General features: G+C 46.9%; 1 protein-coding gene across 3 annotated transcripts; it reads left to right on the top strand.

The window, feature by feature from the left end:
* Positions 1-28,093: 28,093 nt before the first annotated feature.
* On the top strand, positions 28,094-139,274 carry IGSF11 (immunoglobulin superfamily member 11). Of its 3 annotated transcripts, none has more exons than XM_033005142.2 (7): positions 28,094-28,382; positions 131,778-131,941; positions 133,170-133,377; positions 134,172-134,327; positions 135,349-135,471; positions 135,703-135,853; positions 136,548-139,274. In XM_033005142.2, exons 1-7 carry the CDS (start codon positions 28,310-28,312, stop codon positions 136,996-136,998), a joined length of 1,326 nt encoding a protein of 441 aa, XP_032861033.2. In that variant the 5' UTR covers positions 28,094-28,309; the 3' UTR covers positions 136,999-139,274. The 3 variants fall into 3 exon arrangements, with proteins under 3 accessions (XP_032861033.2, XP_042644458.1, XP_032861032.1); XM_042788524.1 differs by lacking the exon at positions 28,094-28,382 and adding an exon at positions 31,161-31,171; XM_033005141.2 differs by lacking the exon at positions 28,094-28,382 and adding an exon at positions 38,265-38,285.
* Positions 139,275-142,890: the final 3,616 nt, after the last annotated feature.

The raw sequence follows: 142,890 nt of genomic DNA, 5'->3' as shown, positions 1-142,890 counted from the left end.
TAAAACAAAAGGGGTAAGGAATTTCTATCCATATACTTACCAGTAAAGCTACTTGGTTTGCAGTCTCATAACCTAGTTTACACTGGTAAAATTTCCCCACACTGAACAAAACCAAGAGGTTATTGCTGAATAAAGAGTGTAGCTTTAAAAGAATACGTTGGATCTGGACAACAAGAATCAAAGAGGAGCAAGAAAGACTTCCCTGGCTCTAGATCAAACGCTTCATAAAAGAGGGCTCAGTTCTTCTGTGCCAGTGTCAGACATGATGTTATGAAAGTACCTTCTTCCTCTGCGAAGGAAAAGTACACAGAACAATTAACAAGTCTGGAAGAGTGTTTCCACCCTAGATGGGTGGAAAAAGGGGAAAGGAAGACCAGGAACATCTAGTGAGTATTGGGGAGCTGCAGCACCTCTGCCCCTCTGTAAGACAGGAGTAGTCTTGTCTTATGAAGGAGGTTGAGCCCCAGAGCCCCACTCACAGAGCTCCCTGGGTTAAGTCCTGAAGCAGTAGCTGTTCAGCTCTGCCTTTCGGAGGCCGAGCATCTGCAGAAAGTAGTCACAGCCTGTCTGCCTTGGGAAAGACGGGCTCAGCACTGTGTGTGCACACATGTGGGGTGGTGGTTTGGGTGGTGACAAAGAAGCACACCTGCCACCAGTTAGAAAAGTGCTCCTCACTCTTGGCTCCTCACTCCACCAAAGGAATACTTCAGCTGCTGAGCCTTATAGTTATGATGGCCAGTTAAGCCCAAGAAGGGGTGCTCAGGGTTACCCACAGGCCAAGGCAGAGTTGCCGTACAGTGGGTGGTCAAAGAGCAGATACATGCACATGCCAAAAATGTCTGGTCCAGCTCACCAGAAGGTTGAATGACTGGAGAAAGGGCAGATGGGCTTTATTTGTGGTTGATGTTAACCTCCCCACTGATGGCAGGTCAGGGTGTCTGCTGAGTATTCCTAGTGGTCCGGGAAGAAGCCTCAAATTTGACCAGCTCTAACAGGGATTTGAGGCTACAGTATGTTCTCATAAATGTCTTCTTCAGGGTCAGTCTTCCCTGTTTTGTTGGACTGATGGTCTTTGATTTACCTTCTGATGAGATCCCACATAAATAATCTGACTGGTACAGGCCAGAAACATACAGAGCCAGCTGTTGGTGGTGCAGATGGGAGGACGTGGCTGCTTCCTTTGAGGATCTGCCTTTCTCACAGGGTTAACGAGGCCCTCATTGACACCGTAGGGTCACAGTCCCACTCATGGCTATTCCAGACTCAGCTGTTTGCCCATGAGCCAGAAGAGTGACAGCTCCACCACTGGCACCCTGACTTACTCAGCTGCTGTGAACTGCTGATTAAACTCATCACACATGGTCCTTCACTCAGATAACGTGGTGAACGACAGGTGGTGCTGGGTACTGCTGCAGCCTCCTGGTCCTCACAGAAAAGTGCCACCCATCAGGATCCGCATGTCCTAGACAGCTGAGAAGAGATGGGCAGCCTAAACCATGAAGGTAGGCAACAGACACTGCTTCTGAGTTTACATTATAGCTCTTCATGCTAAAAATGGTAAGAATCAATGGGAGTATCCTTCCTTCCCCAAACTGACACAGCAAGACTTTTGGGAATATAAGGGTAATTTTTTGGCTCAAATTCAAGCATGCACATGGAGGTGAGAACTGTGGAGATCACAGCTGCCTTTGATGTCTCTAGCTCTGGTTAGGATCTGTCAGCCTTAGAGCGACTGGAGCAAGCAGCTCCTTTACCCCAAAGCCTTTCCCTGTTGGTGAGGCTGCTGCTTCCCCCAGTTGTCTGTTTTAGGACTGCTGCAGTTCCTGGCCAGAGAAGGGAGCACAGGAGAAGCTCTATGCTGCCGGATCTCCTGCAGTGCTGCAGGAGGGGCTTAAACACCACTCCTCTACCTCACTTCTGGTTTTGTCCCCGGTCCCCATTGTGTGTTGCCACAACTGATGTGCCATCTGGACAGAACAGACTGACGGCTCTTTCCCTTGCCCCACACCTTCTGTGGAGGAAAGGGGCTGGCGACTGTCTGAGACAGACGTGCTAAAGGACAAGGTGAACGTCACAGGCAGCACCAAGAAAATCCATCCGAAACACTGCTCCATATGGGAAAGCACAGTTCCAGCTGTTCAGCCTTTGGAGTAAGCTGGCTCTGAAACTGCTGCTACCCTGGCTTTAATGCTAGGCAAGCACAAACCCATCAGAGCTGGTGAATAGGGGGAAAGCAGCGGGGGTAGCAGCATCATGCTGGTACAAGGAATCTCGTGATGCTATTGCTCCCCATGATTGTGCTGTTAACAGCCAAGCAGGGTGGAGTTTAATGAGCAAAGGTAGATGAGGAAAGGAAAACAACTGAGACAAATGATGTTTAAATGTGATGGCTCATTAAACAAAAGCTCTCTGCTATGTTTCTTTCCTTGGTAGCAACAAAAGGGACAATGGCCATAAGTAAGAGGCAACCCACTGACAACAGGAAGGATTTATAGAAAGTAACACACTTAATTTAGCAGCTCCAGCACCAATGAGCAGAGATATTTTGCATCAAGTAGCTCAAGTGAAGGGGTTTGCAATGTCTTTGTGTGAGGCAGAGAGCTCTTCTCAACCAAAACCCTAGGAGCTTCTCACTGTTTCAATATCAAGGACCAGTCCTACTTTCCTGCGCATCCAAACTCCCACTGTCTCCAGCAGACATTTTGGAACGCAGAAGTCAGTGCAGCATGGGCCATGAGTCTCAGGCTAATGCATCCATGATCCCATCTGGCCTGGCTTACCAATGCTTGCTTGTGGGGCTTTGATCCCAACCAGATCCTGTAGTTTTTACTGAACTGTAGGCCTTAACAGACTTTGAGAAGTTATCCTAATCAATCCCCCTCCAAAGGGCAGGAGCAGCTTCAACGGTGTCCTTCCTGCCAGCTATGTAACCTGTTCCCAAAGCATTGGAGTGGTAGAGGCTCTGGCACCCCCCAAACTGAGCAACTATTTGAGTGTTTCATTGTCATTATCCACCTTGTCAGTATATTGTCCTATCCAGCCAGGATATGGAGGACAGATTATTTCCTCCCTCTTTGCCAAAGCCTGGGTATTGATTTTGTAATAGACTGCCTTTCAGCTTTCCAACAAGATGAGAGAAAAGATCTCCATAATGGTCGTCTGGCTTACAAGGCAAATGCCTACTCTGCATTTGTATAAATCATGAAATTGGGTGTGATCTTCTGCCTGAAAAAAAAGATGCAATCTATCATATTGAAGTTTCTATTGTGTTATTTATGGGAATGGTAAATGCAATAGTCTTCAGACATAAAACACCCGATCGCCCAGGAGCTTCCACCAGTAAGCTCTTGAGCTGAAAAGGTAGCCCTGCAATCCAGCAAGAGTGGAGGACGGGGCCCTGGACCTCTTTGTCAATTCAGAATTTGTCAGGAATGAGGAAGACTGAGTACACGATTACTTCTGATGTTAGGACATCTTGGATGGCAAGAGAATAATATCTTTACTGCTCTTCTCTTGTTTTCTGCGTGGGAAACGTAGCTTTATCAGAAATTACATTGTCCAGGACTGGAAAATTTAGCCACTTGGATGCTGTAGAAAGTGTGCTGCTAACTCTCTCCATAAGAAAAAGATCTTAGGAGCAGATGCAGAGATAACAGGTTTAATCACCCTATTTGTGGGCCTTTTTGAAGGCCAGGCACCAAGGAACTAACACAGATTCTAGGATTCCTGCTGAAATGGTGGTGTACAACAGCAGTGGCACAGGCCCTTTTGTCAGTTGTATTCCACACATGACTGCGGTGACATCGTAAACCACAGTAAAACAAATAACTTTGTTCTAACTGCTGCAACAGAAGGTCTTCTGTCTCCCAAACATCATTTGATCCAAGGGGGATTGAACAGACTTGAAAGCAGCTTTCATCAACACCCTCTCTGTTCCGAGTGAGGAGCTTGCACCGCTGGAACTGCCTATTCACAAAGCTCATGGGAAGACAGCCAGCAAAATACAGCGTGCATATGGAAAGTGCTTATGGGTTAGGAGATGGCAACTCTGTGGACAAGAGAAATGTTGCTGAGACAATTGATCTACAGTGGGGAGTTTAAACTTCCAGTTCTCACTTCTGTACAACTGTATCTCCTGTTTAGTGGTTGTCAAAAAGTTGCTGTTGAGGAACATCTCATTTTGTGCATACAAATCAGTGGTCTGACTGATTGCCCTCGGACTGACTTTTGTTCAGAATTGCAGAAGCCCCATTACCTGGATGACATGAGCCAGAGAAATTAAAGTCTCACAGGTTATGATATTATAAAGCACCCTGAGTCTGCAAAAGAACAACCTACATGTTTGATATCAGGGCATGCTGTGTTTGCAGTTGACACTTGGAAGGCAGATACCTAATGTTAGTCAGAGCAAACTACAAGAAAAACAGGACACAGTGGTAACACAAGGCCAGCTGGACATGCAGGGACTGAAACTAGTTTTATTTTGGCCTCTGGCAGTGAGTGAATTTCCAAAACTCCTTACTGACAACAGGATTTAACTCCAACTCCATTGCTTCAGTGTGGGTGTGTGGAAATTTGTGACACTGCAGTCAGCAGAGATCCGGTCAATGCGGGTGGTGTAGTTTGGAGAGCTGTGCTGCTCTTGCTGAAGTAGACACGGTTGGTCAGCTGAATGGCTCTCCAGCCTCTGCAGCCTCTGCATTGACTCGTTTTGTGCTGACTGTAAGCAGGCATGTGGCCCCCGGTTCGCCTGTAGGTACCCACAGTCCAGACGCCTACATCCCACACTGGCTATGAGTGCACACAGTTTAACTCACTCCTAAGCTGCAAACCTCACCTAGGTGTGCACCTTGTCAGATAATAACAATAGCAAGTTCCTGTAAAAAGTGGTTATTGAGGCATAATCTCGGATTCCCTGGGAACATCAGCTTAGTATTTAAGACCAGTCCTTCCACTTAATTTCACGCCGTGAGGATGTAGAAAGTATCTGGAAACTCAGTCCTGAGCTGGAATGTCTTCTGAATGGTGAGTTCACAAAACATTCAGTCCCAGAAGTCAAGAATATATAAATACATATTTCTCTCAAACTTTTCACCCACCATGCCTATCTTACAAATGACGACTTCTGCTGCTTTTGCTCTGATGGATTTCCTAGAGCTTCCTTAATTCTTTCCAGGTGGCCTTTCTCCAGTTTCATGTCTACCGAGGACTGCATTTTCTTCCTGTATCTATTGAAAGCAGTAACCACTGTATCTGTTCCAAAAGACCCTCCCCATGGACAGACCCAGGGGGCTCCTGATGGCAAGCAACAGTTTGATGCTCATTCACATTATGCTGACATGTAAACCCACCGAGGATGACCAGAACAAATGGGACCTGACTGTCTTCATAAATTTCCTCGAGTGCCTGGTGGGAGGCAGAACATGCTCTTGCCAACGACCTCTGAGACTGCAGTATAAAAATAACCTAAAGCATTTAAAAAGCAACAAGAGGGGAAGGATGCATTTTGTGCCAATTCAGTCAAAAAGTCCTCAGAATTAGTTGCCTGAAGTGTTTGGGAAAGCTGACAGAGTATAATAGCACAGAGACTATTTTCTTGCTTCTCAGCAAAGGCGGCATTAATCGTCTGGGCTTAATATAGCCTTCCACATGCCAACTGGGTGCAAAATTATGGCTGGTATTAGAAAACCACTTACCATGTGGACAGGCTTAAAGTGCAATAAGCTGTGGGGTGTGGATGCAGATGGAGTATGCCTAAGGACATACGGTGACCTTGAGAATTGTATGCTGTGTCTCTGGAGACGTAGTGCCTCTTCATTATGGGCCCTGACAGAGATGGAGCTCTTCATCGAGGGTGGGGCAGGGAAGGACTTGGATTTGGAGTCAGGCTTGAATTTTGTGATCCAGGTATATCTAGAAATGTCTGAGCACAAGTGTTTTACTGGAATTGGTGGTATACACCATTATAATATCTGTATGCATAACACATAGACCAATCTACATCAGGACTGTGCCAGGTAGAGAACCCACAGCTGTGGGTATTTGCAAGAACATCATGTATAGGCAAAAAACACAGACCCGTAAGCATTCTCCATCCTCTTCTGGCTTGATTGGTACACCTTCTGCCAAATAGCTACATTTATTTTGATAGAAAGGGTGCAGAAATGTGGCTGGGTATCTCATCTGAGATTTTGTCTTAGCTCTTGAAGAATGCAGAGTATGACAAGTAAGGTCAAACCCTTTAGCATCCTGTATTGTAACATCTGTACAACACAGCTTAGAGATTGTTGTTCTAGTATTACTACCTAGTAAAGTGGGCTCGGTCGCTCAGTGCTTATGTAACACTCTTTTTTCTGTACATGAATTGTGTCTCAATCCTGTTTTTATCCCAGTGGATTTTCTCAAAAGTTATTAATAAACAGTTTTGACTAATAAGTTACAGGTTTTGCAGTGAGTTCTTTGTCGTTCTGTCTGTAGTTGGCCTCCTTGGTTATGCAGCGATCTCCCTCTGTAATCTCTGATGAGAGGATTAATTTTAAGAGCATGATAACAAATACACTGTTGGTGAAGTCTTTTGGACAAATGTAAATCTTTGCTAAAATTAGAAGACATTCAGCATAGCATTTCTGTGGTTATCCAGATATTGACATACAAGGACATCACGCAGAGTGAGTCAGGCAGAAGGCTGATTCATGGATCAGTATTTTTGATAATCAACCAACACTAGTATTTAGGTAATTATATCTGTACAGGATGTTATGACTTGTCTATCTTACATGTAGTGCCAGTTATGGAGACAGCTTCTTTTTTTATGAAAATATACCTTTTCTGCCTTAAAACATTACGACAATTGTGGGAATTTCTCTTATTACTGAGCTACCTGCTGCCTTGATGAAGGTGACAGGGCTCAAATTGTGTGAATTAGTGCTGAACTGGAAGCAGAGAGGAGATTACCTATAGCTCCTTGTCTGAATGCTGGAAGGATGAAAGGTTTGGCAGCAGGGCTGGAATTGAGAGAAGCAACTAAAAAGAAGGGGAAGTGAGAACACCCCAAGCATTTCTAATGGTCATATTTTGGTGTTAGTGACCAAACTGATGCCATTGGGACCCACTAAGCTGAGGGGCTGATCCACGTCTCACCTTCCAGCTGGGAAAGGGGCTCCAGAGCAGTGTCTGGATGCTGTGCCACCACTTGTCTGTTGCAGCTCTTGGGAGGTATGGGCATCCTTTACGGCTACACACACCCTTGTGCAAACCCCTCTCCTGGCCACAGTCAGGAAGGGGGAGCTGGCTTCTCGAAAAGCAGCTGCTGTGCACTTCACGTCTTGCGTTGTCATCACTGGCTGTGTTGGTTGTTAGTTATACTGGGGATCCACTTTCCTTCCCAGCCTGAGACTGGGAAGCATAGTTGTGCTCCTCAGAACTAGGCCACTATTTCAGCTGTGCATGGAAGGTCAACCCTGTCTCCAGAGCGCAGACACACATCAATCTCTGACCTTCTCATTGGGAATCTTCCAACAGACTCCATCCCATGTTCAGATTGGGGGAGAAGTGGCCTTAATTGCCTGCTAGACCTCTAATGCATGCATTGCAAAAACTACTGGAGCCTGTCTGAAGGGCTAAATCACAAGGCGCTTGCTCTCAGGCTGGAGTGCAGTAGCCATCCATGCTGGTGTTCATATGAACCCTGACAGTTCAAGGCTGCTCACTGTGCTCCTTCTGCTGGAAGACGCCTCACCATTCCCGCTTCCTTCTCCCTTTTCCCCTTCCCATGCCAGGAAAGGCTCCTTGGCTTTTAGGTGGGGGAACATCACAGCAGATGTGTGTTCTCCTTTGAGACTCGCCCACTGTTTGGCTTAATTAATCCTGACACATTGCAGTTGCTGTTATGGGAGAAATGTCAAGAGAAATTAGACCAGCTGGTAGCATGAAAACCAGGGAAGCCAGGACTGTGTGGTGCCTCACTTTCCTGGAGAAGTTTGATTTGCTTTCCCGGCGGGGATGGTGGGGGACTGGATGGCTGTGAGCAGAAGAGGCTGACCTGTGTCACTTGCTCTTGGCACAGCCCACTTGCACGGAGAACCACCGAGGGGACAGTGAGGGGCTGTTCCCCAAACAAGCCCAGCAGGAGATCTAGCCAGCAGCAACTGGCATGGCTGGACTTTTGTGAGAGCTGGGACAGCCCTGGGATTTGCCTTGGCTTAGGGTCCTGGTTCCCTGAAGCGTAAGGCTGCGAGGAGCTCTGGGGCTTAGCTGAGCTCCTCACTGCTGACTTGCTGCTTTATCCTCCTTTATTCCATCTGTGGGCATCTTCAGCTGCTGTTTCTCACTGCTTCCTTCACCTTTATATCTATTGACTTGAGTGATTTCATACACTAATCAATTCTGTTGGATTATTGGCAGCTTTCATGCTTTTTTTTTTCTTAAACAACCTTCATATTTTGATGTTCCATTAGGCCATCACGTCTGAATTCTTTCCTTTCTGCAGTGATCTGATTTAATAAAATAAGAAGCTAGTGTAATAATAGACAGTGCAGCTGTACAATGCAGATGCATTGCAAATACGTATTTCCCCCTATATGAACATTTCCTCTTTTGTGCTCTCCTATGGGACCTCTAGCTTGTAAGTGTGCAGATGCCACATGTCTGGAATATAATTGCATTTATAGTGAACTGACTTTGACACTTAAATACCGTCCAAAGTTCAGGAGCATATTTTGTGTTGTTTGTCTTGGGGGATGCAAACAAGTAAAAGTTCACTTCTGCTGGATGCATTGGAAAAAAGTCTCTTTGTTCTACCACAGACAGGCGCTTACTTGCTAAAGGGATGTTTCTCATATTTAAATATTATGAGCAAGACCTTGCCATGGCATGGTATCTCTGGCTTGCCAAGCTCAGAATTAAGTTTGGCTTTTAGTAGTGTGTAAGGAATAGATTTCTCCTGTTTTGAACACACAGATTGCATGTCCTGTTGCAGGCGTTGGAGGTCTCACTCCTGATGTCTGGGCTGGGCTCAGTGCAGATGTGCTTCTCTGGGACTCCTCAAGGGAGCGGACCATGAGCTGCATCGCACCAAGAAGCAGAGAAGAGACCAGGGACTCGGAGAGAAGTGTGGAGAGGAGGAGAAGGAAGGATGGTTTTGTGAGGTCCATGCCACTCTCCCAGGGGACAGAGGCCTGTCTGCAGCAGAGGCGCTGGCTTTGGTAGCCGTGATGGCAGTAGCTGCCCTGCACTGCCAGGGCTCTTTGCTCTGCACCAGCGAGTGCCAGGCCCTGGGGCTGCTCAGCAGTCAGTCTAGGCACAGGATTACCCAGGACAGGAGGTTATAGGAGGCAGAAAGGCAGTCATGGCCTCTTATCCACTGTACCTGTGTGTGCAGAAGAAAGTTGGGCTGTTGCTGGCTGGTGACAGCCCCTCTGATCTGCAGCAATCAGTGCATCCTCGTTGATGTGTGTCAGCCAAAGCTCAGCTCAACCCTGTGAGATCAGTCCCGTGGTCTTCTGCAATGTGTCCTTCATCCCCATTCTACTCCATGTTCTTCAAAAGATCACAGCTATGTTGTGGCCAGTGCAAAGAAAGGTGCTCTGTTGTGCTGTAGAAGACCTGGTCTGTGGGGAAGAGCCCTCCTCTCTCACTTTGGGCTTGGATCTGAACCTTATTGCACACATCCAAGGTGTAGGAGGGCAAAGGGAATGGGATGTGGGGGCTACGAGAAACATGGCTCAGATACCAGTCCCTGATTCCGCATCTATTAATTTCCCCCTTCACTCTACTCTTTTACTAGAGGTGCTGCTCTGCTAGGTTGAATGTCATCAGGCTGCACAAAACACTTGCTCTCTGTGGTCACAGCAGGTCTACCTGTCCTCTGGGTGATGAGTTTCCAGTGGAATTATAGATTTAGACCTGAACTTGGTGGGCATCACTGCTCTTGGGATCCTAATGCCCATTTCCTTGCTGGGAGAGCTTCAGGAGCTGTGAGTGTGGGAAGCAGCCCCATAGCCCCGTGTGAAGGGGCGTGGGTGTTTATGTGGTGCTGATCACTCTGCGTGAGGTGGGAATGCCCCTCTGCCTGTGTCTCTCTGTGCACATCAGGCCGCTGCCTGAGCTGGGGCTGCCTTCTGCTGCTCTGTCTGGGAGAGGTGCACACACCAGGACTGTCGTGCAGCACGGCTGCTTTGCTACTTTTTTGCACAAATCAGGTGTGTTTCACTGACCCAAATGGCCCATGACTTAGAAAGAGGGTGCGCTAGACTAGAGCTGCAAGTTTAAGGCCTTTTAACACAAGCTCACACAGAGCCCCTTGGTACTCTCGAGCTGGGCACCATCTTGTGTATCAGTGTATTTTCCATCCGAGCTGGCAAGATACAGAAATCCTGGGAGCCCGGGAGCCTTTCTGTGCACTCAGAGCTATCTCAGGGCTTCTCAGCCATGTCAGCCAGATTGACTGCTTCAGGGCTGAAGGACTGAGGCTGGGCCAGGACTTTGGGGAGGAGATTTCATTAATGGACCATTGGAAATGTTCCTCATGTCCTGCATGTCTACAAGTCCATGTTCTACAAGTCTGCTTGCTTTAGCACAGCACTAGCCAGCCTGGCTCAATGATTTGGCTTAGGTGGAGCAGGCGGTGGGGTCATTGTCCCATATTTTACACCCCTTGGTGTAGCCTACTTGGCTCAAGAACCGGGGCGCTGCACCTGACGGAAGCCCTCTTCACCCTTCCCTTCACTGATGTTGGGTTGGGCACAGCAGGCCACTGCTGCAAGTGGTGTGGGCTGCATTGGCATCTGAATAGGTTTTGATCAGGGGGTGATGCCAGTTGCCTTTACCCCACACCTCCACAGGCAAGCGGAGGTAGCTGTACTGGTGGAAAAGATGGCTGCCCCAGCTCACTGGCACTGCTGCCCCGTTGGTAGCTGCCACCCCTGCACAATCTTCCGGGGAAGCTGTCCACGTTTCATTCCCTCATCCAAGTTGTGCAAAATCCTCAAGCTTAGCTCCCATCAACCCTTTTGATGGCTTCAACTAATCTATTTGTTTTTTCTATGGCTCAGATTTGGGAGGGTTCCTGTGAACGGGTCTCCTAGCAGCGGTGTGTAGGCCCTCCATCCTCACAGGGGCAACAAGAGCAAGCTGAGGTACATCTGCGCTTCCACTGGCGTGGTTGAACCCGAGAGAAGGCACCTCTCCATTGCCTGAGGCCTTTCTCACTCTTGACCTTGCCCTGGGTTAGTTAAAGCAGCTCGATCTCCTCTCTGAGCTCTCTCATGTCAGTGAGTAAAAGTGGCTTACATCTGCTTTTTAGTTCATAATTTCCTTACAGACTTAACTTGGATGATCATAAGCTGTCTTCAATCCTATAGAGTGCGAGAAAAGGCGGGGGGCCTTCAACTAAATGCACATAACACCAGCACAATTTTATGGGTAGGCAAGCTCCGAGCCATGTGACTGAAGGCATGTGAATATTCACAGCCATTAAAGTCAAAATAAATACAGTGCAGATGGCCTAATAGATTCAAACAGTGAATGCAGTAGCAGGAACTGCTGTCAGTGTCCATGAGCAAAGAAAGACAAAGTTCATTCAAAGACAAAAAAAAAAGTAAATTCACTCTGCATTATTCACCCAACCACAGATTCTCCTCAGGGAGACCAAGTTGTTTAAAGGGTGGAACAGTGGAAGACAAAGCAAAAAGTGCAACAGAAATGGCAATAAATACCAAGCATTTTTTCATGTTTCACCTATTGAGGCTAAACTATTAAACGTGTTTGCTCAGGGTGGAAGGCGGTGGTCTCTGTGAGATGTGGAGCCCTCAGGCAGGAACAGCGAGACACAGAGGTACCCCTGAGACTTTCCACATTGGCTCTGAAGGGTGCTTCAAGGATGGTTTTTCACTGGACCTCCAAAAAGGAGGGAGAGAGCCCCCTGCAACCTTCACTGTGGGACTGCAAGGTAGTAAGAATGGAAGGACTAGCACCTGGCTGGGTTGGGAGGGAAGACCTACTGATGATTCTCCTGTCCTTATACCCATGCTTTTGAATAAACTGCTAGAAGTTAGGTATCATTAGTGCTTCAATAAATTACGATAAGATTTGGGGATCAGCTCCTCTGGGCACTTTAGTAAACCTGGACCTTATTAGATATCTTCCGGAAAGTCTGCAGTCTTTGCACATTTGCTTCAATGTTATTAATTTACAATGGTTACTCAATTAGGAGAGTCCGCTAACTTGTAAAACTTTACTTATTTACACTGTTTCTTGAAGAGGGATTTTCTCAAAGCGTGATGATGATCAGCTTAGGCATTACAAATCCTCTTGCTGCTTTTGTCAACGGGCAGCCTGAGAGCATTAATGAGAGACACGCACGCTTCCCGGCGGTGGCTTCGCTCCAGTTCCCCGCTGCTGGGCACGGCCCTGTGAGGCACCAGCTTCCCCGCAAGTCTGGAGGAGCTCTGCACACCAGCATTAGCTTTTCCCACGGCTGGAAACCCCGTTTGAAAGGCAACAGCAAATCGGGATGTTTCTCATGACCCCCTTTTTAGGCAACAGGCAAGAAAAGGCTGTCTTTCCCGCAAAGGCAAAACACTCTCCCTGCAGCGTGTGTTTCAGCTCAAGGCAATTTTCTTGCACCATACATGTTTCTACTGCATGAAGCTTCAGCAGGGCAAGATGCAGAGTATGCTTGGGCTTCAAAGCATGCTCTCAGTCACTTTCCAGACAAGTGAAAAATTGTGGTTCAAATTAATCCTGCAGAGAAGGGAAATGGAGCACAGGATGAGGGGGACTGGGAGTGTTGTGACCTCCAAGCCCTCAAGACTGCCTTGATCACTTTGAGGGGTGTCCTAAATGCCCCTTGTTTGTCAAGGAGCCTCCAAGTGATTTCAATCCAAGCCAATTATGCTGCTCTGTGTTATTCACACAGTAAATGTGGTAGGTAAATGCTGCCGATCTGCTACTCCTGGGAGGTGCTTGTATATATTAATGGTATGAGGAACTTGGCACGATTTCTGCCCTGCCCCAGCCCGGGGCGTTATTTATCCCTGTGTCACTGCTGTAAGTGAGATTTAACAAAGAATGAATTCCTGCTAGTTACTGAGATTTTGCTCTGGGCACTTGGTGAGTCCTCATCTCCCTGGTGTGCAGGCGCTGTTGGTGCATGAAGTGTGAAGTGTGAACCCACCCAGCAGACTGGGGCAAGCCCTTCCTCCATGATGGACTCACTGAGATGGTGCTGGAGAAGGTGAACCTATCCATTACCTGGTTTGGGCGAGAAAGCCATGATCTTGGGCAGTGGGAAATAAAACTAGCATCCAGCTGCTTGAACAGGCCGACACTAGACAGGTGGAAGGTTTCACACGGGTTGTGTAGAAGTGAATTATTGTTCCTTTTGACTCTTTGTCCAGTGTCTGCCTTTCAGGCTACTCCGACTTCTTTATGTGTAATTCATAGCCATATTCTGTGTATTGACATTTCCCGCCTTTGAAAGCTGCAGGGATAGGATAACCCACTGCCTTCTTACATGGAAAATGCCAATAATTAAATCAGATGCAGTATGTTCTCCCTTCACTAAGCTCCATGGTTTCACAAACGTGTCTTGAACATGTTGGTAGCCTTTGCTGCCTTGAAGGAGTTTGCTTCTTGAAGCAAATTGATTTCCCTTCAGAGTCAACATGAAAGCAAAGTTTTTCAACCTTGACTGTTCTACAGGTGCCTGTGAAAGATCTAATACATGTGTTAATGTGCATGCAAGGATGTTGCTAGGAAACTTGTGAGATCTAAATGAGGAAATGCTGTTAATAGAGGCAAGCAACAGGGCCTCAAAAGTCTTTCTTTGCAGTCTTTCTGCTGGTCGTTATTATATAAACAGGGCAAACTGTGAGGTTGGGTTGGGCCATCCCCTAGTGTCAGCGGGCCTACTTAAATAGCAGCAAAAAAAAGGCTTGGCTCTGCTCTGGTGGTGGGGTTTTGATGCCGTTCCATCCCAGATAAGCTTCACTATGACACCTGCTTCTGGAAAGGGTAGGTAAGTGCTTTCTCTCTGGATCAGCTGGTGGGGACTCTGCTCTGCCTTATTTCACTGTACCTTTTTGGCACTCACTGGTGACCGATGTGAACCAGCCTGTTGCAGACCAGTCTGAGCCCCCAGCCGGGGCAGTGATTTCCCAGGCAGCCTGAAAATGTTTTCTGGTGTCTAAAGCACGGAGCGAGGTGACTTTTTTTCACTACCTTTGTCTGTCTTCAGTGGGCCTTTTAGAGTTTATTTCAGCTCAAAAGTGATCTTGAATGAGAGATTTTCCTCCCCTTTTTGTGGTGTAAGAGACCTATAGAACCCAAGGGATGCAAAGTTAGGTGGGGCTGCTGATATCTCAAATTTGGAAGAGGCCAAAAATTTTTAGCTCAGGTTGTGGGTGGGTACACTTAATATATGATCTTCCCAAGTTAACTCCTCTTGCCTTCTCCTCCTAAATGCATATTAATTCTGTAACAAGTGTTACAGAAATCTGTTATAAACATTACAACTTCCTGCCATTACTGACCCCAAAAAGCAACCCCTTTTGCTTCTCCCAAGCGGTTAAGCCTGCCCTCTTTTGGAGAAACATTAAATTGTGTATGTTATGTACTTAGCAACTGCTGTAGAACTTAGGGTTAGCAATCTTGGCTTGCTCCCATCTGAGGCTGTGACAATCTGTTACTTCAGCTTCTTTTCTAACTTCTTCAGTAGATAATACTTCCCTTCATGTTATCATTTATTGCATTTCTTTTTCTTTTCTTTTCTTTTTTTTTTTTTTTTAAAAAAAAAAAAAACCAGCTAGGAAAAAACCCCACCCAAAATCCCAAACAAATTAACTAAACTCCAGTAGCAAAGGTTTTCTTTGGGTATAACCATTTGTTCTCAGCTAAGAGTGACCTACAGGTGCCTGCTGTTGGCTGGAGAGGGAAAGTCTTTGTGGTAGATGGGAGCGAGTTGTGTGCCAGATAAGATTATTTTTTTTTAATGAGTTGGGGATGGAGTTTTCTCGTGTGTCCTGAAAAGCCACACTCATTTATGAGGCTCATCCTGAAGGAGCCCTGATAACTTTTTAGCCCATTGCATGCCAACTGCTAGTGCAAAAAACCTCACTGGAATAATTTAGTGAGCTTAAAATGTTTACTGCAAGAATTCTCTTCTCCTTGGTTCCCTAGTGTTCAGATACAGAGATTTTTTTTTTTTTTTCCAATCTTGAAGGCTTTGAGTGCCTAGAAGATTGTCTGATTTTTTTTCCATCTCTTAGCTGAGCTAATAAAAATTAATTCCTTTCCCTACAAATTCTGTCTCAGCTACAGCCTAAAGCCTTCACAACTACAACAATACTACTACTGTGAACAAAGTTGCCTCCATTTCAATGAATCCAACTGTGCAGAACTCAAAGGGAATTAGCTGTGCAACCAGTTAAAAATGACTCAAATGCATTTCTATGCACAAAAAGTCATAGCATTAAAATCTCGAGTCTTTTCAGGACATGTGTCCCCTTTGTGCAGCTGGGAATTGCCCTTCCCTAATAGCATGAAGCTTCCATTTCTATCCCTTCGTGACCATCAGTCATTAAAGATGAGAGGGTTTTTTTTTGTATGGGGTTTTTATGCCTAGAAAAGCATCACTCGCCCAGGGCTGAATCTGAATCATGTCTGTCCTGAGTGGAGATAGTTTGGGGAGAAATGCCTTTGAAAGCGATGAGTTATTTGTAACACTAGAATACGTCTCAGTGACGATTGATTAATGGATAGAGTACATCTGAGCTGGTGAAAGGTACATGATTAATTCAGTTTTGCCAGGACTGTATCATTTATAGTCTGGATCACACCTCTAATTAGGCGTATCACATTCATTATTTCTACAGCTGTAGAGTCTAGGAATACCATATCCGAATGTCAGCCGTAGTGTGCTTGGTGCTGTACAAACAGAAATAAAGATACAGTGTGACAGAGAGAACACACCTGAAAAATGTTGAGACTATTTTGGAAGGCAATGCTGCTCACTAGTGAAATATTAGACTATTGAAGCTTTCATGCTTAATGAATTCCTGACTATTTCAATAAATGTCCCAGTTTCTGTCTTTGCAGCCATTCCCTTGCGGAGGCCAAGTTTGATTTTAAGAAGAAATAAGCTGAGGAAGGCTATCTAAGGGGACAGGAGATGCATTGCAAAAGTGGATGTCCAGTGATGCTGTAGATGATGTGGGTTTTGGGTGCCAGGGTCACCAGAGGTTGAAGTTTTGCTCATGAAGGATGTGTGGGTTCCTGCCTTCTGGTGGGCTGAAACTGTAATGCAGGACTATAGAAAAGAAGGGAAATCTTCCTGTGAAGGAAGCGGACTGTCCCAGGCAGGAGCAGGTCACTGTGCCTCATTATAGGCATGACCAAGGCGATGAGGAAAGCTGGCTGGGCTGGAGCTCCTGGTTCCTGTAAGGGCATTAGCCGCCCTTGCTGTGGGCCCATCTCTCAACATCAAGCAGCCTAGGGAAAGCAGGCTTAAACTGAACTGCTCCCCCTTTACCCTGAGGGGAAGGACCCCCCACCAAACGACTGCAAAGTGAGTGTCAGTCAAAACCCCATGTAGCTGTCGCTGTGCTGAAGATCTCGCTGTTACACCTCTGCCTCACGAGGACTTGTGAGGCTGTTGTAGGAGCTCTGCTGTGCACCTCCGCATCACACCTTGGGGCTACTGCTCACTGCACAGCTTGTGCTCCCCTTGTTAGTGATTTAGGAAGTATCGCTGCATAAATCAATATGCTGCCAGGTGTCTGTTTTCCTGTAGTCTTCCCCAGTATTTCAGACTGGATTGGTAATGAGCAGAGAGCTATATTTATGTGGAAGTGGGATGCCAGCTCCTTAAGGATTCATTTATTGGGCTGCAGACCAAGGCATATTCTGGCCCTTGATTACATGTTACTTGCTGCATTTACTTAATCCAATGGGGAAGGTTTTAAATTTTCAGTCCAACAACATGAATACATTATTGCAGAGTCCTCTGGTTTTCTTGCTAGCAACATGTGAGTAATGAGGAATGTGACTAAGGAAGAAAGAATCGACAGTGTTGTTAGTCTGAGGAGGGTCAAGATCTGCTCTGTGGCTCTGGGCTCCTGGCACAGGTAAGGTAAGGACTGTGCTCTTGTTTTTTCACAACAGCAAGATCTATTTTATGAGATGCTTCTGAAAAATCTGGTTTGTAGCTGCTTGCCTTTGCCTTCCTAGAGAGAGCCAGCTGCTTGGTTCTCTTTCAGGAGGATTCATCCTTGGAGATGACACCTCCTGGAAACCATTATAGAACATAGTATCCCTGGCAACTGGAGCTGATATTTCTATACTCAGAAGAAATCTGTGCCATCTTAAACTGGGACTTGAATGAGTGGGGGAGGATAAGTTCAGAAAAAGCTGCCCTGAGCCACTGGGGGTAGGATCAGGAGTCCATCTGAGGTGTCCAAATGTAACCTTGTGCACCAGTGTAAACCCAGTCCCAAATTCAGTAGTACCTGCATCATCTTTCAAATAGTGTTGTGTCCAGGGAAGTCACTTAGACATTTCCTATCCTACATACATTTTTAATTGTTAAACTATGTTAGCGCAGATACCACTCTGAGAAAACTTGAGTTGGTTAGCATGCCCTGTTATCAGTATGAGCTTGCTGTTGTTCTCTGCTGATTAAATTGGATTGAGATCAAGCACTGTTGAAGTGATATAGAGGCTTTGATTCACTACCACGTATGAAAAAAGGGAGAACCTGAGGAATATGGGCTTCCTCAGCCTGGAGAAAAGCAGGATCAGGGGAACAAATGCCTCCTTCTAATGCATATGTGGAAATCATCAAGAAGATGGAGGCAGGCCCTTTTTCCTGAGGATAATAAATCACTGGAATAAGTAGCTCAGAGACATTATGGAGTCTGGCCTTGGAGGTTTTGAAGAACTGACTCAGGTCAAAGCCCTGAGCAACCTAGTCTGAATTGAATGTTGACCCTGCTGAAATTGTTAATTTGCTAATTATTTTTTTGAAGTAAGAATTTATTTCTTTTAAATTACTTTCCCCCCCCCTCAACTTAATTGCCTCATAAGCAACACTTTTAATTCAGAGCTTTAAGAAAAAAAACTTTCAAACCTTTTCTGTATTTGAGAAGCTGAAACTGGAATCTCCTGACAAAAAGATGCAATGTGAAGAAAAACACTTTTGGTAAAAATTTTATTGAAAAACTTGGATCTGATCTATGCTCAGTTTTAGATGTGTCTAGACAGAGTGAATAACACTGGGGGCAGTAACTAGGACTTCTCAGAATTATTTCGTGTTCACATTCCCGTTGCACCCAAGGGTCCACTGGTAATGAAGCCCCCCATAGGTTGGTTCAGCGCGTGCCTTTGAAGAACATGCAGATGAAGAAAAAAGTGAATTTGTTATTAAAGGCTTAATTTAGCTAAATTTAGTTGAATCTGTGCTACCAAACTGAAAACTCCACTTAGTTTCCTAAAGGTCTGATCCTCCATAGTTCTCCAGTTGGGTTTGAAGAACTATGTGTTCCCCCAGCAGAATGTGATCTCCCCAGCTGAACAACACTCAGCTGCTACTGCCTCATATCTTTTGGGGAGCCCCTTGTGTTCAAAAGGACAGCCTCAGTGGAGGTCACACTCCCTGGTCCTCATCCTGATACAGTACAGAGAAATGCAGGCATGGTGTGATAACAGAGGTCTTGCAAGAAGGGACAGAGGATGCAGCGCAGAGGAGAACAGGCATGGGGTGATGAGAGAAGAGGTGCAGGATACCAGTGTAGATCCAGCTTTATAATCAGCTCACCAGTGATCAGAAAAAGAGATGCAGACATGAGAGCTGGGCAAAACCAGTATTAAAGAGAAAAGAAGAACAAAATCCAATATATATAAATGTTCTCCATGTTTATTAAATCTGGATGCAGTGTGGACTTGCAAACCAAGGAAGGAGGGGTAAGATGAAGAATGTTGCTAGAAAATGTATAAACCCAGCTCCATATGGATCTTAGATGGAGGAGGAAGAGTACATCAGCACCGTGCTCTTCCCTGCAAAGAAAAAGATGGGAAGTTTTCCAGGAAGCATGGAAACCAATTTCAACTGTATTATTACTCAGACTTTTTTCAGATAATAGCCTTTCTTTGTTTTTTTTCCCTCTAATAATTACATCTACGCAAATAATATTTCTTTGATTAGACTGTTAAGATTTCAATTACACTGACAATAAATTCTTGGGTTTGCATATAGTGTCTGTTTCCGTATTGTCTATGCCAAGAATTTGAGTGCAACAGTGGCACTCAGCAGGTGAGTGATAGCCATGAAAAAAATAAAAAAGAAACAATGACTAGAAGAGGTAATAACTTCCTCGGGCTCAGCTTTGTGTCCTTTGACATGAGACTTTCTTCTGTCCTTCCAACTTTCAGTACTCCACAAGCCCACACTCCTCTTGTGATGTTTTCTGGAGAAACCAGCAAGTGAGAGATTCCACAGACTCGCCAAATGCAAGTCAGATGGCCCTACGGGAGTACGTGAGATGCCGTTTTCCTTTAAGGCTGGGGGCAAGCAGATGTTTAAATTACTGCCTCTGCTAGTCCTGTCCTGAGCTCAGGGCTCTACTTGCTGCGTCCTTATTTCCTTTCACTTAATGTGAGAGGGACCCTGTTACGATTCCCGGAGACTTGACTTCTGTGTGCAGTGGCTTTGCTCAGTCTTGACTGTGCTGCTGCAGCAACAGCTACAAAACCCAGAAATGCTTTTGTCAGTGTGACCCGTTCCGTCCCAGACCGTTTTGCTAAGATAAGCAAAAAGTAAGGCAACTGGTGTAGTGGGTTTGTTACTGCTGAGCAAGGCACCTTGCCGAGACTGCTGCTCTCATTTCTCATACTGTAACCGTATTGTTGTTGAAAGCATTCATTGCCATTCACCTTTAGGAGTTTAATTTGCATAATCATTTTTCTTGCAAGGCTTCAGAATTGGCTGATCTGGACTCTCCACTTCAAAATATCTTAACTGTGCTTTTCAATATGCACACAATGCTGTGAGCTAGAACAAAACGATCTTGTTGTGTTACCATAGAGACATCCAGGGTCTAAGAAGTGTTCCTGCTTGAAATCGGACTGTTAAAGGGACAAGGGGCTGTTAAAATTTGATGGAGGGCTTAATCCTTGACCAGGCAGTGGTATAAATCAGTGCCATCAGGGTGAAATGAACTGGCAGTCCCAATGTACTGCTTTCACAGACAGCGCTCTTCAGTCCAGCTGGCCCAAAGGGGCTGTCATGTTGGTAGATTCAGAAAAAAAAAAAAAAAAAAGAGGTGGAAGGAGGAGGGAAAGGTCCGGGATATTCACTTGAAAATGTTAAATCACTTTATGCTTTTCCTTCATTTCCCTCCCTTCTTTTGATTTGAGTGCTAATTAAGAGGCTTTCCTTTGCACTTAGACAACTCAACTTTGCTTTTTAAGCATACATTTTTTAAGCACCACTAAATGAAGGCAGGGTAAGGGAAAGTGCAGGGCTGACAACTCTGCTCTGGAGACTGAAGTCCTACATTCACAATTAAAGGCAAATAGTGGGACTGTAGCTGAATTCCAGTGTTGACCTGGAGAAAACATGATTTGGACAGAGAGGACACTACCTTCTCTGAGCCTGTTGAGTTTTTAGCGTTGGTGCTGTAATTGCCAGCTATAATGACCATTTTGTGCAATGGAGGGAGAAGAAAATGTCTTGCTATATACATAAAGGGAAGGAAAAATTGGTTGGGAGTAGATTCAGCAACAAAATCTTCTGGCAGTTAGCATTGTCTTTGCGTGGGACTACAGCGTCTGGGCTGCCTATGCGAGCATCAAAAGGGTGCTTACAAATCCTACTTGACAACTTATTTAAAAGCCCTAGTGCAAAATGGAGACAGAGGCTGTACTCTGCCCCATGTTAGTTAATTGATGTGGGCTCCGGAATTATAATCCCTAAATGGGCATTTGAAAGAGCATTGGTGAGCATGTTTTGAAAATTCACCTTTTTTCATAGTGTGTCTGTGGTGGGAAGTGCCTTGTGTTATACATGGAGTTATTCCTCTCCCCCCCAACAGTGGCTGCTGGTTCAGGTTCTCTGGACCACCTGGCTCTGGAGGCTGGTGAGGGCAGAGTTTAATCCTTCCCAGAAGAATGACTACTTCTTCTGGCTTAAATTGGGTCCCTGATGGCCTCACCTGATGACTGGTTTGTCATGTAGTGAGCATGGTAAGGTCTCTAAGAAAAGGCAGGTCTGTTCTCTGGCTCTTTGCTGTGAAACAAACCCTTTCTGGTCCAGGCTAATGTGAATTATGCACACCCTGCCCCTCTTAGGAAGCCATGGCATATTGTGCCAAAGCAGTATGTTCAGCAGAGCTAAATTCGTGCACATCCAAGATGCTATTAACTCCTCGAGTGCCACATACTCTGACAAATACCATGTGGCCCATAGCTAACATTAAGCAATGGCAGGCAATATTGTCAATTATAGCTTGGAAGCTTGCATTCCTGTCAGCACTGATTTACAGGGTGGTTTAGACTCCTTCCAGAACCGGTGAAAGGAAGATCAGCTGGCATGGGCTCAGAGCAGCTTCCCAGGAGCCCAGCAAATGCTGCCACAAGGTGTGGTTTGAGTCCCAAGTGGAGCATAGGCAACTAGAAATGTTAACCAGCAGGTCGTGTCAAAGTGCAAGCTTATGTTTTGTTCTTATATTACTTTATTCTTACGGTGCTTCTAAACAGAAGAGTTCATTGGTTGACAGATGACTGCCCAGATTTTAGAGGAGTCACCGTTGGGATGTGGCTGGCTCCTTGTTTTGGAGGATCAGGTCAGACCCAGGAGATGCTGAGCAGTTTTCCCATGAAAGCATTGACAGGGGTGAGGTTGCATGCTCTCCAAAATTTAACAGTCACTTTGTTTTGGTGGTAATAAGTAGCGTCACACTTTATAGGTGGGAAGCCTTGCCCAAATTGACCTTTAAGCCCGTGATACATTTAGGACCCATCGCTGCATGGGCCACCTGTCTCGTCCGTGGGTACATTTACTGTGGATACCAAAGACCTGAGCTCTCCCCTGCCTCAGTCCGACAGAGATGCTTTGCTCAGCTGCAGAGTGACATAGGCAATGTTGTGGTCCCTGAGCCAGGCAACCCTTCTGAACCGGGAGCAGCCATGAGGGTGCTGCAGAGGTGCCTGCGTTGCTCTATGGGCTTGGCAAAGTTGGTGTTTGCTAAACGTGGAAGTCTCTGCCCTGTGCTCTCCAGACTGTCTTGTATATCCCCAGGGTTTTCACCATTACCCGGGGTATCTCTGGCCTTTATTGATACAGGCAACGTTACTGACACCAAGATTAAGCGAAGTGGCCCTATGTCCACTGGCACAAGGATTTTAGCTTCTTGTTTTCCTGGACTCCTGATTCATTTTTAGTCTTCATAAGAAAAAGCAAGTGGCTGAAAAACATTACGTGTGGTTACTAGTTGCCAATGAACATCAAACAGTTAAGAAATGTAGAAAGCTGCAATATCTTTTATTAGACCAGCGGATGTAATAAGGAAAAAACAGATGAGTTTTCAAGCGTGGAAGCCCTTCTTCAGGTCAATGTGCCCAAAAGCGTGTTGGTATTTTTCAGCTACATCAGCTGGTCTAGTAAAAGTTATTGCTTCTCTGTAGAAGTTATTGCACCTCACATATCTTTAGACCATCACAGCCACAGCAACACTGCTACTAAACAAGATTCTCGAAGACCCATTTTGTATCGCAACTGCAGTAATATGTCCACATGAGTCTTAACTTTAGTGTATTTCTTCTCAATTTTGTCATCTATTTATTTTCTGTCACAGCTGCATGTAATAAATGCTTTCAGCAGTTCTGGAAAAAAAAAAAAAAAAAAGGAAGAGTGATTGATTTCCATTTTCTGAGCTTTATGGGGTGTGCTACTTAGAAGACTTGTCATTACCACCATTTGCTGGTGTTTAGTGGAAGATTTAATTCACCTACTGTAATGATTTGGGGAAATCTGTCGATGTACAATTTAGAAAGTTATTATGTAAATGGAAGCATTATGAAATGCTTTTATGTGGATGCAGCATCCACCATTTGCTAACAGGGGTGGCAGCGTGTGTCTGACAGGGCACAACGGACAGTTGTTAACCACAGCAAGAACGGCACGTCCAAAGAAAAGATTTAGTTGAAGCATTGGGGAGCAATTTGTTCCAAACACGTCTGTGTGGACTGTGTTTGGGAGAGTGGCGTGAGAAAGAGATGAAGGATTTTAAAATGTTGAATATAAAGTTTTGGTTTTGTAGACATACACTGAAACACAGGGGGTCTCCAGGCAGGAGCGGGGGGAGAGAAGAGAGGATTTTGTAGTTGAGATTTGCTTTTACTGTGGGAGCAACCAAGGAAAACTCAGAAGGTGGAGAAAAGATGGAGGAACTCAACAAGATTGTGGATTAGCTCAAAGCGCATTGGGATACTCCAGGGTGGTCAGAAATTACAGGGGTGGGGTGCACAGAAATGCATTTATTCCCTGTGCTACTGAGGCAAGGAGCACCTTGCAGTGCACTAAGCAAAGCCGGTGTGTCACAGGTACTACATGTCTGTGATGAAGGGACCAGACAAACCAGGGTGCCCATGAGGGTGGAAGGGAAGCAGTGCCTCGGGCCAGCTCCTGGGCGCTTGCGGAGCTCAGCTCCACGCCTCCCTTCCCATGAAGTGGGGACGGGCAGGGAGAGGCTGCTCTCGAGGTGTGGGTCGAAGCAGCCTTGGAGAAAGAAAGCACAGTGGCCTACTTCAGTGCCGAGAAGTTTGAAAGTACACCTAATCCACCTGGGTTTCCATGAACACGTCTGCTCCTGCCATCTGACATCGAAGGAGTGCAGAAATTTGCCTGTTATTTCGGGCCTGGCTTCACTCGGATATTCCCATGCTTCGTGGCCGACAAGCAAGCAGAGGTCATCACTGCGGCAGGGATCAGGTTATCCTGACCGGCACACGGGCAGCGCTTGCTCGAAAGCCTACGTTGGACTCGCGGTGCCTGTGTGGGACTGCACCTGATGCGCTGGACAGGGAGGGCAGGTGGGAGTAAACCAGTAAATACCCACCTCTCCCAGGCCTGAAGCTCCTGCTGATTTCAATATGCAGGCTTGCAAAACCACAAACCTCTGTACGTGGGACGGTATTCCCACATAACCATCCCTGTGGCCAGGAGAAAAAAAAAAAAAAAAAAATCTCCTGGGATAGATGAGTTGACAGGAGTATTGCTGTTCCTTCTTCTGGTTAGTGACATCTATTTTGTATACACAGGTGTTCAGCAAAATAAATTTAGAGTTTTGGTTTAACTTTTTTTTTTTTTTTTTTAAAGGTACAGAGATAGTTAATTGGGTGTATCTCTGAAGGTCTGTCATATTTCTTCTCAGATAGGATTAAAACAGTTCAATCTGCAAACTCTATTTCCTCTGTCAAAAGGAGATAACCAATTCTGCAGACTGAAGTTATTAATGATCAACTGAGTGAATTTTATCCATCTCTTTATATCTTGGAAGGACACTTCACTGAAGCTGATTTTGATCAATTTGTAAGCAATGTCACCTTCAATAAATTCCCATCTGACAATAGAAAACCCAGTAACAAGTTGGGAAATAGCAAAGGTGATGTAAGGCTTGGCATCTATTGCAGCTCTTGAACCCAACTGCATCCCCACTGTTTTTTTTAAGAGCCATGTTAAGGGGAAAAAAATAAACCATCATCCTGGAGGAAAGCCTTCTTTTCAGATTTGATTCAGAAAGATGGTTTTCCCTGAGACATGAGAATTGCATTACTTATCATAATTCTTTCAAAAGAAAAAGCAGGTGGGAGTGGTTTAATTTTTCTCTTTCTGTCTTTGACTAGCCTAGTGTGTAAAGTCTTGGCAAATAACTTGGCTATTCAGTTAAAGGATCCCATGTCTATTCTTGTGGGCAATGTAACACAACCAAATCCTGCCGTGGTCACCTGCCAGTATCAGATGCTTGGGATGTTGCAAACGTATCTCCTCTACCCACAATGTGCTATTCCATAGTGCCAAGGAAGGGCTATAGACACTCACGGGTGGGCAAATAGACTGCTGGAGCAGCAAAAGTATGTCTGCTCGCAGCTGTAGCATCCAACCGTCTGGAGTGTGCTGCACTCACTGAATACATGGTTGGCATAAGCCTAATATTTTGGGGAAGGCTCAAGGGCAACTCAAGTAGAAATTCAGAGTTCCAGGAACAATATCTCCTCATCCACGTCCTTTCTGTACAATCTGCAAGCTATTTTTGGAAGTGGTGGTAAGGTGGAGAGAGAGCCAGGGTGAGAGGACTGACTGGTGCATCTGAAAATTATTATTCCCTGTGGCTGCTCCATCCTTCTGGAGCGTGGCCACAGATTGTTCTTGCAGTTGCTGCAAGAAGCATCTGAAGTCACTTGCTGTGTCACTGTGTTATGCAGGTATGACATGTTATCTGTTGTGGTGACCAGATCCTAAAGGTGATTTCCTTTGAACTCCTACCAGTTTGGGTCAGAAGGGAATCATTGGGGGTCCATTCTGGGCAGAAATGCTTTCTCTGACCACCAGGCTCTTGAGTCATGCTGTGCTCACTGCGCTCTTTAGGAAGCACATTAATTCAGCCACTGTACAGGGCGAACCGATCTTTGCTGTTTACCTGCCAGCTGATGCACAGCAGGATGCAAGGAACAGTCCAAGGCGAGCTGGGGTGGCATTTGCCAAATGCAGTGTGTCCTTATACTGAAAAACACACTTATTTCCTTTAGGTCAAGAGAACTTCCAAGTCTTGGCAGATCAGGAAAGCAGTGCGGCAGTCCTAGGGAGAATATGCATTTTTTCTTGTTTTTACTTGCTTTGTCTTTGCATCCTTTCATCCCCAGAAGTTATCTGAAGGAGTAAGGGTAGTGGCAGGCCACTGTGTGCCCAACATGCTCTGTGCTTTCTGCCCTTGGCTTTGGTGAAGGAGGTTATGCTTGGCAAGAAACGTTCACAGGCTTTCATTGTAGTTAGGGGTGTGGACGTACCCACTGCATTCCTCCAGGCAGTCACTGTACGTGCCCACAAGGATGGGGCTCCCCTGGAGCTGCCTCTGATCAGTGAGAACATCATATTCTTCTGTCCTTTTTCTAGATGAAAACTACAGCAGGTCAGCTGGAGGAAAGAGAAGCGGTCTGAGGGAGTTTGAGAAAACTTTAGTCGCCGTATTTCTGGAGAATGAGGGGAACAGCTGGGCTGTGACTCTCCCTTTGGTGCTTTTCTGAAGTGTTATGCTTCAGCTGCTTCAGCCTTCACCACAAGCCGGCTCCTTAAGGGAGCAAAACTATCTCTTAGCCCTCCTGCCCATCGCGGGGCTGGAGTGGAGGGTGGTTTTTTGATGCCTGGGGACACGCAGCAGGCACCTGACAGGCCTGGAAAGGGATGGGGGCTACATCCCCGAATCACCATGCGGTGTCTTCTCACCCCACTGTACCACAGATCATTGAATGAAATCCCAGCCCGCGGAGGAGTCAGCAGGAGTTTTGCTGCCTGATAAGAGTGGGTCAACCATTGCTCCTCATAAATAGAGTTAGTGTTTTGGGTTTTTTTGTTGTTGTTTTGTTGTTTTTTTTGTTTGGTTTTTTTTTTTTTTTTTTTTTCCCAGAACCAAGAAAATCAGTAAACCTGGACTGCTGAGGAGACTTTTTTACCTAGCCCTCTGGTAGAAGGGTGCCAGAGCTTGATCCTGGACAAGGCAGAGCTTAACCTAGGCTGGTTAGATGGCAGCTAGTTTCCCACTTACTATTTCCACGGGCACCAACTCACCTTTTTCATGTTGCTTAAAGTAATTTTGGTTCTGCTACCCTACATGCTTTCCTTGTCATCTTCCCTCCCAGGTGCAGCTCCCCCCTCCTCAGTGGGAGCACAGCCACGTCAAGCGTCAGCGCAGCTTTTGAGGCACCCGAGGAGGCAGAAACCTGCGAGGTTCTGCGTGACGGGGCAGGCTGGGCGTGGGGATGCTCCCGGGGCCTCTGGCTGGGAAGGACGTAGGGAGAAGCTTCACGAGGTGGATCAGCTGCCTGCAGGATGCAAAGGCTGCACACGGCTGTGCTTTGGTGGTGAGGAAGCTTTGGGCAGGGGAATGAAGCAATCATACATTTTGCAGAGTTAGAGCATTTTCCTAGCCAAACTGCTTATTTTCACAAAGTAGAAGTAACGCGGTCAGACCTGGACAGGGAGCTGGCCCTGTGCAAGGAGTTGGTCTGTGCAAGCTCTCTGCTTTGATCCTTTCCCCGAATGACCACCCTAAATTTGGAAAGGGCTCCTTTCCTCCCTTCCCACCCTCTACGTGCACACTTGATGTCTAGTGTGCTGGATTTTGATTGATTGATTTTTCTGTGCAGCCTTAAGGACTGGAATTACGGAAGCTCGTGGCCCTAAATGACACAACTTGTTGGCGATTCTTGTGTTATATATTATTGCGGGGCCCCGGCTCCAGGAACTGCCGTACTCCCTTCAGAGGTACCTTGCTCTGATTTTGAGGTGCGCTTGAACGCTCGTGTCTCCCGCTCTTTTGAATAGCGGAGCCAGGCTGGCTCACACCTTTGAGCAAGAAGCCAGCAACGTTTATACCGTGTGCTGTAGCAGCGCCCGGTCCCACGCAGCCCGTCCCGAATAATTTTGCTGCGTGCTGCGGCTCTCTTCTTCCATGCAGCTGTGGGCAGGCCCCGGAGAGAAGAAGTCCCCACGCTGCCGCGGTGATCGGGAGAAGCTTGGGGGGGGGGGGGGGGGGGGGGTGTGGGGGGGTGGACCCCGCAACTCCTCACCCTGGCCCCTGTAGCATCCCTACGGATGCGGGGTCCCCGGGCTGGCGGGGAAGGAGGGACACGCACACGCACACACACACACACGCATACACACCTCAATTTGTGGGTGGCCCGCTCGGAGAAGGAGGGTGGTGGGATGTGCCGCTGCGTGGCGGGACGGGACGCGCGGTGCCGCGCGGCGTGGGGGGGGTTGGGGTTGGGGGGGTGGGAAGGAGGGAAGGGTGGTGGCGGGGGGTGCCACAGCCGCAGCCCGGCGGGTTGCGGGGGAGGTTGGGGGCCGCCAGGCTGCGCTCTCGGGCCGGCCGCCGCGCCTCGCCGCCCTCCCCGGGCGACCGGGGCTTGGGGCAACGGCGGAGCCTCGGCGGGAGCGGGCGGTCCCGGGACCGGCGGCGGCACCGGCGGCTGCGGGCGGGGCGGGGGGGAAGGCGAAGGGCTCGGCGGCCCCAGCTCTGAGCCCCTCGCCCGGCCCGGCATGACGCGGCGGCGCCCCGGAGGAGGCGGGAGGTGGGTGCCGGTAGCCCTGGCCGCGCTCCTGGCCCTGCGAGGTGAGTGCTGCGCGGGTGGAGCCGGGCGCGGGGAACCCACGGACGGGGCATCGCCCGGCGCCGAGCCCCACGGCGATGCCCCGTCCCCCGAGGCGGTGGGGAAGTTTTGGTCGCGGTCCCGCCGGGGATGCTCGGAAATGCGGCGGCGGGTGAGCGCTTTTGCAGGCGGGCGTGGGGAAGGAGCGCTTCTCTGCCCGGCTCCTTTCGCTGCCTCCCCCTGCACCATCCTTCTTACTAGTATGATTTTTTTTTTTTTTTTTCGTACGGGGCCGTAAAACTCGCTTTAAACTGAGCTTCACGTCCTGATCCGTTGTCTGGGCCTAGCCCCTCGGTAAGCTCACCTGGGTGGAAAACTCTGCTCTATCCTTCAGGCCCTGAGGCAGCAGGGAACTTTCTGCAGAGATGGTGACAGGCTGCCCGGAGCCCTCCGTGTCCCCCGGAGGTCTTCCCCTGGTCTCCTCAGCCTCCTCCTCCCCCTCCCAGGCTCATGGCAGGCTCCTTCAGCTCTAAGATAAGTGCCTACCCTTACCCCTGGGGATGTGGAGGGACCCAAACCACTCCATCACCTCCCATGCCCAGAAGCCCTTCTGAAATAAGCTACGTACCCCAGGTCCTCTGTGTGGAGAGGGAACAAACTGCGTGTGACAGATGCTACTCACATCACTGAGTGCATTGCTGGGGAGCACCAGGAGGTGCTGCAAGAAGGGCAACAGAAGAAACTACCAAGTGCAAAATGATCAGACTCATCTGTTGATCAGGTGGCAATGCCTCCTTTCAAGTAGCGCCAAACTTTAGAGAAGGCCTGCTCAGTTATGTTTTACTGAGGTCTACCGGGGAATTTTCTTAAGGTCTGCTCATGTATGCAGAGGTCCACTAAGCAGTTTTGCGGAGGTCTGCTCAGCCGTGAGCGGCGCGCAGCTCTGCTGAGCCACCTTCCCCCGGCTGGGAAACTGGGCAACCTGGTGCAAACGATCCCTGGGAGAGCGGGCGTAGAGTAAGACGTGACGGGCTCTCCCACAAGAATACCAGAAACATCTCAGCAAGGTGTGGATGAAACTTCCTCGCAGCCTGGATCTGGGTGGAGTCTGCTGCTCCAGTAGCAGTGCCTGGCTCCCACGGCCCTGCGAGGCACCGCAGGCTGTTCCCCTCTGCCCAGAACCCGCTGAGAAACAAGTCCTGTGATGGACAAGGTGAACTTTTCACAAATGCCTCAGCCCCAAAAGCACCCATCCTCAGAAAACATTTGGGAGTCTGAGTCACATGGATGAAATGGAAATTGCACCTGCTGACTTCAAAGAGATGAATTAATGAAAGGAAAAAAAAAAAGTTTATGAGCATTTAATTGAAAGAAACAATCTCAGCTGTTTCACACTTCAAGCTAATTGTTTATTTATTGAACTTTTCCCAGTTTGGAAAGCGAGTTCAATGACTTTCAGGTTCTTAGTGCCTCCAGTTTTTGTCTTCAGGCATTGCAAAGGTGTAACTGCCTAGAAAGTTACTGTGTGACTGCTGCAGTTAGAGGCGTGTAAGTGATGAAGCGATGAAGCCTTTCTGTTATGTGATATCCCTGCAAAAGCATATAACAGTAACCAGATTTAAGGTTAAAATTAAGGGCCGTGTAATTATCTCTAGGCAAAAAGATTGACTCAATATTTAATTTTCTTTGGTTGAGAGCATGTGGGTACAATGATGATGGAGACAACGAGGCACAGAAACACACTTTTCCGTGAAATATTTATCTGCAATGGTGTAATGCTTTTTCTTGCACTTTTCTTTAAGGCTTAAAGATTACCTGAATGAACCACGCGTGTCTCAAGCTTGGTTTTTACAATTTTTTTCTTAGGAAAAGTCTTTAGAAGATGGTGGTAGATGAAAACAGCTGTGGTACACAGTTACTTCTGCGTTACACAGTCTGGCCATAGTTTTGGTGGTTCTTGAATTTGAAAAGAAAACCCTGATAAGGTATAAGGAACAGATGTACATTCATGAAAGCTGAAATAAAATTGAGGGTTTTTTCTAAACAACATTTGCAGAAGATCAGTAAATGTATTTCCGCTGTGGATTGCCAAGTCTGGTCAGGAAGAGTGATTTTTTTCCTTTTTGAGGCTTTAGATTAGTTTAGAGGATAGAGAAGAAAAATGATGGGGTCATATGCAAAATGGTGCCTAAATGAAAGGTGAAAGATTTAAAAGTTAAAGGATCAGAAGCTGTAGGAGTCTATATAGAGAAGAAATACCTAATGCTAAACAGATGAGAAGGGGTGGGGAAAAAAGTCCCTGGAAGTCATTTTGTCATTCCCACACTTTGTGTCTACGATAAAAAACAGTCAGACTTTGTAGTGAAATGTCAATCAAGCATTATGGTCCCATTTTCATGTGTTGTTTTGCAATTTGTAGAATAGCAATGATTCCTTTTAACCAGAGCTAGATGACTGCTTTCTTTGGGCCTATAATACCCATGCTTAATGCTCCTGGGGCAGGGACAGCATCTATGCTTTCCCTCTAAAGCATTATGAGTGTAATAACTTCTGCAAAAATAATATTTTTTTCAGGCTCCCTAGAGAAGTTTAAGGAAAGATAACAGGGAATTCTGTTTAGACCTTTGAAACCAAACCTGCGATTGCAAATCAATCCTGCTATGTAGCCAGAAATAGCGCACTACAAATTGTCAAACGTGTTAGAAATCACACGTCGGGTACAGCTAAACTGCAGAACCAACTTTTTTTTTTTTTTTTTTTTTTTTTTTTAAACCGGATGGTGTTTGGATCCTGTGACATAGTATTGCAGCAGGTGAGATGTCAGCACGTTGCAGTCTGTTGCAGCTGGATCTTGTGAGATCGGGGGTGGGTGGGGGGGTGGTGTGTGTGCGTGTGGTGTGTGTGTACGTGTGTGGTGTGGGTGTGGGTGTGCGTGTGGTGTGTGTGTACGTGTGTGGTGTGGGTGTGGGTGTGCGTGCACACCCGTCAGTGTCGCCTCGGTGCACATCTGGCCGGCAACTTTGTCACAGCGGTTGGTCTTCCCGGTCCTCACCTGGAGTCACCCTCCTGCCAGTCTGACGTTACCACAGCTGAAGCTGAGTGTTTAAGATTTGGCCTTGCAGCACCCTTGTGCTAGCCCACATACCCCCCTTCCCAGCCCAGCCCCAGCAAGAGAGGACTCTGACAGTCCCTCACTCTGCCATCCATGCTTATGCATTTTTTTTAAATATTTTTTTTTTTTTTTTTTTTTTTTTTGGAACAGATTGCCATTTGTGTCAAGCTGTGTGGTTTTGTGACATGTAGATAAATCATTTTGCTCACGACCTGACCTTGGTCCCCAGCGGTAGGCACAAATGCATTAACTACTTCTTGCGTCTCTGAAGTGGGCATCCTTCCCTTATTTGGGAAACTAATCCTTTATCTCCATTTCTTCAGTATTGCCTAAAACCTAATTTTCTTTAGTAAGATTCCTTTCTCTGAGTGATCTCAAAGTGCCTCAAGAACAGCTATATTTAGCTGCTCAGTAGTAATATGGATATGCAAAGTATGGTATAAACAACTCATTAAGAAATTTAGAAATCATTTTCCCTGCCTTCGTTGGGGAGACGTGTTTTTATTATTATTATACCAATAGTACAGATGGAGAAAGTGAGGCTCAGAGAGGCTTTGTGACCCGCTGAAGGTCAGCAGATGCTAGTAGTAGTCCTGAGTATCTTGGTCCAAAATGTAACCACAGGAGAATGCTTAAATTTATGCAGCAGGTTAAGCAATACTGTAAGGGTACTCTTTAGGGATGTTCACTACTAAATTGTGGTGAGTCATCTATATTTAGCAGGATGCTACTATCATTGTACTTTTTAAGTAAAGTGCTTTTAACACACTTTATTTCAAGGAGAAGTGCATGCACTGAAAATCTGTTCTTTGTGGTTTTCTCCTTGTGGAGCATTAATGGTGCCTTCCCTTTTGTAAATGCTCAGAGAGAAATTTAGCTTCTGGTTGTTTAACAGACACTGGTGTAACAAAGACAGTTCCCTGGTTATTACTACCTTGTGTTTGCACAGTCATTTATGAACATCGACTAACTGAGAGTCTCCAAACTTACTGTGTGAGGGCAGTCAGTTTGATTTATAGCATGGAAACCTGAAGTGTACAGAGATGAAATGAGTTGCTTGCTGTCAGGCAGGACACCTGCCCAGCCTCTCCTTTAAAGAAGTCACAGTTACAGGGCTCCTAGCCATATGCTACCCCACTTTTCTCTCAGAAATGTTTAATGTCTTATGCACCAGGCCGAAAGCACAATATCATTAATTATGCAGAGTGAACTGTTGTGGGTTTGTTTTTTGGGTTTGGGGTTTTTTTGGTTGGTTTTTTTTTTTTTTTTGGTTGGTTGGTTTTGGTTTTTTTTTTCCCTTATATGTTTCCATCTCTGTGGTTTTGGAGGTCACTTGTGTCCATTCTGGCTTCTACCTTTTTTTTTTATATTCATTGCTTGAGATGGGCTGAGGACAAATGCTCTGTTTCATCAGGATTGAGGAATTTGGCTTCATTCTGAATGGAAATAAAAGTTAAATGCTTTGATGGTTTTGAAAGGAAATTTTTGAGAGAAATTCCATTTTAGGACAACTGATACTGTGTTTCTTTGTGGAACTGTATTGTTATAATACCAGAAAATACCCTAAGCAAAAAGATATTTTGATGTGAAAAATCAAAATTTTCATCCCAAAGACGCTTAAATTGGATGTTCTGTATTTCTGACAATTTTCCCCTGTTTTTGTTTTGAAACACAGTTATGATTTTACAAAGCATCCCATGTTCAATAAGGTTTGGTTTAGTGGAAGCATCTACAGTATAAGCCCTAGTGGTTGCTATTTTTTATTTCTACAGGGCGTTTAAAAACAACAGTGAAAAAAACCCAACTTGCAGCAATTGCTGTTATCTGTGCACAGTCTCTGCCCATTATTTTTGCCCTCTTGACACGTGTACACAAACACCATGTACACGTACGTGGCATTGCCCGTGTCCTTTCCTTATTTATCGTGCTGTAGAACACTGCACCAAAAGCAGAAGAATATGGTGTATGAACTAAGACAAGTTTCTATTTAAGAAATACAGCCCCTGTGTTAATCTTTGTTTCCCCTTCTGGAGCAGTCGCTGGAGAAGTCGGAACAGGACTAGCAGATTGAGCTCTGTCTCTTCTTACCCGTGCACGTGCAGAGCCACAGCTCTCCTCCTGGCAGCACAGCAGTACTTGCACATCTGCATATATGCATGGAGTTAATTTCAAGTGTAATTTCGGTATTAGATTGATCAGATCGCTTACTTAGAGATAAAACCTTGTGCGTTTTTTTTTTCTCTCATCCTCACGAGTCAACCTAGCTATGAGAACATGAGCTAGATTGTGTTTCACAAGCATCAGCAGGAGAAAGCCGGTGTCTGGACTCCACTTGGTTACGTCCGGGCTTTGATTTTGCTCAAAATGCCGAAGACGGGAATGTCATTTTGAGGGGGGGAAATGCCACAGTTTACAATGTGTGGTGCATTTCCACAGTGGCCTGTCTGAGCAGCGCTGGCTCGGGTCAGGCCGCTGGTCTGCGGCAGCGTGGCCAATGCTGGATGCTTCAAGGGGGGGTGCCGAAACCCCCAGAGTGAGCGACTGGCACCAAACATATAGCAAAGAGGAGTCTGGTGCCATGCCAGGTTGCTCTAACAGAAGCTCAGTGTACATATTGCTCTGGACTTCAAAGCCTATGTAAGCCAATTTTCTCTTAATTTCAGGGGGTGTCCACGCTCCGCTTCCTTGCCATAAAATGAACTAAGTCATATGCATTCCTCCTACCAACGCAGAGCAAATAAAACACCCATCCCCTCTCCTTTCTTCAGGGAAACCCCCTCCACTTGCAAGGCAACAGATGCAGAATTTTCCACCCTCCCCTGTCAGAAGTGAGGTTGAGCTGGGGTAACAGATCCCCCTCTTACAGTGTCTTCAGTTCTCGGGGGGGTTGGTGTGCGGTCCCGCTGGGCACCCAGACCTCAGTCCCTCGAACAGCATGGGCTGCAGGTGGGCTGTCCAGGCTCAGCTCTTCCCCTGCCTGGAGCCTTAATGACACCTGACAGGAGCAAGCGGGTTGGTACACCCTCTCTGCATGCCCACTGGGGAGATTACTTCCTAATCCTCATTAATTAGAAGTTGGCTAATGTCAGGAAGCATGAGGGTGCAATGCTGCTATGCTTTTTTTTTTCTGTTGTTTTTTTTTTTTTTTTCATTCTACCTGACGTATCTGTGGATGTTCCCAGTATCCCTATAAATGCACAGACCTCTGTGATTTCTGCTGAGCTTTTGAGTTTACGATAACATGGGCTAATCATTCCCGGTAGTTAATTATGGGCTGTGTTTAGAATAAGCAGAAGAAGCATAAACAGAAAAGGAAGGGAAAATCGTAACAGTTTCCTTATGTCTGGTCACATTTCCTGCTCTTCTGTTGTATTGAATAACCTTCTGTCTTTCTCTTAAAAAACACCAAGGCAAAACCATAGAAGTACCTGGTTTACTTCTTCATACCCATTTGATACTTTCTTTCTATCTAACTCCTGTCCAGATTAAATTGTCCCAATTTTAGCTGTGCTTGACCAGTAAGTGTTATTGACTGGTGAATGATGAAACCTTTCTGTGCCTTTTGTGTCTTCAGGTGTGCCATCCAGAAGTAACCACACCAATTCCTGCTGAGGGTGCACTGTCAGTGTTCACAATGGCATTTTAGTACTTCTAGCATCCTTTTCAGCCTCCGCCTTTAGACATCCTAACAGATTGCTTGCTTTTTTGACCACCATTGCACGTTGAACAGATGTTTCCATTGAGCCGGTCACAATGATACCAAGATATTTTCCTGAAGTGATTACATTTGAATTAGAGCCCCATGGTATAGGAGTAGTTCAGATTATTCTCTCAAGTTCTTATTGCTGTCCATTTGGTAATGTTGAATTTCATCTTGCATTATGCTGCCCACTTGCTGAGCTTTGTCAGATCCCTTGGAAGTCTCTCTCAATCTTCTTTTGTCTCAGACAGACCAAATCACTTTGCCAGCTCCCCGTCTCTCTTCCAGATATTAAGGAATATATTAAACCACCCCAAAGCTGGTATGAAACCTAGGGGTAATCCCTTGTAATCGGGGCCAGAACAAGGGCAGGGGGAGAAGGGCTCCCACGCCTCCGAGCCTGGGCACTGAGTGGAGGGACAACAGCTCTGGACTCAGCCTGAACCTTGGGGGGGGGGGGGGTCAGGGGAAGGGGGGGTGATGTTTCCAACCCCAGACAAGCAGGGGACCAGGCTGGCACCAAACTGGCATCCTGCCCAGAACAGTTTAGCAGGTTTGCTTTGAAGTGACTGAAAATTAATCACTTAGTCCTGTCCTTTTCCTTCCAAAATTCAAGTGGATTGAAAGGCCACAAGTTCCTCTGAGCAGAGATCAAGCTGGTTTGTCTCCTGTTGTGTACTTTTAGGGGCTTAGGGAATTTGGCCAGTTTATCCAATCCCTGCTGCAACTTCCAGGTTAGCCCATACCCCCTCTTAGGGAAAGCGTTGCTAACTTCAAGAAACACCTGACTTAGCAAGAGCTTGCATGTCTTTGCTAGCAGCACAGCCTCTCAAGAAAAGTCATTCTCCTACTGTTCAGCAGTTCTAGACTTGTCCTTTGTATATATTGAAATGATTGTTCTTTGACTTTTGCAATTTGGCCTTCAATTTTGTTCTCAGCCCTCCTAGCTACCATCTTATGAAGCAGCTGCTTAGACTGAATGACTTGTTGTTCCTTTTGTTTGACCATACAATGTGCTTTCTTGCTTCTCAGCATTTTTTTGTTCAGGGGCACCGAGTACCTTTTCAGTGGTGATGCTGAGATTGCTTGGAACACACCACCGTACAGAATGTAACAATTTTAATTCCCCTGCTTTTGGCGTTCGGCTGTTTTGACTGATTTTGCTTGTAATCATCTTTTCTAACATTTAAGAGGTATGATGCAAAGTTCTGGTATTGTTTTTCTCACAGGGATGTTAAATTTGATTATGTAGCGGTTGCTGTTACTTTGTGAGGTTGCTCTTTGCATCACTTGCAGTGCTTTAGCTTCTGAGTGTCCTGGGACTGTCTGTTCCAAGACCTACCTACGCTCCTTAAGACGCTGCAAAATTGTAGCCTGCTGTGACACTTGGCTAATTCCTGCACATGTTGCTGAAGTCACTATTTTTTGCCGCTTTCTTTGACTTTGTTGTTCCCTTGCTTTCACTCCACGCTGTGCAGCAGCTATTCCCTTCCTGATTGGGAGGCCATTGCTAAATCCAGGTTGCTGCAATGAGATTTGGTATTTAGTTAACTTTTCCTCCTCTTTAGACTTGGCTATCTAGATGGGATCTGTGCATTACTCGTCTTGCAGTTTGAGGCCTCTGCCTTTTTGCCCACACTGGTTTTCCAGGCAGGGCATTAGTCTGTGATGAATTCTGCATCTGTGGGCCCACGGACTACGAGGCATATTGGACACTTTAACCATTGGTTAGCATGGCTATTTCATCCCTTTCCTGAACTGTATAGAGCGGTTATCGCATCGTTTTGTAGGGAATGGTCCACTGCAGGTTTCAGCATTAAACCTGAAGTGCTCCTTGGAGAACTTTTGCTCCAGCTTCACATCCCCTGCTCCAACCTGCATTCCCATGCAGTCTGTCAGCATCAGCCACACTCGGTGAAACCTTTGAAGTGATATCTCAGAAAATACAGTCCTGCTTCTTGTTTAAAAGGTCCCTGGGTGCTCCTGCAGGGAGTGCTCTGGGTCCCCACAGCTCCTGTGCATTGCTCGCCCTGCTGCCTCTCGCCGCCTGTGCCGGTGAGGGGGGCCTGAAGATCCCCGTGACCCTCGGGGAAGGGGAGAGAGGGGTGGGTGGCAGGACCCGTTGTTTTAATGAAGCCCTGCGAGAGAAGGTGCTGGAGGGCTTCTGCAGGGTGCTGCTGGGCTTATGTGGCCGCTGGGCTGCTTCAGTAGCTGAGCGTGTGTTTGAACTTCGCTGTCTCCTGGGCTTTGATGTCTGAACGTCTCCGTTGGTTGTGGAGCTGCTAGGCTGTAAGCCTGTTCGGCTTTCTGGCTGTGTGTTGGGAGCTAGTGGCTCAGAGAGGTTGAGAGGACCTTGGCTACTTGGCAGTGGGACAGAATAGCCTCAGTCTGGCTTCAGAATTGTCATGTCCTTGGCTTGTCAAGGGCAGCCCTTCCTTTTGCCCCTGAAACAGCTGGTGTGCCCTGGGCCCCTATTACAGGACTCATCCGCAATCAGCGCCTCCCTCTCCTGTGCTGAAAATGCCTCGCACACGGAGCGTAGGCTTGTGTTTCTCAGTTGCATGGAATTGCAGCAAGTCTGCGTTTTGCTTGTTCTTTGGGGAATGCTCCGTGTTAGTTTTTCAGCAGCTTTTTTGCATAGTCTCATCTGTTCTTGCTGCTCTCGTCCCTATTCCCAGTGTCTGCCTTTTCTATTTTTTATTATTTTTTTATTTTTTTGGCAAGACTGCATTTCAGCTGGCACATTGACGGCAGCTGTCTGTTTATCCACAGAATAGGTACAACACGGGCAGGCTTCCCCCACTCACCCTTGTCCCCATCCTCCAGCCCTCTTGCACTAACCCAAACTTCATCGGCCCTGGGAGCTCCAGCCCTGAGCCAGAGGGCTGAAGTGGAGGGGATCTGCTGCAGGTGAAGGCGTGGGGGAGCTGAGATATCCCACCGCCACCAGCTTGTGTTGCATCCTAATTGCAAATAGCCCTTCCAGCGTCAGCAGTTTGTGAGAATAATTGACAGGAGGTGCCGGGGAGGTGCTGAGTCAGAGGGAGGTGCGCTTGCCAAGTCACTGCAGCAGAAGGAGCCCGCTCGCCTCGCGTGGAGGGAAGCCAATGGACGGTGGGTTTCCTAGCTGCCTTTTGGGCCTCTTTCTTTCCTTTTTCTGAGGCTGCGATTCAGCAGCAGCAATGCTATGCATGTAAGGGAGAAACCAGGTGCTGGGGGGTGGGGAGAGCGCTAATTTTTTTTTCCTATTTTTTCCTTGTTATTTTGACTGTGAGCACTGGGGGTTAGGAGATGCGGGCTCCATTGCCACCTGCTGCTATTGGGTCTCTGTGCTGCCATTTCCATTCTCCGAGCAAGTAGAAGGGGTAGAAAACACATGTTGGGGGACAGGAACAAGTGTGTGGCCCTAGTGACAGACTAATGTCTCCTGGGCAAGGAAGAGGAGCATGTGGCACATTCAGCCAGGCAAGGGGCATAGTTTAGCAAGCCAAAAAAGCTGCAAGATAAAATGACCAAGAAGGCGTTTTGTCTTGTCCTTCCTGAGGGTTGTTTCTGCTGCAGCTTCCTACCGTTAGTTTAGGGGTTTGAAATGAGTTGTTTGACATGCAGGAAGGTGAGCACTTTTCCTATATATATCTAGCACCTGATGGACCTCCAGGTCAGGCTCATGAGAGCTTTGCCATTCACTCCTGACCTCCTTCAGTGTGGCTAGCATCAGTGTTTATACCACAGCTGAATCTGTCCCAGAGATCTGGATACTTTCCTTTTCCTTGTTCCAGGTTAAAATCGGAGGTCTTTTTCTTTCTCCCCTTCTGTGGCACAGGGTACCATTTTCCTGCCTTGGACAAAAGTCAGTAATTGTTTGCACAGTGATCTAAATAGATGTGTGTCTGATGTGTACTGCCTTTGTAGGATGGGTATATTATTTTTGCTTTGAGTAACCGCTTTGTAGAAGGAGATGAGGAGCATGCATAAGGATTTTTCAGAACATCTATGCTGCGCTCCACCCACCCGTGTTTTTAATGCTAATCCTTGTATAGTCTTTCTCTCCACTGATTTAGGTAACAGCCACGTTATCTAGATCATCATGAAGCTGATGGGAAAACTGAGGCCCAGAGATGGGAAGTGCCTTGCCCATGGTCATGCAGGATTCCCATGGCCAACCTGGGGTTGGAGCCTGCATCTCCTGACTGTCAGCCCGTACCTTCTCCACGGGAGTGTGCTGCCTGCCCACTGACCTAGTCAGTGGCCTGCTGAAGACCTTCCTGAGTTTTCATGGCAGTAGCTCCTAGATGGTTATTGATTTTGAGTCTTTAAAGAAAATCTGCAGTGACTAAATAGAATGCGGTTCTTCTCTCATCCTTGTCTTGGCCACCTCCACAATGAAAGCCACACACGGGAGCCCCGGAGAGGTGGCCTTCAGGGCACTGGGGAGGGGATCGTGTGTGCGTGATGTCTAACCTTGCCTCCGGCTTGCTGCCTGTTCACATACTGGGTACAGTCTGTGACACTGGTAGCAATCTTAAACCATCCGTGGCTTAAGAACATTTTGGAGGAAGCCTTGCCTCGCTGGGTTCTTCTGCGAGATCATCTGGGGATAGCTTAGCACTCAGGCTTGGGTTGAGAGGCCCAGGACAGTCTGCTGCATGACTGGCCTGCCTTCAATTTGTGTTTCAGTGTGAGTTTTGCCATGGATAGTGGAGATGTGCTAGCCAGGGCACTGCTATAGAGAGGAGTGGATCTGATCCTCCTGCATTTTGAAAAATTGCCTTTGTTGTTCAAGGGAACCCTAGTCTCCATCTGGCCAAATGCAGCCCTTCCTCCTTATCCACTCTCTACCTATGCTGAGGCTTCACTTTGGGAATGAAAAAAAATAAAGCATTGTCTGTTACAATTGGGATTTTATAAGGTACCTATGGGAATTAAGCACTCAATTCCCTCAGGTTCCTTTTAAACAGCCTATCTGGCGTGAATTTATGTTGAAAATAAGCAAGGAGAGGAAGCAGTCCTGTCAGCAATGCCATAGCTATTCTCCCTGTGTTTGATGTAGCAACTGCCATGGTAAAACTTATTTAGTTTTTAAGGTCTGTGGGTCAGGAGCTGGGACAGGAGTCTCTAAGAGGTCTCCGATGTGAGTGGACTCTATGCACTTGCCTCCTCTGGCCCTGTGCCTAGGGTCTTTTAAAGCACTCATAAGTACTGTGGAAATACTAGCGTGTAGTAACACCGTATGTAGTGACTCTGTGCCATGCTGGGGCTTGATAAATGCCTGACATCCACTGGGCCAAGGACTAAGCCTGCTACGAGTCAGTCCAGGATGACAGATTCTGCAAAACTAACTTTTCTTTAATTTCAAAGGAGTAAGAATGTGTATGGATGATGAAGTGTAGCATTTAATTGCAACCCGTTGCCAACAGCAGCAATAGCATTCACTCTGGAGACAACAGGGAAGCTATTTTGACAACTGCAGTAACTATTTTTCACTCTCTTCCTCCATAACCAAACAACCACACTTTGCATCAGTTCTGCACAAACAGAAATTCAGTGACAATCGTCATCATTTTAATTAAAAGTAAACAAATATGGTATTAAAAAAATAAAACAACTGCCGGGAGACCAAACACGTAGCGGGGTATGGCTGTCACTCAGAACGAGTCAGGACACAAACAAGATGAAAGAGCTGCCTTCATCCTTGGTTACAAGTGAGAAGCATTTCTGGGATTTTGTTTTCATAGCTAAAAAGAATTGCATATTGTATTTTAAGTTTGTTTCCGGAATTCCTTTCCTCTGGCCAGATAGCCCAGATAGGCAGGTCACAGCTGGCAGCTTGTCTTGCAGATGCAGAGGGGAAAAGCGTTTCGGGTGGGGATGCTGCTGCCCTGGTTGTCCCCCGCAGAGCCACTGCCATCCCCTGCCTGTGACCTGCTCCTGGCTCCCCCTCACCCCTTGGCTCTCGGACACGTGCCCGCTGCTTCTCTCACCTTCATGAAAACGTTCACTGTGTGGCTTAATGGACACAAAAAACCGCCCGCTCCTCGCTGTTCAGTTATGTGGAATGGACCCAAATTGTGGAAGTCTCATGAAATCAGCCAACTGTGTACAATTTCCATTCGTTTTGGTTTTGCCCAGGGAAGAGCTTGGATTCTTCTCTCAGATTTGAAGCTATTCAGCCTCGGAGCTCAAAATCAAATCACAGTCTAAAATCAGTCCAGGTCTCCTTAGCTCAGCTTTTAAAACAAAAACGTATTACACTCAAAGTACATTAAAGATAAAATGCTGTCTTAATGCAATAATATAACTGGACAGTCAAAATAAAGCAGCACTGGGAAATGCATAAGTTAATGATGCCTTGTTATGTATCCTGTATCTTTTATGGCATGAATTTTATAGTCTAAGTGGTAGTAAGATTAAAGGTAGGTGAATAATTTATAGCAAATAATTTATTTAATGAATTCCTCTTCCATTTCTATTTGCAAATTGTTTGTGAACATCCTGTGGTTTCTTTGCATTTTACTTATTTGAAATTACTTACTGAATAGCTTCTACAAATAATATTTGACATACCGCATGCTTAGGAGTGGGGGTTTTTTTTCTGTTTCCTTTAGGGGGGGAGAAGTATTTCATCTCCAGGTTTGGTTGCTTGGCACTGATACAGAGCAAAAGTTCACACCATGGTATTTCACTATCCTGACAGCTTAAAGTAGTTGTTAGAATTAAGTTGTTTCTGAAAGTTATCAAGAATTAGATATTACTTTTCAGTAATTATTCAGATTATTTATGTGGATAGGCAAGTTCAAATTTCATTTTTGCCAGTGTGTGCTAAAATTGCTTAAAATGTGTTACTTCCTTGTACATTCACGTCACTAGGCTAGAATAGTTGCAGAAATGAACAGAAAGATACAAGGTCCACAGTCAGCAGTGTGCTGTGCATATGCTTGACTTCAGGCATATTCTTGAGTAGATGCATAAGTAGTGGAGTGGCAAATGATGAACTCCAGCATATGTTTAAGTGGTTTGATGAATTAGGGCCCAAAATAAAGAACAAAGCAAATTTATCTTTCATGAAAGTGAACATATGAGAGAATCTTGTTTCCTCGTCTGCAATTATGGGATAGTGCGTCTTTCAGATGGTGGGGGGGAGGCGATGATATAAATATCGCAATAGCTTGCAGTATTTCTGATTTCATCAAATACAAGACAGTTCATCTGAAGTTTCCCACATGTGTCATTCTGTGCTTTTTTTTTTTTTTTTTTCCTTAAATATTGTGGGAAATAACAAGAAGAATTAAAAAAAAAAAAAAAAGCAAAACAACTCACACAGCCATTAGTTTTACTTACTATTTTATTTATATCTTCATCTTTCAAGATTTCTCAGATTCCAGAATATTTTCCATATGCATTTATTGCCTTATCATCTCTCTCAAAAAAAAAGTTAATTTGGAAATATTAAATAATGCTTGACAAAAGTGACCCTTATAGAAAAGAGAACTTTCTCTGGGTCTGGGAGGAATATATGTGAGTTACTTTAGCATGTTAAAAGGCTGTCGTAACAATATAAACTAGGAAAGGTCTACATTTTTCTGTGCATCTTTTGGAGTCTTCACGCTGTGGAAAGCAGCTTCTGAAGTTATGTGTACCCTTCAGCTTTGTCATGCGGGTGGTGTTTTTTTGGCCTGCCTGAAAAGCAGAGTTAAATAAATAGTTCTGTGGGTTTGTGAACCAATGAGACCTCATCTCCTTTCCATTTATGCCTTCAGGCTGACCTGTGCAGTCTCTTACGTCTAGTAGAGGGTTGAGCATGGCCTGGTGTTTGCCCCTGACAGTGAATATCTCACCTGTACCTGCCCACCTAATTTCATGAACCTTATGGAAAGAAAAGTAATGTCTTTGAGGCCTTTACTCTTCTGTCAGAGGAGGGATGGGTGCAGGGGCCACGTATCCCAAGGGAACAACTGTTTGTGGGCCACGATGACCATGGGCATACTGAGTGGAGTAGCTAGCAGAAGACCACAGACATCTCGGGCCAAGGTGGCCTGGGAAGCTGGAAAGAGAAAAATCCATCTCTGGGTGATGAATGATGTGTGGGAAGCAGCCACAAAGCAGGCAGTGACTTTTGGGTGAAGAAGAGAGACTGTTCCTGCTGACTTGCAAGAGCTAAAAAGACCACTTTGGAGCAAAGACTCAAAGGAATAAGGTGTTGTTTCTTATGCCACAGTGATCAGAAATGCGTCCAAGCCATGCTCTGTACCAAAACCCAGACCAGACATATCACAAGGACAAGCCTGCAAAGAGTGGTCATCAGTGTCCATCAAATCCTTGTATACGAGCAACTTACACAAATGAACTTCCCTTTTGCAAAGGGAAGTTTTTGGACCTCTCGACACATTTATTGCCCCTTAGGTGATGGCCTAGATCCCAGTCTTGCACACATGGAAATCAACGGAGAAGTTTCAGCTCTGTGTGGTTGGTAAAGTTGAGGGAACATTTGTCGGGAAGAAGAACGGAGCGCTGGAGCTAGGCTAGCAGTGTGTGCTGCTGGGAGGACTGGGGATGCATTTTCCCACCAATATTCCTATTTATCAATCTGCAGTCCTCACCTACTTGTCCTCTCTCATGTCCTGTCGTGTGATTCCAGCTCTGGGGCTGGAGAGGACCCTGCAAGGAAAAGCTGGCGGTAGAATTCTGAATTTTGCACCAGCAGTCTTCTCTCCAATTTGTAGGGCTTTCAGAACATTAATCACAGAAAATTTATCCAGGCTTACTGCTCATCCCGGGCACCTTTAACGACCCCAGTGATGAACATTGTGGAATTAAAAAGCAATTACCTATACCAAACAAGATAAACAGCAAATGGTCCTGATGATCTGCTATGTGTCCTTATGCGCTAGAGGGGTGCCTTTAGCAGCAAAATAAGTAGCACTGCATTAGGTTTACAGGGACAACGATGCTATATCCCACAACGTCTGTGGGCCCTTGTATCTATGACAGGAACAGCATCAGGAGACTGCTTGAGGCAATTGCATCCTTGCTATTTTGGGATCAGAGCCTGGTCAGCTCAGGAAGGTGGGAGATCAAAGGCCACTTCGGAATTTAGCTTGGGCTCACTTCATAGAGCCTTGGGATGAAAATGGCAGAACAGGTTAGCTTGAAAAGAAATGTGGCTATGTCTCCATCCAGTGGCTGGTGCCACTGATGATGAGTTGGCATCCCACAGAAATTCAGCTTTATGTGGGGACATCTCCCAAAAGGAGGATGTGGCAAGGGGGAGGCTGCCTTCCTAAAAGTGACTTTTACAGAGGACTAAGATGTGTCTTATCTTGTCTGCTCCCTTTCTGTGTTGCTCCCTCTTCAGTGTTAGAAGCATAGATTTGTTATTAGTAGCAAGAAAATAATAATAATAATAATAACAATAATAATAGGATTACTGTTACCTATATAGAAATAACAATAGTATAATTGTTACCATTATTAATAATAATATTATTAATATTATTGTTACACTCCCTGGGGAAAGATCCCAGTTGCACCAACTGCTTCTGCAGTGACTCTTATGGGATGGTGCACAGTTTTGGACCTAAATGGCTGTGGCCGTACATCAGGCTCTCTGTGTGTCTGTCACAGTCAGCCAGGACAAGTTGAAACAGGCAAAAGAAAAGAAAATAGACAAATTTCCGCATCCACAGCAGCTGGAGTGAACGTCAAACAGATGGGCTCTTCCACCCCGATTATCCTAACCTCCTAAATATAGAAATATGGGCTTTTTTTTTTCTTCTTCTTCTTTTTTTTTTTTTTTTTTTATAAATTTAAATTACCCGAGGGGGTGGTGTTAGCTCACGCTAGGGCAGTGCTAACGAGTGCAAATAGAAGTCATCTGCTGACAGAGTCAGATCACAGCTTCTGCTCATGACTATTTCCCCCACCCTGCCCACATGCAGTTCTTTCACTGGAAGGATGGGCACTGATAGGGGCCGAAGCTGCCCTTTCTGTGGGGTAGGGGAACGTGGATGTGTGCATGAGCAGGCTTTTATTTCAAGTCCTGTCTGTGGTTGGGCACAGAGTAAATAAGCACCACAGAAAATGGGTAAGAGCTGCGTGTCCTTGCCTCCTCCTGCAGATGGGGCAGTAAGTAGATGGGGCAGCTGTGCTTCAAGTCACTGGAGGAGTTTGGAGCTATTTTGGTTATCGCTGCACAAACACACTGATAGGTGTGGGGTAGAAAGGCGCAGGGTCTGCTTTTATCCTGTCCCCACTTGTGTTTTTATGCAATCTACAGAGAGACTAAAGGGATGATTGCTGGCACCAGGCTGGCTGGCTGTGCCTGAACATCCTCATCCTTTGTGTCCTGCAGTGGTTGTCAACCAGTAAAGCAGCAGCAAGGCAGTGTTTTATGTGATTTTTGAACTTCTTTTGCTGTACTGAGGACTCGGGTAGGGAAACTCTGCTGTTTTTGTCTTGGTGGGTTGTTGTTTTGGTTTTGGTTTGTGGTGGGGTTTTTTTGTTCCTTTTTTTTTTTTTTTTTTGGTTTGGTTTGTTTTTTGGTTTTTTGGTTTTTTTTTTTTTTTTTTTTTTTTTCTCCAGTGAGTAAACACAGCACTTTGCCAATGCTGTGTTTTTTATTTACCTTAAGATTCTGTGTTTTCTGGTCCTGGGTCTGACTTTCATACCTTATCTCAGGCCATGTTCCCTGGCCAGCCATGGGAGCAGGGGGAGCTGCTGCCTGGAGAACGTGGTTTAGGGGCATGGGGGGAGCATGAGGCCGTGTGTCTTGTCCCTGGCCTGCTGGTTACTTACACTCTGATGGGTGCACACACCTGGGCATTCCCCACCTCTAGGAAAGGAATGACAGGGACTTGTTTCTGAGGATGCTGGCAGGGAAAAATATTATGTTGGTGCTACTGTTACTGCCATAACCATGACCTAAGACATATAATGAGGATATAGGCTTGCAGTAAAACTACCCTGACTTGGGGCCCAGCCAAGCAGAACTGCAACGTTTTTCCCTTGTCATTATGTACAAGGATGTGTTGTGCTCTGTGGATGTATCTACGCTAGCATCAGCTCAGATATACAAATAAACCATGAATAAGACTTCAGAGACTCTGTGAAGAGATTCTCTATCTTATGGGCTGCTTTCCACGTAAGGATATCGTGTGGTTTATTAAAGCTCCCAGGGCTCGTTTTGCTTGTGTGCTCATGCTCTCCTGCAGAAACCCAAACAGTTTCGACCTTAATCGCAGGTGTCGGAGTGCTGTATGTACCACTGGCTTCCGTAGGATCTGCATCTTCCTTGGAGGTCTCCTACGTGCGAGAGTGGTTGACAGCTGTTGGAGGAGGCTGGCTGGGGAAGGTGTGGAGTTTTCACTGCTGAAGAAGGCCTCCACCATAGGTTCAGCCAGCAGCTGGCAGGATGACAGAACTGTAGGAAATCTTGCCTTGGGGCAGAAGGATGAAGGTGGTGATTTCCTGAGGGGTGCTGTGTGGGGAATTGTTCCCCCTGGTCTCTTCAGGGCAGAGTTCTTCTCTTGTTACTCTGGGGTCACGCAGAGTAGCGTTGTCTGGATTGTGAAGCACCCAGATGTTATAGATACAGCAAAAGCAAATGCATCTGGATGCTCCCCCTGGAAATAGTGTGTGTTTGGCATGGTGGAGGGCATTCCGCCGATAATAAGCCCTACTGGGGCCGTGCTCATGTTTGCACTGTGTTCCCTAGAGCCTGGCTCAGGAGAGGGCTTTGCAGCCTGGATGCAGTGCCAGACCTGAGCTGGCTTCCACGCCTTCACTCAGGACTCGGGGTAAGCCCTCCCAGATAGTGCGTGTAAGGGATCTCAGCGGAGAGACACCTAATTGGCTTTGCAGGAGAGGAGCTCTGACACGGTTTGCGCACCCTGGTTCACGAGTGGCCGTATCAGACCTGTCCTGGCACGGAGCAGGGTCACTCGAGCGTCTCCGCTGTGCACTTTGAGTACTCCTGTGCAGCAGCAGCGGCGGCTCAGGGGTGCAGGCACCCCCCCCGTGCTGGCTCTGTGCTCTGCCAGCTTGGCAGAGCTGCCTCGCCGGGGCCTCGTGCCACCGCGCGCCCGAGCTGTCTCTCGCAGCAGCTTCGCCTCGTTCAGGCTGCGCAGAGCCAGGGCTCACCGGCCAGCGGGACCTGCGGTAACCCCGACGGGAGCCGCCGCCGTATTTCGGCACCAACGGCATGGTTCATCTGCAACCTGGTTAGATCGTCGCTGGAGATGATAACAGTATTTTTAGGATTTGGGGACAAAAAAAAACAAAAAAAAAACCAAAAAAAACCCCAAACAAACAAACAAAAAAAAAACAAAAACAAAGAAAACCAACCAACCAAACAAAAAAAAAAACAAAAACAAAAACAAAAAAAACCCCAAACAAACAAAAACAAAAACAAAAAACAAAACAAAAAACAAACAAACCCCAAACAAACAAACAAAAAAAAACAAAAACAAAACAAAAAACAAACAAACAAACAAAAAAACAAAAACAAAAACAAAAAACACAAACAAAAAAACCCAAAAACAAAACAAAAAAACAACAAAAAAAAAAACCCCAAACAAACAAAAAAAAAAACCAAAAACAAAGAAAACCAACCAACCAAACAAAAAAAAAAACAAAAACAAAAACAAAAAAAAAACCCAAACAAACAAAAAAAAAACAAAAACAAAAAAAAAAACCAAACAAACAAACAAAAAAAAGAAAAACAAAACAAAAAAAACCCCAAACAAACAAAAAAACAAAAACAAAAACAAAAAACACAAACAAACAAAAAAACCCAAAAACAAAACAAAACAAAAAAAAACAAAAAAAAAAACCAAACCAAACCAAAACTGCAATCAAGGAGGCTGGCTGTGCTGCTTGTGTTTAAAGATGCCTGGTGTTTCCAGTTATACTTTTCACCTCTTCTTGCCTTAATTTCACTCTCTGAAAATGGGGTTAATGATCACCCCTCCCCCCCCCCCCCCCCCCCCCCCCCCCCCGATTACAATTGTTGCCTCCTGAGTAACTGTGATGGTCATTATTGTTATCCTATCTTTGCTTCAAGACACTTAATTATCTTGCCATGTTTCAAAAAGGTGGGCTGAAACTTGCCCATCCTCATATCCTAGCTCAGACTGATTCTGTATGGAAAATTTTAGCCACCTCTATCCTGTTTTTGCAAAGAAGGTTAGGAGAAAAGTGGGTTCCTGTGTATTTGAAAAGGAAAATGTTTTCTTATGGATGCTGTCTTTCCACTGTGTTGCACAGCCAGACCTTGAAATGCAGCAGAAGGGTAGTCTGTGTGACACAGATGTGCTTTCTGCCACCTTTGAGAAAATCTACCTGAATTTGGCTAGGTAAAGAGCCAAATTTGGAAAGTCAAGTCTGATCATCCATGTGCTTAGCAGAGGCACTTCAGAATTTAGCAAAACGGAAAAAGCCGCCGAGTTTTCACCCCCTTGCAGCTGTTGTGTGTGATAGGGCTGGGCCTTGTGCTTTCCCCCCCACCCCAGCATGCAGACCGTGCTGAGCCAGTACCAGGACAAACCCAGACCACACCTGCAGATGCTATGACCTGAACCAGGGCTGTTCTCCAACAGTAGGAGTGGGGTGCGGGTCTGTGTCTCCCTTACCTGCTCAGGGGACTTCCTTTGTCGTACTCGGATGTGATGGAGGAGCAAGCCACCCTGCTGAGGTTCAAGGAGAGAGGGAGCTGGTCAGGGAGGTGACTGAGGCAGCGAGAGTCCGGGGACAAAGGGGCATGGTGGGAGGGGGACTGCACCAAGGGATGAGGGGGGCAGATGGGAGGAAGGGGAGCCAAATGGGACTGGATGGAGACAAGGAGTCATTGGGGTTGATTCACGTTGATGGGGAGCCCCCCCCAACCATCTCTGCTTCAGGCTGTCCCAGCTCTCTCAGTGTCTCACGTGGGAGGCAACCGTTGCACAGAGGGATTGAGACTGGGAGTGGGGCTGTGTTTTACAAGGGACCCTGTTCCCTGATGAGGCTCAGAGGGGAGGGGCAGGATGAGTCAGGGACTGGCTGGACATGCAGACCAGTGTCCCATCCCAGAGGAACTGAAAAACTAGAAGATTTTGCTTGTGGATGCTATGGGATGCTACTCCACTGAGCACCCTAAAAACTTTCACAGGGACTCAGCTATTCTGTCTTCTGGCTGGGACTTAAAGGTATAAAACAAATAAAAGCTGCAGTCACATATTTAATGCAAAGCCAGTACAATAGAGGATTAAATATATGCTCAGTTTGTCTATCCTGGAGGTTGAAAGAAACAGAAACAAACAAAAATATGTGATATTTTTATTAATTTGTTTGGGTTTTTTTTTTAGTACATGGTCAGCTATACTTTAGCAGTGCCAGTAGATATGGCATCTGGTGCTTTTGCTTTTCTGGCAGCATCTGGGCTGAATATTTGAGCTGTGTTGATACTTGAATGATTCGACAGTTTGCTTATAAACTACCTTGGTGAAGGCTGGTACTTGTACAACAGGGGTTAAAAAGGAGATGAATTAACATAATAATAAAGTAATAACTACTAATTTTTATATTAATAATAATAAATAAACAACAATGAATTTAAAAATCCAGAGAGTTTAAGTCTCTACAAAGTAGATTGTACTTTTTATCCTTTCCCTGTAGGTATATTATATTCCTGAAAATTCTCCTGGCATTTCTGTTCTGAGAACTCACTGGTGTGGTGGTCATTCACTGCCTGTTTGAAGTTTGCTGCTGTCCTGTTTAACAGGAGAAGAGTTTTGGTGCAGGGAACATCCAACAAAATATGTTGTGGTACTTCTGCAGTACAAGTATTTCATCATCATTGCTGGCAGTATGGGCAGTCTGTTTTTTCCTTCAGGAAGAAAAATGGGAAGGAAAATGAGAGAGATGACTCTAGTGTAAAGTAAATGGCTTCAGCTGATGATTGAAAATGTGGAGAGGCTGGTGGATGCAAGAGGGGTAAGCACTGAATTTCCCCAGGAGTTGCATGTGGCGGGCAGCACATGTCTGCTATGTAAAGTGGAGGAATCGCACCCGGGGTCTCTGGCAAGGACTGCCAGAAGTGGTGGATGAGCTCACATAGGCCATGTTACCTGCGCTTCTAGTCTCTCCCCAGTGTCACAATGTCAGGGGAAGAGGGGACAGTGAGTGAGATGGGGATGCTGCTTTCCCTGGCAGTGGCCAGGAGATGCTCTTTGGGCATTAGTGCTCTTCCCTGCTTTTGTTCCTATTCAGAAGAGTGGGAGTTGAGGATGAAATGGTCTCTTGACTGGATGTGACTTGTATTTTGTGGGGAGTGTTTAACCCAGCCTTTTTCAAAGGCAGACAGTGGGACTCCTGCCAGTTCAGTTAGGCCAAATATACCACAACTGAGTGCCTAAAGCTGGACATCTACATTTGTATTGAGGAATGTCAGGAGCCATCACCTGCTCTTTGATGTGGTGAGCTGCTTTCTTGGGAGGCTGAGGTTTAGTCACAAAACAGGTGCTGAAGATGTTTGGTCCTGCTGAAAACTTGACCTGGAGCCCCTAAAGGGGTTGGGGGTCTCTTCCTTTATGACCTCAAAAACATGAAAGGGTTGGTTTGATTCACATGGAAATGATTCCTACTACCTGAACTTAGGCCCCCGACCTATACTAACTTAGCAGGCTTTTGCTCAGAAGCCCTTGTTCAGAAGAAAGATAGATGGTGGTGTTTTTCAGGGCTTGAGCAGAGAGCAATTTGTGCAGCATGAGGGAGCAAACAGGAGGGAGACTGAAGTTCCTGGAGCTCGTTCCTCCTGCCTCGCGTGGTGCCTGGGTCTTGGAAGCGAGAGGGGGAGCTGATCGAACACAGCGCTGATAAGTTGCTGGCATGGTGTTCTCCCTCCCCCTCTCCCGATTCTCCATCATGGCAAAAAGGTGCTCAGGCCCATGAAATGTATGCTGAGATCAAGGCGCCTTATCAGCTCCAGCGAGCTGGCCTCCTGCTGTTGTGTGGGGTTTGTAAATACTCCTTATCATATGGGGAAGCTGTGGGGTTTGGCTGGCCTCGCCTGTCTGCTTCTAAATCTTCATACAGGCACGTTGAGTTGCATGAGTGTTTGGGAGATGGCTGTTCACTGCATGGACGTTCCTGGGAGCAAGCAAGAAAATTTTCTATTTAGCTTTCCTGGTCTGTTACTCTCAGACTGTGTCAAGACCCAGCACCCTGTGATTGAGGCTACCGGTCACATGAAGAGCTGGTGCAAGCAGACTCTATCAAATGGAAAGGTTTTTTTGTTTTTCCTTAAATCATTCACTAAGTGATTGTGAATAAAGAGTAAATAATTTTCAAAGTGATTGTGAGTTAAGAGTAAATAATTTTTTAAACCATGTGTTGTGAAGGAATCACAGATAGTAAGAGGGCTAAAATGGGCAGCAGACATTACCTGGAGAGTAACTGAAACACTTTTTCTTACAAAAATCAATGTCGAGAAGAGAACATCTTCCCCTTCCCTGCTCTCCAGTCTCCAGGTGTTTTAGGTGCATGTGAGTTGCTATTGAAAGCGTGAGGGGGACTGGTGCTGTGAGAAACTCACAGTGGCTCTAAATTCCTAGGGGTGATACGCATTTGGAGAGAGGTTTCGTTGCTCTGCAGAATACATTAGTCTTTCTTTCTCAATGTGGAAGTGTAGCTTTTTAGTCAAAGCAATCTCCCTCCCACCTCAGTGAGCCTTGAAGAGATGTATTTCTGTTGTGTCTGTCCATGGCACTTTGTGCTTTATCTTAATGGTTTAAAGAAAGTCTTTCTCACCTGCTGGGGAGTTTAGAGACTGCCAGGTTTCTGGGCAAATGAAGTCTTCCCTGTGTTTCTCTGTAGTTTTATTTCTAAATATGTTCCCATTGTCTATTAGGTAGTTAAGAGATAGAACAAATGAGAAACATTGTGAGCAATTACTTTCTAAAGGGAAAGGTGAATGTGGGCAGGACACACGCACACGTTTCATTTGTCCCTTTGATTCTTGCTTTCTACTCTTTGCCATTGAATATCTTTCCTGTGGATGACACAGAGGGTTCCTGGCAAGCCAAATTAAAGACCAGAGTTCAGTATATTTCTTTTTTTCTTATGGCCTGTGATCAGGTCCTGTAATAACTGAACTTTGGAGTAAGTCCCAGTGGATTACTCTGAAAATTCCTCTCTGTTATACTATTACCAACACCGAAGACAAAAAAAAATACCCTCAAGTTTTTGGTTTTGTTCCTGCCCGAGAAAGGAATGTGCTAACTAAAGGTCATTTTTAGGCTCTGTCTTTTCCCAGTGCCCTGGTGAGAGAAACCATGCATGGGAAATAGATGCCATTGGGACTGGGGGAAGAAATGTTTCCCTTCCCAGTCAGGTCTGATCCAGGATGAGGACTGACATGAGAGAGATCTGGACCTCAGTTATTAGGCTCTGTAGAGCAGCCACTGTCTCCCAGGCTGTTGTTGGGGTTGTTCAGTCTGGAGCAGAGAAGGGTCCAGGAACACCTTATAGAGCTCTGCCAGTACTTCAAGGGGCCCTAGAGGAAAGATGAGGAGGGACTTCTTACAAGGACACACAGTGATATGACAAGGGGTAATGGCTTTAAACTGAAAGAGGATAGATTTAGATTAGATATTTGTAAGCATTTCTTTCCTGTGAGGGTGGTGAGGCGCTGGCCCAGGGTGCCCAGAGAAGCTGTGGCTGCCCCCTCCCTGGAAGGGTTCAAGGCCAGGTTGGACGGGGCTTTGAGCAACTGATCTGGTAGAAGGTGTCCCTGCCCGTGGCAGGGAGGTGGGAACTATATGGTCTTTAAGGTCCCTTCCAACCCAAACCATTCTATGATTCTACCCAGAATTAATTTAGACTGATAGCTCCACAGGGTAGCACAAGCACAGCTGTGAAATTAAAGCCACAGGTCGGCTTGTAGAATTTCCCATGATTGAAGTCATAATATCTCCTCTTAATTAATTTAATTCAGGTTTAATTTATTGAGGGTTTGCCTTGATTTATTCAGTTGATGAATTGCTCACTCAGATGGCTCGTATGAAGAGCCACTGCATTTTCTTGCAGCCTGGAAAGGCGCGTTATCATGTAATGATACAGCACAAGTTACTGATGATACTACCTCCATCCTCTCACCTTGTTCTACCCCTCCATCAGGAGAAAAAAAAAAAAAAAGTGAGAAGGAAGGGATGGATTCACAGGTTCTACTGTTTGAAGAAGAGAGAGAAATTTCTTAGGACCCGATAACAATTTTTGTATGGGGCTACTGGCATGCCTCTGCCTGTTACAAGTCTATGGGCACACGGCCTTACTCCTTAGGGCTGTTATTTTTCCATGTGTAATGCGTGTCATTTGCATTTGAGATATGCTTTTGGGATCACAGGATTGTTAGATGCCCAGCCTTAACGAATTTGCTTCTTATGGGGCAAGAGAGCCAAGCGGTTACGCCCTGTGCCTCCCTTGCTGAGGACGCTGGATTCCCTTTATTCCCTCAAAGGGATTTTGTTCTCTCCCCTTCCAGCATCCACTTGTGCAGTGTGTGTGTGCTAAAGCGTGTCTCCCCCTCCTCTGTCCCCTTCCCCCCTCTGTCCTTTCCCCCATCCGAAGTCTCCCAGCGCCCTTGTTGTTGTCCGGGAGGAGCCAGGGATCCTCCTCCTCCTCCTCCTGGCTGGGTGCAAGGCCCTGATTTCCATTTCAATAGCACGCTTTCTGCTGAGGCTTCCCCACCGCCCAGGCGGGCGAACAAGGAGCCCACTGTTCGCAGATGGGATGTTCAGCCAGCCCTGACGGCCCCGCCATCCTCAATGGGGCTTTTCAGCCCCTCTGTTGAAGCCCGGGGCGCCGGGCTGGTGGGGGGCAAGCTCCTGGCCCTGGGCAACACGCCATTCATTTTAAGCAGCCCCAGCCTGTCCCCACTTAGGGCTTTATGGTCTGTCGGAGGCTTGCTTGACTCACAGATGTTTTTTGTGTGGCGCCGAGGTAATAAAAAAGGGACCGATAAGTTCAACTGGAGTGGCAGGAAGGGATGGGGAATGAGATACTGTCCTTTGCCAAAAGCTTGAGGGATGCACAGGGGTGAGTGTGCATGATGCCCAGGACTCCTGCTTTGTCAGTTCGCACTGCTGCTTCAGGTCAGAGGCAGACCTGTGGCTCATCCCTGATGTTTTGTTCTAAAAGACACATCCTGGCACACAGGTAGCTTTCTGTATTGGCATTTGTTTCTGAACATGCAGCTGCAGTCGCCCATCTCCAAGATTTCAGTGTAAAGGCAGTACAAAGGAGAAACATCTAACCCCCTGACCCAGGACTTCTGAGCCTGGGCAAACCAAACCCTCCCGCCCTATCCCACCACACTGAGTGTGTCTCCATGCAGGATCTCACAACGAACCTTTTGGGTTTGAAGCACTGGACTCTCATTTCTGCAGCCAGATGTGGATGAGGGCTGACAGCTCCCTCTCTCCCTCTGCTAGTTTTTCTCTGGAGTTTGCCCTCCAGATGATGCTGGTGCAAGTATCATGATGGCTTGGTCTCTGCCACGGGGAAGCTCTTTTCTCCAGAGAGGTGTGGGAGAATTTGGCTACTTCTGCTGCTTTCAGCTTCCAGGAGCTCTTGGTGGCACAAGGAGTCCCAACTGGAAAGCCATGAGGGAGCTCCTGACGGTGTGATGTGCCAGGATGACTGTAGGTGCTGCTTTTCTGAACTGTTTTCCATTTTAGTTACTTTTTTGGTGTGTGTTTTTGTTTTGTTTTGGTTGGTTGTTTTTTCTCTGTGGGTAGAGGTAAGGGACTCCAGGCTTGTTTGTGTTTTTCCCCAAATAGTGTCACACCGATGACATTTAAATTCTGCAGAGCAGGCACAGAAGGGGCAGCAGCAGAGCAGGCTTCCCTCTCTACTGCTGTAGGAAGAGCCAGCTGGAGCGTGGGGACAGCGATGAGGCCAGGCAGACCTCTGCCAAGGCTGGCAGCAAACAAAGCCCACTAAAACCGGTTACAATGTGTTAAATCCCTAGTTCACAGCAGATGAGAATGAGAAACCTTTCTCTGCTGTCAGTATGGGCAAATTGCTGATAATGAAAGGTAATGCTTGCTTCTGGTCACTTAAAGGTTTAGTTTAGCTGCACGTCCTTTTCTCTTGGATTTTCCACCAAGTGCTTTTCATTTGTCTTCTGCTGACGCCCTCTCATGCACTGAGCTTTTGCAGTCCCGCTTTCTCCTTGCTAATGGAGACATTAATTCAAGAGGAGCTATACCCCTCTGCAGCATGCAAACAGGGGTGTGTGTGGCAGCCTGGAGGTCCTGCCTTCGCCCCCTCCGACCTCACCCCAGCCCTGGCAGCAGGGTAGGACTGGTGAAGCGAGGGTGGCACCGAATCCTGCAAGTGGTCTGGGGGTGGTTCAGGTTGGTGGTGGAGGCCTGGAGCAGGTTGGTGACCGCTTCCCCACTGCCAACAGAAGCACTGGAGATTCAGTATGTGCTATTCCCCAGGCTGGGGGGGGGTGGGGTGGTCGGGGGCCTGAGTGATGCTCTTTGGTTACCAAAGAGCCAGCCCTGTGTGAAGGACATGCTGTGGTGGTTGCCTGCAGGTGCCCAGGGGTAGAGGGGCAGATGAGAGGGTAAGAGACAGACCTACAGAGGTGAGGAGGCTCTTAGCTGCTGTCCTTTGGACGTCCACTGACTTTGTCAGGAATTAGGCACTGAAATATTCCCAGCACCTGGACATAAATGATTAGCGGAGACTTTGAGCAAATTGGTGACACTACCCGGGAGAGGTACCAAGTCACCTTCCCAGCTTGGTGGCACAACTGCAGGATGATTCCTCCTCCTGCAAGCAGTCCTCTGGCTGCTGGTATCAGCGCTGGAAATCTCATTGCACTCTCAGCTTTTGTACAGCTGTGACTAGTAAGAAGGTCTTTCTTCTGGGGATGGAGTCTTCTGTTTTGGCTTCAGTCTAGAGGAGGGGGTTTCTAGTCGTTGATTTGGCAATGTTTTGTGTGTTCCTATGTCTTGATGATGGAGTGGTGTCACTACGCTCTGAGAAGAAGGTGTTGTGGAGTTGTGTAGGATGGTGTCTTTAATTTGATCTTTTGGGAGGGCTTGTTTGTAATATGAAAGGATCAAAACTAAAGTATGTGAAAATTCACATTCATGTTTTATTGATTAGAAGAGCCCTTCTTGCTCTTTGCCGTGAGGAAGAAAAAAAGAGTAGAAAACAAACTGAGTAACAAATGTTTACAAATGACCGTTAGTAGCGGCACATTTTGAGGAAACTTAGCACTCAGTGCTGTTTGAGACTATAGGGGCTGGTGTGCAGTTATGCTCAGCACCTTGGTGAAGCGATGATAGCTAACAGCCCCTGTGGATTTGCCCAGGGAATGCCATGGATGCTCAGAGCCCAGCAGGATCAGACCTTTATATTAATATTACCAACTGATGAAGCACAGGGGGCTCAGAGGAAAATACATTTCTGAGTCCCACTGGAATTCTTAGGCTCCTGTGGCGATTTTCGGTATGGAAAGTTTAGGCAAGTTTTTACACAGCCAACAGATTGTTGAAATCTTTGTACTTCTATAGGGCATACAAACTTCGCAGGAGGGGACCTTCTTGTCGGATACCTTTTAAATGCTACACTCCCTCTTACCGAGTTTACATTGGTGAAGACTTGTTCAAACTGAGCAGCTCCAGTCATACATAACTGGTAATACACAACTGAGCTGATCCTTTTTTTTTTTTTTTTTTTTTAATAGTGCGGATTGTGGGGAATTCGGGGGGGGAAGAAAAATACAGATGCTTGTGGTACTGTAACATTAATGTCTCAGATGAATAGGTTTCTAAACTGTGACATTTGGGAAATGTTATCTTGTCTTTATTGTGCTTGGAGAAGCACATATATGAATATTTCTCTGTGTTTTTTTCAAAGACCATTTTGCTGGATGTTGGGTGTGTAAAACGCTGAGATAACGTTACTATGAGAACCTTCAGCATTTCATTTCCAGGTTAGGAGTGTTTAGCTGAGAGACTGTGATGATAGTTCAGCTTGTTGCATTTCAGTTTTATGGACCAATCTGCATATGGTTATCACCTGGATGACTCACAATTAAATACCAGGAAATGCAGAAGTCACCCCCAAAAAAACCCAACAGCAACTCTAAATACTGTATAAAACCATCTAAATCCAGCCATAAATATGGTCCTGGAAGCAGCTTAGTGTTTTCTCTCTCGGCTGCATTCTGATTTCTTAGGAGTTTGAATTTGGACTTCCCCTGCTGGGAAGGGAGTGTCCCTTCACTAGCATCTCTGCATAATTCAGCAGGACACATTTACTAAGAAAGGAAACCCTTCCCAAGAAGAACAGACTTTTCAGCTGTGTGATGACACTTGGGCACTTGAACTCAGGCTGTTTGTTTATTTTTCTCCCTTTTTTTTTTTAAAAAATTATTGTGACATTTGAATCTGATTTGCTCTGTTCTTAGTTGTTGGGGTTTTTGGTCCCTTTTGGACCCATAAGAAAAAGGGTCCTGGGAACTGTTTGTTTGCCCTCTTTTGCTTTCTCGCATGACCTGCAGTGATTACAATTGTGAGCGGGCGGTGAAGGGAGGAACAAACTGCTTATGCTTTTCGGTAACAGTGTGTCCCTTGTTTTGGATTCTGATATGTTTGCCTGAAGATCCTGGGAAGGAGAGGTGGGTTCCCACCGGCACAGCAGGTGCATTTTTCCAGCAAACCTGGGACCCTGGCAGTGGGTGCAGTGGGCTGGCTCCCGGCTCCCAATCCCTGCCATGCTGGAGGGGGGACTGGGAAGCTCTGGCAGGCCGGCGCTTCCAAGTATTCATCAGTGAAGTAATTTATTCCAGTAGAAGCCATTTCCCTCCCCACAGCACCTTCCTGTCTCTTTTGCAGAGAGGATGCTGTGGCAGCAGCCGCTGCTACATCTCAGCAAGTCTGCGCAGATAACTCGCAGCAAGTCACAGAGAAAATGTCTTCTTTCTGCAGGGGTTTAATTAGGCTGTGAATCACATTAGCGGAGAGGGCATACTTACTGTGCCATACGGTGGACATCACTCAAGCTGGGCATGAAAGGGCAGGCACCGCAGGGTGTGCAGCAGAGACCAAGCCATCCTGATTTTGCTTCCTTGAGACTTGCAAAAGGCTGAAATAACGCTCATGGCTTGTTCGAGCCTGCTTGCAGGATGTGCTGCCAGAACTGTGCAGGACCTCCAGAGATGTGGGTGCTCTGGCAGAGCATCTTTGCAGAGTGGGATGTGGTTTGGGCAGTGTGCCCGTGCCTGTGCTGCTGTGTGTACGTGTGGTGTGATCCTGCTGTCCTACTAGGTCAGGCTGTGTTTTAGTGCTCTGTAAGGAAACATGCTGTTGGAAAGGTTGCTTTGATGCTGTGGGTGGGCTCCATACTGTCCTCCAAGCCCATGTTGGAAGACTGCTGAGCATTTTGTCATCTATGCTTTAAATTGACTCATGGGCAGGGCAGTGGGGATGCTGCAGCACAGGAAAGGGAGCACCTTGGCCCACCTGGGTCACAGAAAATATTTTCCCGCTCTTTCTTTTGTCATTCTTCATGAGGACTTAAAATTGGATGATGAAAGAAAACAGATCCCCGCAAAACCTGCCATCCTCAAAACCAGTAGTGACTGGAAGGGAGTATGCATAAAGTTAGAGTGTGAAGGGAAGGGGCTGGGCTGGTTTATTCTGTGCCCGAAGCCTGAGCAAGCAACTGGTGAGTGAAATCATATGCACATGTGTACACACACGCACAAGCATAGAGCTCGGCATGTCAGCCACAGTGTAGTAGCATGTCTTCTGCATGTGAAAGATCACGTCTGTTGTATATTGCTGGAAGACCAAAAAGGTTGCAGAAGCAGAACTAACTGTACTGTTTAGGCTTCTTTTTTACATTTTTGTTTATTAAAATGCTCTAGATGCAGAGGAGCTCTGCTCATTATTTATAAGTGTCGCCACTGCCTTGAAATGGAATCTGCAGGCACTTTGATAAATGTGGTGAAAGCTTGTCTGGTGTCACTGCCACTTCTCTAAAGTGCCTCCTGCATCCTCTGCTGAATTGCTGTTTCATCAGTTTGGACAGCAGCATTCCTCTGCGAATTGCAGTAAAAGTCTAGTTGCATCATCCCATGCTATTGGGAATGGAGCAGGAGGGAGCGAGCGCTGTGAGTGTCCTCTAAATGTGCTCCTAGGCAGAGCAGGGGCAGGAGGAAGGAGACAGTCCTGCTGAGCCCCACTCCTCCATCCTGGTGAGCTTGGTGGGATAAAGGCTCCTGTTCAGTATCACCCGGAGCACATTTTGGTTTTGCCCTGTGCTGGCAGCTGGGAATGGCATTCCTGTTTGACTCGCCTGTGCCAGAGAGCGGAAATGAAATTGTTCCAGAATCAGGCCCTGCCTCCCATCATCTCAATGCCCGTGGTGGGGACAGGCAATTGATGGGCTGTACGTGGGACTGTTCTGACAGCCAAGTGCAGGGAGCTTTTAAAGGGCTTAAAGAATGCAACTCCTTTGGGATCAGAGAAGACCAAAGTGTTGACACTGAAAAATCTAGTGACCAAAACACAAAGGGAGAAAGTTTGTTTAAAACAAAAAACCAAACAAGCCAACAAAAAAACAATCAACAACAATAACAAAAGCAACCTCCCAAAACCACCTCTCCTCCTTTGGTCAGAAGGAGTTGCTCTTAGATGATCTTGCTAAGCAGAAGCTGCACTTGTGCTGAAGCAGGTGCCTGACAGGATGATGAGGCAATGGAAAGCTTGTCCTACAAGGGGAGATTAGAAGAGTTTGGACTGTTTAACCTGAGGAAAATGGTAGGGGGAGTATGAGAGTGTTCTGTAAATGTCAGCAAGTAAACAGTGTGATGGGGGAGGAGCTTTTTAAGGCTAAGGGAAGGTGCTGGCAACAGCACAGACTCCTATAAATCAGTTGTGGTAATCTAGTCTGGGAATTAAAGCAAAATTTCAAACTGTTAGGTCAGGGAAGTTTGGGAAGAAGCTTCCAAGCAGAGTAACAGAAGCAAAACATCCATACAGTCTTTAAGATGAGTCTCGATCTGTCTGTGAAAAGGATTATATGACAGGGGCCAGGCTCTGTGTGCTAATAGGTTCTATGCTGCTTCTTATGTTCTTAGCCCTACATCAACCACGCAGGCCTTATGTATGAGATGTGCCTAAACAGAAATCATAGATGAAACTAAGTTATTTGCAACTTCAAACTAATTTATTGTGTTTTTTTAGTTTCCTTTTTTTTTTTTTTTTTTTTTTTAATGGCTCTTCTCAGGGTGTCCTTTTGACCTGAATATGCTGCAGCAGCATTTCACCCGGTGCCCAGGTTTCCCCTTCCCCCTCCTCGAGCCATCTCACTTTTGTGCAAGCTGTTTCCACCAATGCATAGTGCAGCTCAGCACTTTTGGGGGCTGAAAGCTATTTACCAGCTAAGAGGGCAAGAATACAAAACTATTTTCAGCTCCGTGACCCACCTCGGCCAATTGGATTGTGTCTAGCAATCTTATTTGGTGGAGATGGGGTCATGTAACCTGAAATAGTTTCTGCTCTTTGCCTTCACCTCTGTTTCTCATGCCTACACAGCAGCAGCGTTGCAATGCCTAAACTCTAATATCTGACCTGTGGAGGGGAGAAGGGTGGTGTGGGGTTTTGGACTGAAGATCCTGCTCTCTGCTAGGAGGTTGCCCCTTTTTCCCCCACGGATGCCTCGTGGAGCGGTGTCCTGGTGCCACGACGTGATGTTGCTCTCTGCCACCGCGGAGTCAAGCGTGGGTGTGTCTAGCCCTGACTTTCAGGGGACTAAGCCTCTGTTGTTCGGGTTTTTGCCTTGCTGAGAATTGGTGAGCCTTGGAAGCTGGCTAGACACTGAGGAGTGGCACCAGGCTCCACACGTTGGGTTGCTGGTCTTCCTGGTGCACTTGGGTGCTTACCAAGGAATTACTGACGCTTCGACCCTGAATCCCAGCTCACCCTGTGCAGCCCCCAGAACTGCAGTGGAAGAAGCTTAAGCATGCGTGCTTCGTGTAGCCACGGTGGGAGCTGATCCCTGGCTATGTGGTGGCCGCAGTGGTGATCCGGCACAACCCCCGTGTGACTGAGGAGGGGGAATGGGGTGAGGGCCACGGATAGGAATGAGCCTGATGGTGTGGGCTTGCTCAGTGGAGCAGCTGGCATCACAGCCCAGGCGCCAGCCCCAGCTTAAACCTGGGCTTGTACCTCAGGTTTTGGGGGGGAGAGGTCCCCCGGCCTGCTGCTGCAGCACTTCCATTCTCGCCCGCACTCCCACCTCCTAATGCTTGTGTGCACCCTGGAATGGGTGGGAAGTGTTCAGGAGTTAAGTCAGGTAAAGAACGGGACATGAATAATCTCTTATACTGTTCACTACAAATGTTTAAAGCATCTAAAAGTCCTGAAAAATCTATTGTCTAAATGACGCCAAGAATGGAAAGGGCTGTTTAGCCCAAACCAGGCGTTTCAGACAGGATTTGAGGCTCTGTGGTTTTCCTTGGCGCAGGAACTAAGCAGTGCACTTACAGGATCCTTTTTTAACCCAATTTTGCTGGGAGGCAAGGACTGCGAAGTTGCACTGTCTGCTTCACTTGTGTAGCTTTTTACCTTGTACCAACTTCAGACTTGTCTGACAGGAGTCTCCAAAGTACTGCGTTTGCCAGAATTCATCAAAACATACAACCTTATTGAAAAATAAAACCAAATTAATTACCCCACTGAGGGAAAGGAGTTCTATAATGTGAAATTAGGTAGATTTTTAGGCATAAGAAAACCCAAGACAGCGGGTTGCAGGAATCTAGACTTTAGTCCTGCTATTTGGGGATTCCTTGATTATCTGGGATGGGGGGGTGTGTGTTTAAAGCTTAAGGTCTCTCTGAGCTCGTACAAGACTACAAAGCAGGAATGTTGTTGAGTTTTGTAGTTACCAGTTATAGCTCAGCTCAGCTGAGGCACTTGCTGGCCTTGATTGCTGCAACTTTGGATCCTTTGATTGACAGAGGGTACCCTGCGTGCTGAGCTGGGCTCGTATGCCTGCCTTCTCTCTCATCAAAGACGAACAACTGTGGGCTAATCCCCTGGGCAGCCCTGCCAGCAATGAGAGATCCTCTGCTCCCCTTTGAGGGGTAAGATGAGATGCTCCCTCTGGCCCCGGTGCAGGTCCCGCAGGTGCTGCTCAGCCCATGCCATGGGTTGATGCTGCTGCTGACTTGTGCCCGTGCTCAATGAAGCCATCCCAGTTATTTCAAGGCATAACACTTTGCGCGGCAGAGGCATGCTCTCTGGAGGAGTGGGAGGAACAAGAAGGCTGTCTGAGGATAAGATGCGGTCTGGTGTGAAAGCTTTTGCATTTCTCTAGCTCAAGCATAAACCGGAGTTTGTGCTGTGTCACTTAAAACCAGCATCAACTCAGGACTTTTGTTGCCGTGGGTGCTGGACTGGGCTGAGCCCGAGTCTTGATGCTGTGTGTGGTGAGCTTTTGTTTGCCTTGCAGTGCAGTAAACCAGTTGGCAAGCGTTGTCAGAAACGAGTGCGTGCAGTCCTTTGCACCGCTTTAGACGGCGCTTTTCATCACGGGCCATTGCAGATGTGGCGTTAAGCCTGTCGAGAAACCCAGGGGATAGGTCAAGTGTGCTGCAAGCTGCGGGGAGCGCATGCCGGCACACTGATGAAGTCCTGGGGCGGGCAGAGCAGGGGCAGCCTCCCCCTCTTTGCAGCGTTCAGGCTGCCGGCGTTCACTGCACGCTGGCTTGGCCGCTCGGAGCTGCAGCTTCCTCCTCGCCTGCCCCTCTGGCCCGTGCAGCAGCAGCTGCTGCATGGGAATGAAGCGCTTTTCCTGCTGCTCTAACATCCATCGCTGCAAAATTAGGCTGGGGTTTTCTCTCCTTCTCCCCCACCCCTGTATCCTTGTTCCTCTGCGTCTTTGCAGGGATGGTGTGAGCTCTCCCAAGAGCAGTGGCGTATGATTTATTGTGGTTTCTTTTTCTTGCCTTCTCACAAAGTAAAACCTTCTTCTTGTTTCAGTGTTGGCAACAGGAGAAGCATTGGATTTGGATCCGGCATGAGGATGAGCAGCCAGAATAAATCCTGGGTGCATTTTAGGAGTAAATAGTATACCCAATTCATCTGTGTCATTTGCACTAGGTGTCTTGGAAACCAGATCCTCAGTTAGGCAGGAAAGCCTGCACCAACTGGAGATGAAAGGATCTTTCCAGACTGAGTGCTGGCACCCCTGGAGGGATTTCCTTCTAGGCTTTCTCAGTTTACCTGGACAATACTCATAACTTTAGCCTTTCTTGAGTATGCTTTAATCTCATGTTTCAGGCTTTCTGTTGGTCATCTGTAGGGTCAGGAGGGCATTTCTCCCTCCGATCAGCATGACAAGATCTGCTGTAATCTGCTTGTTTTTTTTTTTTTTTTTTTTTTCACCTTCTCTGTACTTTGAGGCATGCTTCACTCTCTCAAATTTCTGGGCATTTTTGCCCAGTAAATCCCTCATGATGGTGAAGACACACAGCAGAGGCTTGCAGGGTGTTAGTGGAGCACTTCACCTGCTCTCCTGTCCCTGGGCAGTCTGTAGTTACAGCTTTGGGTCCTCTGCTACCAGGGGCACAGGCCATCGGGAGGAGGGTGTGTTGCCAGAAAGTAGTAATTAATTCACTCTCTAAGACTCAATTTTGGAGTTTTAGAAAGCAGGCATGTTTGCAGGTATCAGATGAAGTTACTCTTTGTGGGACCTTTCGATATCAAAATGCCCATTGCCAGACTGCCAGAAATTGCATGGTGCTTCTAGTCCTTCCTTCCTAGTGACTGGGATGTGATTCATCCGAGGACTGGCGGGATGCTCGCAGTCCATGGTGGGGACTGGACTTCCTCGGGGACTGCTGCCATGCTTTCCTGCATCCTGCTCCAAGTGCAGCCTGTGTCCTCATGCCACGTGGATCGAAGCGCTGCTGTGATCCCCCTCTATCCCATTTGAATCTTTTGTTCACCTCACTTAATATTGAATTGCAACAGTCAGGGTATAAAAAAAAAAAAATTAAAAAAAAAAACCCTATCAATAATCTGGGTTTAGAAACAAGCCTCCAGGGTGTTTAATTAAACCCAGTGTGATGGAGGCAGCCAAAAGGCATGCCTGGTGTGTGTGTGTGCACAGACAGCTGGCCGTGGGGGAGCAGCAAGCATGTATGTGTGGGTGCGAGCGGCAATGAAAGATCTGGTTAAATAGATCCTTTCTATCCATGCTCGAAATATAATGTTCTTAAATGTGTAACCCACAAGAAAACAACAATCCCCTTATGAAATATGTGGAGAGGCTTGTGCCAGGAAAAGGTCAGCAGCCCAGCTTTGCGTGGCTGGCGTGGCCGTGGGCTGGGGCGGCAGAGGATTTTGGTGGGGAAGAGATGTCCTGGCCAACCCTTCCTGGCACGGGGCTTGGATTTTCCTGCTGGGATCAAGCTGGAAGGCTGATGACTCTCACCTAGCTTGAGAGAGAGACAAAAGGCAGGCCAGGAAGGGGATGTGCAGACTGTGGCTTTACAGCGAGGAGCGGGTCTGTTGCTTTGCATAGGTATTGGATGCTGGCAGAGGGAAGGGGAAAAATGAAGTGGAAACAAAGCTCTGAATTTCAACTCCTGGTTTGTCCCTGGCATCCACAACCTCTACACTTCTTTCCTTCATGAACTAATTACCACCTGGTTATCATAAGGAACAGATTTTATTTTCCTCCTGAGTTATTTTGGAGGAGGGGAACAGGGAAAGCTGGGTGTACTGGTGGGGGGGGGGGCGGAAATAATTTGGTGCTAGTAGATGTGCCTTTTCTTTTTAAATTAATTTTCATTTCATCATCTTCACACTTTGTCCAGTTTTACTGCATGTGTTCCCTATTTGCCAAAAGTATTTTGATTCTGTTTCTCCTTTACTGCCGTGCAGAGTCCTTCCTCTGCTGCCCCAGACATGGGAGGGGCAGGACCCTGGTGCCCAGCAGCTTTCTCCAGAAAGTATTGAGGATATCTGCCTTTTTCTGGGCAGCTGAGGGTGTAGATGGGGGGTGTGTAGCCCCATAGCTAAGCGCCTGCTGCAGTGGGTCCTGCAGTGAGTGGTTTTCCTGCTGCTGGCGGTACGGGGTGTGGGTGCTACAGCTGTGTGCAAGCACGGCGTCATTCTCACGTGCCTGGTGCCCATTTAAAACAAGGGGGGGGGGGGGGGGGGTGGAAAAAAAAAGAAAAAAAAAAAAAAAAAAAAAAAAGACTTTTTGTTTTCCAACTGAAATAGCTTCAACAAGTCACAGGCACCACCTCCATAAAGGCAACTGTTGTGTGCAGCCCCACGATGACCGGCTCCGTTGTGCTTGTCCCCACGCGGCCGTCAAGCCCACAGGGCTCCTCTGAGCTGGGGGTTGGTGAAAGCCAGAAGGCATGGTGGTGGGGAACAGGCAACGGACGGCGATCCTTTGCAGATAGCCCTACAGCTGTGAGGGCTGCCGAGCGCAAGGTGTACCTGCTGCTGCTCAGCTTTTCAGCGATATGACAGCAGCGAGCCATTGTGTTTGCAGCGCTCGCTGAAATAAGAGGAATACTGCAGAAAGGTGTTACCTAACGATGGTTGCTTTGCAGTCTGTGGAGCCTACAATGCTGTGTCTTCCCTGGAATACAGGGTGGTAGAAAGGATTGGGGTGGAAGGGCCCATCTAGCCCACCTGCAGGCAGAGCAGGGCAGTGTGTAACTTTGCATTAAGGACTTTCAGCTGTTTTTTTGCTGTCAGTCTTGGCAACTGCACTTGCTTTCTCTTGCTTTTGAGTGGTCTCTGGACTGCCTGGATGCATGCAGAGCCATTGCATGCATTGGGTCATCAAGGGAGGGTGGCTGCTCTGTTGAGCTCCCAGTTCAAACCTTCTGCTGGAGTCGCTGCTCCTCCGTGATGCCATTTTTGTGCCACAGCAGGTCATGCAGGTTCTCATCGGCTTTAATTAATGCTCCTGTCAGTGACAACAAGTGGCCCACAGCAATGTGAATCCAGTTTAAGGAGACTGTGAAGCCAAAGGAAAAAGCCTTCTAATCTGATCATTACGGTCAGGCCAAGGGATCAGCAAAATGATCAAGCGAGGAAGAGAAACAACTTCTGGCTACTAGATTTTGCATCCTTATCCAGGCCAAGTGCTGAGGGTAACTACTAAAGATTGTACCACAGTGAACATCAGTCTTATAACAAGCTTGGATAATACCCTCTGGTGAATTAACAAGGACTGTTGATATCTAAGTGCTTTTCAGCTGCACGTTGCCAGGAATAAGTCTCAATTCTGGAGGGCCTGAGTCCCTCCTCAATCTGAGTTTAATTCCCTCCCATCTGCTGTCTGCATTTCCTGATGATCCTCGCCCAAGTAGGGCACAACATTTGTTTTGAGGGGCGCGGGGACATGCTGGGCTCTCAGTAGGCTGAAATTTCACAGAGGGAGGATTTATGCCCTGTGGGGGTATCTGGGTTCCATTGTGGTCTTTGCCCCCCAAGATGTGCAACCCGGTGTTGCCTCAGCCAAAATGTCCTGGGAGCCTCTGCAAAGGTGGCTCTGATGGTACAACAAAACTCCCCAAGCTGGTGTGGGTCTGAAGCATGGGACAAAGGCGATCTTATTCCCACCATTGCTGGGAATACTGGGGATAATTATCTCATTATTCCTGCAGCCTCCACAGTTCCCAAAGAAAGAGTAACTGGTGTGCAACAATGCCTCTGCTGTAAATAACGCTCTCAGCACATTCCACTGAAGCAGAAGAATGAGGTATAAAGCGCTGTCTGCTCTCAGACCACGCTCAGATTCACCACTTGGATTTTGGTCCATTGAGCTTTTTTGAAAGGTGGGGGAGGGAGCACTGTGTAGGCTTTCTAGAGTTTTATTTATATATTACATCAAGGGCGTGGGTACCTGTTCAGTTCTCAGCTGCTTGGAATTGTGCAAGAAACCTGTGCCACCCCTGTCCTGGATGTGACTGGCAACACCATGGGGTGTGCAGGAAGGGGAACCTGTATCTTGGTTACAGCAGTGAAAAATTAGAGGGTGCCACTTATTCCTCCTGGACCTGTCAAAATACATTTTCACCTGTAGGCCTCAAAATTGTCCCCGAGATCCTTGTTTGGCAGCATGCAAGACTAGGGGCTAGGAAGGGGAGAGGTTTTGCTGAGGTTTGTGAAGTCTGGAGAGAGACAAGAGCAGAACCAAGTGCCGTGACTCAGGTTTGTTCGCTTTGCCTTGTTTTAAAGGTGTCCCATAAAAAGAAAAATATACTGCCATTAGAAGCAGGGATGTTCCTTTTGTCAGACTTCTGCACATTTCACTGATCCATTGCTGGTTTGTGCAGGTTACTGCAGTGCTGCTGATGACTGTTCCATTATCCATGGGTGTCTGAAATCCCCTGGAGTATGTCCTGGTTCTTTTCTCTACTTGTTATTCACATGAGAAATATCAGGAAGCTGTCTCCCAGGTTTTCCTGGAGGGCTTCTGGGAAGATTGGAGAGGTGCATCATGAAGTTTCTTTGTCCTTGTCTGAAAATTGCCTTGGCTTTCAGGAAAACAGTTTTTCCTCACAAGCATTTGTCAGACAAGTGGTTTAAAGAAGTGTTAACAAAAAGCAGAGGGTGAGTTTTCAATGGTTCTTCCAGTTTCCTGGTTCAGGCTTCAGTTCTATTGCTTGTGATGTGACTATTTCATTAGCTTACTGGAGAGGTCTCTGGCAAAAATTAGGAAGCCGAGACCTAATATTTCTGGTGTGTCTTAAAAAGAGTTTAAAAAGCAGATGCGAAAACCCCATCCATACATAAATTTTCACCTAAGCCCGAGACTATTGCAAAACAGGAATCCAAAGTCCAAAGCTTCCTTCTCTTGCATCCCCGCTGGGAACAAGGTTGGTGCCCCGGCTGGTGCATGGCCTTTCCCCCTGCGACTGTGGTGCCTTGGCAGGGGCAGGGTAAGACGGGTGTGGGTAGTCCTGGAGGGGGGCACAGCAGGCTGTGGGGAGCTGGGGCAGCCCCCATTGCTTTGTCCTAGGCTCTGCCACTGACGTGCTGCAAAGCTTCGGTGCCTGCAGGTAAAATTGGGAAGGGTGACAGTCACTTGAGGTGAGGGGAGGCGGTGTGCAAATTAACAGGAGTTGTGCCCATGCCTCTGCAATAGATGTTAAATATCCTTAGTCCCCATCCTTCCCAAGCCAAAAGCCATGTGGGGCTGTGCAGAGGGAGGGATCCCTCTTCCTTGCAGCCCAGCTGCAAACCTTCCTGCCAGCAGCCTCTGCTGTTCCTGCATCAAGCCAGCATTTTGCCAGTATGGTGGGGCTGTCTGACCCTGCACAAGTCGTGGCTTACATAGAGGATGGAGCTTTCTGAAATCCTGGCCATAACCTCAGGAAGAACCGGCTGCAGCCAAGCAATAAGACCTCTCCATCTTTGCAGCACCATCTGTCTACTCTAACTTTTTGTAATCCTTCAGTTTCTGGATTAGAAATTATAACTGGGTAAGGCTGGACTGAATCCAAAGCAGGGTTCCTCCTTTGAGTGACTCAGGAGAGGAAACCCTCGTTGAAACGTGACGTCTTCCTGCTCTTCCTCAGGGCCCTACAGGGTTGCCACCTGCCCAGCTTGGGGCATCCTGAAGTGGTAGACCTGGATTTCTGATTTGCATCTTGGCATCTTCTTCCCATGCTGTGTTGAAGCGTAGAGGGGATGGCACTGGGGGCTGAGCAGGACTAGTGCAGGGAGGGAAGCACAACCACTGGTTTCTCCTCTGGCCTTGGCTTGACAAACAAAATGATGCTGGTGTGCATGTGGGAGAAGTTCTGTGTCTCACGCTTGCTTGTTGTCAGTCTGACTCCCCAGAACTGAAGAAGAAATTGATCTTTCCTGTACTTTTTTGCAAGACCAAATTTTTTGAGGAGGGAGACAAATTGCTTCCTTCCCATGCACTGTTTCCAACATCCATATTATCCCTGTGACATGCCCACCATCATCAGATGTTTCCTTGCTACTTAAAACATCCCCCCCTCATTTTTTCCAGCGCCAGTGGCAGTTTTTCTGCAGGGTATGCAAGACGGGGTGTCGAGGCTCAGTGCAGCGCAGTTGGTGCATGGTACTACTGGTGTCACCCAGCCGCTGGAGCAGACTTTGTGCCTTTGTGCCACCAACACATGCAGGGCTCTGAGATGCAAGAAGGTGTCTTTCCTGCTCTCACCCCACTGCTGGTAAATGCCAGTCTTAGCAGGGTGAGTGCTGCTAGATTTTCCTTGATGTTTCTCAGTTGCACCTGGAAGAGGGTTTAGGGACCTGCCGCTTAAAGGTCGGTCAGTGACACTGAGGTTATGACACCTGCCTTCCCACAGAGGAGCTGCCATGCCAAGGGACACAGCACGTGCCCGGGGTCCCTCTGGCTGGGGAAGTTGGCGTGCTGGCTGGGATATTGGGTCAGGAGGCCCTGAACCATTTTGGCTGGAGGACCTGGGGAGACGCCTGGTTCCTCAGGCTAGGGCATGAGCCAGCAGTGTTGTATAAGGGGCTGGTGCTGCTGGTTATAGGCATTATTTTTGGATGTGTTTTATTAATGTTGCAATTTGAACCAGAAGAGGAACAGCTCAGTTGGATGTGTAATAGCAGCAGGAATGAGGAGCCATTAAAATGTACCTGGGTGAGTGGAGCTAGGTAAACGGGTGCGCACAGAGGCATTAGGTCTCAGCAGTGAGAAGGGGTCCTTCAGTAGCAGTCATTTTTCTGACAGAAGCTGCACCTTTGTTGCTGCTCCGGTGAGATGCAGTGGGAAAAGAATGACTGCCTGGAGGGTGCTCCTGGGAGGTGAAGCCATGTGTGGTTTCCTCAGGGAAGCAGTGATTGCTTTTGTGAGCTGTCCCTCTGCGTGTGTGCACATTAATGGTGATGAGGTGCCACTCAGTGTCATCCATCCCCGTCTCCCAAAAGAGCCTGCACTACAGAAAGGGAACAAAGAAGGGAAAAGGGAAAGATGAGGAGCAGGGGATTTATAGGCTTGCAGGGAGGTGACGTGGGCAATGCCTACATGATGTATTGCAGGCAGAACTAAGCTCCCTTGACCTTCTACCTGAGCCGGCGGATGCAAGCCAGTGCTGATCTGAAAGCCATGACACTGCTTCAGTGCAGCACTCTGTATGGGCTAATGCACCTTGCATCTGAGCATGCTAACCACAGCTATGCAGCTTTTATCCACTCAAAAGATGGTCAGGGCTTGCTTCTGCCTGCAACACGCCAGGTAAATGTACCCACGGCTTCACTGATGCCATCTTCTTATTATAACCCGTGTTTGTCTCAAAATGCAGCTCACCTCCAAGTACATGTTTAAGGAACGACTGCTCAGGCTGTCCCCTAAATAAGTAAAATGGATCAAATGTGCACCAGCTGGTCCCACCTCCTTCAGATATAATTGTTTAATATACGTGTTGCATGTTAGTCTCAGATTGGTAACCAAACAGTTATGTTGTGGTTTGATCCTGTGATGAATTCACAGAGGGATCTCACATATCACAATGCAACATTGCAATGCAACCATTAGTCTTCAACTGTACCTTTAAAACATAAGTTAATCTGAAGATCCCAATTCCTCTTTCTGCATAAAGTTAAATATTTCCATGCTGTGGACACTTTTAGTGTCCTAGCAGATGGTCTGCAGCGTGCCAGTGTTTGTGAAGTCACTTGCTACAGTGGTTGGAAGATTAAGTTGAGATGGGGTGGTTTTGCCCTGAGAAGTGATCCCCAAAATGGGTATTTTGTAAAGTCCCTTCTACGCAGCGCAGTTTTCACACATACCTACATTCATCTATTCTCCTCCTGGGATTTGCTGTTTCTACAGAGGAGAGCAGATGAAGACTCTTCTGCAATTTCACTGGAAGCCAGGGAGCAATTAGGCAGGCAGAGCAGTTCCTGGCATCCCTCTCTACTGAAGAAATAGAACTGCTAACAGAGATGTGAGGTGTCACTGTCCCTTTTCATCTGAGGGCTGAAAAGCACTTTACAGGTATTTAAGCTTTACAAGATCCCTCTGCAAGGTGTAGAACGAATTCTTTACAGGCGGAGAAACTGAGACAAGATGCCTTGCTCCTGCCTGATGCATTCATCACTGAGAGAACTGGGGACACCTATTCCTAGCCCTGTACCTGACTGCGGGGTCCTCCCTCCCCGTCACCTTGGGAGGCACATAGCCCACACAGGTAGTGCTCCTGGGAGGGCTTTCAGTGTCTGCTTTGGTCAGGAGACTATTCTGCAGGTGTTTCTCCACTCATGCAATGACACATTGCATTTGACCTTTATTTCTTATGGATATATCGTTTAAAGACCCCGTTTCAGGTATGCCAGCCTGCAAGACCCATCCATATGTGCACCCCCCCTTCCCTATCCCTCCCTGCTTTTGATCTACGCCAAGGCACTGATTACTTGAATCACAAAACCCCCCAACTTGTGTGGGCTTTTGCTTATCTCCCGGTGGCTCTGTGCTTCCCTTTCCGGATTGCCTTGCCAGCCCTGGGTGCAAAGAAAACACGTCGGTGGGGTAAGGGAGCAGGTTGGGAATGCCCACGTCTGGTCCTGCATGTTGTGAATGGGAGCTGCTACTCCATCCTTTCTTCCTCTTCCCTGCAGTGAGCTGACCATCTGCTTACCTTAATGGACTAGAAATTAGCCCGAGGGTTAAGTTATCAACATAATTAACCTAGATTTCCCCTCTAAGGCAGAGGCAATTTTTACTTATCGACTGCTCAGGTGATGTTGTGAAATCTGGATGGCTCTCTAGGAATAACAGAAACTGGAGCAAGTGGAGGGGAAGACTTTCAAAGTTTGAAATTATGCTGAAGCCCCCAAGGCACAGAGATGAGAGATGATGAAGCTCGCACGGGGTCACATATGTTCTCAGCTATGAGAACAGTATTGCAGAGAAGTAATATATTATTAATACTGCCTGTTCCTTATATGGAGGGCTTTTCAGCTCTGTCTCAAATCAGGCAAGACTCATTAGCTCCATTTTATGGAAATTTGTTCCCGAAGCATATGCAGAAAGCTAGCAAATTGAAAATATATGACATCCCTCTGTTTCTGCCCCGTGGGCATTGTGCAGAAGACTATCATAGGTCTACCTGTACAACACTTTCCAGCCTGTGCTCTGGGTGCGAGTAGTTCAGTGACAGGCTGTTGTTCAATGTGGTCATGTATCACTAAATACTCTTTCTGGCTTAATATGCTAGAGCTACTGTGACTCTACAGCCACGTGTGGGTGGCTTTTATGCCTTTTCCTTGACAGTAAAAGATTGCAGTTGCCACTTCAGATCATCCCTAGCTGCCTTTCCTGCCCTAGATTCAGCCTGTGTTTGTGATAGTGCTATCGGGTGCGTGCACGGGCAATCTTCCTTGACGGGGCTGGCCACAGCAGGGCAGTGCCCTGAGTTTCAGAGGGCACTGAGTTCCTGCATGCTGAGGCTGTCCTGCCCGTGGAGATGGCATTCAAGCTGTGCATATTTGCTCTGGGCTCAGCTTGCCATGGTTGGAGATGGCTTGCGGAGGCTGCGAGTGCGGGAGCTCCGTCTGACCCATCTCTGCGGGCACTTCTCATGCCAGAGGACGTGCCATGCGGAACTGGAGGACGCCTGGCATGCCGTCAAGCTTCAGAACCAGCACTCAAATGATCATTGTAATTACTGTCCTGAAAGCTTTTAATCCCTTGGTTAAATAAAACCAACAAATGACAGTGGGAGTAGGAAACTGCAGCCGGCTGGAGGACAGCCGCCCCACGAGCAATGAGATGAGCAAATGAACAAACACCTGCATCCTGCCAGAGACACCTAATCTTGCTAATGATGACATTAGCATGCAGCTTTGGTCAAATCCCACCCAAACCTCTGGTGCTCAGCTCCAGACATCTCATTGTCACAGAGGCAGGCAAGTTAGGAGGAGTTCAAAGAAGAGCAACGATCATTAGGGTGCTGGAGGGGAGCCGAGGTATGAGGAAAGATTAAAGCAACTAAGTATGTTTATCATGGGTAATTGGTGATTAAGAGGGGAAACCTAACTGTCTTCCTGTAATTTGAAGGGTGTGAACTTCAGGGAGAGGAGCTGCTCAGAAGGGTAGCAGGAGGTATATAAGTAGGAGTGATGTGATAAAGCTCAGGGAAAGAAATGTAGGTGGAATATCACGTAAAGCTCCTAATGGATGTTTTTTGGTCTGGCTTATGAGTGACGATGGTAAGAGCATCGCTGTTTGGGGTGCGTATGTACAAACTGGGAAATGCTGGGGGAGAGACCATGTAGTAGTAAATTATTCTGCACAGCCAGGTCTGGACTGCCTGAGACCACACACATGGTTTGTCCCCTTCTCCACTTCTCTTTTTTTATTTTACTACTTTTTTTTTTTTTTTTTTTTTTTTTTTTTTAAGAAACAAACACCACCAGCAATTCTTGTGATTCTCAGTGGAGATGTGTTGCAAATGTTACATTTTCCAGTAACGCTTTATCCCACACTGTCACTGTTAAATCTGTCTGCTGTCAAACTATAGTGGGGTGTCAGTCCTCGTGTCTCTTTGATAAGGTCTGGGAAGGATTTGGTGGATATTGGTGGCACCACACGCCCTGGACTCTGTTGAGAGCATCTGTCTTCAGTGAAATGGGGGGGAGTCCTGGTGGTTCTGAGTTGCTTGGAGACCTAAAAGCCTCAGCACATGCCCATGTTGGTTTTTGTATGTGCTGCTTGCTTTGCACTGCCGAATTGGTGTGACTATCATGCTGCTCTGCCTTTCAATAAGACTTCAAAATTTCCAAACTCCCTTTTGGGCAGCAGAGCCCCGGTTGCAGTGCAAGAAGTTTCTCCCTGATCTTGGGCAGGAGGGATCCAGATTTTCATGTGAGGGATTTGTACACCCAGTCTGTGTTCTGGGAGGCATTCAGAGGGACCATGTCTGTAGCACAGTGACAGCCATCTAACGCAGTATTCCTTTGATGTCCCACGATTGTGCCCATGCAGAAAAGGCAGTGTCACTCTCCTGACAGACAGATGAAGTGTCTACTTGAGTGCTTCTAGTGATGGATGTGCTGCAGCCTTCTTACTAGTTAAAATACACCCCACCACCCCTCCCAATATTAAGCCTGCTAGTACACTGCTGGGGACTGCTTCCCATATACAGTTGATCCCCTCCATCTGCTTACACTCCCCCCCCCCCTCAACTGCCTGCATGTTTTCCATAGAGTTTACAGAGTTTTTGCTGGCAGAAAGCATTGCCTAGAATAGGTTCCCATTGCAAGCATCTCACCTCATTAATCTCCAAAACATAATGCGTTTACCAAGTTTACAGCTGCCCATGGGAACCTATCTGTAATGCACACAAATTCCTCACCTTGTACCTCATCTGTTCTCCTGCTCCTTTCTGCCTTTCTCCCCAAACCTGCGTGACACCCCTCTAAATGCATTCCTGCTTTGCATGCCAGCTGTCCGAAGGCCCTGGCGCCAGGTACTAGCACAGCAAACACTGTGATGTGGTGCCCGTGCTCTGCCACGGCTCTTACCCGGGGCAGCTGCTCCTCATCTTCATCATCCTAATGCACGGTGACTCGGCTCAAATGCCCTTGCAGTAACCTGACTGGCCGTAAATCGGAAACCTTTACACAGCTGAAGGTTTGCCTCTAGCATCTTTTTTTAGCTTGCCCAGTATAATTCTCTGCTCTGTGCGTGCTTGCAGACACCATTGCAGGTTTTATTTCCAAAGCAGCCTGAATTTTAATTAAGAGGCCCCAAAATGAACTCAGCCTAGCAATAACAAAACATAATAAACTGATCTCCTAACAAGACTGATAGGAGAGCAGTCAAGCTGCACTTGCCTGGAATGTTTCAGCATCCACATAGACATTTTACCTGACAGAATAATAGCAAGTTTCTTTCATCTGTTATGTTCACCTTCTCTGCTAGGGTCTGACAGCTGCTGTCACCTCAGAAATCACCAATGAAGGGGTGCGTCATTGTCTTTCCATGGAGGTAACAGCACCAGCTAAGTGATAGAAGCTTTCATCCTGGAAAATTTCCAGACACCTCTAGAGAGGAAAATCCTGCCACTGACACACTGACCGTAGAACTGAATAATGCAACTGAAGGCAACTGCAGGATCGATCCTTCACCTTCTTCCCACAGGCAAGCAACTCTGAATAACTGCAGTCTACAACAGAATGCAGAAAATCAGAGTCTGTAGCATGATGTTGATGCAGACATCCAAGTTTTGAGATCTGGTGTCTTGAGGAAGTGAAGGCATCTTCCTCTCAAGTAGAGTTGTATCGGCTATTTCAGAGCCAATACGTACTGGCTAGACAGTATATAATGTTTGTTGACTTGCAGCTAGCCTGTTGGGCTGGGAGGCTCCATCTCTGTGTTATGGCCCACTTCTGGTGCAGTCTGGTCCTAGATTGTTTCAGGACATGTGATTAAGTGGCTAGTTGTGGTGCCAACAATGTTCAGTGAGCGTCTCATTCAACTGGCCTGGATAAAATTTTGATAGGTCTCATTACTGGGTCTTGCCTTCCTTGTCTGATGAGGTCTAGTGAAAAGCAGCTTGCCTGTCATTGTCCTCATGTCTCTTTGAGAGAAGGCAGATGGTTGTCTAAAGAGCAAAGCATCCTGGCACCCCACAAAAGTCTAAAGTTCTTGTCCAAGCAAAGATCAAGACCCTTCTTTGAAGGTACCCCAAACCCACAAGACCTTGTGGGACAGGGTAAGACAACAGCTTGTTGACTGACCGATGGTACAGAACAAGAGTAGTCCTCCTTCTTTGTGTCCAAGCCCATGTCTGCTCAGGGAGACATATTTACTGCCTTCCTTGGTGAGGCCAGCTAAGGCGATTGCATGATGGTGAGGACACGCGTGCCAGCAAGGAGCAACCCTGGACTGACTCCGCACCTGGGAACAAACCCATGCACAGAGATGGTCCTGCTCTTCTTTCCGCTTGCTCCCTGCCTGGGGATGAGGCATCTCCTTGGCTGGGTCCTTCTCGCAGGCAGCTCCAGAGGCAGGGAGCAGGTCGGCGGCTGGTGTCGTGCTGGAGGGAGGTGGCAGCGCTGGCGGGGGTGCGGGACCAGGCGGGAGGGTTGTGTTGCAGGGATGGTGCAGTTGGGCGAGTGGCTGTCAGTCTCCTGGCATCTCCAGTGGACTTGACAGCTGTGCAAACAGTGCAGCAAACTTATCCGAGAGGAAGTGACAGTGAGGAAATGGAAACGTCTGGAAGCTTACCAGGGAGTGAAGCCTCATCATAATATACCCCCAGGCCAGATCAGAATTATTTTAGTGCAATGATACATTATTTTTTTTTTTCCTCTGCTTTCCTCTCAGGGAGGAGATGCTACAGATCTTGAATGGTATTGCTGGGTATGTAAAATGTCACGTTGCACAGTTGAAAGAGATGCTGGCCAAGGGAAATAAGAGACCCGCACAGAAGAGCTAGCTTGAATGTGCATTTTCAGGATAGCAGAGACTTGGCTTTCTGGAGTCATCTTGTTTATTGAGTTGTCTTAATTTTGCAAAAGGAGCGCAAGTCCTATGGGGCTCCTGCTGGTCACCCACAAAGTCCGGGAAGGAGTTTTCCCTACTGCCTCCTCCCATGTATAGTTGCGTTCAATATTGGAGGGGGGTGTCTGTTGTATTTTCACCAGGATCAGATTTACTTTGGTGTAACAGGGCAGGATGTCTCCCTCCCTTTTTAATACATCCTGGATGCCATGGAGATCTGGTAGACCATGTGGTCTGCCATCTTTCTCTTTCCCTTTTACCATACTGCCAGAAAAACAGCATCTGGTCTTGATTTTCACCTTCCCTTGAAAGAGAGAAGAGATTGAAGAAAATAGCGCACTGGATGTGTGTGGTGGTGCCACAACTGTCATTAGGAAACCTTTGAGGCCAGTGGGCATCCCTGGCTGGTGGGTCACGTCATGACTGGGGACTGGCATTTGCCCTCAGTGGGGCTGTAATGACCAAACGCGTTTCAGCTTTTTCACCCTCTGTGTTGCAATCTAAATAAATCTCGAGGACTGAAAGGCGGTTATGATCATTTATCATTTGATGAGCTTCAGCTTTGTCTCTGGCAGATACTAATAGAGAAAATGTCATCCAAACCCAAGCAGCCTTCAGCTGGAGTTAAATTACAGCACTGTTGAAGAGCGACAGATTTGGGAGAGAAAATAATAACAGGTGGGCAGATTATTAAAATACAATGCAGACAATACCTGGAGGGTAAATATAATCAGCTTTGAGATGGCAATGAAATCTGAGGAGTGTTTTGAAAGTGGAGAAGGCTGGTATACATGTGCCTTCACAGTGAGGACCCCCGGTTACACAGCTGGAGAGCTGATATCTTTATTTTAGCAACTTGTCTTCCATCATAGAGGAGCGCTTCTTGTACCTGATAACTCACAGGCAGCCTGGATGCATCTCATTTCGTCGTGTTTTGCTGTAGGCTTCCTGCGGCATCCCAGAAACCAGAAATGTCTTGCTGCAAAAGCAAGTGCTTTGAGAGGTGTTGCGGAGGCTAGCTGAAAGCCAGCCCTGGGTTGCATGGTTTGCCCTGGGTCCTGTGAACCACTGAGTGGCTATAAGCATAAACACCACCAGTGTTGCCCACCCCTGATCCCAGAGGAGCAGTCCCACAGCTCCTCTGGGTATGGGTGAGGTCTCTCTTCTGCTCAGGAGTGCTTTTTTTTTCTCCACCTCGTGCACAAGCTCAGCCTCGCTCTCCCAGCCTCCTGCCCCATGTATCATGCAAGCTTTTTGCTCTGTCTGTCCTGCACGCTTTCAACTGTTTGTTCTACCATACATTTACTTCAGAAGGCTGTCTGGGGGAGACATATTCATGCCAATAAAACTGATATACTGCCAGAGAGAGCGAGATACAGTTTTACTAACTGGCATAACAGTGAATTTGCTGACCTGGCACAGGGAGGGGAAAAAGAAAAGCTGGTGAATTAATTACAGTGCTGAAGCAGTGCTGGGGAGAGCCTGGCTTATCTTGGAAGTGGTTCAGTTACTTGGCTTGAGATAGGTGTCCAACTATTGTACACCTGAGGAGGTAACAAATGCATGAGAGTCAGGTCTGCTCAAGGTGGGAGTCTGTGATTGGTGTCAGCTGTTTTGAGACCATGCCACAACACTCTGCCTCCCCATCCATGGCTTCCCACCACCTCCCCTGTCCTGGCATTTGCAACTGCACCCCTGAGCTGACTCTTTAAATAGCTGCACAGTCGCTGAGGCTGACATGAAGGAAGCAGTGGGAAGGTGTGGGCAAAGTCAGAGCATCAGCAAAGCATGATTTCGGTCTGTTTTGATTCCTGCTCCCAGCTCAAACGCCAGTTCTAGCTCTGCCACTCACCTGAGTGAAGGCAGGTCACCTATCCATGCCTAAACATGGTCTCCTTAGCCCAGAAGTGCTGCCTTCCTTATACAGCTGTGTGGAGGCACCCAGAGCTGCTTGTGACCGTCTTGGGGGAAGGAAAAAGTGGTCAGTATAGCCCGTTGTGGTCAGTATCCTCAGATGCTTTTCAATTGGCAGCACAGGCCTGGTTCCTGCCTTGCTTTGCAAAGCTGAAACTGTCCCTGGAGTGCCCTAGCCAGGCTGTGGTCCCCTGTCCCACTCACGGGGCTGGAGGTAGGAGGAAGGGTGCTCATCTTTCAGCCTTGTCGCTTTCTCTCCTGCACGTCACCCTGGGTACCAGCTTGGGGAAAACAAATGGAAGGTTACTATCTCTGGTGGAGCGTTGAGGGAGGTGGTTCCAGTGCTCCCCAGTTTTCTGAGAAACATCAGAAAAGCACGGAGGGCAAGTGAGCCTCAAACCCACTTACCCACAGGGGGCTGGGAGGGTCAGGGTCTTGTCAGCGAGCACCAGTTCAAAGAAAACATCATCTTGTTGGACAAAATCTCTAGAGATTCCAAGTGTACCATGAGTCCAGAAGGAAGAGTGTCCCTTACAAAATGTATATTCTCTCTAAAAGTTAAAAATAATTATTACTGTAGTGGTGTGATACTGGTACCCCTCAGTACCAGTCATGTCTATGAATCCTCGTCACCAAAGGAAAAAGATTTGAATACGAGCGGTCTCCTTAGAGATCATCTTATCTGTGATGTATGACTGATAACTTGGCCAGACAAAGGTTATTGCAAGAAATAGACTTGACCTTTTAAGCATACAACAGAGATTTGCAGCAATAGTGAGCACCACACTTTCTAAATGAATGTGTTAGCAGGCAATGAAAGCAGAGGACTGCATCTAATTAAAAATGTATGTAAAAGAAAATAGATGGAATAAAAAAGGGTAAACAAATATTAGAGAAGATAAACATATTGTCATAACAAAAGTTAGAGCCAGCCATCATAGGAAGGGCAGGGTCTTACATGGAACAAAAGCAGCCATTTTGAGAGTTGTGCTTAGCACTAAATTGTAAAGAAGTACAAAAATAAAATGCAATTATGATTATACAGCTGGAGGACAAAGCTATTATGATGATGGTGCAGAGCCATCAGTAACTGTATGATGAGAAAATGCAAAAATCTTTCTGCCATCTGGTCAAGTCCAGTACTTACGTAGTTCTCATTGTTAATGGTCCTCACATCAAGTACGTATTGTGAGGCTGCATCTTTAGCAATATTTTAAGGCTGGATCTATAGCAATAGGATGTATGATCAGACATGCAATCAAATGCACAGAAATCTCTAAATTTCTCATCAGCTTTTTAAGAGAGCCCGGTAGAGAGTTAAAATACTTTTTTGCTTATCTGCACTTGTCAAAGTCTCTTTGGCTTCAAATACCTCTGACCAGAGTCTTGCCTGAGCTTGGCTTGCTGGTTTTGCTGTGCCTCCTCTGTAAAATAAATGTAAGCTATTGAGCAGGTATTGGCTTGCTATTGCTCCATCCAGTCAGACCAATGGAGGGGCAGAGGAGGATTAAGATAGGGAGCATGTAATCACCTGAGCTGGAATTTAGCCATGACACTGGGCTTATCACTTTTAATCTTATTAAAAAAAAAAAAAAAAATAGGACCACAGGATCTCTGACGTCTAGAAGTGATCTGGCCCTCAACTTTAACTCTGTCCTGAAAATCCAGGTCTCTAACAGCACAGATCTCCTGTGGGAGAGGCTGGTCTCCCAGCCGGGGCCCAACAGAGAGAACAACATGCTGCAAATTCACCTTGGGCAGCATTTGCTTTTTTCCATGAAGGTCTCCTTGATTTGCTATAGGCTTCTGCCTGTTCAAGCTCAGTGAGCGCAGGAGCAGAGCCAAGGGGAAGCCTGGCTGTATCAGGGCTGCTAAGGAAGGGTGGCTACAGGTTTCTTATGTTTACAGGGATGATTGCTTCTGATGTCTTTTTTTGGCGCCTCTCTCTTTGGGGAGGGCTGAAGGGAGACATGATGTCAGAGAAGAGGGCAGAGAGTATGGGTTGGAGCGAAGCAGCTCCGATTTGGAGGTGGGATCACCCCTGCTGCTGTCATTAAGAGCTTTGGGGCAGAGCACGGGAGGATTTTAGTCACAACACCTTGGTGTCTCTGGCTGAGATGCCCGTTCACAGAGACGTGATTCCCCAGAGTGGTCTGAACTCTGTGGGCCCCGCTGAGCTTGTGCAGCCGAAGGATGCTCTAGGCTGTGTAAGCACTTCTGATTCGAAGTGATGGTTGCCCAGTGGTAGCTAGCACAAAGGGCTACCTGGCCTCAAACTCCCCATAGAAAATATTCTCTGGCCACCATTGGCTCGGCTGTCCCTGGGGGTGCTGGGGAAGGAGCGTGATTGAAGTCATGCGTTTGGTCCATGGGGACTTGTCCTCAGCCTCAGTGGGTGTCCCAGACCCCCCGCTATGGCAGGAGCACAGCCACTCTGAAAGGGTCACTGCCTTCCACTGCTGTGGCAGTGGCTCGGCTGGCTGCGCACCGGGGATGCAGGAGGAAGATGAGCTAATGATTTTAGTTGACAAGGCTGTCTTAATACCTGTGTAGATCTATAGGCAGAGTTGCCTGAGGAAAGATGAAAAATTAATGGGGACATTCTCACCCTGGCTGGCTCACATGCCATTTTAATCCTGCTGCCAACATGATGGGCGTTTCTGCCTGAGAAGGTGTTGAGTGAAATCCAAATCATTTGGAGGAAAACACAGCTACTGATGGGGCCTGGGGCAATAAATCAGTTTGTAAACATTTTGCACTTTGAGGAAGGTCTATATACAGATTTTGTTTCTGTAATGGCTCAGGCCAAGGTCTAAGCACCACTAAAGTATGGAATGTCTTCAGCAGAAGGCAGACTCTGCTACAGAGGAGGAGAAAGGGGGTGGTGGTAGGGGGGTGTCTTATTCCAGATGATTAAGGCTTGGTCTGTGTGCAAAGCAGTACCTGTGTAATGGAAGGTATGATTCGTTAAAGTGTGCAAGTCTTTTGTCAGTTGCTTTGGTTGAAATTTAGCACCTCAATATTTAGGTGGTAGGTAACACACACTGTGATGGCTAATGTCAAGGGAAGTGTCATAAAAGCAAGTGCTGCTGGATTTTAGACAGAAATTCTGAACAATGTAGTGAGTTCAAAACTGGGGATGAACCAGAGGATTAATTACTTCTAGGGGGATGGCAGTGGGATGTACAGGTGCAAGAGAGTTAGAGAAAGAATTGGGAAATGAAAGAGCATTCAAGGTTTGTCCAGGCCATGTGGTTCAGGTTACAACACCAGCTCCCAGCGATCGCTACCCGGGAGCTGTGGGGTAAGCACCAAGTGAGTGCACCCCAGGGCTCAGGATGAGAAGGGGCACGCTGCTTTCCATGTAGTCCTCCAGCAGTCACTGTGTTATCGTAACTCAGTCTTTGTAAGCCAGGCAAAAGGACTCATCCTCTTTCCAGAGAGATCAAGCCTGAAATGTAAAAATAGTCCGATTTGGACAGGAGCTTAAACCTAAAGTGATTACATGACTTCTATTAAAGCAAAAAGCAAACAAACAAACAAACCCTATTTTCCTCCAGTGATTACATAACTCGCAAATCAGATGAATGGGCGGTCTTCAAAGCCAGTGCCAGAGGAAGGCACCTGTGCAGCTCAAACCCAGCAGCCGCGTGCTGCAGGGACCGGTGCTCTGGTGGGGGCTGAGCCTCGGAAGCGCGGCTCTCGCCCTGCACCTCCCTTGCAGCTCCTGCTTTCCAGGGGGGGGGTGTGTGCCTTTTCCCAGCTGTAGGAGATGGCCTCGTAACCTCTCCCTCTAACGTGGCATTTCTTATTGCACTGCTGTCTCTGTGCTGCAGGGTATAGAGCTGCACTGTTGGGCCCTTGGGCTTTGGAGGACTGCTAGCCAACTGGTTTTGCCGGTGGCTGTGCAGCAGCGTGGGCAGCAGGCAAGCTGTGTATCATACTGGGAGAGGCTACATTCCCAGATCCTGTCCACACGCACAGTGTGACATAAATAGTCCTGAAGAGCTGCATGGACGCTTGATCTGAATGGCAGACCAGGATTTCACTGTAGAAAGCTTCAGTGAGAACTTGTGTAAATTGGTACCTGCTGGGGTCCTGCTACGGAGATTTCCCATAGTACAGGGAAGTTTAAGTGAAGCTTGCTTACCCCAAATGACGCGTTTTCCTGAATCAACAGCAGTTGAGAGATGGCTGTATGTTGTGGCTTGTGCCCTAGGTGATTCCTCCGGTGCCTTTGTCCTTGTTGCAGGTCATCAGTCAGTCTCTCAGCTGGAAGTTGCTGCTGAGCCTGCTACATGTTTTTGTAAACGCTGAGGATGAAGGATATGATCTTTCATCTTTCTGATACATAGCTTGAGGGCATTGAATTTTTCCTGGCCTGAAAGCCTGCTGGAAACCTGGCTTGTGCAAGGTTGTTGTACAATAACAGACTTGAGTGAAAATCTCCAAATTCAAGGCCCTCCTGGCCATAAGCCAGGGGTCCAGCAGGTCCCTAGCCTTGACATGTGGGAAGGTGGTGGTGGAAGAAGTGAATGATTTCCCATCAGCTTCCTTTGCCTGCTGCTCTGGAAGTGAGGTGTTGATGCAGGGGACAGCATGGCAAAATGTGGTGTTTAAAGGCTAGTTTGAGGAAGATAGGCTTGTAGGTGATAATGGATAGATACATCAGGAGTATGTAGGTAAGGCACAGAGATGTCATCTACATACAGTTATGGGCAGGACCAGGAGGACCCCTTGCCCACACTACACTGCTGAACAGGTAGGGGTTATCTTCAGGAGTGGAACCAGCACTTGGGTTTCAACCGGGTCGTCTAGCAAGGACTGAGCTCTCATGCCAGGTCCAAACTATGTATGTGTGAGCTGGAGCAACAGCCACAGAAGAGCTGAGGATAACCCTGCAGCAAAGGTACTCATCTGGTGGGAGGTGAGGAGCACGAGGGTCTCCTAAGTAGTTGGGCTACTGAATTGGGCTACTGAACCTGAGGCACTGACATAGAAAGCTGCATAGTCCAACATGCAGTCTTGCATGGTGGTAAGAGCTCCTTCCCCTGTGCTTCTGTCCCTTTTTAGAGTTTCTTTCTTGCACTATAGCCTCTTGGAGTTTGCTTTGCATAAAGGTTATCAATATTTCACTCCCAAGAAAGGGGAACAACTGTACCCTGTCCAGGGAGGGTTCACAGTAAGAACTGGGGAGAAACAGGGTCTTGTGCTCCTTTGTGTGACAGCATTGGGCATCTCGCCTCCAGCAAAATGGTCAGGGCCTGATACTTTGTAGGGAGACCCCTCCACCAGCCCCTCTTGCCAACATGTCACACGATAGATACAGAAGGGCAAAGCTTTCTTCATCTGCCTTGAAGAGGGTCTTGAAACAGCCTAAGATACGCAGTATTAAGTTACTAAGGAATTTCCTCCATACATTTGTGTGTGGGCATATATATGTATGTGTTGACTTGTGTGTGTCATCTGTTTCTCATCATCGGTCTTCCCAGTTGGTTACTGCCCCAGTTTGTTGCTGAAGCTGGGTGATTATTCTGTGGTCAGAGCGGGCTGAAAATGGGAGTTATATTATTTGGAGAAACTCCTTTACCAAATTCTGCACACCTTTTCCAGGACATGTTTTTTTGTCTCCTTCTGTGAGGGTTTACCATCGCCTGTGTAGATGATATTTCCAGACAAGATCTGTTACTATATTCTGCTTTTTGCTCTGTTTTGCCGTTCTTTATCTCCTCTCAGATCAGCTGTCGTCTTCCCTCTTCCCCTCCCATTAGGCCATTATCTGATCTCCTCTCTCCTAGAGTGCTGCTGCCATCTTTATAACCCTAGCTGCTGCCAGGCTCACAGAATTTCAGCAATGCTGACAAATCTCAACTTCTGTTAGTTTTTTTTTTTCCCTTTCCTTTCAAGCATACCTCAGAGACAGAGCTTGATGTTTGAGGATATGGTATGGGGCTCCTGAGTTTGCAGCAGGTTTTCTGCAACGAGTTGCAAAAGGCATTTGCAATGGTTGCTCTCAGAGGGGCAAGCAGACCAGTTAGTCCAAAGAGGGGTGACCTGAACCTAAAAATGTAACTGCTGGCATAGTTAACTCCTTAATCACTGAGCAATAATATCCAGCAAATGTATGAATAATGCAGCTCTTAACTGCCTCCAACGTATTGCTGAAGTGTGAAGAGCCCTGTTGTCTCATGCTCAGCTGCTACAGCGTCCTGACAGCTCCTCTTCTTCTTGTAAAGTCTTTGATAGTTACGGGGTGTGGAGGGGGAAGGAATATAGGAAGGAGATGAATTAAAAGTGCTTTTTTATGTAAAAGCGGTTAACATAGATATCGCATCCCTAAGCGTGTGATTCACATTGCGTTCAATTTGTTAAAAACTTGCATATAGGTGGCACGGCTGCTGCCCCTGTCAGCGTGTCAGTGCCTGGCTTTCAGTTGCTGCAGAGTGTGCTGGGTCTTCCCGATCTAAGCCCTGAGACTGGTGAAGCTTTGAAGGCGTCTGGGGAAGGGAAGGGAAACTGCCTGTGGAGAGCGGCTAGTGAAATATAGACGTAATCCCGCTTCCAGTAAACCTATCTATGAAAAGGGTTGTGTTTCGCCAAAGTAAGGCAGTGCCAGCAAACCAAGGTGCTCAGTCTAGGCACTAAAATTTCTTGTTCTTGAGGTATTTAAAGAATCCTGCATTTATTGATCATGATATCCGTAGGTACCGGTTTCTCTAGACAACTTTATTGCTCCAGCAATCTGTATTGATTGCATTTATTGCCACATTAGCAAAGGTGGTTGCATTTTTCCTGAATAGCTCTACCTAAATATATGCCTTCTTCTACCAAATGATGCATGTCTCATTCTCTGTGTCTCAGAGATGCACTGCACAAGTGACACCTTGATTGTGCTGTTCCAGGTTACTGGCAGGCTTTGTCCTTCTCCTGTTACCCCGTATTTCTTGATCGCCCTGTTACACATGTAAAAATGCCTTCCATTATGTTAGATCTGCACCGGCTGCTGGGTAGTGGAGTAGATCCATTGCTCTGCTGAGTCTGGTACATCACACACAAATTATATCTAGAGTTACAGCTTTATAGTGCTTTTGTTCTTTCCTTTCTTTTTTTTTTTTTTTTTTTTTCCCGTTCATGGTCTCATCAGGTTTCTGCATCGGTGGGCTGTCCCCCCCACTGCAGAGCATCTGGATCAAAAGGGCTGCAATCACAGGTGAGCTCTGTCCCTCACAGAGCAGATGAAACATGGGATGCTGGTTGGAACCCTGATGGGTCATAGTGCCGAACTCAGAGCTCCCTCTGAAAGGTGAAGCACCGAAGCCCAGATCTGGGACCAAACTGCCCCAGAACAGCTCCTGGACTGAGGGCTCCAGCCTGCCAAACTGGCCCTGTCACCAGCCATCCCCCGTGTGTTGAGTCTGATCGGTCTCATCACCTCTGTAGTCCCGTCACCTTGCAGACTGTGCTCCCATCCTGCCTGTGCCACGTGCCTTGCCCATCATGGTGCTGTGCCGTGCTGTGCGAGAGGCACGCAGGGCAGCCCTCTGACCTGTTCTCTCGTACTAGAAATGCCTCATCTGCTCAGATGGAGGGTGGGTTTCTTTTTCTTTCTCATACATCATTGGTCTTGCAAAAGACTAAGTAAGTGGCTCAGTTCGTTGGTGCAGAAAAATGGAGTCTGTGTTTTCTGTCTAGCGGCTGTTGCTTCTTTTTAGTTTTCTCCGAGACTCGTTCCTCCCCTGTGCCCCTCATCTCCCAATTCCTCCCACTCCAAGCCATGCACAACCAGGGGATTTTACCCTTGCTTTTGCATTTCTCCAACAGCTTTCCTCCCTGCTCCTCCTTGGGCTTACACGCACACCCACCAGTCACTCGGTCGTGGGACTTTGCCCAGTGTCTCGGGCAGGATGCTTGAGGACAGTGGCCCCTCTTCCAACTATGCCTGTTCACCACGTTCATCTGCCAGCCCTGGGTTGCCCTTGCCACCTTACTCTCTTGAGCCCTGCACAGCTCTTCCCTCTTGGCAGTGGCTCTGGGGATGCCGTGCAGATACCCAGCCCGCATGGACCTGGGCAGAGCTTGTACACCCAATTTCACTTTACCTGTGATGTGGCACCAGTTTTACCCTTTGGGAGCCATGTCCCGGGTGTAATGTTGACTCTTCTGGCCCAGGGCCTGAGAGAAGCCCCTGCAGCAGGTCCAGGTCACACACTGCCCCGAGCACACAGCCTGCGACGTGTGCGAAGCGTGCCTGCCAGCGCTGCTGAAGGGCTCCTGGTGTGCTTGGCCTGACTTGCATGTTGTACTCGAGTCCTTGTTTGCCATGTCTTTTGAAACCTTTCAGGAAGGGCAGAATGAAATTTGTTGGGTTTGGCGGCGAGCTCTCCCGCCCTTCCTTCTGCCCAGGGCAGGAGTGAAGTCCATGTATTTTTATCTCCACTTGGTTTCTGAATTCCATGTCTTTATTTGGCTAGCTGTCTTCGTCCCTCTGCCAGGATGCCTCTGGCCCTACCTGGTTATATCCAGCCCTTAGGCATGTGTGTGGGAATTCTTGCGAGGGTGGCGGTCACCCCCTCCTCCATCTGTCAGGAAGATTTGGGGATGGGGTGGGGATAAGGACTCAAGCAGCAGTTGTGCCTGGTCGATAGAGTTAATCCCCCGGAGTCTTGAGTGTCTCCTGTTTTGCTGGCCCGCCTGGTTTTCTGTCTCCAGCCCCTGCCCTGGTGGGGTAGGGTTACCGAAGATGCAGGGGAGGGGTGGGAGCCGTGGGGGGAGCGTGTCTATTCTGAGGAGCCGTGTTCGGTTACCGCTCCGAACCCGTGGCATGCCAGAGGCGCTCGGGTATCGCTGGCAGGGAGCCGTGTGGTACCGGGGCAGGAGCCGTTCTTTTTACCCGGACAGTTACAGAGATAAAAAGCGTCAGTTCAAGACCAGGAAGCCGTGTCACTGAAAGAACATAGAGCAGTTCATCTATCAACCTTAAATTATTCCTCCTCCTGAACTCGCCGCTACTGTCCCTCCTTGGCAGAGAGGGAGAGGATACAGACCTGGTTTTTGCGCGGATAGTCACGGTGAAGTGACTTGTGTGAGGATACGGGGAGTTTGTTGTGCAGGGATGACCAAAGCCTGGGTCACAGATGGTCTGGTAGATCTGTAACTTATCTGCTACGTGGTAATGCATGTGGTAGAGGTTGCTTGTAGATCCTCAGTTGTTGAATATCCCTACAGATAACGATCATGCATCATTCAGATGCAAAGTGCTGTTCCACACACTTTATAAGTCCCTGAGGTACAGAAGCTCAGTTTGGAAATAGAGACAGGAGACTTCAAGGCCTCAGGGACAGGCCATGAGACAGGGATGTGATAAGCAAGAGTACTCAGCTTGGGCTAGCTCTGTTTTCTCTGCTTGCTGGCAACATTTGGGTGAATGAGGACAGTGCTGCATGTACATGTGTAGCTAACATCACTGTGCAGCATGTGGGCATGCCTAGAAGGAGCTTGTTTACACTGATTGGCATATGTACCCACCTGGTATCTACCCCTCTTTTATAGACCTTCAAAGAAAAAGGTATTTTCACTCGCTGACGCAAAAAGAAAAGATCATTTGGGAACCCAGCTGCCTGCAGGTTCCTGTCCTACATCCCCAGCACTCCTGCAACGCTATCTTTTTTCTGCAGACATCCCCAGGGTCAAGCACCACGTCATTTGCAGAGTCCACACATCTTCAGGCAACCCCCCATGCCCTGCTAAAGCTTTCCATCCACCTCTCCTTGTCCCCCTGCCCCCTGCCCCCCCAACTGGTAACACTCAGCTCCTTCCTCCATCTCTTGTGACCTTTGGGAAATATCCTTTACTTTCTCCTCTCCTTCTTGACCAGGTACTGGTCTGGCAAGTACTTGGCTTTGGGATCTATGTGTGGTGATTGACTGCCTGGCAGGTGAAACCAGGCAGCTGTCTGTTGAGTTGTTACGACAGTTTGTCACAACACAAATTTACTCATCCCTTCAATGTCACAAAACTTACAGGAACCTAAATCTTGGAGGTGTCTACTGCTCTGTTAAATTTTCTGACCAGCAGGTTTGAAAACTGTGTGGGTGACAAAATGCTGACGTACACCCACATGAACTCACAGTGATATCTCAGTGAATGACATGTGTTGTATATATAGACAGTACTCATAGTTTTTTGGCTTAAAAGCAAGTCCGCCTCTATAATTTCATTACCAATCAAGCCTTTCCTTCTGAATTATCTGTGTAAACTCTCTTGGTCTTTTCTGAGCTTCTTTGTGGTGGATATTTAGTGGGCAATTATGCTTTGACCAGAGTCCCAGGTCTCAGTGCTGCTGCTGTCCTCTGGCTTGGAGAAGACCCCAGGCATCATGTCTGTGCGTAGCTAGAGACCCGATGGGACAGCCCCCTACCCATTTCCCAGGCATGTACCCTGCGTGTGGATGCTCTGAAGTCTGTGGCAAAATATCTGCGCCTCCTTGTCTTTGTTCCCTGCTTGGCACTGCATGTGAAATTCCTGTTTGAGAGGGATGTAGGAGAGCCGTATGGGAAGGCATAACACTGTTTCATGAATAAAAGGGTATTTACAAAACAACGGGGTTTGTTATAGCTACATGCAGACTTTATACCAGACAGTGATGCCAGCATTCCTAAGAATCAGCAAGCAGAAAGACTATTCGCTGGCATAGTTAGCTGATTAATTTATTCACTGACAATAATTCTTATGGACAAGCATTCTGGAAAATAGGATTTAGGAAATAAAATCAATAGTCCTTTTTTAAGAATTCCAGAGCTATTAGGGAAGCGAAGTAAAGTCGATTCATACTTTTTATTATGTGATGCTTGATAAAGCAGAAAGGAATTGTATTCTCTCAGTATGAGCATTTTTGCATATATTGCTACAGTAATCAGAACCAGTGCCTCCTGTCTTGCAGCTATCACTGATTATACTGTTTCAACTGATAGGTTCAGCTCTTACTGCATCTTTGCCTGCAGTCTATCAAAGCCTCATATTTTTTCCTCCTGGTTTTCACCTATAACTCTGTGTCTGTACCCTCACTATGAGCTTTTTTTTTTCCTGCAGGATGCTCCTCTGGTGTCCCCTGTTCTCCCGAAATTCTGTCCTTAGTTTTAAAACTTTCCTACTCTAGCCCTTCATTCATGTTTTTACCTTTTTGTGTTCTTTTCCCCAAGCTCTCCACCAGCTTTCCATCCAAACAGAGTTTATTACAGCCCCAGTCACCAGTTCTGCCTGTTGATATCCCCCTTTGCAGTGTTCATGATGGGTTTTCTTTTCAGTCTTGATAGAGCTGCTTCCTTGCTTCCTTGCTCCCATTTTTTTTTTTTTTTTTTTTTTTTTTTTTTTTTCTTTTCCCCCCAGGTCTGTGCTACGGTTTCTTACACCAACTTGTTGTGCTCCATTTTAGCTTGTTTAATCCTTGGAACCATCTTTTAACGTTACCAAAGACAACAGCTCCCTGGGGTCTCTAAGCGCTACTGTAGTACAAATACATATATAAAATTCATCATCTTGCTAGGGCACATTACAGATGTCCTAACCTAACAATTTCCTTGCTCTTAGTGCGTGGGTTTTTCAAGTGATGTGATAGAGAAGTATATTGTAGTCACTTAGCAACCAGCACTGGCTTTTGAAAGCAAAAATCTTGGTTTTGTTTTGTAATTTTCATTTCTAGAACCTTAAAATTAACAATTGTGTGCTCAGGAAATCAATTAAGTGTTTGCAGGGTTGCAGTACGAAGACACCCAGTTGGTTTATGTCCTTGCTTGCACGCACGTGTGTGTGCATGCTTACTCGCTTGCTCTCCCTAGTTACAGTTGGGACAGTGTATTTTCTTGCCCTCTTATTTTGCACCTGATTTTCAGGAGTGTTGCTAAACTCCACTTATGGTCAGTGGGAACTGCAGTGCTCAGAAATCTGGAAAAATCAGTTCCTCTGCTGCAGACGCAGGCTGCCTCCGATGCATCCCCCAGCTGTGAAAAAGTTCCAACTGCCCTTTATTCAACAGCCAGCGCTTCCAGCTTTGTCCCTGGCAAATTTCTGCAATGCAGCTCCGAGTGATCAATGCAAAAGGCTTTGGCATATGAACACCGAAAGTGTGGGGACAGCACAAACCAAATTGAATTGCAAAATAAAAGAGCACAGGCAATTCTCCTGATTGCATCATTCAGCTTCACATTTATTTAATTAAAACCCGGCATTTTCCTAATTAAAACGCAGCCCCTGCAGACTTGCCCGGTCGCCGCCTGCGAGGGAGGCGGCAGCGGGCAGGGCTCGCCGCAGCGGCCACCGAGGCGGGGGGGACGGACGGACGGACACACGGACACCTGGGCTAGAGGTGCCCCCCTCCTTCTGCAGCGATGCTGGGGGGACACTCCGCCCGGAGGGGGTGGGGAGCGCCCCTGGCCCTGGCCCGGGGCTGGAGGGGGACACGCATCCCGCTTCCAAAGCAGCGCAGTGCCCTCTAATGCTGCTCCCTGGTAGTGGAGGGGGGAAGCCCCTCCCCCCCCCCCCCCCCGGAGGGTGCCGGCTGAAGGAAGCCCCCTGGGCTCCCTGTCGAGGCCGAGGGGAGAAAAGGGACTTTTTCGGTCCTGCCGGGAGCGGGGAAGCAGGGCAGTGTTTTGGGGGACGGCCCGAGCCCGGCCCTGGTGCCAGACCCGTGGTTTCGCCTCTCCATCCCGCTGGCGTGCCTGGGGGACCTTAGAGAGGGGCTGCTGTGATGCCTTCTGCACCCAGGTGACTTGTGCTTTTCTTTTGGGAAGTAAATCTCTCCTGAAAATTGCTGTAAATGAGCTTCGGGCCCGAAATGTTGCCTCAGGGCTTGCTTTTTATCTGTGACCTGGCTTAGGTGAGGCCATGGCTCGAGCTGCTGCAGAGGCAACGCTGCCCTTTTTCCTTTCCCCGTGCTTTACAGAGGCACATCCAAGCTGCGTATTGCAGTTATGTCAGAGATGTCCAAAATAACCGTATCTTGCAGATCTTGGGGGGGGAGCTTCCATTGCTTGAGCCTGTCTCTGAAGAGAGGAGCAAGGTTTGCTCGTTCTGCTTTCTAGAAATGAATGCCTGGAGGTGGATTAGCCTTTGCTTTCTTTGCTAGGGTGCCATCGGGAAGGCTCTTTGGGAGGTGTGTGAAGTTTCTGGTGGCCCTGACTGTGGGATTGTCACATCTTAACCCCAGCCAGCAATTAAGCACCCTGCAGCCGCTTGCTCGCTCCTCCCCCACCTCCCAGTGTGATGGGAGAAGAATTGAAAAAAAAAAAAAAACAAAAAACAAAACAACATGTAAAACTCATGGATTGAGATAAGAACAGTTTAATAACTAAACTAGACTATAATAATAACAATAATAAAAATTATTAGTTGTAGTTAAAAGGAATCTAACAAAAAGAGATAAATAAAACCCAGGGGAAGACAAGTGATGCACAATGCAATTGCTCACCACCCGCTGCCCAATGCCTGAGCACTGATCTGCCCCTCCCGGCCCACTCCCCCCAGTTTATATACTGGGCATGACATTCTGTGATATGGAATATCCCTTTGGCTAGTTTGGGTCAGCTCTCCTGGCCGTGCCCCCTCCCAGCTTCTTGTGCACCCGCTTGCAGGCAGATCATGGGAAACTGAAAAATCCTTAACTTAGGATAAGCCCTACCTAGCAACAACTAAAACTTCAGTGTGTTATCAACATTATTCTCACACTGAATCCAAAACACAGCACCGTACCAGCTACTAGAAGGTAAATTAACTCTAACCCCGCTGAAACCAGGACAGGGATCACCTTTTTTAATCAAAGTTCCCCGTAGGGAAATCACTGCACCAGGCAGTGCTGGTGGTTTAGACATCAGACTGTGGAAGCCAGGCTGCAGCACGGCCACCGGGCTAGCAGGCAGGAGCTGGAGCAAGGCATGGAGTTGGGTGGCTGATGCATCTCATGCGTGGGGTGACCTCTCTGTGGCCCAGGAAGGAGACTGGTGTGGGGCAGAAAGCTTCTGCTCGATAATGGAGTTCACTGTTTTCCTGACCTGAGGGCATTTGGGTAGGAAGTTTGGCTGGGAATGGCTCATCATAAGACTGTCATCAGTTGGTTTAAGTCGATACCAATTACAAGGCTATTAATTAAAAAAATGTGATTGGTGTGAATAATGATTGTAACCCTTTATTTTCCAGGCAAGTCACACTGCATACATCTAGAATGAATTAGAGCTCTCTACATGTACCGGCTGGTAAAGGCTGTGCTCCCTTAAGCATGTCTTTTAAGTGTCATAATAATGTCTTTCTAAGTGTTAGGACTGATGTTTTCTTCAGAATTGGCTTTCTCCTGCCTTCTGGAATCTTCTCTGACTTGAGACTCCCTATTGAGATAACATTAAAAGTCTCTTAAAAGCAGCCCATCATGAAAGGGTGAACGTTCAATCAGGCATGGAAACCCGCCTGATGTCATCTCTCATTCCCAAGAAAGTTTTCTGGCACTCCATTAAATGTTCTCATGCTTTCATCTGTGGGAAAGAGATACTGGAGTAGTCACTATCCTTTGCTGGCATCAAGATAAGAGCTTGGTGCTGATATTATTACGTGTGAGTTGTCTCCTGCGGTCAGTCTGCCGACTGTCTGGTTGCCACGTCCTGGAGGAGGGAGCTCGGGGCTGGCTGGTCCATAGGAGGATGGGGGTGTTTGCTCAAGGAATTGCTGTGTTGGAGCCATGTCCCTGATGGGTGTTCAGGGAGAGCTGGTACATCCCTTTCCATGTTTTCACAGTCTGTGAGGGGAGAAAGGAACGGAGGGAGGGTAGTGAAAGGGTTACCTGCATGGAAGTACAATGTGGTTTGCCTCATGAAGCATGGTTTTAATCTGACGGTGCCTGATTTCTGTCCCGCACCTGAGGCACAAGAGCAAAGAGCTGCCTGGCTTTGGTTTATGGGTCAAACTTAGAGACAGCTCCAAAATGAGTGTACCCTGGCCTCCAAACCTCCTGCTTCCCTATACCTCGAAGACAGACTGGGTGGCCTTACAGTGCCTTTTGGCTGTGCCCAAAAAAAAGTGCTGTTCCCCCCTTGCTGACACACAACCTGATGGATTTGGGGGCATGAATCCTCCTCGGGGATGCACGTAGCCCTGGCTCCATCACCGCTGGGCAGGACAGATGTGAATCCACGTGCATCGGTGACGCAGGCAAACTGGATTTGGCCAGCTGCCGGGGCTTTGAATGTTCATTTTGGGGGAGGGAGGGAAGTAGGACAGAAGAGGGGAAGACCTGCCCTCTGCCTGCTCCTGGTGCTGAGGTGCCTGGGGAGGGAGGGGGGGGCTGCGATCAGAGGAGGAGCGGGGACGGGCCTGCTGCTTTGCCAGGAGGTCCTTTCCCCGCTTGATGGCAGAAACATAATATCGTGGGGCCAGCACACAGGAGCCTGGCTGGAGCTGTTTGTCCTTTTGCTGCATCCGATGGATTTGCATGTGACTCTGTGTGTGCCGCTTTGTTTTTCCACACTGTTTTTTAGTAATAATCCCCTCCAAGGTTACAAAGATATCATTTGTCAGGCGAGCCAACAGAGCTCTTTCTTACTATGGGATTACATAAGAGAACACAGGCTTTATTACCATTTTAGGATGTATTAGCATTGTGGATTATTTCCATAGAGACTGAGCACAGTGGCAGGCTTCACTTTGGGCTCCCTCATCCTTCCTCCCCCCTAACTCTTACTTTTTAAAAACAATATTCATTAGCAAACAAACAAGCGAGAAGCATCCTATGAAGCCTGGTCCGTGATCAGTGGTGTATGTGGAGGGCTGACACGAGTGCCAGGAGTGCATCACAAGCCTGCAGACAGAAGGAGGGATTTCAAGAAGATGATGCAGAGCAGCAAGAAAGGAGATGTACCGTCTTTATTCCTGCTTGTCCATCCATGTGCCTTCTTGGGAGTCTAGGGAGAGCTGCTGCTCCTGCCTTATTCATTCAATGCCTGTGGGATCATGGCAGGTCAGGTTGACACTTCATGTCTCAATTTAACAGTCTGTAAAATGGAGGTTTTAATACTGGGCTTTTTATACTGGGATGTCCTGTTGGCCAGAGTAACTCATTCACAGCATCTTTTCTGTGAAAAAGGACAATCCTGAAACAGCCTTCTCAAGCAGGCTGTGCATCCTTTGAGCTGCTGGTAGAGTAGGAAAGGAGTATGGAGCACTGCTGTAAATGAATGAAACTGTACATTCCTCCCTTGGAAAAGCATCTTGCCGTACATTTAAGTCCTGCATTTCTGATGTGTGCTGTAACCAGGCTGTGGTGGGATCTCCTCCACAGATGGACTAGCAGGGGATATTTTAGGCCTTTCCCCTGTTCCATCAAAACTTGTAGAGAGCAGAGGTGTTCTTCCTCAGCAGGCCTAGAGGATTTCTGAACTGTAAAACCTGGAAACTGGCTTCCTCCTCTTGGCTGTGCCTCAGCTACAGCACGAAGTGTTGGCATTTCTCATGGCTTGGCAGACACGGTACGGGAAGTTTTCGGCCTTCATCTGTGCTGAGGGTGTCCATGAACATGAAGCGGTTCATCGGGAGTCTCAAGCTGCATCGTGCAGAGCTGAGAGTGGAGTTGAGAGCCGCGACTGCCAAGACTGATGCCAGTTCACCAGTCAGTGTCTAGCCACGAGGTCTGAAAGTCATCTGATTACTGTTTCTTCTCTTGATGCTGCTCACGTGTTGCCTGTGTCATGAAAGTTGTACTAGATCTTGAGTAACTCCCATCTCAGGGAGCACCTGCAAAGTTAGCACTGGTGTCATATGTCACAACTATTCCCCAGGGCCACTCTTACAAGAGAGCGATCATACAGCTAACTGCATCCAAGAAAGAGCCTGCTGCTCTGTTTATTGAATGCTTCTGCTCAGGCCTGTGCCCTAATGGGAGCTGCATGCCTCTACCCTTACCAGCAAAACCCACAGCAACAGCCAGTGCAGGCTCCAGGTAGCAAATATACTACAGTGACAAAACAGGCCTCTGCAGAAGAGATCCTTTCTACAGGAAGAGCAAGAGCTAACCAAAAAGTCACCAAGGATCAGTCATTCATGAGTAACTTGTTGAAGAAAGACAGAGAATTCGTAGTTGTTGGAGAAGGGATGGGAAGATGGTATTCAGTTCTGTAACTGCTGTGGCAAGAACTGGTATGGATTACTGGGCACCTGAGAAGCCACATACCAGACAGTTGTAGGAAATCAGGCTTCAGTTATTCTGCTGCTCAAGAAGCTTTTTGTTCCTCTTTAAAAGAATAAGTTTAACCAGAGCACTGAGGACATAGCTGTCCTGTTGTGACCCTGGCAATTGCATAATTTCTGTGATTTACCAGCACAATGCATGATCATTAATAGCATCTTCACTTGGGATGGTAAACTGAAAACCTTGAGCTCTATCTGTAGACTAATTGCATCTGAGTTTTGACATCTTTGCTGCCATTTCCAAAAATTAAGTATACTTATTGCCCGTGAATATTCTCTTTGCTGCTCTTGACAAGTGGGTCCAAGAGAAGAGGTAAAAAAAAAAAAAAAAAAAAAAAAAAGTGTTCTCATCTTTGTGACCTGCCTGGACTTACCACCCGTGTGTTCTCTCTTGTGCAGGTTTCATGTTTTATTCTTGACAAAAAGGCCTAAAAGCCTTTAAAGCTCCTGAGAGACGCAAGTTTCTAGCTAAAGGTTTGTGGCTGTGTAGGTAACAGAATACTTTTGCTCACACATATAATGGTTTGGGACCATTAAAGATTTGTTGCTGGATTCCTCGTGTAATCCTGGGACACTGGTTGGCCAACAGAAAGTGCCTTATGATCTTTACTTTCTATATGGGAGACCAGGTGGTGTTGTTTTAAAGACTGATCTCAGTCCTTAGAGAAGTCAGTTTACAGAAGTCCCCTGTAAACAAAGATGTCTTATCCTAGCCAAAGCAGGCTACTACAGCAGACCCCAGTGACACAAACCTGTTTGTGGGAAATAGCCTAAGGAAAAGCTTTTGGGGCTGGAATAAAAATCCATATGTGATGGAACTACTGAGACCTATCTAAAATGCCAGCAATGTATGTTTTTACTGCCCACCCTGTTTACTGCTGCTTCTGGAGTTAACACTGAAGGGATTTAAGCGTGTCAGAACATGAAGCCATCACTCCTGGTGGCTGGAAACCTTACCCAGACATCTGATTTTCCCTCAGCTGAAAACCAGACAGCGAGAAAGAGCTTTCTTAAGTTAAACATGCTACAGTTCATAAAAGACTCATTCTAAGATGTTTCTTATCAGCTTGCTGGAATCACTAGGGAATCTCTTAAACATCAGATCCTAGACACACTGCTCTGCAGGGCTTAGGGCAAATACTTTTCTTCCTAGCAGCTACATCATCATCTGTATGCTACACCACCTTGGTCTGTTTCTTGAAGATTTTGGGTAATTGCGGGTGGACTGTGCAAGCGTCTGTGCCTCGGACAGATGACTGAATGAACAGATCTGCAGGCCTGTGTGAGCAGTGGGGCTGGCTGTATTTCTCATGCAAACACACACAATATGCATTCCTCCAGCGGCCTCAAGGAAGGCCACACATCTGAATGCTGGACTGTCTGTGGCAATGGTTAGCATCTATTTATCACAGCTACCGTGAAAGCAGGGCAGCAGATAAATAAAATAGAGAAGGACCTTCTTTCTACTATATGAGTTCCAGGAGTGCCTTCACCTCATACTTGCTCATTCATGTGGCACAAATCAATTTTCTTTGATGCTTAGCTGGATTGCATCTGCAGAACTACAGGGAGATGAGCAGACATTGTTTGTCTCTTTTGCGGTCCTCAAACCCTCCTTGAGCTAAGTTCTGACTGCAGATTCTCTAGTCCGCAGCTGCTGAAGATGCAGAAAGACATCCATCTCAAACCTTATTACTTTGTGTCTTGCCTGAGGGATCTGCGAACTTCTGTGCAGTGGGAACTCTACAAAAATGCTTGTCAGTGATGGAAGGTGACCACCTGGGGACTGACCTCTGTCAGAGCCTATCCTGCCCAGGACCTCTGTGCACACAAGTTACTGCCTTGGGAGCCGAAGGTGAAACTTAAATCTTGCTTCTCTGTGTTTCTGTTTGAGAAATCCCTCACCAAAGTAAGCATGCATGAGGGCTTGGGGTGCCTCAGACCTGCTGCACTGATGGTTGTTTCCTGGGGGGAAATAGAACAGTAAAGCTGGTGTGTCCTAGCTGCAAGCAGCCTTGCATGGCATGTGGACAAAATTGTTCTTTTTTTATAAATCATCAGACTATTCTTGTACAGGGCCAATGAAGCTCTAAAAAGACTGTGGTAATATCCAAGTTTCTCATTTTCTGCCCTCACAGTTTTACCAGATGAAAAAAAGATAATTTGTTGAGGGGCATCTGGTCATGCAACAGTCCTGTGGGTATTGTGTTGGTGTGACCCCTGTGTGGCTCACGATATACCCTGCAACCTGGGAGAAGCCTTGTTCAATATGAAATTCCTTATCTACTTACTCTGTGTGGTCCTGCCCTCATCCACAGTGAGAGACCTTAGCAGCCAGCTGTGGAGCAGTTTTGCACATCTGTTCCAAAGAACTGTGGTTGTGATACCAAACCCCTTATATCTACATTAAATTGAGACCCTGGTGTTCTTAAAAATTATCTTTGTTAGACACCTGTCCTTATTTAGTGTAGGATTTGAGCATTAGATGTATGGTATACTTATACTCACCGTACCTCTAAGAGTTGTTTTATTGTCAGAAGTGTTTGTGCTTCAGTCTGTGAAATTAAGATAATTATGCACTTCTGGGCAAATTATATGGTATTTGGTGGTCCGAATTTCCCTCTGCATGGTTTTGCCTCTGTGTTGAGATCCTCTGAACTGTGCCTGAGTTTGATGCCTTGAGTAGGCTGTGTGACTGCTCTGCCAAGTGACTTCCAGAGTCACATGTATTTCTCGTAGCATAAAAAGGAGGATCCAGAAGCTGAGCTTTCAATCTCAGAAAAGCACCCTCATTTCAGAGCTGTCCTCCCTTGCCAGGTACAATGACACCAACATTTCCATTTGCAGAACCAAGTTTGTCTTGCAGCAAGGAGAAAAACACCTTTTGACTTATAAATTGAGCACATTTAATGGGGAGCAGCACAGGAGGAGTCATTATTAATAATTATTTGCATAACAACAGCCTTTCTTCCATAGATCTTGCAAAGCTGGGCAAATATGAATTAATTCAACCTTAAACTACCCACATGGGAGGACGCAAAGTATCATTATCCACATGAACAGTTTCTCTGCATGATTTTACTAATTATAGTATAGCACTTAGGTGTTGTTATATGTGCTATATAAGACGGTAAATAACATTTTACAGAGAGGAACAAAGGGCATTTCTTACCCAATCAGACTCTCTTCCCTGCCCTCACACAATACTGTCTCCAGCAATGGGGAGAATTATTCCAGCAGAAGGTGGAGGAAACGGGCCATCAATGAGTGGCATGGCCACAGCTATAAATAGGTGAAATGCCTTGCCTAAACCTCGCAGAAGTGGGCCTGTTGAAGAGATGGATCTAGATAGTAAGTCAAGTTGCACACCCTCTACCTCCGTTGCTTGGAGAAATCTCGTTCCTGATCCTAGCAAGGCAATGTAGTGTAACCTTTCCAAAAAGGCTGAGCTGTTCCAGTAACACTGCCCTAAGATGTTACCAGGCTGGCCCAACAATATGTGGAAGCGCCTTCTGCTTCGTGATGCTTCGAGCATTAGGGAAACAGCTACTGCCTCAAAGCCCTGGGGAAGGGGCGCTGAAATATTTGCAGGCACCTGGAAGCCTGCGGGTACTGTTCCTTCCTGGCATCTGAGACTTCCAGCAAGGCCTTTGCCATCCTTTTTCCCTTGCTAAGATCATGGAAAAGAGCTGGCTCTAGGTTTTCCTGAGGACAGCCCAGCAACTGGGCATGGTGGTATCTGAAATAAATATAGTTTTGGAGGAGAGTTCATTTCCCCTGAATTAATGCAGCCTGACACAGAGCGCAGGAGCATGTGCCATCTGGTCAGATCTGCCTTGATTTTGTGAACAAGGGGGAGGGTAACCGATACTTTTATGAACTGCAGTTGCAGCACAGGCAAAAAGAGTAATCCCCTAGGTACTGAAAATGCGAGATGCTAATCTGAAATTAAAATGGGTAAACGCACACAGGCCCAGTAAGGTCATGAAGGTCAAAACCTTGTTCTCTAAGGAAATGAACCTTTTTATCTTAGGAAACCCCGGGCACAGCCATGTAGTCCATCAATTTAATTGGAGGCAGTAGGGTAGCGTGCTGCTCTTTTATTTCAGAGCCAAACTTGTTCCCTGTATGTGTAGAGTGTAATGTAATTTCCTTCCTTCATCCCACGATGTATGTGTGTTCTCTGCAGAGATTTCACTCCAATATTACACGTCCATGCCCCCTGCCCTACCTCGGGCCGTGTTTTGCCATTGCCTTCCGATGCCGCTGTATAAATTGGGCCGGAGGGTGTCCCTCTTGCTCCTCCTCAGCTAGAGAGCAGGCATCTAATTCCACTCTCGCCTGTAGTCCTGCCGAGCACGTAATGAAATGGCCAAATTTTGCTGATTCTCCCTGGGAGGGAGTCAGAAACCGTTCAGCAGTGTGTCCATAACGCGAGCTGTGATGGTGGGGAACCTGGAGGAGATCCTCATCTCTTTCCTCGCGCTGCCCATGAGAGCAGGGCTTGTGTGTTCCCAAGCGGCACGCGAGGACTCTGCACGAGCTGCTGGAGAGTTCAAGACAGCCATGTGTACCCCACGGCAATGGCTAGGGAGTCATGGTTGGCCGTGACTTTGGTACAGGACGGACTCTTAAGGCCGGCCGTGCTGGCCTTAATTTAGCAGATAATGGCTGAGTAACCCAGAGGCATGTGTAAGGCAGGAACAGAAAGTGTTGGACTTGTTTTCCTAACAAAATTGCTCTCTGGCTGCGTGCCTTCCAGATTTTTCAGCCGTTGTCCTATAGCACGAAATAGCAATGAGGGCTCTGAAGCTTCTCTGCAGATCAGGCAAGGCAGGCCTGCAGTGCCACCGATAACAAAGGGGAGAGCAGGGAGTTGGTAAAAAGCTGCTTTCAGATGCAGCAAAGCAGTGGGGAGATCTGTTGGGGTGCTGGGTGAGATGCAGGTAATAAGTAATAATACCCTCTCACCTCCCTGAGGTTTGTAGTGCCTGTGCTGCTCAGAGGTAACACCTGCGATCCTTTCATGTATGCTTGCGCTGAAACATCGCATTCCTCCCATTCTCAGGTGGAGTAAAACTGGCTCTTTAGGGGGAGGCACATTGCAATGCTTGGATGAAAGACGCTATAAAAAAGGGTGAAGGTTTATCTGGCCTGCAAAGACCAGATAAAGGATCAAGATTTAGGTTTAATTCATGACAGGGAAATTTCTGGCTCAGAAATTTCCATCAGTTTTAGGAGTGCTGAGCTCTGATCATCTGCGGCACATTTCTTTAAAGATACTGTATTTGTTCTTCCCCTGTCTTTGTTCTTGGAAAGGAAGTATCTCCAAGCCCAGAGAACTTTAAATACCTCTTCTCTTCTACCTCTTTTCTTTTGCTCCCAACCTCGGTTTTGTTTCTGGACCAGAATGCCCGATAAAATCACGCAAAGGTCTTTTATTTATGTTTGGCTAGGAGCTGACCAGATGCCCCAGCCTGTGAAATAATCACCATCTGTTGATTGTAATCGCAAGGCAAAAGCCAAAAGCCTGGAAGGTTTTTTCAGTGATGTATTCAAAGAACTGCAGCTTGACTTTTCTGAATAAAAACAAAGCTTCTGCTTTGGGTCAGACCTTTTTTTTTTTTTTTTTTTTTCTACCTCTCCACATGCTGAAAGCCTATAAATAGCTTTGCTACTCATTCTCTCCTTATCAGAAGCAATTTGGCTTTGCACTATTTTTTTTTTTTTCATTGCTGTCTGAGAAGGTGGCACCATTGTTGCACCCTGGTGCATTGCGTCCGTCCTCTGCAGCTTGGCACTTCAGTGGGGAGCACACTTGTCTGAGGTCCCATATGCAGTGAGTTTCTTCTCTCCCTCTTTTTCTCTCTCTGACATCTTGCCATTTTCACATCAGTCAAAGATGTCTCTGGGGAAGGAGGACAATGGCAAATAGTGCAGGTGCAGTGAGAATCAATAATTCATTTAATCATAAATTAATAAATGATGATGCTGCTTAGGGAGAAGGGGAGGAAAAGAAAGAACATTAATAAAGTGGTTTCTAGATCAATTCCACAACTCTGAGAGACTGAAGAAAGGCTCCAGAGGGCCTGAACTTGATAACTGTCAAGTTCTGTAGGATTCCCTTGCTACTGTCACTTCTGCTTCTCGGGTTTAATTCAGTGATACCGCTGTTATCTGCCCCTCTCTCCTCTGGAATTTGGAGACTGCAGAACTTAGGTATTCGCAGAGCGCCGAGCAAAATGCCTCTGGGTGGGGCAAGTGAGCTGTATAGAAGTTTTTATGCTTGCCGGATAAAAGCATTGCAGTTCCTGAAGTGCTTCTGTCAGGCATTAAGAGGAAGGCAGGTCTACAGTCCTAGCCCCGGAACAGCTGAGCTTGCTTCTCGGGGACCATGGGGTGCAACTGAGTATCGTTGCCACTGGGTGACCTGGGAACACTTTAACGCTGTGCTGCATCTGGCCCTGCCCAAAATACATGGTGGGGAATGCACATATGCATCCCATCTGCTTGAGACCACAGCATATGAAGGCAGGGCAAGCCAGGATTTAGCCATCAGAAAATGAGGAATGAATATAATGAGGATACTGAGTGTATTAACCTCCAGAATGTACCTCTCAGGCAGGCACTGCCTATTTATTTCAGTAAGCGGACGAAGACTCCAAAAGCCCCTATCACAGCACTCCTTCATCCTGTGGTAATGGGTGTGACGGGTCGCCAAATTTGTCATGAGTTACCACCAAGCAGCGGTGCTTTCCAGTGCTTTTCTCTCCAGTGTGCTCCGTCCTTTCCTGTGCCTGCAGTAGCACAGACCTTTCGCAGCAGCTTAGGTGAAGGTCCTTGGAGCTGCTGAGCACTATTACTCTTGTTTTCTCCTTCATTGGCTCTTAAGTAACAGACATGGACATCTCCTGTCTTGGGGGCTGGATTTGTCTTTTTGAAAATACGTAGGACCCTGAGCATGTGCTTCCCTGGATTTAGTGCTCGGTGTGCTTACCTGCAGTTTGGACTGACTTAAATTTCAATGGGAGATAAGGATGTTCATTTTTGTCATTGTCCAGGAGAAGAGGTCAGGTCTATTTATGCAGCACCATAGTGCTTAGAGGAATTCAGAAACTATGCCACTCTCCCAGCCCTTCTTGCAGGCAGCAGGCATCTGGAAACATGACCTCCCTAGGGACAGGAGGTCTTTATTATGGATTTGTATGTCACTGTATTAATAATGGTAATGAATAGTGGAATTAGAGCCTTAGTATCTCTTTTATGTAACTACGTGTGTTGCTAATGGGCATAAGATTAGTGAGCGTTGCTGAAACACCCAGCAATGCTGTTTTGCCTCAGCAGTGGTTTGAATTCTGTCCAGTGCTTCTATACTGGATAAGGTGTCTGTTTTTCCTAAAAGAAAGGAACAAACCAGTACGACCAAAAGTGCTGCTAGAGCTTGGGAGCTGAAATCTCAGACAGTGCAAAAACTGTGAAAGCAGCAAAGGATCTACAAAATGCTCGCTCTGAATGCACTCTCAGTACCCGTTTTCTGTGCCCCTTCTTTCCTTTGTGTTGAGTTACTTCTAATTTTCACTGATGCAGAAGCAGAACCAGGCCAACTTATTTCCTGATATAAGGTCTGTTCTTTTTTTTTTTTCTTTTATTTTCTTTTTTCTTTCTAGTTTAATCTCATAACTCCTAGTTATTACCTCCTCCCACTCTGCGGTATTCACATACATCAAGTATACTTTACAGTTTACTTCCTTGGGGTTGTTCCTTAATAAGCTGTACACATCTAACCCATCTTTAGTCTTCTCTATAAATTCTTCCAGGTTTGTTTATCAATTGTCTCTGATTTTTTTTTTTTCTAGTTTGCTGCTCATTTATTGATGATGAGGAGAAACTGATAGAATGAGCAAAATTGAATCCTTGGGCTGGTTGTGTTGAAATGATGCAGAAACTCTTTCCTCCTTCCCTTTTCTGTGATGGGATGCTCCTCTGTTCACCACCCAAAATTGCAAGAGCCTGTTTTTCTAATATAGCACATCAAGATTTTTTATTTGCTATTTCTGTAACCTCAAGTCTCAGAGAACAAAACAGCTTCTGTGCTTTCTCCCTCCTGCTGAGTATCCATCTTTTGGATTATTGCTCTCTGGGGACATTACCTGCATTTTTCTATTTTGTTGGGTTCAGCTCATAGCTTTGATGAGTCTAGATTCAATCATCCTCTGTCCCACTCATGCTAGTCTCTGCTTTAACTTTCGGACCATTGCCCACACATGCTTAATTTTAAGGAACTGTGTGTTCATTGACGGCCTGTTTCTTTGTCTTCCACTATATTTGCAATTTCTCTGTAGGGTGTCATCTGCAAATTTCATGGACAGTTAGCGTTGGTTTCCTGTGACACTGGTTTAATAAGACCAACATGGATGCAAACCCTTTGGCGCATCGTTTCTCATTACCCAGTCCAACAAAACGTATTTTCTTTTGGTACCTCTGGACAGTTTTTTGATCTGTGGGCTGTTGGTTCTGCTCAAATGGATGCAGCGGGGCAATGTCAAATCCTTCAAATTCCTAAAGCTTCAAATTTTCTTTACTGCCTTTCCTCTGGGTGCTAGCTGTGCACATGTATTAAAAGCAAAAGGCTTTCACTTGTCTATTGCATGTGATTTTATTCTTTAGATTCTTAATGACCCTTCATATTTGTTTCATTATTTCACTAGGGATAGATATCGACTTGGAATTAAACATTGCCAGCTCTATTCCTTATTGAAAATCTTTATTATGTTTGCTTTTTGGTTGGTTTTGTGGAGCCTCCCTAGCTCAATGTAAATTGTCAGATTATTTGTCACTGGGATAATACGTTTGTCAATGCCTTGCCATAACAAATTAGGCTCCTGATCCTGCATACATTTATGCAGGTGCTTATATGTATAGATTGCTTAACGTTCAGCCCTGTATTAATTCTGTTGAAGTGAAAAATACTTTAAAAAATGTCTCTGTCTTTTCTGGATTAAGTTCTAGGATATCGTTTGCTTTATTTGGTTTGTGGACATATCATTCTTCAAGTTCTTTTTGCTTATGCCTTTTTTTAAAACTTGCTATATATTTTTTTTTTTCCTTTCTTTCTCTTTTCTAGTCCAAACTTCCTTTCTTTATTCTTCTGGCTAAGGACAGATTTAAAAAAGTTGCTCAGCCATTTCTGAACCATTAATTTCATCCTCATCCTCATTTATTAATGAACCTACCTTCTTTCTGGTGCAACTTCTCCTCCTGATGAATTTGTAAATCCCTTCTTATTCCCTTCAGTGCTTTAGGCAACATAAATTCATTTGCTTTTTTCCCCTTGCCCTTATCTTTTCCCTACAGCCTTAACTGACTCTGTATATTCTTGTTTAGTCACAACCTCCACTTCCATTTGCAGTGCAGGACTTTTCTTGTGATTTCTTAATGAAAAGGCATCAGTAGGAAAACACCGTGCTGTACAGTGCAATAAGATCTGAAGTGTTTCATTTAAAAGTTGTGTGTGGTGGAGCCTTCTCAGGGAGAATTTATGTTAGGCAACAGTCACTGTGTGGCAAAGCCAGCATTTAGTTTTAGCATGTCTTTGGCTTGATTTTTAAAGCTCTCACCATGGCTTGAGCAGAGAAAGACAGGCAGCTGAGCAAATGGGGATTCCTCTTCTTTCTGAGTGGTTTCATCCATTACGACGTGTTGTCTGTTCGTTACAAGAGCAGCTCTCCTTCTCTGGTAGGAGATACAGAAAAGTCTCCCTTTTTAAGGGGAGTTCTAACCCAAAGAAAGTGGTGAGGGTCTGTGAGTTGTCCAGCCAAGTGAAGTTGCTCAGGTGAAGGCAGAATGACGGGAAGAAACCTGGACCCAAAAAATGAGTGGCTGTGAGAGAGGGGTCAGGAGGTCTTTCCATCCTTCCAGGCTCCCTTTCAAAACAAGTTGGCAATGCTGCAATGCTTGAAGACAGGCATGCTCTTTGAACTCCATCAGCATGTTAGGCAGGCAGAAATGTCCCATGACCACCGTGGCTGTTGCTAGCAAACCTGCCCTTGGGGAGCAAGGCTGGAGACCAGCTGGCAGAAGGGATGCTTCACAAGGTCCGGAAACAAATAAACTTGGAGGCTAAATTTGGAGACTCTTTAGAGAACCCCTGTTCAGCCAAGGCTGATCTTGTGAGCTGGAAAGATGCCTGTAGCTCAGCTCGTGTGAACGGGGCTGTGCTACTGACCTGCCCTCTGGCCTCGGAGAAGTCCCTCCTGTGTTCAGTTTCCCCATCTATAGAATGGGGACAGTGATACAGGGCTGTGAGGGTTTGGCCAACTATTGACTGGGAAATTCTCCAAGAACCTGGGTTGAAATGGCAATGTTTCTTTCTTGTAGGGAGTCGTCGTGAAGGTTTTGATGAGACAGGGCAATAAGAAGCATGTTGTGTTCAGTGGTTCCCACCACTTCTTTTGGGGATGCTCTTACAAGTTTTCATGTACCTCTGGGACCAGAATAGTACCGGCCATTGCTTCTTCATCATCTCACATCACTCTTGGCATCCTTCCGTGCTGCCTGAAGATGAGCAAGTCAGGAGTCATGCAAAGTCCAGAGGAGATGAAAGAAAGAGCACAAAATAAGCTTAAAAATAGAGGTTACCTTCATAAACCCATACTTCCTCCCCTCTCCCGTGCCCCACAGTGCTGTGCTACATAAGGGCGGGGAGTCAACCAGAGCTCTGGTCAGTGTGTTAGATGTTTGCTCAGAGGAAATATCTTTTTGTTTACATGGTGGAGAGAGAAGCTTAGAGAAGAAACCTGACACAGAGCAGTTGGGATTCGGTTAATCTGCTTAGAAATACATTAATCGGAGGATCAGATGCTGTCAACAATACTCTTTCCCCCTCACTCTCTTCCCTCTTTCAGTACCTTCCTCATCACTACTCCCACGGGGTCCTACTCCTCACCCTCCTCCCCGCATCCCTCCTCTCCCCTGCTGTGAAAGTCAGGGAGTAATGAAGGACAAGGAGATTAAAGCAAAATTAACAAATAAAATATAAATCCTAGATCTAAATGAAAATTAAAAACGGATCTTCAGCTGTTTATTTGTTTCCCTAAAAATAGCTTCATACCCCAGCCAAACTAAATGGAGCCAGGATTTCCCTAGAAAGTTCTGGGGAAAACATTCAGGTCCCAAAAGATGAGAAAGTAGTGGAAATAGTGGCTGCCTGCTTCCCCCCCCGCCGACTCCATCCATCTCCCCACTCTTCCCCTGGAGCCTGCAGGAGAAGCTGTGGGGCCACACTGAGACATGGTGCTACCATGGAATTATCACAGCGACTGGAGGAAGGACTAGTCCAAACCTCCAGCCCTTGTTGCCTTCAGCAGGATCTGTGGGTACTCAGCTTCTGGCTAACATCTCTTGTTTAAAGATGGGCATCCGTAGTTGTCAGCAGTCACAATGTAGTGTGTGCTCTGATTAAAATGGGGCCCAGGCAGTTCAGTTTCTCTTTTGCGCAGTTGGGAGAATGATATGCCCAAGGACAATACCTGTACAGGGAAAGAAGCTCTAAAAGAAGGTGTCACTGTTAGTGGCACATTCCTCAACATCTTCTTGTCTTGCTGCCTGCCCTTTGGTGAATTGGAAAGGAGGCTCAAAGGTGGCATCTCGTGGCTACACGGAGCTGAGGTTGAGGCTGAGTTTGCTGCTCTCTGAGCACTGTTGTTGTAGAATAACTGTTGTTAGAGGAGTATTTGTTCTACACACGCTGTCTTCTAACATTTTTGTTTTATTAATTTTTCAAGAAAAGCACAGGAACAAAAAACATTGCAGTGAACAAGATATCAGTACCAACTGGGGGATGAAGAAAGAAGTAGATAGCTACTGCTATCTACTCTTAATGTTTGCTTTACACGCACAGTGTTTTATATTCCTGGGGTTTGCTCTCAGATATGCAGCGCTCTCTTTCATTCTCTGTATGATTCATAGGCAATGCAGGATGCGTGGTGTGGCTTACTTAATTTCAAGGGAAACCTTTAACTACAGGGATCTCCTGACCTTTGAGCCATTGTTTTAACAGAATTATAGTTGCATTAATTTTGGAGATTTTGCAATCCCATGTTAATCCGAATTCCATTGAAGTCAGTGCACAGACACCCATTATCTTAAGCTGGGGTTGGCTCAGGTCATTACTCTTCAAATTGTGCTGAGGAAAGGATAGGGATAAAGGGAAGGATGCGGTGGAATGTCAGAGCTCAGCTTCTTTTTGTGCTTCCATGGGTGAAGTGAAGGCTGGCTAAGGAAGAAATCGAGGTGTGTAAATGTTTTTTACAGGAGGATTATTTTTTTTTGTGAGGGAGCAGGAAGCATGAGGAGAATACAAGGCTTCTGCCTAAGGGTGCAGCGGTACTTGCCCTGAATGGGAGCAACAGAGTGCTTTGGTCAGAGAGTTCTCAGTGCATCATCTCTTCCACAGGAGGATGTGTCCTTGTGCAAGTTCCCCTTATCTACTCCCTCCTGCTGGGCCACCACACCAAATTAAAAGTGAGAAGTCATCTCTGGTTCTCCTCGATCTGCTTTAGAGGAAGATTCAGATGAAACGGTGCCATTCCCCTGTTTATGCATTTACACAAGCAGATGTGCTCAGCTATATGAGGACATGTGTACCCCTTTAATGCTGGTGAGCCCCAAATCTGCTTGGCATGCCTCCTGTATTCCCCCATCCCCTTTGGTGCACTGTGACCCAGCTGCCTGGCCTCTAAGTGTGGCTTCTGGGGTGGGCAGTGGTGCTTGCTGACTGTGCCCTGCCAGTCCTTTGCAGGTCTCCTTTCCCTAAGGAATTTGTAGTGCTGATCTTGTGACCCATGCTATAGTGTGAAGCCTTGATGCTCTGGGACAACAACATCAAAAGACCTGGGCTTGAGCATTGGCCCTGCAACCAACAAGTGGTCATAAGGGTTTCCAGAAGGCCATGTCCAGATTTTGTGCCAGCAAGGCAGAAATGCTGAGTTAGCAAGTTCACAAATTCCTGCATCTTGGCTTCCTCCCAGCAAGTGGGAGGTAGAAAGCTAATAAACCTCTCAGAGATGTGTGCCTTTGACAGTACATAAACTGCTCCTGGCCAGGAGCTGGGGCTCCGGTACCTGCTGGATGAGATTATAGCACTGAACCAGTGCATTTAGGGATTTTGTCTGCCTGGGCAAAGGAGGATGTGATGGCACTGCTGCATCCATTCTGTTCAGCATGAGTAAGAGTCGGAGAGAGGATGTGGTAGCACAGATCTCGCTGTGAGCTGCTATCAGGAAAGTACACAATGTCCTTTCCAGCATGGTGTGCCTGCTGGTTTTAGCACGCTAGCTGGATTAAACCTAGTATAGACACATGTATTCATGCTGTGTCTGAGTCTTCCTCTCACTGAGGACAAATACTTGTGGGTTTGGGGCTAGACTGTATCTGTAAAATGGTGTGTGGAGTTGGTCCAGGGTTTTCATTCAGCTGTATGTGTTGATGAAAAATGGCTACTTCATCAAAGACTGTTTTTCACAGAAGCTTCCATTACATTCTTGTCTTAATTTCATTTTTTTTTTCCTATGGAAAATAGTCAGGGCAGGAGGAGGAAGCGAGACAGGTGGTTTTTAATTTTTTCTGACACAGCTTTCACTTTTCACTGAGAGGAAAGGGGAGAGAAAAGAGGACTGGAAAGAAATCAGGGGTGGAAAGGAAAGGAAACCTTTTTGGTTGTTTTTTCATCTAAGTTTGATGCTGAAAAATTCTTATCTACCTTTCTCCTTGTTTTTCTCTTCATCCATAGTTTCCCTCATTCCAGGCAGTCACTTTCCCTAGAGCATAAATAGGCACAAGTGCTGATGTTTACGTGGAAGGTTGGAAAGGAAACACAGTGACTCAGGTAGAAACGTGCCTTGGTATCAGCTCTGCAAGCTAAGCTGGTGACCTCTTCTTGAGCTCTGAGGCTGGTCACCAGCCTGGCAAGCTGCTGAGCCAAGAGGTGATAGATGGGCTTTATGCTGGTGTCAGCCTGATAAGCCAAAACTGGAGAGAGCATCACCCCACAGCTGCTCACGCCTCTGTGTAAGTGGGCAAGCTTGAGCAAGCGGAGCTGCCCCTCCTCTTCTGGAAAAAGCAGGAAAATTTCCCCCTTTTCTTCCTCCCTGCCTGTGGAGGAAGGTGCTCTTCTCCTATCAAGTCTGCTGGCTTGAGAAGTGAGTAGGATTTTAAATGGGAATGGTGCCAGGCAGGGAGATTTAAGACCTCTTGTCATGCTCCAGTGCTCCTGGCAGGAGGTTTTTTATCCATGGTTGTTCTCTGCCCAGGATTAGCCACTGCTTTTTCCACTCTCTTAATAGCAGTGGCTTTTAGGGGTCTTGCCTCAGACCCATATAGCCCCATAACTAGGATACTGGTTGGAATTTGGATTGCAGCAGATACTCAGAGAAAAAAGATGGTCAAGGAAGCATCTTTTCCTATGTACCTCCTCCCTGGAGTGTCATGAAGAGAGAGATGAAGGAAGAGTTGCTTGCCACCAACCTCTTCCCCTGCCCAGGGTGTTGCCACTGGCTTCTGTGCTTGTAGCCAGGATCTAAAATGACAGTTCAGGCTGATATGCTCCATCTCCAGGCTCAGTGCTGTAAGTTGGTATGGATGGTGGATAGTGAGTTGCTGAACTGAGATGGGGGTTTGGAAGCACCAAGGAGCTTGCACCTCCCAGCATGGCTACATAAAACACATGCATTATTGCTGAGCAAGCTGTAGGTCCTTGGGGCAAAGTGGGCTTCCTACACATCCCTCTTTTTCTGTGACTTCCTCCACCTCTCCTGGAACTTGTCCCTGCAGTTGAAGCATGTACAAAGGTAGAGCTGCAGAAGCTTGAGAAGATCTTGGGTCATTTTTTTAGGCCAGTGATATGTGGACTGTGGTCTGCAAAACTGGGATGAGTACTATGTAGGTAAACTATTAAATAGTAGCTTTTTACAAACGTAGTGGTTTCATGCAGCTGCTCTCCAAAAATCAGATAGTGGATAGTGGGCCAAATGTTCAGGCACCACTGATCTGGTCTGTGTGCTGCTCAGGCAAAGTACCTGGTTAAGTCTCAGTCAGCCCTATACTCTGCTTTTAAAAGCTGCCTGAGGTGGAGTTTTCACAGCCTCCCTGGAGCAGTTTGTTTCAGAGCTTTGCTGTTGTCATAGCTAGATAGCTAGTCTGAGATCTCGCTGCAAATTTTGTTGCTAATAAAGATGATCGGTGGGGAAAAGAGAACTATTTTTCTCATGCAAATTAAAAACATACTACATTTATCTTTTAGCATTTTTCTATCTCTTTTTCTTCTGTTTCTTTTCTGTCTCTTTGATATATCTCCCTATCTCTATCTCATTTCCCACCTTCCTTCCTCCACAATGATCACTTTCTCCTTTCACAGGGGGCAGAAAGAAGCGTCTGCTGTGATATATGTGTTCCCACTTAATCCTGCCTGATCTGCCATTGTTAGAAGGTTCCTTCCCTCCCTGGTACCTTTGTGTCTGGTAGAGATGAGTATAGCAGATCCCTGCAGAGGGGTCCTATGCTTTTGGGATGCTTCCCATCCATTCAGCCAGTGCCTCTGCCCCCATCTCCCTCCCCTCTTAACCCAAACAGCTCATGCTCAGATGCTAATGTTATCACTCTTTTCCTCTAGCGTGATGATGCCTGGAGTTTTCAAATATGTTCATTAATTAAGCCGCCTGGGGTGTATTCTCTACTAGCCACTGTGTACATCCGCGGAGCCAGGGGAGGGGAGGAGAGAGGAGAGGGCATGCCTGGTGCTGGAGCATACGCTGTGCATCCTGCCGTTTGCAGGTTAGCTTTAACAGTTGGTCATCCCTTAAAGCCTCAGCCCCCTGCAGAAGTGGAGAGGGCCTGGGATGCCTCGGAGGGGCAGAGAGACGCAATCGGGCTTGACAGGATTTGCACCACAAATTAAGTGCTGAGTGTTAACGTTTGACACTCCAGCTCCACGGAGCTTTTGGGTAGCCCCTTGCAGAGAAATCTGTCAGAAAACCAAGCATCCAGCAAGCAGGGGGAAAATCACCCTGCCACCTCCTGTTTTTCGCTTCTCAGAGGATGCAGAACACCGAATCGGTGCTGCATGGCCTTGTCAGCTCCGATGAGCACCCCGACTCCACTGCCCTGGGGAGGAAGGTGTGGTCATGTGTCTTAGTCTGGGCTGAAATAGAGTTAATATTCCTTTTCAGGGACTAGATGAGTGCTGTGTTTTGGATTTAGCTTTGGGGTTGGTATGGGAAAAATGCTGACAGCACACTGATGTTTTCAGCTGCTGCCGAGACTTCAAGGACTCCCCGACTCTCCATGTCCTGCCCGTGCGCCAGGGCACAGGGAGCAGGGAGGGAGCACGGCCACAGCACCTGACCCAAACTGGCCAGTGAAATATTCCATATCATGGAACGTCATGCTCACTGTATAGAGGAGGGGTGGCTGGGAAGGAGCTCTCTTGCTTCTGGGATTGCGATTGTGGGATCTTGGTATCTCTGGGTCACTGGCCGGGAACGGGCTGGATATTGGTCAGCGGGTGGTGAGCAATTACGCTGTACATTGCCTGTTTATATATTTCTTTTTGTTTTCCCCCCATCATCGTTATTGTTTTCATTTTATTGCCATTATTAAACTGTTCCTATCTCAGCCTGCGAGTCTCCCTTCACCCCTCTAATCCTCTCCCCCATTCCCAGGTGGGGAGGGGGAAGGGAGGGTGATTAGCTGCGGTGCTTGGTTGCCGATCAGGCCCAAACCACAACATCATGGCAGGGAGCTGGCACGCTGCCCCCCCACCCCCCCATCCCGCACCCCCATGTTTGCTGCCTCGTCAGCACAGGGCTGGAGGTACGGCCTGCAAAATGGGCACAGGTCCTGGGGAATGAGGATCCATAGGATGCCCTTCACCTCAGGAGCATGATTTTCCCCCTCAGTCCCTTCCTGTGGCTCTCACAGCCATGGCCAGTTGTGCTGTTGTGGTGGTGGGCACAGCCACCCTGCTTCAAACCATGGCCTCTTGGGGCCCGTTGGTGGGGGGCAGTACTGGTGTTGGAGGGGAGTTTGGTGAGAGTCACTGACAGGGCTGCAGGAAAGAGGGTAGGTAGGAAAGAGCGGATGCCCAAGGCTACTCTCTGCTAGGGAAGTTCTGAGCTGCTAGATGTCATTTTAGATGTAATGGGGGTGTGGAGGCAGCATCACCATTACTCTTGATCCATTAAAAGGAAAAGTATGAACCAAACCCCTTTAAGTACTTTGAGCCAGGGATACTCATGCCAAAAGACTAATGAAAGCTTGTTTTCATTTGTTAGAATTCCACTTTCCAAAGGTATCTGTATTTACTTCATCAGTCCTCTGTGGTTATGGATTGTTGCCGCATGTGCTGTCTGAAGCAATGCCATCTTCCAGCTTAACAGAAGTGCTTTCTTCCACTGCTGTATCACTTCCTAGAGCTTGAAAAAGACTTTAACATTCTGTGAGACGAGTGTAGAAATATGTATCAGTAGGTCCTACTATAATGAGAGCTGGGCAAGCAGTTATAAAAACCAGTTCTTTTGATCAAAGTTGTCCCCGCATGGGCAGCAGCCTTGAGCCAGTCTCAGTACACCACAGCCTCCCACAATACCACCGTGTCATTAGAGCTGAATTCTTTCCCTCTGGCCTGTGTTTACTGTGAAAATAAATAGCATCCCTGTGGCAGCCTCAAAAGACAATTCCTTCTGAGATGCTGTTGCTCTAGGATTTATCCAGTGTAGTGCTGGTCTTTCTCAACCTCTTGGTTCCTCCTGCTTAGAGACTACTGTTGTCCTGCTGTATTGTTTTTCAGCCATTCCACATCCTCTTTAGAGATAGCCAAAATACCTGTGGAGATATGGGGCTCTTGCACAGGCGTCCAAGTGGGCAGCCTTTCCATCTGTCTCTGTGGGGTATGTGTTTTAAGCCATGCTGATTTAACTCCATGATCTTTCCCTGGCTGGCCATTGAGTGTATACAGCTAAGTTTATTTCTCTCTGCTTTTCAATAAATGTTTTTCCAACTGCTATATTCTAGCTTGCAATCTATTGTTTTGAGTATTTATTACTTTCAACCCGCATGTAGACCTCGGGGTACAGTTTCGGCTCCTTCCATCAGTCTCTCTGCTTGTTCACATGCCTTCCCTCAATACCACGTGCACACTCAGCACGAAGTGGTGGTGGGGTGCGGGGACACCGCCCCAGTTTACAACGAGGCAGATAGAGGCAGGGAGCGAGGCTGCAGTCAGATGTACTGCCCCGACTGCCGATGAGGTGGATGGAGAGCTCAGAGGCTGTCCCTGCTCCCCTTCCCCTGCCAGAGGTTACCTACCCTCGGTTCAGGTTGCCAGCACGGCTGCCTGCATTCTCGCTCAGTAACCTGACCCTCTCAGGGTGACCTGTGGTAGAAAAAAATTCGCTCTTACCCACTATCGAGAATCTTTTTGCCAGAGCTGTGTGGGAGAGCTATCACACCAGCAGTTACGCTGGCAGATCTGAAGGGGAGACGGAGCGGGAGGGATGCTTACCTGCACCCCTGGGGGCAACCAGCCAGAGGAGCAGGTATGGCCTCAGCGTAAGCAACTACCCCTCTTCTCCCAGCAAATGCAAACTGCAGAGCCCAGGATTCAAACCCACATACAGATTTTTCAGTGGTAGACCAGGCCTTGATGCAGTAAGTTTTAGCTTTCTGACTTTAGGCTTGTTTAACGTAGCTGGTTTTTATGGAGTCTGAGAAGTAGCCTGCAACCCCGGAAAGGTCTGCACACCAGAGGCTGGAAAACCCTCCTCTACCAGCCAAAACCATCTTCATGTTTACATGTGTGCAGCAGCCTCTCCCTCATGTCGGCATCTTTGAACAGGGGAGAGCTGGTGTGAGCACTCACTGAAGGCAAGGAAACCAGGCCGGGTGAATACTGTCGAAGCAAATTCAAACTTATTATTCGAACAGATGTTCATGAATTTATTTTGCCACATTTGCACAGTCTTAATTGTAATCTGACTTGATGGGCACATAAGTTTAAAAGTAGAAGACTGAATTTACAGAAGGAGAGATGATCTGGGAGATGAACTGCTAAGCTGGGCTCTGGAGAATGAGGCTTCATGTCTAGCTCTGCACAAGCATGGGCAAGGCACCTGGGCTTATTGCTTCTTGCTTCCCCTGGGCCCCAGGGGTGCTGAGATTCTGCGGGGCAAACACATCTGCATCCTCATCACAACTGCTTGTGTGCTGGACTGCGTGTTTGTTTACAATTGCTGTTTTCCTTACGTTCCATTCTTGGTGTATATAGTGGAGATCTGCCACCTTTTTTCCCTCCTGCCTATCACTCCCCTGTCCCCGAGACATGGGCTCTCCTCCACTCCTCTTCTGTTTTCTCAACTTCCATGAGAAGCTGTCAAAACCTTTCTTGGTGGGGCCCCTCCTGCAAAACCAGGTCTCTGTGAAGTTTTGGTGATACAGTGACTTCACTGCCTGGTGAATAAGAGGAGAATCTGGGAAAGAAGCCAAAGCATGATTCTACTACAGTGATTATTATTATTGCCATTAGCAAATATGGCAGGAAAAGTTATGATAAACAAGGGAGAGATAAGTGCAATTTGTACGTGTTTAATCACTTCTGTGTGTTTTTTCTTTTCTTTTCTTTCTTATCCTCCTGGATGACAAGTACTGCTTTGAAGGTAGGGCAGATTGCATCGTTTTTGCCCGAAGTCCAGTGACATTGGGGTTGCCCACTGCGTGGTGCAGCGCGGCTTATTCCATCTCGCACAGTACCTTTGGCACAGCAGGCAGGAGCCTCGGCTGCAGATGAGAATTCCTCTCCTCCAGTGGCATCTGGAGGGTCAGAGAGGCGTCGGCACCTCCCTGAGGGGGGACACCCCCTCCAAGACTTGTGCTCGCTGCCCGTGTACCCTCCTTGCCCGGGAGATGTGTGGGCAGCGCTCACCTTGGCTGGCGCAGTGGTTCATCTGGTGCAGACCCAGCTGGCTGCAGGTGAGAGCATCCTCCTGGGGATGGCCTCAGGTGCAGGATTTGGAAGGAAACAACTCTGCGAGTGCAGGAAAGGGGGTAGGAGAGAGGCTGCTTCGTGATGGTAACCACTAGTGCAATTGTGCTGAGGTGGCTATTAACAACATTGATGCTTAAAAAGAAAGTTTTACCCCTTACAGTAAACAACACAGTACCACAAACTCTAGAGATGGAAACCTCCTGCTCAGTCTACTGCAACGTTGTAAAACTGCAGCTAGTAAGAGAGCAAATGGCTCCAAAAATACTTGTAAAAACCACACCACCTCTGCACATGCTGCCTGGTTCCTCGGTCCGCCCTCCCCAGGCAAACAAAAAGAGAGCACAAAAAATTACATAATATCAAGGGCTCAGCCTCATGTTTCGTGTTTGTAAATGAGAATCTGTGTAGCAAGGTGGCACAGGGCAGTTTGGGAACAAATCTTCCTTCCAGGATGCAAAATATTTCGTTGAGTCCTGTGAAAAAAGTCCTCTGACCCAATGAGTTGGGGCAGCCCGGACCACGTCCCTCACAGATGTCTCTTTCCTCGGGGTTGTGCCTTCCACAACACCTTGTTAAAATTGGGGGTGTTTGCGGGCACCAGCAAGCTCAAAACTGGGGCTGACATGCAGAACTTGATGCAAGTCCTCCCCAGCATTGCCGAGGCACTTGGACTAAGGTTAAGGCCAGTGATGTTTTTGAAGCCTGTGGACAAGATATGGTTTCAAGAAGGCACAACTGGACAGGTTGAGCCAAGCTGTGACCTTGCGCCACTGCTAACCCCTGCTAAACAGGAGTTGGGTAGTGTCCCACTTGTTCCCACCAGCTCTGGGTTTGCTCCCCAGGCCTGCAGAGTGAGTGGCAGTCCCGGAGACCCCCCAGCCTGAGCCTTTCCCAGCTCTTGGGAACCACAACAAGGCTTCTCCGAGCTTTAAGGATAAACCGGGAGAACAGTGAGAACCTGCTTTTGGCTTCAAGAGGAAGGAAAGAGTTTGGAGAGACTTCTTTATGCAGAGTAGCACTGATCTGAGCGTTTAATAATGCAATGGACTTGTAAGTGTTCCAAACTGTGAGATTTCTGAATGAATTTTTAATCCAGGGTTTAACATTAAAGATTAACATATATGTTTTAAATTTCAAAAAGAGAATTTACCCCAACAAGGCTAAGAATTCGTTCAGTGGCTTCTTACGGCTTTGTTCTGTTTTACTCCCTCCCCACCCCTGGGTGCATAAAAGCAAAAAACAAAGGAAAAGGAAAAACCAGCATTCAGACTGTGCTTGGGGAATTTTCAACTTGTTGTTAAACCAGTGTCCAATTGGGCTCTTTTCATACTAATGCTGCTCAGTGTGCTCTTAGACTTGGCAGGAGCGATGACATCTGTGTGAAAAACTGAGCCAGCTGTGCAGAAAAAAGTGTTTCTTAGTTCAGAGCAGTTGTGTACTTTTCTGCTTGGGCATAAGCAGCTTCATGCATCTGTTACAGAGGGAAAATTTGCAAAGTGTTTTCTCGATACTCTAAAAGACATGGGAAGCCTGTAGCAACTTTCTGTTTGCAAAAGTTAGCAGCTCTTGTAAAAGGGAATTTAGGACATCAGGGGAAGGGAAGAAGAGAGGGCGAGCATAAAATCAGACAGCACTGTGAGGCTTGGTCACCCAGGGCTGACACTCAGGACCTGGCATCAGAAAAGAAGGTGGTAAGGAGGGAGGTACATTGTTGTGTAAAGTAACAGCAGCATCTGCATTCACAAAGCCTCTTTCCCGTGTTTCAAGCATGTTATGGTGGTTTTTTAAAAAGTTGCTTAAGAGATTTGGAGCATTTTGTGAGTATCTGATAATTCCTTGAGGGTAATGCTTTGTGTCTCCTGGGTAAAAGAAGCCTCTTGCAGAAAATGTTTGCTCTTTCAATCATGTTGACCTCCAACAGAGCTGAACATAGTGAACTTTCTTGGTTATTTTTTCTTCTCCTTGATAAGAAATGTGTGTGTTAATTTGAAATCAATACTAATACTTGGCATAGTGATGGAGAGCATGATTACTAGGCAGAGCGATGCCCATGAATCAGTTGCCATGTCTTGCCATTGACCTGCTGCGTGATGTTTAGGTGAGTTATATCTTCTCTCCATCTTGGTTTTCCTCACTGCAAAATGGAGACTCTCTGCATTGCCCCAGTGCCTTACCTGCTAGCATATTTTAGAGCTACCAGTGCAACATTCTGCACTTGAGTTTTTTTCAGCATGAAGGTGGGTACCCAACTAGAGTGACAAAGGGCTGGCGCTGGCTGGAGGTGCTCAGCATTTGTAAAAAAAAACCCAGGCTTGTTGATCTTACCTTGGATGCTTAGAGCTGCACATGTCTTAACCCTGGGTACACTGTGAGCAGGGAGGGTCTCCCAGCATGAGGACTTGTTTCCCTTTGCACCCTGTGCTGGCATGTACCATCACGTCCGAAGGGCACACAGCAGACAGACAGCAGATTTGCATTAATCTGACTGTGCACATTATATCTATTGGTCCTGCTTCCACTGTACAATGTGGGAATGATTAGTCCTAATGGCTGGAGCGTGAGGAATTGATTTATAACCATCAACACCCGCACCAAAGCTTTAGGTTTTGGGGCAGGGAGGTGGGGCAGATGGAGATGGCGCTCCCTGAGGACAGGGAGCAAGGAGTGAACGTCATTCGGGAAAAGGACTGCAAAGTGCTTAAATAGATGTGTTCCTGTGGCTTGTGTGTGGGAGTGTCTACGCCTGACACCGACCACTTGAGCAGCATCAGGACCACACTTCACCTGGAAACACCTACAGCTCCCAAACTCTGGGTCTTCCATGAGAAGGTTGGGCTGGAGTTATTTGTAGGTAAAGCTGGTAACGAACCAGTCACCTATTTGGGGGAAGTCTTAATGTATCCTCTCTGCTTTGTTTCGCATCACAGTGGGGATCCAGGTTTTTTAGTGGATGGAAAAAAAATCAGGGGGAAATTTCCACTGGGAAAAGATTATGTTCACATGACATTGAAAGATGATAGTGTATTAAGTATGTGTGTGTGTATAACACTGTACAGTTACTGAATAAAATTACACAAAGTCAGAATTTATGTAATATCTAAATACATGGCAAAAGTTTAAATGGATTGAAATAAAGTGTTTTTACCTTCTTGAACTGAAGTATGCCAATATTACCATAATTAAATGGGAAAGTCGAAGCAATTCATTTTGTCTTCACTCACTGAAAATGTCATCAAAGTTGATATTCTTACAACCTATTTTGATTTTAATGAAAACTCTTTTTTTTTTTTTTTTTTTCCCCAGTGGAAAATTGTCCTCTTACAATCTCTTTCAGACAGCTCAACTCATAATCTGAAACATTCAATTACTGACCTGACATTTGCCAGATCAGAAGACAAATTTGGGTTTTCCTTTCTTTACAATTTAAATTAAAAAGAGCCTGCCTTTTTTTATTCTTTTCTGTTTGTTTGTTTTAGTAATCTCAATAGTTTTAAATCCAAAGTAGTTTGCGATTAACAAAGTTTAAAATATGGAAATCTAATGCCTTTGAACATCCCCGCGAAAGCTACTTTCAATCTGACTGTTTTTAGAGACTGAGAATTATGCTTTTATGCTTTTATCAGGCTTGTTTTGAGCATCATGTGTGAGACAGGGAAGTTTCATTGTAATTGTGCATGTTCTCACTTAAAGGCTTTCTCTCTTACCAGTGGGCCACAGGAGTTTTGTTATCAAAATGGATGCAAATGTGATAAGATCTTTAAGCCCAAATTTGGAAAGATACTTAAATGTGCTTAATTTTTAAACATCAAGTGTATTTCCAGTGTCTTAACTGCCTTTAGTGGAACTGCTAGGACACATCAAATCACCCCAGGCGGCTGTGGAAGCTCTGCTGGCCCTGCAGGCAGCAGCATAGGAGAAGTAGGACTCATAGCTGAATCACAAAGCAGGAAAATTTTTAGGGGAGCTCAAAGGCATGGTGAACACTGAAGAACATCTGCCAAATATCATTTTACTTGCAAAGCTTGTGTACTCCATAAGATGAGATAATCTCATACACAAAACCATGTTGGAAAACATATAGCCAACTTAATGGCATTGCCTCAGCCAAACGTTCTGGGTTGCTGGACCAGATCCTTTAAGAATCTGAGACTCATCCTGGTGACATTCCTTCCTGACTTCAAGGAGAATGGAATCAGTCTATAAATGAAAACTTTCCTTCTCAGAAAAGGCTAGTTTCTGACTCCTCAGGGGGTTGCTTTTATTTTAAATTACTTAATTTCATTTTTTTTTTTGTCTTAGGCACCCCTTTGTTGAGGGACCAGCCCATCATAACACACACACCCCCCCCCGCTCCCCAGCCATCAAAACCAAGCATGGGGATGATGGTGCTGGAATATCCTGGTAATGGGGAAAGGCAGGTGAAGTGGGTACCCCAGGAAGCACTGTGGGAACTTCCCTGTATTTGGCTTGGAGATTTGGGGCCATTTCTTGGGGAGTTATTTCCTAGACCTGGGCCCTGATGTTCACGGTCCCCTGTGCTTCCTTAACCCCAATCCCAGCTCCCATGCTGCTATTGCAGCCTCACATTCCTCTACCCCAACCTCTTCTTTCTGGGGCTGCCCTCAGCCCCTCTCCAGCCTCATCTAGTCCTGGCCCAGCCTTTGCTCTCGCCCTTGCAGGGAAGTTTTCTCACATAGGAAGTCCCAGCTCCTTGGAGTCATCATTGCTGACCCCAGCCCTGCCGTGGCCTCAGTGGCTTTGTGTCATCCGCTCACCCCTGCGTGCATGGGTGCACTCCTGTTTATGGTGGAGCCCGTCAACATCTGGGTGGGTGGATGCATCATGTTCCTGTTATCTTGCTGCCTCATAATTTCTGGAAGAAATGCCCTAGTAGGGCACGCACTGTCCCTTTTCTGTCCGTCACCCACTGCTCTTCCTCCTTTTGGGGGGAGCATGGACATAGCTCTTGGTACTGTGGGTGAAAATAGTTGAACTGTAGGTTGGGACTATTTGCACTGGAGCTAGACTTAATGAGGGTTGTGTCAGGGTATGTGAAAAAGCCACTCAGGTGGGAGTTTGCAGTCTGTGTTTCAGTGGCATTTTTCCTGCAATGGTGGCAGGAGGTGGAGGGATATGCAGAATGCCTATCTCTCAATGCATTACGTGTTAAAGTGTTGAAAGTCACTGATGAGCTGGTTCTCCTTCCCCCATCCCCACCTCTTTTCCCATGCAGCTGCACCCTGCGCTCCTGCCTCTCCTCACCATGCACAAGTCATATATTGCAGCCTCCCCAGCCATTCATCCTGCCTTCCCCTGTGCCAGCTCCCCTTACTGGGCTTTAATCTTACTCTTTCTGGGCTCTGTCTTTCCCACTCAATAGACCATTGAACATATTTAAATCTCGAGTTGTTTTCCCTTATTAAGCAGTTTATCACTGTGTTGTGCTGCTTTTTTTTTTTTTTTTTTTTAAAAAAAAAAAAAACAAAAAAAAAACACCAAAAAACAGGAGAGAAAGAAGAAATTTATTCTTTTGACCATAAATCATTTACAAGCTGCTGGGCCGTTAATGTATTTTTTATGGCTCAGCAAACAGAAAATAGGAGTGAGTGTCTTAGTAAAGCTTTGCGGACCTGTTTTAATTTCAGCTTTCTAACCCTGACTCTCTGTTACCCAGTCTTGGGAGCAGATATGTTTCTCTTGCAGAGGCACCAGTAGATGCCTTCTCCCAAAGGAGGCAGTTTTGCAGTGTCAGCGATGTCACATGCAGTTGCCAAGCACTTGGCACTGATCGTCAGCGTGACACATCTCTGCTGACTGGGCTGTGCTGGGAGAATACTAGCAAAGAAATGGGATGGACGGGGGGGAAACTTGAGCCTATTTTTGCTTTTAGATTCTGGGAAGAGTTCTAATTAGACTCCTGCTCTGGGGCCAGCAAGTTACATACAGTTCTCATCTCATTCCATGCAGCTTCCTCCTGTACTTTGCATGTTGTGGGCTCAGCTGGCCCCAGGTGTGGTTACAGATACCTATGGGGATGCTAGAGGATGCTTTCAGAGACAGTGGCTGGCCATGGTGGTGCTTCCCAAATGTTAAGACCTGGCTCTTGCAAGGCTTTGCAGCCTGCTTCAGGAAAATGAAGCCAACGTATGCCTTTGCTGCTCTCGGTCAACTCTGTGCCTTTTCCCTCTTTTAAGAAGCATACATACAAATCTTTGCTGTAAAAGTTGCATTTTCATTTCTTATGTGCTGTGACAAGCAGCAAGAAAATTAAGAGGAGGGATGTGGGAGGTTTATGTTGGCATCTGAGCTAGATGAATGGGAAAGTCTGCAGCTCTGAATGGTTGTTGCAGGCTCTTTGCAAACTCAAGCTGAGCTTCCCACCTTAAATGTGTTTACATGAGCATTTGATAAAATTTAATTGCCAGGCCACTTCAGTGAAGCAAGTTAGCCTGTCCTTACATCTTTCTCAGCAGGTTATGCTAACTAATGCATGGCTGTATGATGGAGGCACAGCTTCCTTTCTGCTTTTGCTGATGTTGGAGCAATAACCTTGTGCTGAGTGACAAGGCAAACAGGAGAGGATGACAGCATCTTAAGTTATTGCAATAGGATTCCCTAAAGCTGGTGTATCACAGGACTAGGGATGAAGGAGGAGGGACTGTGTTTGCCAGTCTCAACTTTATAGAAGACAAAGAATAGGGAGATACCTTTTTGTGCCCCTTTAAACGTTCACTTTCTTCCTTGTCTGTGCCTGTGATTTGGAAAATGGTGCTTCAGGAATCTCTGGGGAACCTTAGAAGGGAAAGAAATGTCTAGCACCCTGTTGCAAGAGCACACAACCCTGTTTGTACCTTGGGTATGCTGCCTCATTGTGGCCTTCAGCCGTCTCCTGTAGACTGACTGCATGCTCCTGAATTGCCCACCTGAGTCCTGGGGCGATGAGTCACTGATGACTCCGATATTGGGCACAGTCAGGAATGGGTAAAGTTGACACAAAATGGTCCCACAGAGTGGGCTGAAATTAGGTTTACCCATCCCTCCCCTCTTTCAGTTCAGAGGAGCAATGAGTGAGCACTTGAGTGAGTTCCCGATCCCTTCTGGGTCCCCTCTGGTCTTGCTCATCTGCTAAAGCAAAAAATGCCCCAACCTCAGTAGTGCAGCTGCTCCTTGAGTCCTCTGCAAATGCTGTGAATTCAAGGACTGCCATCGCAGATCACAGCAGTCTCTTGTTTCCAGCCAATGCCGCATGCATCGGAGGGAAGTGTTAAACTTTCCATAATGTACCTAATTGTGCAACACTATACCATGGAGAGGGGATTAACGCATGCCCCAGAGCACAGCGATTGATTAGTTTTATCCTAGCTAATGTCACTGTAGATGCTATTTTTGTTACTATCAATGTCCCTTCCTATTTTTATAATCTTGCTATAATACAGTGCAGTAGTTTTTTATCTCTAACTTGCATGCATCCTGCATCTGAGGTAGCAGAGGTACAAGTCAGCCATCCCAGCTAGCAGGATCTGGGAAGAAAGTGGCTCTCCTGGCAGATCCAGCCGGGCTGGGTAGAGACACAGAAGAGAAGCCAGTACTGGAAGCACAGCAGGAGCCCAGAATTGGAACGGACCATCTGGGTTATTGGGTCCCTGACCCTGTTATCACCAGGGTACCTCTAAACCAGATTTGGGTTCTTGTTCCCGCTTCGTACATGTTAGCAAGCTGCTCTAACACTGTGCTCTTCTCACAGGTCACAAAACTCTTTTTCATTTTAAGACTGTAACTAATTAAACACAAGCATTAAGATCTGTTGGAAGAGCATCATTCAGGTTACATAGAGAGCTTAACATAATCTGATCTCTGCTACATGGAGAGCACAGTCCCTCTCAATTTTCCTATCAGGTTTGAATGCTCAGCAGTTCAGCAAATCAAATCCTTGAGGTCTGAACCTGAGCAAATGAGAATCTCACACTAATAAGGACCCTCTGAGGGTACTTGGAGCTGACTGACTTGCTCAGCAGGACCCAGGGAGTCTGTGTCAGAAATAGGGGGAGGAATCAAATTCCTCAGTGTGTTATGAGAGCCTCTCTTCTACCCCTGCAAGAGCTAGTCCAGTTCCTCTGACAAGGACATGGGAGGGAACTGACACCATTCTTGAAGTATGTATAGCTGAAAGCTTTCCTGCCTTTTTTTGGTCTTAAAGTCCAGTGTTCACCCCCCCTACGGCTGCAGGTTGGGGAGGTCAGGGACAAGGAAATGTGCTCCATGTCAACTCAATCAGACAGTTGTCTGAAATCCTCCTCCCAGCTGGCCTGCAGAGGAAGACCTATTTCTAAAAGGGAGGATGGCAGGGGTGGTAGTGACCGCTGTTCACCAGCCCAACAGCTGAGGCCAGAGCAGAGATGGGTCAGCAGGAAGTTTCACTGTTAGCTTTCTGTCTAGTTCGGATGAGGTTACGAATGGTAAGGGAGCAGGATTGGTGCGAGCGGCACAGATTTACAGGTAGCCAGTGTCTCCGATCAGCTGGTCTAGTTCTTGGCAAGGGACGCTGCAGGGTTTGAGTTCAGGGCTGTGACATTGTGTTTTCTCCCTGGATTAGTGTCTGCTAGCCCACATACACTACAGGGTGGGCAGCAATCCTGAGATTGCTCTTACTGTGGTAAAATGGATTTACTTGGGAGGCTCCATGCTGGAGGGGTGACTAGATACCACCAATTGTGTCTGATGATTTCTGCAGGGATAAAAGAGCTTAGAGGTTAACTTGGCTTTTGATCTGCATTTAACAGAGATAGTAACACTGTACACACCTCAGAGGAAAAGTTAGTGTCATTGTGGGTTTAACATCTGTGTTATGGAGATCTTGCTCTAAAACCATGCTAGATGTGATAGTTTTCCTGCTGTTTGTTCCAGTCTGTCCTGCAGAGCCAGCAAAGACAGGAAGGAAAGAGTTGGAAATAATTTTCCTTATATACTGTCAGGTTACTATCCCATTGCTAGACCCGTGAGCCATGAAAAAGCCAGCCTGAGCCTTATTTTGGGATAGTGTCCCTGTTCAGGGTAAAGGGAATGGGCTTACTCCCAGTAAATTTGCAGTCTGGTGTCTGAGATATTAAAAGTTTGATGCAACTGTTTCAGAGAACAAAATGGTCAAACTCTGTCCAATTATAACTTCTGTTTTTAGCTCTGAGCTACGTACTTGCCCATCATTGTGATGGGGATAGTGCAGAAAGAGCTGGGCAAGGCGAGGGGAAGGGGCAAGGTTGGCACGTGTGACTTGCACGGCTGGGCTGCAGAGAGGGAAGGGCAGGGGTCCAGAAGCACCACTGCTGAGACCTCTAGGAATTACAAGAAAGCAGGGGCTGCTGAGTATGGGACCAGACTGCTGAGCTGTGCCATGCAGCACAGACATTGTCTGGGGCTTTAAAGGCTAAATTAGACAAGCTTCTGTTGGGATCGGCTTAGGCAGTGTTGCTTGTGTCTTGAGGAGGAGCTTTGCTAGTATGTATCTGTCTCTCTTTTCTGACAGAAGCCTGACATTTTTGTGAGTGTGCTCAGTATGCCCCACAGGCTCTCTGGGAAGGCTCCCTGTAGCACCTGTATAACGAGTGTCCACAAAACGGGCCATGGAGGCAATCATCCTGAGGATGTCTCTGGACCAAAGTTTTGCCCTCTCCCTGCTGTGAGCTGGCAGAAGGGCTATTGCCTTCCCTTCTCACCACTGCTCCCAGCTCTCAGTGTAATTGTTAGGAGGTCTCTACCAAGCATCGTCCCCAGGGAAGTTTGTGCTGGGGCACATTGGCCTCAGGGTACAGTCTACTATGACAGTGTGCATCTGTCCCAGACGTCTGCCCTGCAGAATGACTTTGGAAGCTGGAGGTTTTTCCATGGTAGAATTTCCTTAGTGAACTGGAAATAATTCAGCCTAGCTGGGCATTAACCTTAATCCATGAACCTTTGGAGTGTTTGGTGATGCTGGTTCCGCAATCAGGGTGGGAGTCTATTGCAAGCTGCCTCCAGACACTAGACTGCATAAACACTGCTTTTGGTTAGGTAGATTCTAAACTAGCACGTGTAACACATCTGTAATGACAAGAGGATACTCAGGTCCCAGTTAGAATGGTCAAGACCAGTATTCAGACATCTTGTTGAGCAGCCTGTTTGGATGCTGTCATATCATGCTGGATAACTTCAGTGTTATCAGTGCTTGCAACTGCAAGTCAGGCTCCTTCAGGGGCTTCTGAATGTCTGCTGCACTAGCAGGTCCTGTGTCAGAAGTACTCCCTGCCTCTGTTACCGTCTCTTCCAGCTGTGAGTCCACTCCTTCCTGGGCTGTAGGTTTTGCTACTGCTCAGTGTGTTGAGTCGGTAACGTACCTCAGCTCATCTAGGGTAGGGGACATTTTTCTTCTTTAGCACAGAAGGCAGCTTTGGTCCCAGACTCAGAGATGTGAGGCAGGCCAAAGGCACGGTGACTGCGTTTTCCTTTCTTCTCAAGAAAAAGACTGCTTTGCAGTTTCTCCCTCCATTGCCTGCAGTTGCAAGATTGAACTTTTTGTTCCTACCCTGCTCTTGAAACTTTTGAGTGACCTCATCTTTGCTTCTCTAAAGAGGGACCCAAAATGTCATGCTGCCAAAGGCATCTTCCCCAGCATGTGGCAACAGGATTGCTAATTGCACTGGGACAGGGGGGAGCCATTCCCTGGGTTTCGGATGCAAGCTGATACAGCTTGAAGCTTTATTCTCATTTTTTCCCCAGCCACACACATTTCTGCACATACTTCCTTGAGGCCTGGAGATGCAGAAAGCATGCAGCTGAGGTTTTTTCATCTCTTTCACACCTCCCTCCCTCCTTTCTCCCCTGGCCATTTGCTTCCCTGGCTTGCCAGCACTGCAGAGCAAACTTGTACCCTGGCCTCTGCATATGCAAAGTCATGCTAGCCCAGCCTCCCACGCCAATGAGTATCAGGAGGTTTCTGCTAGCAGGTGCCAAATGCTGCTGACTTGACAACCCTTGTGGGCACTTGCAAAGTAGAGATTGTCCTCCAGAAGGTGAGGCAGGGCAGGAGCTTGATTTTCATGATATGAGTGACCCTCCAAATAAACTTCTGTTTTCCTGTGGTCCTGGGAGATCGACTCTCCTAAACTAAATACAGTGGGGGAAGACCATCTCTGTGCACTGTACTGCAACCCAGCCAGAGATATCCAGATATCTTGCTGAGCATGGCTGCCTCTGAAAACCAGGTGCTGGGGATGATCCAGCAGTAGAGAAGGACGTGCCTTTAGCACAGCTTCAAGAGCGTGACCACAGTGCTTCCTGAAGGCACAGCCTCTGAGGCCCCCGTGGGCTGCAACCATCTGTCATCGTGGTGATGTGGACTGGTGATTGTGCGATCGGCTGTTCATGTTATAATCTGGCCTGTTGGTGGTGGAAGTGCTCCTTTCACTCACGGGGCTGTCAGCCAAAGTAATTTTCTGGTCTTCTTGGTGATCTCTGGCAGAGAAGTGTGTCAGTGAGCGGGAGCTGGGAACATTTTCAGTCAACTTAGTATGAGTCAAAGTGCCAAGACGTGCCCGTGTTTTTCAGCTTCTCTGCACCTGGTATATTCTGAAGCCTCTCAGGCTTGCAACTTTTGTAGGGCAGCTAGCAAACCTGTGGCAGCATCTGCCTCCGTCTCATACCCAGCTGGGAGGCAAATGCTGTTTGCGGAACTGGGCCCTACGTGTTTGTGTCATGCCGTATGAACTGTTTACACGGACTCCTTCATGGATGGAGGCGAGGAAGCTGAGCATGTTACTTGGAAAAGCAGCAGTGAGCCATCAAAAATTAAATCAGAGTGATCTGTGGCCAGAATAATTACTTGGTCCTGGAATATGAAGAAGCTCTAAAAGAGCCTCTGTAGCCAAAACACTGTTCTGCTGGCTGGTTCCCTGATAGGGGACAAAAAATTGGAGCATTAGTTCTAATTAGTGATGGGAGCTTGCTGCATCAGGATCAAAGGAGAAAGCCGTTTACTGAATAAAGCTAAGATCAAAGTGTCCTATGTACAGGAAGGGCCCGTTCCTCTTTCTGCTGACAGTGGCGTACCCTGCTCTTCCTCCAGGCATGCTGCTTACAGGGATGCTTAATTACGAAGTTAAGGAGGAGAGGGCACATACAAGAGAGGGTGTAATGGCCATGGTAATGCAACTCTAAGAGACGATTTGGTGGTGATCGATTCTTGTTGTCTCTCACGAGTCATTAAAGTTCTCTGAGTGCTTAGAAAAGATCTGGATTGCGTACCCTTGCAAAAGAAGACCCTTTACAACATTCTTTGCTTGATTTTTCTGACCTCTTATGTGTAATTTGACTTAGTAGACTGGGCTGTATGTGTGTGCATATATCTATATTTGCATTTATACCTACCCAAGGGAATTCCAGTCCTCATTCCTTAGGCTGCATTGAAAAATCCTTATCCCAATAGATATGTTAAATTTAAAATCTCTTCCTCCCTCTCTCCCTTGCCTCCCTCCTTTTGCATTAATACAAAGCCACATTTTTGCAACTCCTAATTTTGAAATGTTTAAACATGTATCGTTTGGTTGAGTTTTCCTACTAGGTGTCTTCCTGGCCCTACAGGTTTATAAGTGTATCTGTCTCTGTGTGCATCCGCCTGCGTTTTGGGCCACGAGTGTTGGTGTGGAAGGATGCAGTCATGTAGGTACTTGCATAGAGGGGCAAATGCATGCATGTGTTACATTTTCTAGTAGTCTGAGAGACAAAGAATGACGCTGTAGCTTCTGAAGAGAAGCTGATCTTTGCTCTTTCAGCTGTCTCTCTGGGAGAAGAGTTGCGTTGTAGTAATGCCCCCTCCAGTGTTGTGTTAGTTCACCAGCCTACCTCCCTGTTTATGGTGGTGGAAGAGGACTTTTCCTACATTTGGTCTCCTGACTCTCCTGTCACTTTGTTTAAGCTTACTTGTCAGAAGCCATTGTGAGTGTTTTCCCCAGCTGGAGCCCTGCAGGTGCCATTTAGCTTAACAAAACGAGTCCTTATCTTTATGTGCTGCCTGCTTTGTATTCATCCTGGGCCAAAGAGCAGATGACAGGCCCTGGGATGTAAGAGGCAAAGGCAAGTCTGAGGAGCTGGCTCGCCCAGTGGTTTAACAAGACTGAGACAGGACAGCATGGTGTGTGTGTGGGTGCTCATCTTGCATGCCAAGTAAGAACAGCTCCCTTTGGCAAGAGAAATGGACGGGGAACTCATCTCTTCCTTAATGTCCCTGCTGCCTCGAAACCACTCCACATCATTCAAACTAAAAGGGATGCTGTGGTGCCTTGAAATGGGAAGGAGATTATGGGGGCTGTGGGGTACTGGCAGAGCAAAGGGAATATTATGTGGTTTTTTTCCTTTTTTAAATTGTTCATAAGTAGATTGGGAAATTCTCAAATGTATTGGAAATTATTTTTACAGTGAAGAAATTATGCATGTTCTATTTCAGTGTTTTTATTATTCTGCAGGATGTTTACAATCAACTAATAGTAAATATTAGGAGTAGCAAGAGGGTGGTTAGGTATGAAAATCACATCATCCTGATGATTGAGTGACTGATGTAACTAAGCCTGCAATGCAGACTGTAAACTCTGACTTTTCCAGTAAATTTGCTTTTAGTAAATATTCACACCTAAGTATTACTTTTTTGAACGACAGGAATTTGAATGTGTGTTTTTTCTTTTTGGAGGGGAAAGTGGAGGGGGTAAGAGATGGGGCTGAAGAACACGTGTTGCTATTCCAAAGCAAATGAGAAATTGGGTTTCCTCTCATGGAGAGCATCTCATTAAATCTATGCTGAACATGTCAGAAGAGCTTTCTACACCATGTTGAAAAGAGAGGTTAATTCAGTAAGTGTCCAAATTACCAAGACATCCTGCACACTGTTTAGCACATGGATGATGCAAGACTGGGTGAGTAGTCATGACAAGGAAGACTTCAACTTTAGGCCTGCAGAAAAGACCACCCCTTGTCAGGGTCATATTCTGTAAGAGACATCTCCAAAGTTGATACTTTTGTTCACTTACATTTTTTTGGCTACTGCCACTGCCTGGCCAGCCATAAGCAAATGAGGAGTCCAAAACCATTCCCAGTCGGTTGACCACAGATGCAACTGCAAGGCACATGCCTTGTAACAAAGGTGATGCTTACTACTGGCTCTTCAAATTATTATCTTCTGCTTGTCGCCGACAGCCCTTCATAGGAGATTGATGGATTAAGCTTTCAACAGCTGTTCCTCATCCAGGCACCTAATTCTCTGAGATGTTAGTACCAGAGATGAACTGTTTCCCTAGGAATTCTCAGTGTTCCATGTTTTTAAATACGTTCCAAGCTTGTGAGGAAAGTCAGACTTGGGTTTTTTTCCACAAAGTAAGAAACTCATGAATTTCACTTAGATTAAAATGGCATTTTGTCTGGCTCTGTTCTGAAGCACTTCTGATCCTTCCTGAACTACCTGGGGTTTTGGAGGTGGGAGATACAGAGGAGGGAATGGAAGTCTAGAAGAATCTGCTGAGGATTTTCAAGGTCCCGGGGTACTGCTACTCCAGAGCAGTCAGTCCAAACCTAGGAACTCATCATAGGCTTGTTCAGGTGCTAGAAACTTTGGACCTGTAGCACCTGAAGCTCAGCGCTTCCAGGCTCTGAACACTCCATCTCTCCTTTAGGTAGTCTGGGAAGGATCCCAGCAGACAAGCATGCGGGAGACTACTCACCTTTTTCTCAGAAATTAGTGTTTTCACTTTCTTTGTAGCTCAGATAGAAACCTATTCTCATGAAGCATTTCACCTTCAGCAAACCAATGTCTCTTGGCAGAAAATAGAAACTTTGCTGGCAGCCCTTCCTGGAATCAGCAAGAGAATAGGGTGGTCCACAGACCACACCTGAGTGATAGCAATACTCTGTTATTTCCTTGGAGCTGGAAAAATATTGCCTTCTCCTCCTGCAGCCTCCCACATCCTTTGAAGAAGAAGATTGTGAGTTGTCATATAGAGAGATGGGTTTTGTAGTCAATATTTTGATTTTGTGGGGAAAAATCGTTTAAAGAATTTTAGTGCTACTCAAAATGGTGGTGGTAACTCCTTGGTTAGTTTCATTTGACAAGAATTTGGCAGTAGGAATGGAGATATTTCCCTGTGTGACTTGCAGTATAATAACTGCAGCCTTCAGCTTCTGCGCTGGGAAACTGGAGCTGATCAGGCTTTGAGTCCAGTCCGGCCTGTGTGGGATCAAAAGAAGTGAGTGGGGGAAATGCTGGAAAATAAATGAGATTTGATGAGATGCTCCATTATCAGTAGTCATTTTTCACCAGTTAGATAGAAGTACCTGGACTGGAAAGATTTATATTTTTAGCTGTTTAAATTAAAAATAGCATTATAATGTTTCTGCTCATGCTGGACTTCATGAGGTGTAGAAGTGAAGTGGGGGCGTTAATGGCGTTTCTCTCTTCTTACCCCTCGGTGAATGCAGTTTCATCTTCTCTTTCAGTGATGTTGGATATCATTAAGATTGATGGGTTTGAAAACAAAACATATTTCATTATCTCTCAGATGCAGCTTGGCTGCTCTTACAGCTCTTTCCCTGTTGCCAAAACAAAACCTGTTGTTTTCAGAGGCTCTGAAACTAAAGTGCTCTCACTTAAAAAGACCTCCTATCTGCATTCACCTGTGAAAAAGGTCTGCATGAGAGCAGGCGGATCTGTTGAGGGAGGAATATAATTCTTTTTAGCTTGAAGTAACTGGTAAGGCACAGTTGTGTGACAACAGGATGCTGCTGTCAAGACCTGCAAGTGTATGGGGCGGCCTGCAGTGCTTGAACTGGGTGTCTTTCTCCTGAAATGCTTGAACTGGGTGTCCTTCTCTTTCCAGGTCTGGTGTGTCCTCTGGAGGTGTCAGTCAGTTCAGGGAGTATCCAGGTTGCCCGAGGCCAGACAGCAGTATTGCCCTGCACCTTCACCACTAACGCTGCTCTCACTAACCTTAATGTCATCTGGATGGTCATTCCTCTTTCTAATGCCAACCAGCCTCAACAGGTAGGTCCTTTCTTACTGCAGCATGTAATTCTTTGGAGCTTTCCTTCTCCTCACCCTCTTCGTGCTAATCTGGATGTAGACCCTTTACAATGCTGAGTCTCTGGTTGTCTCAGAACTTCATTGTCCCTTCATTGCTGAACATGCCATCTGGATCTTACATGAATTTGATTTCTTCAGTGCTTTGTTAACTGATGCACACTGTGTCCTTGGCTGCCTTGACTGGATGTGCCATTGGGGCAGGTGTATGTAATACTGTATTGCTGCCCTGGAGCTCCGGTGGTTTGCGTATTCAAAAGAGAACAGGAGATGTAATCAGGTTTTGGTGCTCTGGAGATGGGATTTGGAGGACCTGGGAGCAGCTGCAGTTTTAAACCTGTAGAATCTGTGTAAAATGTGCCATAACACATGGCCTCTCATAGACACCTCCCCTTTTACTTCCCATCTTACTTTTTCACCTACTGTTGCTTATGCAAGTCCATTCTCATGAACATTAGCATATGAGAGTCTATCATGGTGGGCACAAGAATCACAACCTGAGATCTGCTGGCCTGGTTTTTGCCCACATACTCTGACAGCAGAAAAATGCCTTTGCTCTGAAGAGCACCTGTCTTGGATCACACTGCTCCCTTGCATTTGATATTCAGTTGTGAGAACCTGCACTGAAGAGTACTTGCTCCTCAGGGACTCGGCCTGAGTACAGGCTGCTATATAAGCCGTTTGACTGGTAGATACTGTGTGGGTTCTAGGGTTGCATTGCCTGTCATTCAATCTACCCCAATGATCTTCAGTAAGAAGTCTCAAATCATGACAGGATCTTACTGACTGAGACTCACAATGATACTGTCCACTGGGTGGATGCTTTCCAGCAAAGTACTCACTGACCTGCAGAGAGTCTCTGCTTCTCTACATCAATCCTGTCCGGGTGCGTAATGACTATTTATGAAGCAGGCTGGTATTGCCAATCCAGCTATACCAGAAGACTTAGGTATCTATTTGGTTACCTCTGTAAACATTTTTATTGACATAAAACAGGCTACAGGGTGTGCTCCTCTTTTAGAGAAAACACCTTTGCTAAGATGGGTCTGCCCATCTGTATATTGATGTCTGGTTATTTAGAGATACTCTAGGAACTGGTCCTTTTGACTTTGGAAACCCGTGTTTTGCTTGCTGTTCTTCCTCCTTGCTCAGCTCCTGCAGAGTGTTGTTTGAGCCTTCCTTTCTTTTCCAGGTCATTCTCTACCAAGGGGGTCAGATCTTTGGTGGCGCACCCCAGTTCTATGGGCGAGTGGGGTTTGCTGTGACAATGCCAACCACCAGTGCCTCCATCTTCATCAACAACACTCAGCTGTCGGATACTGGCACATACCAGTGTTTGGTCAACAACCTTCCCGACCGAGGTGTCAGGAATATTGGAGTCATTGGACTTACTGTCTTGGGTGTGTTTACTGGTATTATGGGGGAGAGGGGAGGAACAGGGACAAGGGGATCCTCTGTGTGTGATAGTGTATCACAGCAGCACCGTATGATTCTGTATGCATTGGAGCCCATGGATATCCTGTGGTGAGGGATTGGCTGCCTTGTGGGTATTGTGGGAGTTTGTAGGGCATGTAGCCTTCATATGCAGGTAGCATATAATGGAGCTTTAAAATACGGCGGAGAGAAAGCTTTTGTGGCAACATTGTGATGTGGAGTTGCAAAGAAGCATGAATAAAGTATGAGGGCATCCTGGAGAGCTGGTGGGACCATAAGAGTTTTGTGCATAGCAACAGGAGAAGTGAATGACTTCAGATCTTTGCTTCCTTTTCATGAAAGGAATTAGTACTGGATGCTCCCTAGGATGTTAAATACTCCAGAGTGTGTGTCATTATAGAGATATGAAAGCAAAACCCAACCACAGCAAATTCTGTCTGCAGCTCTGTTAGCTTTCACCACCCTTGTTGCCTCAAAGACAGAAATGTTCACCTTTTTCTCTAGGGAGGGATCTAAGAGAACTGGGTCCTGTGAAAGTCAGCAATAGTCTGTGACCTTGATGGGCTGGGGGTCAGGAATCTTTATGGTTTGTCACTCCCTAAACCTTAATGGGTTCTTGTCTGCTGCATCCCTCTTGTCCCCTTGTCAGCTCATGCCAGTGTCCTTGCTTTCCTCAGCAACGTATGTCCAGAAAGAGCCTGCTCTCCACTGTTTGGTCATATTTCCTGATCTGCTGTCACCTTCCCCTCTTCTCTTGCAGTTCCTCCTTCTGCCCCGCTTTGCAGAATCCAGGGGTCCCTGGATGTGGGCAGCGATATCACACTGACCTGCAGCTCGGAAGAAGGCATTCCTCGGCCAACATACCTCTGGGAGAAACTGGACAATGTTCCCAAGTTGCCTCCAACTGCCACACAAGGTGCTCCTTCTGTTGATTACCCACTTATTTTCCCAGGTGACAGCCTGGGCTCTCCTTTGTCTGAGCCACCAGAGATGGCATGGCTCACTAAGTGTTTGCCGTCACATGCATGGTGACTTTATTGGAACGAAGATTCCTAGAGCCCATGGTGGACTAGGTACCCTCCAGTGGCCACTTAAATTTTCATGGATTTTTTGGTATAGAAACATATTCCCCATTGAGGAACAAGGGTCTGGTTGAATGGTAGAGAGAACATGGTTGACAGATGTTGGCATGTGGATGGAGGTTTCAGCTGCCAACTCACCTGCATTTTAAACCAAATGGAAGGTTCATAGATTGGAAAGTGGGAGAAGGGACACAAAATCTTCCCAGGAAATTACTGCTAGTTTCTCACACTGAGGTCACTGTTTTCCAATAAATGACTACCAGAGCTGCCTTTCAAATTTGTGTAAAAGCAAGTCTCTGATCAGACTGGGTACTGCCCAGTCCCAAGTCCCATCCATAAGATTTCTTAGTCTAGGTGTCCTGACCAAGTAGTGATCTTTGCCCTTTATCTTGCTGTATTTTAAGAATACACAAGCATTTAATTTTACATAATTCAGCAATAAGGCAGAGCAGGGGATGGGGAGCCCAGGGATGGGAGATCAGGGGTCCTGCAGGGAAGGATTGAATTTAGCAGGTAGATTTGGTATAGGTAATTGCACATCTCTTCTTTCCTTCCTTTTCTCACACAATGCTGAGAGTCCCAAGCTTTCATTTGCAGAAATTCATCTATAAGAAGAAAAAGAAACATCTAGTGTAAGCTCCTTAAGACCTAATCTTGTCTGTGTGTGTGTGTGTGTCTGTGTGTGTGTGTGTGTGTGTGTGTGTGCACGCACAATGCTTCCATCTCAAGGTTATTTGCTAATTTATTTCTCTCTTAAGAGTCTCACACTGAAATTCTCTATTTGCTGTCTTTGCCTTTTCATAGTTTTCCTCAAGGGGGGGGAGGGATTTAAATCCTTCTTTTCTCTCTGACTAGACCAAGTCCAGGGCACTGTCACTCTCCGAAATATCAGCACTGTGTCCTCAGGTCTTTACCAATGTGTGGCTTCAAATGCCATTGGAACCAGCACTTGCCTTCTGGACCTGCAAGTCATTGCACGTAAGTACTTTGCCAAGGGAAGCTTGGCCACCTGCTTCTGTCTTGTGACAGTAAAGTGTGTAACCATGTTTGCTGTGAGCCACCATGTGCCTCTCTGTCAGAAGATCCTTGTGCCCTGGAATGGGGATGTTGCCTTTCTCCCCTCCCAAGCCACGGTAACTTCAAATGCTCATGGTCGGCCACAGCCCAGCCCTGATTTCTTCTCCATTCTCTGTTCAATCGCCCCCACAGCCCACCCCCGGAGTATCGGCCTGATCGCAGGAGCGGTAGCCACAGGCGCTGTTGTGCTTGTTGTTTGCATTGTGTTGGTGGCCGTGGCACTGTTTTACTGGAAAAATAAACACAAAGAAGAAGAGGAGGAGGAGATTCCCAATGAGATAAGGTAAGGGTCAGAGAAAGCTGGTGGCAGAGGACCTCTGATCACCCAGCAAAAGCAGCTGCTGGCAGGAAGGCAATCAGAAATCTCACTCTTGCTAATCCTGGGTGTGTTTCCCTGGGCCAGGGGAAGATGTCCATATATGACCAGAAAATGGAGGGAACAAAAAGAATGGTAACAACAGATTTCGTTTTCAGTATTACCTTTATTGAGAGCTTTGACTTGATGTTGTTAGCTCTGTAGGAGAGTGCTGTGGTGGGGATCCTGGCCCACAACACCAGACAGTGATAGCTGAACAGCTCTGGAGATACAGCTGTGATCATCTCTGGTGTTACAGCCACAGTGTTTCCCCCTGGTGTAGCTTCCTGCAGCTCCCCTGAGTATCAGCTTCGCTGGTTGTACAGTCATACTGACTGCCTGTGAGGTACCAGTGGCTGTGACAACCACTGATTTTTTTCCCCCCCTAGACACAGGAGCATGCGTCATTTGCGTCAGTGGTAGGCACATGGATCAATTAAAGTGCACAGAGGTGGGTCCTGCAGAAGGGGATGAGCAAACAGGCCAAGGAGCAATGCTGATTCTTGTTGGTGCTGTCCTTCACCTTGAACTGATGGTGTTGACCCCAACAGGGTGTGGCGCAGGGGGTTTTGGGCAAGTGGGGCAGCATCCTCCATGTGCCTTCACACCTTCTCCTTCCCAGGGAGGACGACCTGCCGCCCAAATGCTCCTCCGCCACAAAGACATTCCACGCCGATGCATCCTCATCGGAGAACGACACCCTCACCTCCTCCAACACCTACAACAGCCGCTACTGGAATGATCCCAAAGCCAACCACGCCACAGACTCCTTCACCCGCTTCAGCAACAGCAACGATGCCCACCAGCCCCCCTTCTCCCGCTCGGGGAGCACGAGCACCCGCCCTGTCTATGCCAATGGCGGCCACCCGTCCCCGGCTCCCCCTAAGACGCTGGTGGTGACGGCCAGCACGGCGCCGTCCCCTCAGGAGGTGATGCGGAGCAACGGCTCGGTCAGCAGGAAGCCGCGGCTGCCGCACACCCGCTCCTACGCCGTCAGCCAGGCCACGCTGGAGCGGATCGGGGCTGTCCCTGTCATGGTGCCCGCCCAGAGCCGGGCCGGCTCCCTCGTGTAGGGCCATGTCAGCGGCCAAGAGCCAAGCAAGGGGCCTCTCGTACCTGGGGGGGTGAAGAGACCCTATACTCCTTTCTGAAAGGCTGCGAGGCGGCGGAGGGGACACACACGCTTGCCTCTCCCCTCTGCCCTCCCCTCCTGAGGCTGCTGCCGGCCGGTGGGACAGCCCCGGCCGTGCCGTATCCCCTCCCCGCGGCTGTCGGGGCTCCTCGCACCGGTGGACGCCGCAGATGTGCCAAGGCTGGGGGAGCAGGGAGGTCGGGACATGCTCCTCAGCCGCTGGGCCCCAGCCGGGACGTGCTGCACCCAGCCTTGGCCTTGGGAGGGACTTTTCGTTTGTTTCCTGTTGGTTTTGTTGGGGGTTGATTTCATCCATTTGGGTCTTTCAGGGAGGTTCGGGGAGATATATATAGATATATATATATATATTATTTTTTTTTCTGTTGTTGTTGCTGTTTTATTTCCAAGAGGACGACAGCCTGCACCAGGGCAGGGAGGGGTGCTGAGGCAGGGTATGCCTCAACGTGGTGGCCCCAGCCCCCTTCCCCCTGGCCCTGGCCCCTCTGTTGGATGAGGAAGGGCGGTACGGCAGGGCCGGTTGCGAGGAGGCAGGGGCCAGGCTGGAGGGGAGAGGTGGGATCACAGCCATCAGCCCGGCCAAGGGGATGGCCGCTTGAAGGTGCGGAGTGGGTAGCTCTTGTCTTTATTTTTTTCAGTTCTTCCCTCACTCCAACAGGCACGCAAACACACACAGACGCACACAGACACAAACCCAGGTCCTCCTCAGACTAGGTGTTTTTTTAGGTGTTTTTCCTGCGCTAGCCTGGGGTGCTGCCAGAGCCCTGTTCGTGGCTGTGGAGGATGCAGATGTCTGAGCATCCTTCCCCGAGACACTCCATGCAGGGTGATGGTGGATCGTTGCTGCTGCTGCTGTAGGGCTCATGGTTGGGGTTTTTTGGGTGTTGTTGGGTTTATTCAGGAGGCAGAGAGGATCAGGGTGGTGTGGCAGAACAGCGGGCAGGTCCAAAGGCATCTACTGTCCCTGGGCTGCTCTTGTTCAGGACAAGTGGCTTCAAACCCCACAGCTTTGGTGTTTGCGTGGTGAGTTTTCCTTATCGGGCTATCCGAGTCCAGCCAGCATGGCAGGGCACGTGTTGTGCTTGGGGCCCTCACACGGAGGCATCACAGATTTAATTCCCGCTCTCCCACACGCACAGGCTTCCCAGACGCTGAGGTTGGCAGGATTCATTTTGAAACCCCATTCTTCAGAAAGAGTGAAAGCAGGGGCTTAATGGAGGGGGTAACCCTGTGGAAGCCCACATGCTATCTCCTCTCTGCCTCCCTTACTTCCGTCAGTATCCCAGGGCTGGATACTGGTGGCGTCTGCCAGTGGCTCTGCCATCTCCTCGCAGCTAGGGAGGTGGTTGTGGCTGGCACCTATCCTTTTTCTATTGCAACTAAATAGCCTTAATCAAAGCTAAGAGTTGAAACCACTGAAGGAACTTGGTGCCATTTGGAGAGCTGAACTGAGGGCTGGAACTTACCCTCCTAGAGAGCACTAGCTCAAAGGGGCTACACCTGGATGGGTGTCTCTGCCCTCCTGCATAACACCAACACTTGCACATGTAAAGGCAGTGGTCATCTTCAAAAGCACCAGAGTCCTTTCAGGTCTGCTCTTGGAAAAGCAATGTGGGGAGTCACAGGTGACTTTCCATAGCTCTCACGTTGGAAAAAGGGTCTGCTTAAGTCAACAGACTCTTCCTCATCCCCATTTTCCTTGTCCCAGCACAGCTTTACTTCCCTAGCAGTGCACAAACCTTGGGCCTTCTGCCTGAGTGGCACATTTCAACTGCAAGCACAGACTCTGAGGAAGAGGAGGGGAGAGGTGAGGGCTGGGTTCCCACATGGACACACTGGCTTTTTAGGAAGTTGGGGACTCCTAGGTAGCACTAGGTTTGAAGCTTGGCTGAGATTTTGTGCCTTCTTTGCTTAAAATAAAATAGAAAAGAAAAAGGAAAAAAACAAACAAACAAACAAACAACCTCCCTTCCTTCACCCTCTGCACCACTCCATCCAGAATGGGTGCAAACCCCCACAGCGGTATAGGGAAGTGGTTGCTCTGTGTGTGTGTGTGTACACACATTTCACTGGAGGAGACCTCTTTCCTACCTGTCTGCTCACTTTGCTGCTGGGTGGTGGGATTGATGGGGGAAGAAGAATGGCTTTAGAAAACCTAATGTGGAAGGGCAAAAAAAAAAAAAAAAAAAGAACCCAAACGAAAAACAATCAAAAGAGAAGACCAGACACATTTTCTCTGCTTTTGTAACAACCTCTGGGTGACATTTACAGGAACACTGCCCTCAGCAGGCCCCCTCCTCTACTGGGAAAGCTCTTCTGGTTCCTACCCTCCATGAGACTGTTTGTTCCTCTTTCTTTGTTCTTTCTAATTGTCTAAAATTCAATAAAACTTTATTCATATAAAAAAAAAAAAGGACTTCTTACTGCCTGCTGCTGCTTCTCCCCCATCACTACCTAATTCTGTAACTACAATGAATTTGGCTGTTAATTCTCATCCTTGACATGACTGGCAGTAAGCAGCGACTGTGCAACCAAGACCTGCATGTTATTAGGCCAGCTGGTTTGGTAGTGAACCCTGGTACTATGGCCTTGTTTTTCTCATTCATAATAGTCTGACACACTGCCCTTGAAGGTACAGTCTCCCAGTCTTGCAAGGTCTCTACTTCTCTAGACAAAGGTGAGTTTTATTTCCTGTCATTTGGTGGAGGAGATCCTTTGAGCGATGTGGGAAAAGGCTTTTGAAAATTGCCTAACTTTGATCATATATTGGTTTTTCAATCTGAAACATGGCATGTTCATTCCAGATTCAAAATCTAAGGCGGTCACCAGGAAGGTCCTCACTGACTTTCCTGGGCTTTTGAATAAGTTTAAAGGGGGGGAAACTGTCAGGAAGTTAACAAAAGTGCTGATCCCCATAGACAGAGCATGGGAGATTTCAGTGTCTGAGCATTCACACTTCCAGGGCGTAAGGGGACTGGGAAGCACAGATTTCTTAGCCTGTATCAACAGCTTCTAGCAGAAGGTTATTATTAGTTAGAGCAATCTGACGTTTTGCCAGAGATTTTGCATTTTTCTCTCTGTGTTTCATTTTCCCTGCTTCTTCTCTATAATCCCTCAGATATTATGAGAATGATTATTAAAACCAGAAACCTACAGATTCAACAGCAGTGGTAATTCTACCCTGCTGCACATGCAAGGTGTTCTCATTACTGGATATTTTTCAACACCTAGTTTAAAATAGTCCTGTAAATGTGTTCTTATCTATAGACCTTACAGTAAATGAGCTGACTGCATTGCCATTTTCAGAAGGTTGTTGTAGGAATCCTAATGTTTGCATTTTTCATCTTTTGATTGCGCAACCTTGATGTGACAATAATAGCTGCTTTGCATTTTATTCCCATGATAGCTCTGTCAGTATTCTGCTATACTATCCATTCCTTGCCACTGACTTGCCCCTTGCGTCATTCTTCTGCACATCTCTGTCTATTGATCTAGAGCAGCATTTCCTAAGATACAGGATAGTTTACCAGGTTTGTGTAGCACCTAATATGCTGGAGTTTTGGCCTGTAAATTGTGTCTAGTGAGGCGCTTCTGCAATACACATTTCTCGACAAAACCAATACCAGTTAGATGACTTGATAGTGCTCCTGAGTGACTATTTATCATTAAAAAGAAAACAAAGGTTTAAGCTATTATAGTGTAAGTGGAAGTCACTACTGAAATGCTTGAGTTTGCTGACAGCCTTCAAACCCAGCTGTGTAATAGGGATTGTCCACCACAGTGGATGCCATGGATGTTACTTTAAATGTCTGTACCTACGGTTATATCACCTTCCACCAAAGAGCTTCAGAAGGAAACTTGTTCTAGCACAAGAAATAACTGTACATATGAGTGCTGAGACAGAGAAATAACCGTGAGAGGATTCTTCACACTTTAGAAGTGAACATCTTTTTAGAGATTGGTGTAGATGAGAGCTCAATTTAAAAAAAAAGAAAATGAAATATATCGAGGGAATTTTCATGATAAATTTCTGGTTTCATCAAACACATTGGCAAGTTTTTGCAGGTTACTGGATTTCTCTTGGAAGCAATATTTTGCATCCCAGTTTCATCTACCTTAGGCATGCAAGTGACTTTCTGTGTCTTCACTCTAACTGGGATCTTCCCAGATGTAGTGCTGCTGGTTTGTGAGCAAGTGGATGAGCCTGTGTCTCTGTGTGCCAAAACCCAAGTGCACCCAAAACGGTTCAGCAGATTCTCTTAAGAGAGTCTTGAACATTTCTAAAACAGAGGGCAAGGAAAACTGAGGATGCAGGTCCCTTTCACATACTCACTTTGGAACAAACCCAACAGGCCTTCCTATTAACTCGTATGTCCTCTGTTAAAGGGAGGCCTGGAGCAGAGCTCTTCTGAGGCATCTTGATGACAGAGTTGCCCTCCTTGTGCTTTTTCCAAGTGCTGCTGGCCATCCTGCCTACAGCTTGTTCTTCTGATGCCAGCAAAACAGAGGTTACCCCATCATGCCCTTGTTACAGCTCTGCTCTCGTGAGTAAGGCAAGACGTGCTGATGAAGGGCAGGAATATGGGTGTTGAGAAAGGGAATTCAGTGTCACTGAGCTATGTCTCTCCTCCGGTGAGGAGTAGGGAAACATCAGGAACAAAGCAAAGGAGGGCACATGCAAGGCATTTCCTCAGCCTGGCCCTAGCCCAGAGCTCTTGTTGACAGCTGGTGGGCTTTTCAGAGAAAGGTTCCATTAGGTCACTTACAGAGCCGTGGAGGGGAAGTAGGTGAAAACATGTGGCAAGAGCTTTGGGCATGAATTGGCGAATAAAGTTTTTTTTTGAGGAGGAACTTGGTAGCTTTGAGACTTCCTGAGTCTAGGGCTCTGGCATATTTTATTTGATGAGATTCCATAGACAGCAACAGCTAAAAAACCCCACTTTTCCTTTCCCCGCAGTAGAGGTTCCCTTGCTTTAGAGTGCACTTCTGTTGTGTAGGAATGGGACAGTGTGCGTGGCTAAAGATCAGACTCTTCTCTAAGCCTTCTAATGCCATTTGCTGCTGGTCATTTGTTCCCAATTTCCTCCTTCCCTCCACTTCCTCTGTAACATGTTTGACTGAGAAAGTGGGTTGGCAGGAAATTTGATCTGTGTAAAAACACCCAACCAACCAACCAAAAAAAACCCAAACAAAACCAACCCCCTGAAACAAATAGTAACAAAGAAGGGAGGAGGTTAAGATGCAGCTTGCATGGTTTGTTGGCAAGTGTTTCTTTAGCACTGGATGTAGTCTGAGTCAGCTTTTGGATTTGGACTTATAAAATCATACTTGGGAAGGGATGCTGACTTTCTTCCAGTTGGTATGCTTTAATGGGAAAACTGCTGTGGTGCATGCTCACAGAGGAACACAGGCGAAGGGACCTGATACAGTAAAGGCCACATGCTCTGTAGTTTATCTTGCTTATGTTTAAACCCACTGTGTTTGGTACAGGGGCTGAGCTACACAGCCTGCCTTCCAGCTTCCTGGATCGTGTCAATAACTGTAGAATTACTCTCAGGTAGTTATTTTTCTCGGAGGACCTCAAGTCACTTTGGCAAGCTGAGTATGGCAATCAGCAAGTCGTTGTCCATGCGGACATTTGAGACGGGGAAAAGGTGTGTGATTTGGGATGCAGCAGCAGTATTTTAAGTTGTGGCGGTTTCAAAGATTGCACAGTAGCCTAGAGACTCTTTTTTAGTGCTCTGCATCACTGGTACAGCATTTCCACTCGTCATCCTCTCCCGTCTTCTTAGACTGAGTCTTGTGGCAAAGGTAT

This window comes from Tyto alba, unplaced genomic scaffold (genome assembly GCF_018691265.1).
Source record: "Tyto alba isolate M040663 unplaced genomic scaffold, T.alba_DEE_v4.0 Super-Scaffold_14, whole genome shotgun sequence".
NCBI classification, from domain to species: Eukaryota; Metazoa; Chordata; class Aves; order Strigiformes; family Tytonidae; genus Tyto; species Tyto alba.
This window is presented reverse-complemented; position numbering and strand designations above follow the sequence as displayed.

Coding starts and splice junctions, on each gene's coding strand:
- IGSF11 (XM_033005142.2), top strand. CDS start 28,310: ATGACGCGGCGGCGCCCCGGAGGAGGCGGGAGGTGGGTGCCGGTAGCC. Junction 134,328..135,348: donor GCCTCCAACTGCCACACAAG/GTGCTCCTTCTG, acceptor CTCTCTGACTAG/ACCAAGTCCAGGGCACTGTC. Junction 135,472..135,702: donor GGACCTGCAAGTCATTGCAC/GTAAGTACTTTG, acceptor TCGCCCCCACAG/CCCACCCCCGGAGTATCGGC.